Source organism: Pogoniulus pusillus, chromosome 12 (assembly GCF_015220805.1).
Source record: "Pogoniulus pusillus isolate bPogPus1 chromosome 12, bPogPus1.pri, whole genome shotgun sequence".
NCBI classification, from domain to species: Eukaryota; Metazoa; Chordata; class Aves; order Piciformes; family Lybiidae; genus Pogoniulus; species Pogoniulus pusillus.
Window position 1 is genome coordinate 22,623,839 of NC_087275.1, and position 144,179 is coordinate 22,768,017.

The window sequence follows — 144,179 nt, forward strand, 5'->3', positions numbered from 1 at the left end:
GAAGACATTGCTTTAACCTAGGTGCCACAGGAGAAGTGCACACATCACACAGGTCTTGGAGATGTATGCCAATAATCTCTATTAACAGGATTTCTCAGTGCAAATCCTTTCTTGTCAATATGAGGAGAGGTCTTGGCAAAGCTATGCTTGTGATCTACCTTTCCAAAGAATTTCATAGGATTTCATAGAACCAACCAGGTTGGAAGAGACCTCCAAGATCATCCAGTCCAACCTATCCCCCAGCCCTATCCAGTCAACTAGCCCATGGCACTAAGTGCCTCATCCAGGCTTTTCTTGAACACCTACAGGGATGGTGACTCCACCACCTCCCTGGGCAGCCCATTCCAATGCCAATCACTCTCTCTGTGAAGAACTTCCTCCTGACATCCAGCCTATACTTCCCCTGGCACAAAGGGTTTCTCATGTTTCTGTAGTTTCAAATCCTGTTTCCCCCTACATTAATATATATTATAGAGGAGGTAACTGCTTTCACAAAGCTGTGCAGATGTGTGATCTATGCAGTTTATGACCTGCAGGTTGAATAAGAAGGGAGAGGAACACAAATTCTCTGTATGTTACACCTCCACACACCTTACCTTCCCTGGTCTCCAATATTTTTATTGCTTGATTTGTTTTAGATTAGAACACAATTCCTTTATGAAATGGTTTAACTGCTGGCAGTAAAAGTAAACCAAAAAATAACAGGCAAACTCCTCTGCCTGGTACTGCAGGCTGATTAAATTCTGTTTCTCAGGGGAGCAAGATGTCATTACCCATGTCATTACTAGGGACTGGGGGAGCAGGAGGGTGACAGGCAGGGTCTGACAGACTGAGCCTGTCCTACCCCCAGCTGGAGCAGCTGGGGGCACTGGGACAGCCCCAGTCCTGGGCATTGGGCACCTACCTGCATCAGGGACATGGGCCTGTGTGTGGGGGTCAGGATGAGTAGAGCCTGTGACTGGGCAGGGCTGTGCCACAGCTCAGACCAGGACTGGGAGGAGGGTCTGCACCAGGCAGTAGCTCCCTGAAGAGGCTGCACACAGCTCTTTCTCCCACAGCCCTCTTCCCACATCTGCGGAGATGAAGAGGGCTGATAGAGTAAGACCAGATAGGAAGAAGGTCACAGGCTCTGAAAAATGTTTCATTTACCTTGTCCTAGAGCTGCACATAGAAGAGGAGGATCCCTCATGGTGTGCAGCTGCAATAAAACTGCCAAGGCCAACCTTCCCAGGATGCCCAAAGGCACAGCCCCTGTGCCCTGTTCCCATCTGAAGTGGACCTCCCCTCCTCCTAAGATTCCCCATGGACATCAGTTCCTCCTCCAACAGGGCCTTTGCTTGGCAGCTGGTGTGCAGATTTGTATGTCCAAACTCATCCTTGCCTGAATTTTGGGAATGAGGAAGAATAAAGGCACAACTGAGCCCAGCAGGAATTAGCCTGCTGAGGACCAGAAAACCTGGTGGCAACCCAGTGAATGGCTCAGTGTGTGTGTGCACATGTGTGTGTGTGTGTCTAGGCAGGCACCATGCTCCTGGGGTTTGTGCATGGGTCCAGCAAGCACGACCCATGTGTGTCCATGCTTCACATTGAGGTGTCAAAATCAATACCTGCTTTCCCACACCATGCTGCTTACCTCTGGTGCTGTCACAGCAGCATCTCTCCATGTGTGGAACCAACCCCCAGAGGCTGGGAGGGACATCTTTGGCTCAAAGATGAATGCACCTTTACTGCAAGGGGCAATAGGCATTTTATCTGTGTGCAGTGGGAGTTAGCACCAACAACCCAACCCAGCCATTCCCTAATTCCTGAAAAGCCCCCAAACAGCCTCGCTTTGGGGCTTTGGTTTGGTTTGGTTTTAAGGATTCAATACTTTTCCCTGCAGGTATTTTCCCCCTTGAATTCTTGATCTCTGCAACAAGCCCTTCTCAGTATCCCTACCTCTGACTGTAATTTTAGCTCTCTTATCTGTGTGCTGACTTTCTCATGGCTCTTTCCCAGCAGCCTGACTCAAGGTTATGCAGCTGTGCAGTATCAGAGCAGGGAGGATACACAGACAGGGGAGTGCAGCACTGCACTGCCCGTGGTACAGCAGAGATGTTTCAGGAAGGATGACCAAGCCCACAAAGCCATCTTTATTTCTCATCATATAATACATGGACATAGTTTCAATTCCTAGTGACTCGAGGGTGACAAAGCAGTGCTGCTGTCACCCATCACTTTTGCTCCTCGTTGCTGTCATGTCACACCTACAAGGAGTGAAGTTAGAGAATCATAGAATGGTTTAGGTTGGAAGGGACCTCAAAGATCATCCAGTTCCAACCTCCCACCACAGGCAGGGACACCTCCTACTAGAACAGTTTGCTCAAGGCCTCACCCAACCTGGCCTTGAACACCTCCAGGGAGGGAACATCCACAACCTCCCTGGGCAACCTGTTCCAGTGTTTCATCACCCTCACTGTAAAGAACTTCCTAACATCTAGTTTAAATCTCCCCTCTGCCAGTTTAAACCCATTACTCCTTGTCTTGTCAATACAAGACCTTGTAAATAGTCCCTCCCCAGCCTTCCTGTAGGCCCCCTTCAGATACTGGAAGGCCACTATAAGGTCTCCTCGAAGCCTTCTCTTCTCCAGGCTGAAGAGCCCCAGCTCTTGCAGCCTGTCCTCATAGCAGAGGTGCTTCAGCCCTCTGAGCATCTTCGTGGGCTAAAAGCAAAACCATTCCTGGTTTGCACCAGGAGCCAAACACATAACTGAGGCGGCAACATCGTCCTACACGATGAAGAAAATGTTCCTGTGTGGGTTTGATTACATTTACTATCTGCATTGCTTTTCTTAATCTCTGTCTTTGTGGAAAGTGGGAAGTCTATTGTGCTCCTATCCAGATTACCTAATACAGCTTTCCTTGGCTCAGCAACTAGTCGCTTAGGCCACTGCAAGTTCAATAAGGGATCAGAGGCACCACTCAGTTAAAGTCTCCAATGTTTCTGCTGGAACAAAATTGCAAATCTTGATCTCACTTTAAAGATTTATAGATTACACATGACACTGATAAATAAGAGTATCAGTTTATTGTCTGACAGGTTGCCTCTCAGAGGACTAAAGCCTGCATTTGCAGAGGGACAGAGATGGTTATCAAATGATCATTCCCAATTCTTTCCTTTATGAAAACTGCCTATTTTGAGGCTGAGTAATACAGAGGCAAAATAAATTGGAAGAGTTATTTTAAGGCCAAACTCCAAGTCCTCAAAAAATGTGTCTCGTAGTCTTCCAGTACATACAAGGTTGCTATAAAGAGGATTATGATCAACTGCTCATCATGTCCATCAAAAGAAGGACAAGGAGAAATCAGCTTAAACTGAAGTAAAGAAGATTTAGGCTAGGCAGTAGAGAAAACTTCCTAATGATGGAATCATGCAGCACTGGAAGATGTAAGCCAGGCATGTCTAGTTCAACTTTTAAAAGAGAAAAACCAAGGAAATGTTCATCACTGGTGGCTCAGAAACACTCAGCCCTGCCCCAGCCCATGAGGCATGGAGGGGTTGGAGGCTGTCCTTTCCAGCTGTGAATTCTTGGGACTTTGGAATGCACTGATTCAATGCAGTGAGTCCTTCCATGTAGCCTCATGTTGTCATGTTTAGCTCATGACCTGCTTAGCTCTCAAAGGGACTGATCAAAATGGAGTGATTTTAACCCTTAGCAACACAGGCATAATGAAGTCCTTCATGCATTTTGCCCTTTTAAAGTGTCCAAAATTTCACCTGATGGACCTCTTTAGTACAAAGCATTGTGTCTGCACACATGCAGTTGTCTATCCAGGATGTTGTAGACTGAGACACCACCTCATTTCTAGTGAGGCAACAGAGGCAGCAGGACTCAGGTGCCTGAACAGGAAGGGTTTCAGTGCCCTTGGGACACTTTAGGATATCCAAGCCACCCATGTGGAGTTTTGTGTCATCTCTATCAGCTATACATGGATGACTTGGATACTACAGCATGTTTCACATGGTATGGGGCACCTCTGTATGACAATCAAACAGTAGCCCTAAGAGATAGAGCTTATCTCTACAGTGACCTTCACCTCCATACAGCTCCTCTTTGAAAGCATACAACCAAGTCCCAACCTATCTTCTTTCAAAAGCAAAGGTGCTGAGACTGAGATATTTGTGTGTGTTCTTTTTTTTAAAGGGGGCTGGGTTGTTTTTCCAGATATTGTCATAGTTACTCAATCCTCCTGTGGATAATTATCTGCAGCAAAACATTTGCACCCTAAGGAGTCTCTTAGATGAGAGATGACTTCAAGGCCAGAATGACCACACAGAATGATGTCATAGAATCAACCAGGTTGGAAGAGACCTCCAAGATCATCCAGTCCAACCTAGCACCCAGCCCTACCCAGTCAACTAGACCATGGCACTAAGTGCCTCATCCAGGCTTTTCTTGAACACTTCCAGGGATGGTGACTCCACCACCTCCTTGGGATGTCCCTTCCCTTTCCCAGGTCCTCAAGTTGGTGTGACATGATATGATGTGTAAAGCAGATACCTGCTGTGCTCAGCTCCTTCTGGCAGCTTGGTGCTAGAGAAAACCTTCCTGCTTTAAATGCCCAGTGCCACCACAGCAATCCAAGTCAGGAAACTGGTCAGCCATGGCACAGGACACAACACAACCAAGAATATTTTTCTTAGTAGTGGGCTGACACCACGCTAAGTGCAACTTGATGTGCAGACTGTAGAGTTGTGATCAGACAACTTTCCCTTCCCTTTCTGTTCTCACCTAAGAGGGAAACCTGACACAAAAAATGCAAATTGTGATTGCAAATCTATACAAATTAGCAGAGGGATCCAAGGATGTGTTAGTTCCTGAATTTATTTAGAATGATTTTTTTTAACTGAGTCATTTCAGTTTGATGGGTCCCTTTGAGAACTAAGCAGGTCATGGAGCTAAACTAAGCAAGAGCTTGTCTTCTTTATGAACTGCTTCTGAGTCATCTTTGCACTCAGAGGGAGCAGTGTCATGCATTAATTGAGTCTCACTGGTTTAATTTCCAATTGACAAGTAAATACTTCTGGATCTTACAAAAATTATGCAACAGAAAAGCCTCTCAGTAATGCTCTGGTGACATTCTTCCCAGGTGCATTCTTTCTTTCTTTCTCTTCCCAGATCAGCACAAATTGCAGTTGGTATTGCATCATTCTGTTCTGAGGGATGTTTGTTATAGTTTGTTGTATTAATCTAATTATACTGAATCTTATTTCTTACTTACAGCTATATTAACTTATAGTAGAGCTGTGTGTTTAACTCCTAATAAAATGTTCCATTGCAGTGAATCTGATTTCATTCCAAAGTGAAATCTGCCAAACTTCTGAGTGAGGACTCCAGAACAAAACCAGTATGGACACAGTTTAAAGGACAGCTTAGGCCTCTGTGGTGGGTTGTCTATGACTACCTGAAGGGACATTGTGGAGAGGCTGGCGTTGGGCTCTTCTCACAAGTAATTGGAGACAGGACAAGGGGGAATGGTCTCAAGGTGGGGCTGAGTAGCTTTAGATTGGACATTAGGAATAAATTTTTCACAGAGAGAGTGGTCAGGCACTGGAAAGAGCTGCCCAGAGAGGTGGTGGAGTCACCAACCCTGGATGTGTTTAAGGGTTGTTTGGATGTGGTGCTTACGGATCTGGTTTAAGGTGAATCTTGTTGAGTAGGGTTCTAGGTTGGACTTGGTGATCCTGAGGGTCTTTTCCAACCTCAACGTTTCTCTGTGTGAAATAAATTTACCAGACCAGCTGGTAGCAAAAGAAGCTATGTATTTACAGCAAGCTGAATTTACAAGCACATAATACAATGCATATGCACAGAAACATATCTACAAATACTTACAGGTATTTACAATTCAGAAAGAACACAAGGGTCCTCACAGGGATCCCTCTGAATTGTTCCTCAACCCCCTGGATGAAGCCCAGAAGGAGCTAACAGCCACCTTCTACGCCTCCCCACAGTGAGGAGACCAAGAAGACTGCAATTGTTATTTACTCAGACAAGGTTAGTGCAGAAATCAGCCAGTGCAGAGGATTTAAGGAGTAGTCGAAGTGGGAGGCAGAAAGGTGAAAAGGAAGGCAAATAGTTTATACAGTAGATTACAGACTAGTCCAACAAACAAATGAAATGATACAGATTTATCTTATTGTTGTTCCTCTGCATTCAACACAATTCTTTATTTACATTTTTGAATGAAGCAAGAGTGTTAACTCTGAAACTGCCACAGCCTCTTAATCTCTCCACAAGCAATAAGAAAATGGGAGTTCTTACTTTCCCAATTATAAAGATCACAGTGAAATCAACCTTTCCTTTCACTGGTTTTGAGATCATGCTAGGGTGAGGGAGTGATGGTGGTAAAGGAGGATCGTGGCTAGGATCTTCTATGCATATATGTCAATCCATCACCCTAGCTGGGTAGCACAAACCAGCCCAGGTTAGTTTTGCCCCAGCTTCTTGCTGGGAGATTCCCAGCACAGGTGAAGTGAGATAGAAGTAGTCTGAACACAGAAGCCTTAGGAACAAATGTACCTGCAGAGGAATGGGCCTCTGAGTTGTGTTTCTCCATGGAGGTCTGTGGGCTGAGGGAGAAAGTGTCATCTCCACCATGCCATCCCTTACCCACCACACAGCTGGGAGAAGACCAGTGGGCAATAGTAGACATATCCACACCTGGAATACTCAGGGCACTGCACAAATAAGCCCCTTGATAGCAAGCTTGAGGTCACATCTGTACATACACCCAACTGACTGTTACTCTACTTCTGTATGTCAGTCTAGGGAGAAGACTGCTCAGTTAATCATGAATTTACCTGCATCCCTGGCATAGGAGTCTCACTGACTCCCATCAGTGAAGTCCAACTACTTGAATAAAATGGAAAGGGGCAATGATCACAATATACAGACTGCTTCTTTTTGTCATCTGCCTGTCCTGCTTGAGACAGCTGATGAAGAGAGGTGTCATCTAGCAGTCATCTTCCCACACCTACAGAGCACAATGTTCCTACTTAAGAAGGCAGTTTCACTCATCCAAACACATCCTAAATGTGTAACTCTGAGGAAGACAAACTCTTTCCCTTCCTCTTCATACCAAATAGAAAAAAAAGATGAAGTCCGGGAGGGAATCTTCTGATATATCTCAAAGTCTTTTTTATGCTGTTTTACCAACATGGATCAGAAATGGTGCTGCATTTTCTCTGTGTCCATGTAGCAACAGTACTTTTAACCAGAGACTGCATCCTTGGTCAGAAAAAACAGTCCATCTATTCCAGAACCTATACCTCCTAAATGAGAAGGGGCCTCTAAATAATCCCTTATATACCCATGACTAAAAACTATGGTGCTGTACAGAGGGATTTAGATCACAGCTACGTAAGAAGCTTTAATCCTGGCATACCCTATCTTTGTAACCAAAATGGTTTGTCAGTATTTTTTTAAGCCTGTATTAATATGCCAAAGAATTGTATAACACAGTAAGAGGTATTTTGCAGCACCTCTTTGTGATCTCTTAAAGAGGTGGGGGAGTGTAATGGTTTAGTGCAAGGGCTAAACTCCCTCCTCCCCCAACACGAAAGTGAGGGGAAAAAGTAATGCACAAAAGTGAGGGGAAAAAGTAATGCACAAAAGTGAGGGGGAAAAGTAATGCACAAAAGTGAGGAGGAAAAGTAATGCACAAAAGTGAGGGGGAAAAGTAATGCACAAAAGTGAGGGGGGAAAGTAATGCACAAAAGTGAAGGGGGGAAAGTAATGCACAAAAGTGAAGGGAAAAGTAATGCACAAAAGTGAGGGGGGAAAGTAATGCACAAAAGTGAGGGGGAAAATTAATGCACAAAAGTGAGGGGGAAAATTAATGCACAAAAGTGAGGGGGAAAGTAATGCCCAAAAGTGAGGGGGAAAAGTAATGCACAAAAGTGAGGGGGGAAAGTAACACACAGAACTCAGGGTTGAGGTAAAGAGACAAGATTTTACTATAAAATGAGATACCATAATCACAAGGCATAATTATCTTAGCTAATAATCTAATTAATCTAATAATACAATGTATGATTACCTTATCTTAGCCTATTTGCAGAAGCAGTGCAGTGAAATACACAGGGGGGGGGAACCAAAAACCAAACCCAAAACAAAACTGAACAAAAAAAACCACAAACCAACCAACCAACCAACCCAGCATTAAACAGAAAACCAAAAGCAGCAGCTAGCCAACTCCCACTTTGTCTCCTGCCATGCACACAGAAAAAGAGACAACACCCAGGAACATGGAACCCAGAAGAGGCCACCAGAACAGTAAGCCTCCCATGTTGAAATCTGAACTTCAAGCCCCACAATACTTGGCTCCAGTTAGCACTTTCATTTTTGAAACTGGCATGAATAACAGCAGCAAGATCAACTCAATCCATGGCAGGGAGCAACATTTGAAGGTGACACGAAGTCATTCAGGTTAGGCTAAGACAAAGTTTTGTGCATTCTCTGCATGTGGGCATAGGGATGATAAAGCTCATTAATCATAGAATCATAGCATCATAAAATCAACCAGGTTGGAAGAGACCTCCAAGATCATCCAGTCCAACCTAGCACCCAGCCCTATCCAGTCAACTAGACCATGATGAGCACTAAGTGCCTCATCCAATCTTTTCTTGAAGACCTCCAGGGACAGTGCCTCCACCACCTCCCTGGGCAGCCCATTCCAATGCCAATCACTCTCTCTGTGAAGAACCTCCTCCTAACATCCAGCCTATACTTCCCTTGGCACAATTTGAGACTGTGTCCCCTTGTTCTGTTGCTGGTTGCCTGGCAGAAGCGACCAACCCCCTCCTGGCTACAACTTCCCTTCAAGTAGTTGTAGACAGCAATGAGGTCACCCCTGAACCTCCTCTTCTCCTTGCTAAACAACCCCAGCTCCCTCAGCCTCTCCTCATAGGGTTTGTGTTCCAGGCCCCTCACCAGCTTTGTTGCACTTCTCTGGACATATTCCAGCACCTCAACATCTCTCTTGAATTGAGGAGCCCAGAACTGGACACAGTACTCAAGGTGTGGCCTGACCAGTGCTGAGTACAGGGGGAGAATAACCTCCCTTGTCCTGCTGGCCACACTGTTCCTGATGCAGGCCAGGATGCCATTGGCTGTCTTAGCCACCTGGGCACACTGCTGGCTCATCTTCAGCCTACTATTTACCAGTATCCCCAGGTCCCTTTCCTCCTGGCTGCTCTCAGCCACTCTGTCCCCAGCCTATAGCGCTGCTTGGGGTTGTTGTGGCCAAAGTGCAGAACCCTGCACTTGGCCTTGTTAAATCTCATCCCAAATCATGCAAAATCATGGCCAGTGGATGGAGTGCTCTGAGGCACTCTGCACAGTTCTTTGTCCTCCATCACAAACAACAAAGTCAGGGAAAGACTTGGACATTCACCTGGAAGCACAGTGTAAACCAGTAGTCAAATCACAAACAAGATGTTTTAGTGGCTGAAGCAGCTGGGGCAAACCCACCACAGGTACATAAGGAATGGGATCCAAAGTCTACCAAATACTCTGACACTACAGTGCCATTGAGTTTTAGTGATTCACCTGGAATATTAGATTTGGTTCTGGTCAGCCTAATGCTCTACAGGGACACTACTCAGAAGAGCTATTTTATCTTAAGGAGCTTACTGTCCCTAAAATCCTTCTGCAGACAAGAGCAAGCTCTGGGCTCTCTCCTAGGAGTTAGTTCAAGCTTCTTGCGTTGGGTTACTGTTCTCCACCATCCTTCAGTGTAAGCTGCTTTTCTCCATGAGGCTAATGCTATCCCTTTTTCTATCAAGACATAGAGAAATGTAAGGCAAGGTTAAGGAAAATTGTTAGGGAATTGGGGAAAATACATATGAAGGTTGAGGCTGATTTACATTGGAAGCAATCAAAAGTATAGAAGCTAAGGAAGTGAAGAGCAGGTAGACCTGGCACTTCTCCAAGCTTTTTCATTATATGACAACAGAACTCATAAGTGACTCTGAGAGGCAGAGGATAAGAGAGGAAGGCTGTTCTGCTCAACAGAACACCTCAAGTGTTATGTTCAGTTTTGGGCACCTCATTGCAAGAAGGATGTGGAGGTGCTGGAGAGAGTGCAGAGGAGGACAACGAAGCTGGGGAAGCGCCTGCAGAATAAGTCTTATGAGGAGCAACTGGGGCTGTTTAGTTTGAAAAAGGAGGCTGAGGGGAGACCTCATCACTGTCTACAGGTACCTGAAAGAACATTGTGGAGAGGCTGCTGCTGGTGTCTTCTCACAGGTAATTAATGAAAGAAGAAGAGAAAATAGCCTCAAGCTGCAATTGGGTAGCTTTAGACTGGACATTAGGAAACTTTTTTTCCCAGCAAGAGTGGTCAGACATTGGAATGGGCTGCCCAGGGAGGTGGTCGAGTCACCAGCCCTGGGTGTGTTTAAAAGTCGTTTGGATGTGGTGCTTGAGGATACGGTTTAAGGGTGAACTTTGTATAGCAGGGATAACAGTTGGACTTGATGATCCTGAGGGTCTTTTCCAACCTGATTGTTTCTGTGAAATTTCATTGCTTGGAAAGCCTTGGAGGATTAAAAATACATCATCCACTGACAAGACTACCAGCAGTTATTATGCTAGCAAGGGTTGAAATGTCAGCAGACTTACGGCTTGGGTAGCTGCACTTCAGATTATGACTTAAGTTCTTAATACAGGAGCTGGATTCTCATATTTGCCCTTCTTCCACCAACAAACAGTTCACTCATTATGCACTCATGCTGCTTCTGAATTTCCCCCTTGAGGTGTCTGGCACAGCTGCCCCTGGAGACAAAATATCCTTCTCCCTGAGGATCATCTCCTTGTGATCTCCTCAGCCATTTCTGAGCCAGTTGCTACCTGTGCAGAAGGAAAAGAGACCATAGGGCAAGCCTGAAAGTGCACTTCAGAGCGAAAGATGAGCCAGGCTGCCATCAGTTGAAGGCCACCCATTTCCTCACCTTTCCAGTAAGGTTCCTTTCAGGCCATTATTTGACATATCACATCCTGGGTAAAATTCAGTGCTGAAAGAGACTGTACAAAGTCATTTAAACATCCTACTGACCCTGGGGTTGATCAGTTCTACCTAAGCCATACCTAGCAGAGATCTGTCTGTTCTCTTGTTACATGCACTGGACGATGAGGCTGCTCTGCTCAGCAGGGGCTTCCTCACCATTCTCACCATCAGATTATTTTTGTATTGTAAATAGGTTCTGTCTTGTCTTATCCACTGTGCCCATTCAATGCAGGTAAAAATGTACAGCTCCAGAGAGATATTTTGAACATCAGGCCTCCATACATGTAGCATCTTTCCCCACATTTGGTGCTCTCCTCAAGACATTGGCCCAAGTATCCAGGGTGAAGAAGCACAGTGAGATGCTGTCAGCATTTGGAAGGTTGGCTCCTTCTTACCAGCAAGGCTCTTGGTGTCTTGCCCTTGGCCACACCTTTTCCTGCCATTCAGCTCAGAAGAACAGATTCCAAAGCTACAAAGCAAATGGCCCCACCAGCCTCCAAGCATTTCCTGCATCCTCCCCTGCTTTCTTTAAAAGGCCCACAACTGCTCCCAGCTGTGAGAGAACACCCACCCCTCACATCTCTCTCCTCCAGCTCCTTTCAGCTCTGGTGCTCCCCGCATTTTACAACTATTTCAGACTGCAGAATCTTCAGCGTAGGCAGCTGCACAAGCACTGGTGATAGCAAGCAGAGAGGATCTCACATTTTTGCCTCTGTTTGAAAGGCATCTCCAAGTGTATTTGTGGTAGGCTGGTCCCACCCTGGCCCACACAGACACACATTTGTGTGTAGCACATATTGTTTCTCTTGTACCTACAATGCCTGTTTGCTTGTCGTAAAAGGAAATTTGCTGCATCAGGAAGAAGATAAATGGTATCAAACTTTCAAATGCCATGGAATTATAGATCACCTGATTATTTGGTTTAGTCTTTTCTCAGGAGTTAAAGGGATAGTGATGATTTCTAATTGCCTGGCTCCACATTTTCCTGTACTTAGTTTTAACAGAAGCACTATGTTTGGCTTCTTCCAGTCCTCTTCAAAGAAAGCACTAAGGTCTCTGAGCTTCTCAGCATCAGCTGCCAATTGTCCTACCCATTGAGTAACTCATCCCTTGGTTTCCCTTTTTGTGATTATCAAATGCCCTTAAAACACCTTATTAGTATAAGCAAAGAATAGAAGCATTTTATTTTGTGCTTTAGACTTCCTGATTTTGTCTCTGTATGCTCATGCTGAGGTTTTTCTAACATTCATTTTTAGATATTTGACCTAGTTTCTGTGTTCTGTACACTCCCTTCTTGCACTCGAGATCATTGAAGAGCTTGTGATATCACAGACAGCTCTTGCATTTTCTATCCTTGCCACACGCTGGGATATTCTGTGGTGCTGCTCCTCCTGTCTTTTGTTTATTCTTTTTTTATTTAGTGAACCATCAGCTCTTCCTGGAGCTCTTTTCTTCTGCAGATTTGATTTGCAGAGGAATTTACCTGCTAATATCCTCTGCATTCATTAAAGTCTGCTGCTTTCAAAACCTTTGCCTTCAGATTTCTGTTACCCATCCTTCATTTCCGTAGGCTTTCAAATGCCCTAACACTCTCTCCCATGTAGCCCTCCACCTTCACACTCCCCAGCTGTTCTTCTCCAGTGTTAGGAACTGACTCCAGGATCGCCACCTGGGAAGCTGCTTTCTGTACTGCTGCATGATAAAATGCTAGTAGCACACTAAATGCTAGTAGCAGACTCACTAAGTGGGCTGTGCCCTACTTTATCTCATTCTTCGTAACAGTTGAGGTAGTTAAAGATCGCCCAAACCAACCAGCCACGTTGTTGGCTTTTTTTAAACAGGATTTTGCTAGCTGCTCACAAAACAGCCTCATCTATCTGACTTTCTGAGTTGGGGAAAGACAACAAATGTAATGGATGTGATTTTTGTTTTTAATCATATTATTTCCTGATACTATGTAGAGATCAAACCCAGTGTGCTCTATGCTTCTTGTCTGAGAAGAAACGTACAGATCTGCTTTTCCCTCGCCAGTTCATATTTCTCCAGTTCACTGCTTTCCATTTCTTCCTCATGTAGGCAGTTTCATGTAGACTCTGCAGAGCATCCTAACTGGAGAGGAGAGCAGAGCTCTGGCAGTCGCTGAATCTTCCCTGCTTCTGAGACATGACAGTTGTACAGAGAAGCGCCTCTTCACAGGCAAGACTTCAAAAGGAGATTATTTCACCACTCCAAAAAGTCACATAAATTAGGCAGTAAGATTTCGCCCAGCAGAGCAGCCACGACTAGACTATCAGGGTTGTTTATTCTCCATTTCTTTAATAGGCAGCTTTTCTTCTTAAACACGGACAGTTTAAAATTTGGTGCCAAGACTGCACTGGATCATGAAGTTTAGTCTGGTTTGATATTGTCATCTCCGTTATGAACTGACCCTACAATTTGAAACAGAAACATCAGAGCTACACTAAATGCCTGTAAAATTACATGCAAATACAAAGATTAACTCATTGCAACTTGGCTTTTCACTGCATGACCCTGTCCTCCTCATCCAGATTAGAATTATTCAGCCACAAAAGGCCCTTGAGCATAACATGACATTTACAGTATCTCTGTGAGTATTTCTTGTTTATCTCTCATAAATTTCCTTTGGTAATAACTTAGTCACTCGGCAACCCTCTGCAGTACACACATACATTACATGATTATCTCATACTTTATACAACACACGTTAAAGTAATTAATTTTCCCAAGCAAATGTCATACCATTTAGTTCACAGTTAGGAGCCAAATATTTGTGCAATCGTTTGTTGCAAATATATGCATAGCCACAGAACACTTTGGCTCCTTGGTATTTATTAAGTGTAATTTAAAGGGACACTGTCAAGGTTGTTAAAATCTCAACTTTCACATTAGGTTTTGTTCCACTTGAAATTCCATTAAGGATTCAGCCTCAACTGATTTATTTATTTGTTAACCACCCTTGGCTACAACATTTACCACACAGAAGTAAATATGGCTCACGATGCTAAGTGTTTCACCTTTCCTGTAAACCTTCTTTACCCTTTCAGTTTGCTCCATGTCTAAGGCAGAAGCATAACCAGTAAGAATAGGTAACTCCTGCACAAAAAGAACTGAGTTCATTAAGGAGTTTGGACGGACTTCAATTCAGGTCATTAGTTTCCAGACTAACACAGGTTGCCTCCAAACAAACAGGCAAACCCCCCATTAGGACAGTAGCTCTAATTCCAACAGATGGAAGACAAGTTAGCCATGCACCATCAGGACTCTTTGCCTTGAAAAATACATCTGAGGGACATGAAGAGACCTCTGACAGATAGTGTGAAGTTCGCTTCTCTCAGCCTCTAAATTAAGTCTTACCCAAGCTCCTCACATACTGATACAGAACTCCTTTAAAGTACATTAAGAGAGAGAAAGAGCAGCAGTGGAGCTGTGCAGTAAGAAATTGTGCTCAGAGACTCGACAGGCTGAGCCAGACAGCTCCATTCAAGCTAACAGCCCCATAAATCCTATTCCTCACAGACTGCTTACTCTTCAACACATTCAATCAACAGGTTTGGAAAGCAGGATCCAACACTTTTCGCACTTATTTTGGCCTTTGCTGAGAAAAAACAGCAGTGAAGAAAAGAAGCAGAACGAAAAGCAGTACAAGTGGGAATGAGAAAGAGTAGGAGGAAGCACAAACCCAGAAAGCAGAAAGACAGGAGAAAGAAATGCTGGGAAGAAACAGCAGAGGGACAGCAGAGAGAAGAGTGACTATCAGTAACAGTGCATTGGAACAGTGCAGCGCCTTGGTGAGACTTCTTTTAGGTTACCGTGAATGACTACCTTTATTCGAGGAAGATGCACTCTGAGTGGAATAGGCAGAGAAAAAAGCAGACCTGTGTGTTCAGAAGAAAGATGAGTTATCACACCATCAGAGTGCCAAAAAGTCTGGTTCACTAAACTTGGCAAGAAGCTGAAAAGAGACGTGATTGCTATCTTCCATTATGTAAGCAGCGGGCATCAAACAGCAAAAAAAGAGGCACAGTTGTTCAAAGGACAATACCAAAACAAGGATGAAAAGGCTGTTTCCCATGAATGCCTTTAGGCTGGAGGTTACAATAAAGTCTTAATCAGCAGAGGGATTAGGTTTGGGGTAAACCTCAAATCCTAACTTTTTTGGTAATTGACTGATTTCAGTCAGTTTTGAGAAGCTAGGGATTGATTAAGACTTTTGATCCATACTGATCACTTCTATGTCATTAAGACAAGAGCCTGATTCATTTAAGAAACAATTTTTGTTGCAGTGTCCGCAGTTGCCAGTGTCTCGGTCCCATGTGATGGAGGGGATTAGTGTCACTCTGGTTCCATTATTATTCTGGCAGACTTCACCAGCTTTGAGATCACTGCTTGGAAACCCAGAATGTATTTGCTGCTTTGATTTTTTTTCTTTTCCTATGGACAGTCTGCTATCAAATTTGAAGCAGAATGAATGAGTTCTCAAAGCAGCTTTGATCTGTCCTAGATCCTCAAAGCAGCCTGCAAAGATAGCTTGAAAGCTTTTTATTTAAAATAAGTGGCATATCCTCCCCTCTCATTTTAATTGAAATAGATGCTGGATGCAGGGCAAATTGTGTTGCAAGCTTGATTGCAGAAAGCAAGCACAGTTCTAAACCAGCCTTGATCAATAGCAGTTCCTGGTAATTGACTGTAATCTATCTATCTACTTATTGCCACGGGAATTACAAAGAAAATAAGTGTTGTTTTGGTTTGCTTTTGTTGTTTGTCTAGAAAAGGGAGAATGGGAGGAGAGGGAAGCAGTGATCAGTCATGCAGCCTCAACCAGTGGCATATCCTCAAGGCAACCTGCAAGACTTGGAGAAATGCCGACAGAATTTTCCTAGGCAGAGGGAAGCAGACTGGAAAGTCTGGCTGCATAGAGCTAGGGCTGGGGTTTTTGAGTGTCTGGTGGTGCCTCGTTGGCTGGATGGGAGAGCTTTGACAATGGGCATGGAGGCTCAGGCTACAGAAGTCACTCCACTGGTGGAAAGGAAGAAAGATGTGTGTTGACACTTCTGCTGAGCCAACCCCTTCATTTTTGTCAGCGAGGCAGCGTGAGACTGAAAGCATAAGTCAGGAATGTTTGTGACATGGAAGAGGTCAGTCCCATTGACAACCCAAAGAGGTTGGGAGTAAAGGAAGGAAAACCAAATACAGTCAGGAGGGAAACAGATGCCTCACTTATTTTTGTTGTGGCCCCATGTGCAACCCATCGTTCTGCAGTGTTTGATGCTGTGATGATCCAGTGGGTGAACTGGGTGCTGCAGTTTGGGAAACAGCAAGAGAGGTGATTCTTCCCCTTTACTCTGCTCTTGTGAGATCCCCACCTCTAATACCACATCCAGTTCTGGTGTCCCCATCATAAGAAGGACACAGAACTATTGGAGCAAGTCCAGAGCAGGGCCACAAAGATGATCCCAGGGCTGGAACACCTCTGCTATGAGAACAGACTGATGGAGATGGGGTTGTTCAGCCTAGAGAAGACCCTGGGGGCTCCTTTGCAATACCTGAAGGAATCCTACAGAAAGTCTGCAGAGAGACTCTTTATAAGTGTGTCTCGTATTAAGGCAAGGGAGAATGGTTTTAAACTGAAGGAGAGTAGGCTTAGATTGTATCTTAGGAGGATGTTCTTTAGTACAAGGGTGGTAAGGCTCTGGAATATGTTGCCCAGAGAGGTTGTGGATGTCTCCTCCCTGGGGTTGTTCAAGGCCAGGTTGGATGAAGCCTTGAGCAGCCACATCTAGCTGAAAGGCATCCTTGCCCATGGCGAGGAGGCTGGACTAGATAATCTCTAAGGTCTCTTCCAACCTAAGCCATTCTATGATGATTCTATGATTCCATGACTTTCATGGGGCTGTTTGGGTGGCTGTCCTTTTCAGCTGCTCCTGTTAGGGAGTCACTGTGCCCCCAGCCACTGGGGCTTCAGGTTCCCAGGTGATTGCCTTCACTCTGAAACAGATGGCATCTGTGGGGAAGGAACGTGTGCTTTGTTATTTGTGCAGCTGGCAACACAACTGGGAGGCCTCCACTGCATTTTGACAAGTGGTGATGTTGCTACATCCTGTGTTGATGCTTTCCTCCTGTCAGTTTGTCAGGTTTTTCCTACTTCCCAGCAACCACTGCTTGCTGTATTAAATGAGTGCCTATGGTTTAATTGCAGAAAATCTGCATTTCACTTCTGAATTAAATTAGAGGCTTTTCTGTCAGGTTCGTTTTACTAGCATGGCTGCATCTCGAATCAGCCTACATAAAGAGGGTGAAGATGAACTGAACAACTACTCCCTACTGCAGGTCTCACTGAATATATGCAGCGGGGGGCAGCTCTAAGGTATCTACCAGGCCCAGAATATTGCTTTTCTGTGTACTTTCAGAAGTGTGGAGAACTTAGAAAAGCAGCCCCTCATATTCTGCCTGACTTGAATGACAGGGAAATCAGGCTGATTGCAAACATCCCTGAAAAGCTCACACCTTATGTAAAAGAGCTGCGTATCAGATGAGTAGGAGCTTCAAAATGCTTTAACCAGGCATGGCAAAGTGAAACATGCCCACCAAGCCTGTTCTGTGAGACAGCAAGCTTCTTCCATCATGCTTCCAGAGGCTGATGAATTTGTGAGGTGGTGTGATGGGGTGGCAATAGAAGAGGAGGAAAACTAGCCTCCTGCACAGCCTCCAGCACACAGGCTGCACCAGGGAGGTATCACCACTGGGGTTCTACTACGGCTCCCACCCTTCTCCCTGACCAGTGCTTCATTTCCTCAAAGGGCACTGCAGAGCTGAGTGAGGTGAATCATGTGCAGATTTGCCTTACTAGGACATGCTGAACTGCAGCAATTAGCCATGGAACTGTCATTGTGGCTAAGGAAACCTTCCAATGAGACCGGGCTGGATGTACTGCTTTTCTGTTCTCCTATTCTCCACAGCATTGCCAGGAGAAAAAGGTTATGGGGCCATAAGCTGTGGCACTTCACGCTCAATACCTTGTCATCTTGAGGCAGAGGGCAGCTGCAGCAATAATCCACCAAGCACCCATGTGGTACCTGGCCACAGACCTGTGGCCACACAAACGCCTGATTTTCCCTGTGTGGGCTGTCTGGAGCACGCTGCAGCTGCAGCCAAAATTATGGTCTGCCTGTTGTTTTCCAGACATGAAGAAGTATCTTCATATGCTACGTGTTCATTGACCAGTGAAAACAGAATGAACGAGGTAATAAAAGACAAGGGGAAACACGAGGAATCTGTATTTCTAAGGATCAGTCATTGATGGTATCAGTTGACCTGCACTGCACCACAATGAACAGGCATGTCAGGATTTGCCCTTTTCCCCACCCTCTGCCAGCCAGCTGCAGGTAGGGCTGTAGCTCTGTGTGCATCTCCTCTAATCCTGCCCCCTCTGTGGTTTCTGTGATGATTGTTACAACATTTGATATTTTTCTAAGATAGAGCTAAGCAAGAAGGAATTAACAGGTAATGATTTTCCTTCCTTAATTTCTGGCACCTAATTAAGCATATGTCAGAGTTCAATTGATGTTTAAGTTTTAGTGTGCTTGTGTGATGATTCACATAGGGCCATAATTCACTTTAAACCAGGCAGCCTGGGAACAATCCAAATTTGGGCAACCCAGCTTTAACATGGCCTGTAAACCCAGTCTCAGGAAGAGGATGAAGTAACACATAGGATGGAAGCAGAGAGCTGTCTCCATTTAGCGAAGTGACACTAAATGATGCTGATTTTAGCAACACTTTCCGGGTCCCCTCTTCTTCCCAAACTTGCCCATTATAAAGTGACACAACTTGGAAGAGGAAGACCTGGTCTCCTACTGCCAACTGCTTGCCACAGTTGTCATTAACAGTATTAATTTAATATAAAACTTTTAATATTTCTTCCCCTAGTCTTCCACTCACACAAATGGAACAAAAAGAGCCTGGAGCCAACAGCATTTGGTCAGAGTGAAAACCAGGGTTGTTTTGAAAATTAAGCTTTTCCTGGAAAGTTTTGTGTTGTTCAGAAGTTTACAATTTGAATACACTTACTGATTTCAGGTTTGATAGTAAAACTCAATCCCATTACAAAGAGACTAGAATCTCTTTTTATCACAAAACCAGTATTTTCCATGTTTTCCCCAGCTTTAGCTTCCCTCTTGCTTTCTTCCTCCTTTAAACTGCACAACTGATAGTTTTACATACACTCACCACTATTGTCTGTAGAGCACTGTCTGAATATACAGTTAATTTACTACTGCCAACTGCTTGCCTTTGTTGTCATTAAATATCTTCATTTAATAAAAAGCTTTCATCAAAAATGGTTTTCCTGTAGTACTTTTATTTTTCCCAGAAAAGGCATTAAAATTAATTTGCTTTCATTTGGCCTCTATTTTTGAGTGAATGTAACAAGGAACAAAAAGATAAACATGTCAGGAAAAAAACCTAAGAAAAGGTAATTTTGATCTAAAGCAGAATATATTCTTTCTTTCCTTTTAATTTTCCTTTCCCTCCCTTTTTATTTTTCCTTTCTTTTTATTTTTTTGCCTTTTTCCCTTTTCCTTCCCATTTAACTTGCTTTTCTTTCCACTTTATTCTCTTTCCACTTTATTCTCTTTCCTTTCCCTTTTTTTCTCATCCTTTTTTTTCCATTTCCTCCTCTTTTCTTGTATTTTTTTTCATCATTTTTTCTCTCATTTTCTGTTTTCTTTTCCTTCCCTTTCCTTCCAATTTTCTTTGTTCTTCCCCCTTTTTTGTTATTTTTTTCTCTATTGTTTTTTCTTTACTTTTCATCTTCCCTTTTCACTCTTGAAAGCAAAAAAATGTTTGAAGATGAGTAGAAAACTTCAGCCTGCATTTTGTATACAAGAAGACACTCTCCCTCTACACAGCTCCTTGCAGCTCTTTTACTGGATGAAGCAGAGGGTAATGCTGTGCAGAAAGATTTGACCTGAAGGTTAGGACAGGAGTTTCTGATGGAAATGCAGTGGACTCTCTGTGGATGCTGTGCACTTTGCTAACCTTCCTAAAGAATTAGGAAATTTTCCTTGCATGGTTTTCACACACAGCCACTGCCTGTACTGTCTGAAACCTTGAAGCAATAGTTTGCTACTGAGATCAGAAGAGTAATAGGACATTTTAATCACCCCACTATGTAATCAACCACAAAAAATAAATAGGAGACACTAATTCTGGACAACAAATGAAGTGAAAAAAAGACAACAGCTCTTCGCTATTGTGTTTTGACAATGGTTACTACCTCAAATGAGAAGTTGTGCCATTAGCTGCAAGGGGTCTACAGGGATTCTGCATGAAGCCACAGCTAGGCTGTCTCACTAATCTCAGAGAGACACACTGGCACATAAATGTTATAAAATGCATTGGATACACTTTCTGAGACTCTCACTCTCTAAGGACAGCTGCCAGAATGGAATGGTATGTTTTATGATAGCAGTCTCCTGTCCAGTGTTTGTCAGGGACATAAAGCCATATTGAGAGGATATCAGGGGATCACACGAACAAGCAATGAACAACGGGTGCTGCTGAAGAGCTTCCTGCTGTGGAGCTTCACTGCTGATGTAGGCAGTGCTGCCCACCCCGCAATGACCCTTTCAGAATTTGCACAGCCGGTCTGCCTGTCTTCCTTCCTTTGCTTCCCCATTTCAAACTTCTTTTGAGGGAAAAAAACAAGTGAATTAAAAAAAAAAAACAAACCCAAACCACTGCAATTAGTTTTTGAAATCAGAACATCTTGGAGAAATACCAACTTACATAGCAAAGGCTGCCCAACTGCTCCATGGGAGCTGTACAGAGAGCGCCTCATAAACTCATTCAGACTGAACACATCGCCTATGGTGCTCCTAAAGTGTGTTTCAGGCAGGAGAGATGATATGTTATGGGAATTTCATGGCCTGATGCATCATAGAGTATGAAATATGGCAGGGGAGATCCACTCCATCTCTGAGAATAAGGACACCGAGCAACTGAAGTACAGCTCCTCTCAGGCAGGGTAATGACATATCAGAATTGAAATACTTGAATTTCAGCTGTTTTATCTCTAAATACTTTTTTCCTCTGCAAAAAGCAGTTCTAATTGCAAGAATCTATTCAGGACCAGCTTTATTTGAAATGGAAGAGCATGGTTGCAGTTCTCTGGAATAGGCTTTGGAGGCGATCTGGAATGCATCCTGCCTTATTAAGATGTTACTACCACTAAAGAAAGAAACACACACACACACACACACACACACACACCCCGCCCAGTACCATCCGTGAGAAACTCTCGCCGTATTTCGTTTGAAATTTAAATGTGAGTGCAGTAACACCCACTGCACGAAATGAACGGGATTAAAACAGCGCTTCCTTTTGTTCTCAATTAAAACCCCTTTTAACTGTGTTTACCTTTCTGCACGACACACAAATGCAGGTGCGCAACAACAGCACCGCGAAACCAGAACGTGGAAACCCACTGACCTACTTCCACCGTCCCGGCGGACTGAGACGCAAAGGCAACAAACAAAACGATGTAAGAGCATCCCGCTCCCCCCACGCCCCCAAGCCCGCCTGGCTCCCAGAGTAAGAGCTGCTGTCTAAAAAGTCACGTCAATGAAAACATGAAACATTAATTCCTGCAGAAAACGACAAATGTGGTGGGATTTGCCCTGGCCACGACCCTGGTTCCAGAGGTATTTTGAGGAGGGGGACGATGCTCAGACAGAGGTTACTGCACCCAGCAGGTGGGAGTGAGGGGAGAGGACTCCGCGGAGCTTCGAGCCTGGGGTTAATTTTGAGAGATTTATGAAGAGGGCGACAGTGAATTCTTAAAAATCAAATCAACGGCTTCGTATTTAAGTTCTACCTCCGTCTCACTTAGACCCCCCAAAGGTCGCAAACCCTGACTCTCCTCCCTCCGTTCTAGTCCCTCAGCGACACAGAAGCCGAGGCTCCAGAGGACGAAGGACAGGGCCCAGCCCTTCCTCCGGTACCCCCTGGGTGGGCTACCACACCGAGGGGACGTACGGTGGGGCCGGAAAGCGCAGGTAAGAAGCAGCCTCTGCGGCCCGAGGGCTCAATCCCCATCGGCGGCGAGGCCTGCCCCAGCACTCAGCGCGGCACTGGCCAGAGCCCAGGAGCGCCCCCACTCGGCTGCGCGTCGCAGCGCCGACTCTGCACACAGACCCCTCCCCCTGTGACGTCACCGACCAGTCTCCAGGCAACGGCCCCTCAGCGGTGCGGAGCTCCCGGCCGGCTGGGGCGGCCATGGCGCTGCCGCTCCTGCCCGGGGTCGTCTGCCACCGCAACGTGAGTGACGGCGGAGGAGAAGTCCCTTCCTCTTTCCTGTCTTGGTGCCAGAGCTGCCTTGGGGACGGCGCCAGTGTCCGTTGGCTTCGCCGCCCACCTCAGGCTAGGCCTGAGAGGTGACGAGGGCGGAAGAAAATGGCGCTTTGGCTGTCGGTGGGGTTGGCTGGGGGGGCCGAGGGGCAGGTGTGCCCTGTGGAGTCGGCCTCGGCGGTTCTGAGCAAATGTCGAAGCCTTTTTCCGCTCTCCTTATCCGGCAGGTGGAAGGACTTGTGCTGTTATGTGTACAGACCTCCTCCGATTTTACCTTGGGAATGGAAGTTCATTCCAACTAGACTGGGACTGAGCGATCTGACAGTTACTGTGGAGCAGTGTGGGGTCTTGTTGCATCTCTGACAAAGCAAAACGAGAAGAGGCAGATAACTCTAAATAACCCAGAAAGCCTTTGCAGAGGCAGGGGGCTGGGGTTGTATTGTGGGAAATGCTAGGAGTGCCAGTGTGTTATTTTTTTCAGAGCTGCCAGTATTATTAAATACTGATAGCAGCCTGAATTTGTAAGACGATATTTTTATCGTGAGCCACAGCAGCAAACAAAAGAGAGGGCTGCCATCACTATTTCGTACACATTCATCAAGGATAGCTAGAAATTTGCTGAATACAATCTGTACTGTGAAAAGGTGTGGGAGCTAAGGAGGGATGTGGGCACAGCACTATAGCCGGTGCCTTTAGAAGGCAGATGAAGCAGTGTTCATTTCTTAATAATGTTAAAATATCTAGAAGGGGAATCTGTTGCACTCACACCATGAACATGTGGTTGTAAGAGTCCTTATTTCAGCATCCTGTCTGCTTGGGTTCTTTGCCACCTCCTAAGTCTAGTCCACTTTATGGGGAAGTGTATAGAAGGTCATAATATGGTCTAGGGACAATCTGCAAATGATTTGTCAAGACGTGTATTAATGTCTGGTACCATGAGTGGCAGTACCCTTAAATTTGAGACTTCTGCATGCTGCTAGCATGTCTGTAGCCTACTTTATGAGCTATGAATCAGTCTACAGTAAGTGTAGTCCACTGTAAAACCTCTGGCAGCTCTACAAAAAAGCTGATACACAATTGTAGCCGCCCAGGTGCTGACACAGGGAACATGAAGTTGCACAGAGATATGTAGACTCCTCAGTGTTGATGTGTCAACACTGCACAGGTGTGTGCACACACAAGATCTCTTGCAGGAGGGAGCCCAGCTTATAAGGATCTTTCAGACAATTTCTTCCCTACAAACAACAGGCTGGGTGCCATTTTTAAAGAAAACCAAAAGAAAACAAAACAAGGCTGGTGGTGTATACTTAGTCTCTCATGCTGAATTCAATTTCGAATTGTAGAGAGTTGGTTGTATCTGTAACACTTCAGATAGCTGTTGAGTAGGTATATCAACAGCACTAAAATAGGTGTGTACTATTGGTATCTGCTAGGTGGAAACAAAATAGCTCCCCTCAATGTTACCCTTAACTTTATTGTTCTCCAAATTTCAGTGCAGCTTAATTGGTAGGGATTGTTTGGTTTGGAGTCTGCTGTGAGTTGTCTCCAGAGCTTCACAGGAGCTGCGAAGATGCTTTGTGATAGACCTTGTGCATCCTCTTTTAGAGAAAAGGCACAACATTTGCCTTCACATTCTTGAGGAAGAGTTACATATAGAGAGTGCTGAACACTGTGCTGAAGTTCAGATAGTGCCTATATGTGTTACGAGAACTAAAACTGTGAAAACCAAGTCACAATTACCACAAGTCAGCATTGTGAAAACGTGGTTTTGCCCTTGTTAGGGCTCCACAATGCTCTTTTTTTTACAGTCCTTGAGATAGTGGCATTAATATTGGTAAATTTCTTAAAAAGCATTTCAGATTGTCCTGGATCTTCTCTTAGTGTTGGCTGTTGTGTTTAGTCAGCAATGTGCCCTTGTGGCCAAGAGGCCAGTGGTATTCTGGGGTGTATTAGAATGGATGTGGTTAGTAGGTTGAGAGATGTTCTCCTCTCCCTCTACTCTGCCCTGGTAAGGCCACATCTGGAATATTGTGTCCAGTTCTGGACTCCTGAGTTCAAGAAGGACAGGGAACTGCTTGAAAAAGTCCAGTACAGAGCCATAAAGATGATTAAGGGAGTGGAACTTCTCACTTGTGAGAAAAGGCTGAGGGAACTAGGGCTCTTTAGCTTGGAGAAGAGGAGGATGAGAAGTGACCTCATTAATGTTTATGTGAAGGGTTAGTGTCAGGCTTTTCTCAGTGATGTCCAGTGATAGGACAAGGGGCAGTGGGTGCCAGCTGGAGCATAGAAGGTCCCACATGAATGTAATGAAAACCTTTTTCATTGCGAGCATGATAGAATGCTGGAACAGGCTGCCCAGAGAGGTTGTGGAGTTGCCTTCTCTGGAGGCATTCAAAACCTGTCTGAACGCGTTCCTGTGTGATCCTGGTGGTCCTGCTCTGGCAGAGAGGTTGGACTAGATGATCTTTTGAGGTCCCTTCCAACCCCCTAATGTTCTGTGACTCTGCAATTTTCATATTGTTCCACAAATAAGAAACTAAAAAGATCATATTGACATGAAAAAAAATGAGCCATTTCTGTAGATAAATTGAAAAGAATGAAATTATTTTCACCTGTTAGTGCTGTAAGCATTACTGTTAATGCCTCTTACTGCACAGAAGGAACAGTGGCAAAACATCCCCTGAAAGATGGGGGGGTTGTGGTTCCTGTCAGTCCTTGGGTTATAATTATGGGTATTAACTATACTCTTGCTACTCTTCAAACTACTGCTACAATCTTCTTTTCTCTGCTTCTAATGCTTCCACTTTCCTCATATGTAGACCCATGAAAGGCAATAGAAGAGAAGCACATAGGTGTTTTGTCTGTTTTGAAATTGTTTATGAAGTCAGCTGGGCTATCTCCAGAAAACCAGAGCTTTAAGATAGTTAGAGACACAGAGTCCAGCTTCAGGGCAGCAGGGGGTGTGCTGGGAAATGGGAAGAAATCTTTTCACAGCACTTAGATCTCTGGATCTAGGGTCCGCAGTCCCTTGTATTACTTCTCCATTATGATTATTATTACTTCTAGCTCACTCTACCAGGAATGCTTACTTCCTCTCCAGGCAGGAGCAGAAATGCTTCATCTCTGTCGGGGAGCAAGGGCAGTGAGGCAGGGCAGTTCACAGCCGTCTGCGGTACTGGTAGTGCAAAAGGCAGCAGCCACTATCTGTTTTTCACTGTTCACACCCCACCCCCCTGCAGCTGTAACTGACTGGTGGACTCGGTAGCTGTAACCGATTGGGGTTTAGCAATGTCAACCAGATTGGTGCTGCTGCTGTGGTCCTGGGTAGCTGGGATGAAATGTTGGTGTTTGTGCATCAAAACTAATGTGACTGGAGGGAAATATGGAAAGCACTTTTAAAACAGTGATTCCTACAGTTAAGCATGGTAATGTTTCCTTTGCACTAAATGAAGTGCAAGGATGAAAGAGACAAGCATAGCACAAGCAGTGACACGTTTGATGTGTAGTTGATGGGCTGGAGAAGAATGACAGCTAGCAGAAGGTGTCAGGGGTATAAAATATTTACTTTCTACAAAGACAGTCACAAGAGCTGCTCCTATTTTTTCAAATATCTTTAAAATCAAAATTACAGTAGTATGTGTACATGTAGGTCCACCCATCACATGTCTCCTTCACCTTTTTAAAAACTCCAGCTTCATGAACAGAAGTCCACAGACAGTGTCTGCCATGTTTACATGTGAGTGATTAGGAAATCTAGCAATAGAGCATGATGGTATTTGGAGTCTATCCCCTGCCCACTTCAGTGGCCTCTCTCTTCAAGGGGCTGGCTCATAGGCAGAAGTCAGACCTTTCCCTTTCAGTGAGGCTGGAGGTGGCAGAGTCTATTCTGGGAAGGCTCATGCTCCTCTGTCTTGTTAGCCTTGGAGCATTGCCTCTGCCTGCCCCTCTGCAGTAGTAGAATGTGGTTCTCTCACATAATTTACCTTACATTAAAGAGTTTATTAATTTCTTTATTTTCACACAGATAGCAGCTTGTAAGTTAGCGCTTTGAAAATTTTGCTACTCTTGCATACTCCTGAAAAGGGGAATTCCTCAGTTCTTTTTCTTTGTTCCTTCCTTAGAAGCCAAGGCTTAAGAGCTGTGGGGAAAACTAGGTAGTGTGGCTTCTTCCTGCAGAACTCAACTGATATAAAAATTGTGCAACCATGAGATTTTCAGTTTTGGCCACACAGATTTTGTTTCACTTGTTTGTGAGGACATAAGGTAATCTTGATAACCAGGTTTAATCCTGAACGTGGTGGGTTTGCTCTGTTAGTCCAAGAAAAGGTTTTTGCAGTCATAGCCTGGACTTTGTTGGAGATGACACTGTTTGCAACACAACAGCATCGTTCTTTCCTTTGTTACTGTTTCTAGTCTACTTTCTGTTCTCAAAAGCAACTCCTCTTTCTGAAACCAGATTGATATTCTTGCCTTGTATCAGTAGTTAATGGAGAGGACTACCTATTTGCATGAGTCAGATTTACCAGGTCTTGGCTGACCAGAGTATTTTCTTGCCTGAGGTTTGAAATCCTTCTCTGTGCAACAACACACATGGCATTCCCTTGAGATCTCAGGAGGAAGATACAGCCTTGAGAATATGAATTTCTGTTGCAAACTTCAGTGGAGCAGCAGAAATTCCACATCTTCCTTGTTTCATGCAGGCATTTGGAATTGCTCTCAACTGTGCTACTTCTGTTGTCTCTGTTTTTCTCGTTTGACTATTTTCTGCTGCTCTGGCATCAAACCAGGGCATAGTTTGTTCTTGATGGAGCCCTTACCAACCTCTTTAAGTAAGCCTGCTTGCTGTGCCTTCCTTTCTTCTTTCCCTGACTTCTTTCCTCAACCTCTTCCACTACATCCTATCCCTCAGCCTTACTATCTCATATCTATATTTGTTCACAACCTCCAAACCAATATTTTCCTGTATTTGTAAGGGTTGCATTTTGGGTCCTTTATATCTATCTGTTGTCTTTTCTCAGGCTATAAGAGCATGCTAATAGAATTATAGTATCATCAAGTGGTTTAGGTTGGAAGGAACCTTTAAAGGTCATTTAGTCCATGTCCTCTGCAGTGAACAGGAACATCTTCACCTAGATCAGGTTGCTGACCGTGAATGTTTCCAGGGATGGAGCTTCTATCACCTCTCTAGAAGACTTGTCCCAGTGTTTCCCACCTTTCCTGTAAAAATACTCCTTGTTATATTCGGTCTAAATCCACCCTCTTTTAGTCTAAAAACCATTACCCCTTGTCCTATTGCTACAGAAAATTTGTCACCTGAATTTGATTGGCATAGTGTGCAGCATTTGCATGTATTTCCATTGCTTAGTTGAAGCAACCAGGAGACTGTGTCAGCAGCCTAGAGTAGTTCAGAAACACCACAGTTCATCCTGATAAAAGATTTGAACAGGACACCAGTTGTTCTCAAGGTGGGAATTAAAAATGGGTACAAGGAAGAGAAGCAGACTGCTACTAGCAGCTTCTGCCATAACTCCTTATGGAATTTGGTTAAAAACACATAGCTTCTGAGACAGTCTGTGTCACAGGGCTCCTTCATCACTTCAGCTGCTGTGGTGAGAGATTTCCAGTTGTGTTTGGTTCAGATGAAATGTGCAGCTCCTTGATGAGTTTGCTGTGACTCCTTATCAGAGTATTAAAGAGCAAGATGAAGAGAGCAAGAGGTAGAGTTCCCCAAGGACTGCAGTGGCTGAGTTTGCAAAGCCAGTGGCTGCAATCATAGAATTCTGACCTTTGCATTAGTTGCTATTGAATGTATCCTCAATATTTATTTCAGGCTCACTGCACAGAAAATGGCCAGCTTTGTTCAGCAGATCTACAGCCTGTTCAGTTTAGCTGCATTAGCACAGCAGACACAGTAAAGCTCTTTTCCTGCACTCTCACAGATTTCTTTTAGAAGTCATTTAATATTACCATGGAGGTAACATGATGTTCTGTCTCTATTTTAGGCTGGATGTGGTCTGAGTTCATTAGCTGAGCCTTCCCAAATGTCATTTTTCTCTTTTGTGATAGTCGCTCTTTGTCTTACACTTTTATTGTTGTTTATTTTGTTGTTGGTGGTGTTATTTTTAAAGAAATAACTATATAGACTTCTAAAATAAGAAGAGATTATTTTGCTTATGGATTTAGGTGATTTTCACAGAGAAGGGGCTTATAAGTAATTCTCTTATTAGGAATCTAAAATAGTCTTTCTGTCAAACCCCAAGAAGTTACAAGAATGCCACAAAATTATTAATGGAATTGCAGCTGTTGGGCCATTTATTTTTGATACCAAATTGTGAAGGATATTGCTATTTCATCCATAAATTCTGGAAAATTTCCAGCAGAAGCAAAGCTAGATTACTTTGTTGAACACTGTACCACACTGTAGCTCACCAGAACTCAGAAAGAGATGAACAGCAAATGCTTCTAGAAGAATCTTTTGAGGACATGAAAAGCTTTCCTTTTCTCAGGAAAACTGCCACCTGCACAGTGCTTTAATGATGATGTCTTTCTCCTTACCTCATGCTGTGATAATAGGAGAAAATAATTAAATATTTGCTGTGCAAGCAAGTGTGTTCTCTAGTGCCTTCAGTATAAACCCGATGTTTGTACCTAGAGATTTCCCTTTTTAATACTCATCTTGGTTGCAGTTATTCCATATTTGAACTGGTAAATGCAGAAAGCTCCCTTCTATTCTGACTTCCCCCTCTCAACTAGATTTGGCTGCGTAAGGCCTCATCTAGCCTGGCTTTGAACACCTCCAGGATGAGGCCTTGAGCAGCTGAGTCTAGTTGAGAGGCATCTCTGCCCATGGCTGGGAGGTTGGACTTTATGTTCTCTAAAGTCCCTTCCAACATGAGTCTTTCTGTGATTATAAGAACCTACTTTACCAAGGAACAAACTTGTTAGAAAGAAATAGCAGAAGAAAAGGCATCTCAGAAGTGCACTAAGGAGAGGGAGAAAATAATCTCCAGTGCAGACTCCATCAGTGCCCATCCAGAATCCTGTACCAGGACAGTTCCTGTGCTCACTTCTTGATGGACAGGTGGGATAATGATGGGAAGATTCTGCTCCGAATGCCTAAATGTCAGTGCTTATACTGTGTGCTGAAGCATAATATTTTATATCAGAGCTCAAAAAAAAGTACTGATCTGAAATATTTTATTTTGGGCATTACTCCTGCAGATACCAAGCTTTTTTAGAAAAATCTTGTTAAATTCTTGCCTTGAGCAATGCTGTATGGCAGCGGGGCTGTGAGCTAATGAGTTGTTACACAAGTATTTCCTTTCATTGATTTTCTCTTTTATTCAGTAACCCTTGTTCTTGAGTTATAAACACACAGTTCAGGAATACTTCTTTTTTTCCCCCTTTGTATTCTTTAAGCTATGATGCTTGCCACGTGTCCTTTTATTCACCTCTATTCAAAACATTCACAAAACATTACTTACCTTTGAAATATCTTCTCTGGGGAAGTGCATCCATACCCCTTATTGTCCCCAGAATGTGAAGCTTATCTCATTTTGCAGTGACTGTTTCAAAGGGTGCTGGCTTGCCCAGCTTTTGTTAACCTAAGCAAGGTATTGCCATCGATTATTATGGTATTAAAAATAGTAATTTGTAAAAATAGCCAGTCATTTGTTATTCTTCGTATTACTGTCCTTGCAGAAGTGGAACACGCAAGTATTTTAAGGAAACGTTCAGCTAAAGTGGTGATTGAGCTGTTGGTGTCAAGGGCAGCTTTCTGTCCTGTGTCACTAGATTTAGAGCACTGCGAGGCAGGTGAATGGTTTGGTTTGTAACCTTCAGTGTTCAGCAGTTTGTACATACAGGCATTGAAAGTTATGAGCCATGAGAGTGGTTAGCAGCTTTTCAGAGTCCTCGCTGTCTTTCCTATTGGGAGAATGAAATAACTACTTGGTTACTTTCAGGTTTTGCTGCTTCACTGCCTGCACGCGTTCCCAGAACTGCTGTACTGAGCCTGTGTTACATTATCTTGGAGCATTTGAATGTTGCCATGATGAAAAATGGTTATTTGTACCATTAAAAAAAAATGTCAGCACCTTTTGGGGGAGTAATGGTTTAAATATACACGTATGATGTTCCCCCAGAGGTAGTGGGGGAGGCAGTTTTGGCCCTCTGCAGTTCTACTGACATGAGTACTCTAGTGCTGCTAATGAAAAGTTTTGCTGCCCAGACTTTTCCTCTACCCAGAGCCTTCTCTGTGCGTACTCAAATGCCAGTTACTCCCCCTTTGGCCTCATCTTCCCTCATAGTCACCTGTCCCCGGCTGAGGGAGGGCACAGGCTGCAATTACTCAGTGCCCCTTCTTTCCCTTCCTGAACAAAGTGTTCAAAGGATTTGAGAGGGCAAGGAAGGAAGGAATATCAGAGTGAGAGTCAGAATTGCCACTCATGGGAGCAAGGGTTGGTGAATTGAGGGTTAGTGGAGCCTTCTGTCGGCTTTTTCTATTTCCCTGTCCTCTTACATGAGGCAGATGTGTGGACCACTCCTTAGGTGGTTGCTGCACAACCATAGCTCACACCGATTGCCTATGGTTGAGGGAACTGGCCAATAAAGCAGGCAGCTCATTAGGAGGGACATTCCCACAGGCAGGACTGATAGTCACTTGAGGTCAGGGGCATCACTTCAAGACCGGCTCTAGCCCCAGCTAAGAAATGCAAGATGGGTTTCTCTGCAGTTGGTTGTGCAAATTGTATGAAAATATAGTAATAATATAAAGAAATCACTACAGAGACTTTCTTTTGGAATAATCCCAGATGGAATGAATATTTTATCTTTTGATCCAGATCCAACCTCCCAAAATTTAAGTGTATTCACTAGTTCAGAGCTATTTATTTTAAACTCAGTGATGAAGTGTAAGTAAGATCTTTGACATAAGTGATGGGAGCAGGTACTTCTGAATCATTTTCCATTTGTCCTCTGGAGTTCCATAGAAAAGGTTTTTCCCCTCTACCACTTCTGGGTGACTTGTTTTTTCTACTGTATGCCTCAATCCTTGTTTCAGGGAAGAAGGCACAGAAGAAACAGCCAGTATCATCCTGTCTCTCAAACTGGGTAAATTGCTGGAATGTGTTTCCATTTTTGTGTGAGGCTGGCAAATTGACCACTAAAATATGTCATGTCACTTGCGGCATTCCAGTTGTTGCAGGTGTTTCAGACTCTATAGGGAAACTTTTAAGTGATTAATCTCTCTTGCCTAGATAGCTAACTTTTATGGATTTAAAAACATAACCATGTTTTTTTTTTTCTCTCTTCTAACCTTTTGACAGATAGGGAAAGAAAAGTTCCACAAGTCACAGCACTGGGGTTACTGCAATAATGTTGCTATGCTGGTTGGAGAAGATAAGCCTGGAATAGGAGGTGAACCGTTACCTGGTCAGAGCTTGAAACCTAAATACAGCATGTTTCCTGAAGGAATGGGAAGTGATGCCCCTGCCTGGGTAGCTTTTGACAAGCAGGTATGTAGAAATCTTTATCCGTATAGATTTTGATGAATAGCTACAATATGACAAAGATGGTATAAAATTCAGTAAGAGAGCAGGTTTTTTTGTGCATGCAAAAAAGCTCCTGGATGGACAAAAAGAGTGGTAACATCTATTTTCTGATCATATCAGTATATTGGACAATTAAAATAAACATTTATCATGCCATACAGCAAGATATAAGAATATTTCTATTTTGGGGTACATCTCCTACAGGATATAATGAAAATAAGGGAGTGGTTGACATATTTCTTTTTAGTGAAAAGGTGACAGTGAAGGAATTATTTGGAAACCTGGTAAGAATGAATGTAAGGTAGACTGCAGTGCAGGAGAAAATGCTCATGGGCACTGGGGAACCATTAACCTTACTGGAATGCTGTAGGCTTGGAATTCACTTACGCCATCGTATTTGCTTGCACAAAGTCCTGTTCAATTTTGTGTGATCTATTTTATATGTAATGGAGGTAGATTGTATCCATTACAGACAGGGCAATTTTCTTTTTTTTTTCATTATTTTTCAAGAATGTAGTGACACCTTTAAAGTGAAAGCATTATAAAAAATCTATAATATGTGATGGTAGGAATTTTGTAACTACCGTTACTTTCCATGTTTAAATTTCTGTTAAGTTCACCATAGTGATATTTTATTTCTAAAGTAAAAAGCCTACAGTCAGAGAAGGAAAATGATTCAGAGAAAGAAATCATTCAGCAGATCACAGAAATGTTGTATGGCTAAATCATTATAGTATTTAAATATTGGGAAGAATGGCTAATCTCCTAATTTTTGCTTTAAAAGAAGAACCGTGCAGGTAATTGCAGTACGATTGCACATTCATCTCTTTGGCAGAACTGAAACACTGCAGGGAAATGTAAGGCTTGAACAGATATACCTGATTTCAGTTAGCATTGCCTCTGAAATTCCTAGTATTGCTTACATAGTTTTCAGTAGTGTGCTCAAGTATGAATTGGTCTAACACGCCAAAGTGTTAAGGCTCCAGCCAGTTTTCCACTTGTTTTAGCTACACTCTTCTTTCATCAAGGAGATCTGCCTTGGCTTCTCAGGGCCATATGTAGTAAGTTAGCAGGACTTAGACACAAGTTTGGGGGAAAAGAAGTCATTAGGTAGGAGGCTGCAGAGACCTGCCACTGAGCATCAGGCACTGGGCTTCGCAGGTGAGATGGGCTAACTGGCCTTTTGACGTTCCTCTATTCAGTGTATTTCTCCGCATGGTAGTATGGGACAGGAGTCTGCAGGTTCAGAATTGGCCTCTGGAGGGCTCATTTCTTTGTATCAATTGCAGACTTTTAAATGGTACTTCCCAAGTGATTTAGCTTCCCTAGTTAAGAACCCAGGATGCAGACATGTAGTCCATAGCTGCAGTTTGTGATGCAGCAGAATGAACTACACGAGAAATGACTTCAGCAGATGCTTAGCTTTTCAGATATAGTCTGCTTTCTTACCAGTGTTTCTTGGTATCCAACTTTCAGCAGTACTGTAGTAGTTGGAGGAAGGACAGGTGTAAAGAGTCATTGTTATGAGTCAGTTTCATATCCTTAATAGAAAGCAGGTGTAAATTTAATTTATTCTGTGATTAAATACACACAAGGCCTCCTGGTCTTGAAATAATGTTTATATTTTGACAGCTTCATGTGCCAGGGAAATTTGTGCCAACTTTACGAAATGCCACAGAATTTATTCAATATTTGTTACTTTTGGTTTTCATAGCTCACATTTAACTTCAAAGAGTGGGATGGGAACTTTGCACACAGCAGTGTACTACAGATGAGACATGGTTTAGGAAGTGATACATTTCAAATATTTTTAAAATTAACTTTGCTTTAAAAGGGAAAGTAAGTCATCTTCTTTTCAACTCCTTCCCTCTTCTCACCTTTCCTGAATCATCTGTTTTGATTTGCAAAACTGCAGTTGGCTGCCGCGTATATTTCAGTCATACACTAGCATGTTGATAAGGGGATCAAGCAAATAAAGTTTAAGTGCAAAAGAACTTCTACAAACTCTTCAAATGGAGTAAACCAGGACATAGGTATATGCTTAGTGAAAGAAAACACAGTGTTGAAAGTTCCCTCAACAACAGAAGGCCATGGATTTGATGAAAAGGGTCTAGAGAAAGGCCTCTAAAGTGATTAGAGGTCTGCAGCACCTCTTATGAAGACAGGCTGAGAGAGTTGTGCTTGTTCAGCCTGGAGAAGAGATCGGCTTCTTCTCAGCTGAAGCCCAGCTTGTGCATCCTGAGATATAGTAGTTCCATCATAGTTTCTTTTAAGTCCCCTGAAGTAGTCAAGAGGTCTTGACAAAGCTCCTGGTCCTTACAAAATAGTAGTTGAAGGCCAGGAAGGATACCTTGGTCACCAACAATAGCACAATACACTAATGTTTAGACAAATGGAAGGGAGATGCTAAAGGACAATAGAGTTGTTTGTGTTGGCTCTGTTGTATGCCACGTCTTTTATCCAGTGTTTTTGTGTTTGATACATAGAATCATAGAATGGTTTAAGTTGGAGAGCAGAGTAAAGGGGGAGAATCCCCTCCCTTGCCCTGCTTGCCATGCTTCTGTTGATGCAGTCCAGGACACAGTTTCTGTCTGGGCTGCATGTGTACACTGCTGGCTCATGTTGAGCTTTTCATCAACCCAGACCCCCAGGTCCTTTTCCTCAGGGCTGCTCTCCAGCCATGTGCCACCCAGCCTAGATTTGTGCTTGGGATTACACTGATCCAAGTATAGAACCTTAAACTTGGCCATGTTGAATTTCATGCGTCTGCCTTGGGCCCACTTCTCCAGCCTATCCAGGTCCCTCTAGATGGCATCCCTGCCCTCTAGTGGCAAGTCGACTGTGCCACACAGCTTGGTGTCATCTGCAAACTTGCTGAGGGTGCATGCGATTCCTCTGTCCATATCACTGACAAAGATGTTAAACAGCATTGGTCTCAGCACTGACCCCTGAGAGACGCCGCTTGTCACAGGTCTCCAGGTGGGCATTGTGCAGTTGATCACCATTCCCTGCGTGTGACCATCCAGCCAGTTCCTTATCTAGCAGTGCTCCACCTATCAAGTCCGTGTTTTTCAAGTTTAGTGACCAGGATGTCATGTGCTACAGAGTCACATGAAACAGTGAAATCCACAGTTAAAAAGTACATATAGGCAGAGTGATTTTTAATTTATTTTCAGTTATTTAGTCTGTAGGTTGTTCAGAAACTTATATATTGTATTACTTAAATCATAACTGACAGTGTCTGTATTCTTTTGTGTGAAGACTCAATGTACTCAGGTTAACAGGCTATGGTTGTCTCATTTCCTTATAATTTACATTTTATTTCTGTAATGGTGGGGCAGGACAGCAGCTACCAAAAATATGTCTGTCATATTGTTTGATGCATGCTCAAAATCAGTGGGCTCTTTGCCTTTGAAGTAGTTTGTGGAAGCAGAGTTTTCCTCATCTTGCTCTTAACCTGCCTGAGAGAAAGGAGAGCAGCCTATTGAGAAGTCTGACTGGGATACAATGTAGTTGTTCTTGTGTACTCCTGAACAAGCTGCTTTCCCCAGATGTAGAAGAAGAGGCTGTGTTTATCTGTTAGGATGTTTTAAAATCTGTTGTTAGTATTCCTGAAACTATTTTGAGGCTCTCAAAGGAATGTGCTAAAGGAATACAGATGATTAACCACTCTGTGCTGTCATAGAGTGATCTTGGACAGTTCACTAGATTTCAAATATTTTTAGCTGTAGTCTGCCAGATGCTCACTGAAAAATAGGGAACAGCTAACTAGTCTTTTTTTTCATTTTCAATGCTTCAGTTTGCCTAATGAATCAAAAATAAAGGGAGTTTAGTTTATTAAATAGAATCGTTGTGAAAAATGAAGCATGAATTATCACTGACTTGACCCAAATATGTTGTAGGGACAGGGTGGAAATCTGCTTTAATTAATACCTTTCTGCACATACATCCCACAGCAAGCATCTTGGTAAATAGTGCACTACTAAGTAGATACTCCTTTGCACTTAAAATGTGTCGTGATGATCGAAGGTCTAAATGATACCAAGAAAAATTGTGTAACAGCTTGCTGAGTTTCAGCTGGGATCTCCTGACATAAAGGCCACTGTTGTAAACCACTGACCACTGCATGTATGAGGGGTTTTTATCTTGCATTATTGCTCTTGCAAGAGACTGTGAAGCCCACTTGGTGTGCTCCTTGAGATTTTCCCACTCACTGAATTGCAGAACCAGGTAGGTTCTGAAATGCCAACATTGCACAGCTTTCAATGACCCCTGAAAAATGTACTCTGCAGTACCATTCATCAGACAGCTTGCAAGATCTGCTTAAAAAGAATGCTTCTTTCCACTTACCTCAGTGGTAAAGCCACTACTGTCATAATGGACTTTATTTTCCAGCAATTCATTGAACAGGAATCTAAAATTTGCTTCAGGACCTGGGTTGCTCATTGAGTTATCAAAAGTGCTTTGTTCAGAAGAAGGTCCAAGGAGTCCACTGATAGTTTTATATTTGATTTATTTCTTTACTTTAGAGTTCCACTTCTCCTTAGATGTTTTGACAATAAAAATGTCATGCAAAACCTTTTAAATTGCTGTGATTTAATATGGATTTCTGTTCTTATATTTCTGAGAAATAAATCTACCTCATGAGATCCATACGTTTAGTTACTTATATTCTTTAGAAGTTTATTTTTGACATATTTTTCAAGAGCATTGGAGATTTTGCTGCCTTATACTTATTTATTGTTTTTAATAGGTATTGTCTTTTGATGCATATTTTGAGGAAGAAGTGCCTGACAAAAATCAAGAGCTATATAGAATCAGACATTGTAAAATATACTTCTACCTTGAAGATGATACAATTCAAGTGATTGAACCTCAAGTGAAAAATAGTGGCATAACTCAAGGTATTTTCTTATAGCACTTTTTTTTTGCTTTCTGTATCTTTCCTTAGTACAGTCTTGGTCCTTTCCAAAGGATACATAATGTGTCTTCTTGCAGTTAAAATGGGATGTAAATGAGCAGCTACAATTGCCTTTTCTCATTACAGAACATAATGAGAACTTCGTTATTGTCTTAGTTCCTGAAGATCTAAGTTTTGTAAGGCAAAATCCCCTCCCTTACACATACAATTATGTCTCTAATACAGTTTGAAATCGTATGATACTAGGTATTTTCTCAATGTTGTGTCACTTCTGCATAGCAGTTTGTGTTCTAGATCTGTATTCCTGAGCCTGTCTCCTCCCATCTTGGCACTGACAGTTCTCTACTGGCAGCTCCGTATTTGTTGCTGCTGCAGTAGCTCTGCCATTATTGAAGGAAAGTGCCTTTTGTGCCTCTGGCTGTTAGTTCTTCTATGATTAAAGTGCCCCTGGCACAGTAATTTTTCTTAGATGCCCCTCTAAGTTAAGAAGCTGCTTTGCCTCACTGTCACATCATTGCAGTTGGGCCAGCCTGAGGACTTTTGGATAAAGGTTTACTGAGCTGATTTACTGGAGTATTAATGGACTTGGTTTACTTTAAGAAAATGAGATCTAGCAGTCAACATCCTGTTGCAGAAGGGGAACACAGCTGCTGCTTCTTGGCGTTTATGGGCCACTGCCAGAATTAAAAACATTTTCAAGGGATATAGTCCAGCTAAGCATCATGTCCTGGGATGAGTATCTTGGGATTATGGCACCTCCCCATCCTCACAGATATTTTGTGCATTCTAGTGGATCTTAATACAGCAATTTTCAAAAAGAAATTAACCATTTAACCACTGCATTCTTTTTTAAGATGAGCAGATGCTGGTATTTTCTCAGTCTACAGAGTAGGATAATATTTAAAGGTGGATCATTGCTGTTTTACCTGGGATAAAACTACCTATGAATGTTTTCTTAAACCAGTACTTCAGGTTCTGCTGTCCCCATGTCAGTAGTTCTTGCCAGAATTCTTGTTGGCTGTTTAGCGGGAGCTGATATGGAATTCAGAGAAAACTCATTCAACTTCTACCTGGGCAGCTGCTTTTCCAAGAACTGAAGAAAACAATGTTGAAGCTGCTTTTTTTGGGAATGTACAAACTACTTATCCACTCTTCGCACTCATAATTGTGAGCCAGGAGACACCATCAGGTTTAAGTTTTCCTTGACTTGTGTGTCACATGGGTGGGAGAAACTGTTTCTGGATTTTGGGTCTTAGAACAAAGGAAATACATCTAACTTAAGAGGCAGAGTGACATCTATGAGGGAGAAGGTGAAAGCCAGGTGAGAGGCCTGGAACACAAGTCCTGTGAGGAGAAGCTGAGGGAGCTGGGTTGTTTAGCCTGGAGAAGGGGAGGCTCATGGGTGTTGTCATTGCTGTCTACAACTACCTGAAGGGAGGCTGTAGCCAGGTGGGAGTTGGTCTCTTCTCCCAGGCAATCAGCAACAGAACAAGGGGACACAGTCTCAAGTTGTGCCAGGGGAGGTATAGGCTGGATGTTATGAGGAAGTTCTTGCCAGAGAGAGTGATTTGCCATTGGATTGTGCTGCCCAGGGAGGTGGTGGAGTCACTGTCCCCGGAGGTGTTAAAAAAAAAACAACTGGATGAGGCACTTAGTGCTCATCATGGTCTAGTTGACTGAATAGGGCTGGGTGATAGATTGGACTAGATGATCTTGGAGGTCTCTTTCAACCTGGTTGATTCTATGATTAGAGCAGGATAAAACAGAGCTAACACTTTTTTTCATTTGTATCAAGTTATAAGAATGAGACATTTTCACTGTCTTTGTAGTATGGGTTGTGCAAGTTGTGCTTTCAGGCCTGATCTTCCTGGTAGTGCAGTCATGTTCCTGTGGTAACAGGAATTCTACAATTTTCTCATTTCCTTGGTTGTATTTTGTATTAGTGGTTGTTGGAGTCACATTTGGTACCATATCTAAAATAAACAAATAATATTAGAAACAAGAGTTCTCTCTCAGTCTTCCATGGAAGGATGTTTTGAAGGCCTCTACAACTTGGTAAGAGTACTTTGTGTGGGATAAATGTGTATACACAGGACATTAAAGTACAGATTACAAAGAAATGTTCTAGGATCTCAAATGTACACTTATTGCTGCTAACTGGGCTGGAAAGGAAGCTTTATGCATTTATTGTGTTTAGGAAGGAAGAGGTATTGTAGATTAAAAGGGATGCACTTAGGATTCACAGTTGATGAGAAGACGTGAAGCCTATATGTTAAGATAAGCATCTACACAAGTACTCTTATTATCCTAGAGATTCATATGCTGTAGGGGGAGAAATGTAGTAGAGATACCTGTCAGAGGATTCTTCACTCGCATTCACTTGAGCATTGGCTTCATGTTCCATAACCGGAAAACAACTACAAAGTTAGTATGTTAAAAGTACTAAATACCCATGTTGGATATATGCAAAGTCCCAAACCATAGTCACTGCTAGTCTTACTCTGATTTCAATTTAAAAATGGCCTATTGCCTCTTTTATCACAATTACATATATATATATATTTCTTACATTATTGAAATCCCCTGTTCTTACTGGGAATTTGTAAGCCCAAGAACAACAGAAATGTAACTGATTGCATCATGAAGCTGGTAAACTGAAGCAGAAAGGAATTAAAATCTTGCCTATGATCATGCAGACAAGGTTGTACCAAAGTAAGGAACTGAATTGAATTGAGGTTCAAGATCAAGTTAATGAAGATGCCAGAAGTTCATAGAGGAGAGTTCAACTGTAAGAGAGTTTGGGTTGTTGAAAGGGAAATTGCACTGAACAGAAGAGCACAGGCATGGGAATGTAGTTGAAAACAGAAGTGTTGGTGTATTGAGAGCAGGATAGGCTGAGCATATGTGAACAGCCAGATACTGCAGTCACAGGAAAAGGGTTGAGTAAAGGAAAAACAGCTAAAACCAGTGATGGGAAATAATGGAATTGAACTGTTGAAGGCAGAAGGTGGTGGTACCTTAGCTTGGATGTTTACCTCAGCAGAAAAGATGCAGTGAGACAGCTGAAACGACTGTTCCCATGACTCTTCTTGAAGACTAGATATAGCAGTGGTGGGGTAGATCAAAGGCAACTGGTGTGGTAGATCAAAGGTAAGTCTTCTTATCTTGGCTGGTTAGGACCTTGAGGCCATGAGATTACTGGTGCTTGTGCCAGAACCCACAACTGAGATCTTGATGGTCTGAATGCATGTCCCTGGGCATGATGGAATCAGAGAAATATAGTAGTTTCCTACTTTACTTTCCACTATGGATATTACATATGGCTTTGCAGAAAAGAACTTGGATAGGCTTATAGACTACAGGAAAATTTGGTGAAGGAAGAGCTATTGGAGTTAGAAGAATTTCTAACTTTGATTATGATTTTACAAAAGTAAACCAAATTTGCTTCAGAGGAAAAAATGGCCAGAAAGGATGCTTTTAGCATTGATTGAAATCTCACAGTGATGAAGTAAATGATCTGTGGGAAATATGCTTTATGGAATTGGCTTCTGTACTTGGACATGAAATTGGACAGATAAGGTTCCTACTAAATAACTTAAATGTAAACTTCATTTAATTTTGGAAACTGCCTTGCTATAGTTTGAACTTTGGAAAGCATTAGAAGTAATCTGTACAAACAGAAATTCAGTGCAAAACACAAAGGAATGCAGAGGCCAACCTGAACTTGAAAAAACAAAATCGAAGCAAAAAATATCAGGACAAACACAGTTCACAATAACTAACTAAAGATAAGGGAGTACAGAGTGGAGAGAAGGGCAGTAAACTCCACCGCTTAACAAACTCCACTATGCTCTTCCAAATCCAGAATGCTAATTATTCTTCTCATATAAAAAGAAATTCTCCCATAGAGAGGCAGGCTAGATACGGCAGGGCAAGTGTTTTGTAGATCAAATTCCCAGTTAACAGGACTGTGGCTGGCTGTTACTGTCTTATCAAAAGGTCATTTATATCCCATGGGGTGGACTGGAGCTTCCAGTGCAATCCAGGCCCTGCAAGCCAGAGCAGAGTAGAGCAGCTGGCTGGCTTCCCCAAGGTCAACCAGCTGAAAAAGGGAGTGGAGCTGCCTGCTGGCTGGGTTCCCAAGGCCTGCTGGCTGAAGAGGAAAGCACAAGCAGGAAAGTGAAGTTGAAGTCAGCTCCTCCAGTATAACTGATTATCTAAGAGCTTAACACCTCCCCCAAGGCCTTGAAATAATTGTAATTCTGCCATACTTTATGGTAGCCAAATCATGACCTTGCTACATTCTCAGAAGAGTGAATAAGTGAATGTAAGAAGTTCCCTTGTTTATTGGGACAAACTGTGTTGCAAGAATAGCAGTGGTTGCTTCTCTTTCTTTCCATGCAAGCTGTCTAAAAGTGTACAAAATCCAGGGGTAAGCCATTCCTCTTCTCTCTCTAATTCACACAAGTGCTAACAGAAGAAGTCAGAAAGCTGTGCTGAGAGTATTCTTTATTCTGCAGAGCAGTGTAGCAGTAGAGACCAAATTATTTGCTACCCATCTTCATGATCCACCTCATGGTCAAAAGGCATTTTATACTATTAAAGCCTCCTTATACTGCTGCTGTTGTTGCCAAATAACCAGAATCTCTGAGAGAAAAGAAAGTATGCTACAAGTTATGGCAGGAGTGTTCAATGCCACCACCAGTATGAGAGAAAAATGTTACTCTCTACTGTGCAAGAGCACAGTAGAGAAGAGCTTTAGCCTGACCAGATGCAAGTATTTAAAAGAATGCTTGGTGGTGCAATAGGTTAGCCTGTTCATACAACTGACAAAAGACAGAAGAAGCATTAAGAACAGCCATCCAAACCTCAGTGCTGCACGTGCCTAGGTCCTCCTTTTACAACTTCTAGCAAATTTGTAGAAGAAGAAATGTAATTATTTTCAAGAAGCAAGGACAATTTAAAAAATGCTGAGCTCCAACCTCAGCTGATCAGGTTTTATTAAATTTCAAATTCAACAATATAAAATGTATCCTCTTACATGTGTAGATCAGGCACAGTGATACCTAATAAAGGCAAAGGATTGCTACAAGACATTTTCTATTAGGGGAGAAATTCTTATCCCTCAGAACAAAATAGGCATATGTATTACACTTTGAAAAGTGATATGAAAAACTAGCTGAAGGCTTATTCACCAGTTCTGAGCTAAATATGCCCTCAGAAAACACCTAATGCTAAAAAATTGTCAACCATTATGTTTTCACCAAAGTGATGATTAAACAGGAATCTCTGCATTGTGCAGAGGACTGTTCTGCCAGCACAAGATCTGCTGATCTTTGTAGGAGTGAGCCAAGGATTAGCCAAAATCAGGTAACATGTTTGAAAGTGTGTGGTTTTGTTAATAGTAATGTGATTCAGTTTTGCAGCATGTTAAAATGTTTGTGTTTTCTAACTAATATTTTTTTGAAGATGCATCTTAAATATCTGTGTATGTTTAAGCAGATAGAGGTTCACATTTATTTCACAATCAGAATATCAGTAACCAGAATATTCAATTTGGTACAGGAGAAACATCAGAGTGTGAATGGGTCTTAAATAATTATTTAAATGAGAACATAAAATAAATCTGCTTTGTTGATTTATTCCCCTGAAAAATTAAGAGTGCGTTTTCATTGTAGGAACTATAACTTAACAACTAACTCTGACAATGTAGCAGTGGAAGGTATTTCATACAGATTAGTCCTCAGGGAAATAAAGCAAACAATAAAGAATTTCCATTGATTAACCTAGAAATAAGGCCCTTCAAACACCAGATAAAACCCCACAGCAATTCCTTTCTCCCTCCTCCTCTGCCTTTGTTTATCTCCTGTCTTCCAAGGCCCTCTTCTACTCCCAGCTACCTCTAAAACAAAACAGCAATGCTGGAAAATCATCAAACAGGACTCTGTGGGAAGCACCACCAGATGCACAGCTGAAGGGCACTGGAAAGATACCCAGTTTTGCAGAGAGAGATAATGAGACAGACCTTTTAGATAATTGTGTCTAATAAAATTTTATAGTAGTAGTAGGTTAGTACTGAAACTATTTTTAGATTGGGAATTTTTGTATGTTTACTGTAGTTGTCTTAAAGTTGCACCTTTTATAATTACTGTAATTCAAAGTTGTTGGGAACCTGTAGGGATAAGGAATTATTATAATAATATGGATAGGTGGTTGCTGTCTGATCTTAGCAGTGGGCATCCACATTATAACCCTAATATTACAGAGGTGTCTGGGTTGGTAAAGCATAGCAAAGAGCCTGAGGTTGAACAATGGACCATCTTTTTATTCTCTGCAGGGTGTTTTCATACACCTGCATTGAGGTATTGATGTGGCAAAACTTTCACTGTTGTCCTTTTTGTTCTCTCATAATAACACCCCCCACCCCCACCCCCTGCAGTTTAGTCCCAGCTATGTTGATCTGCTGTTCTTTGTGAACTCTCCAGCTTCACTTGGAATAAATCTTAGCTTGTCATACGTGCAGCTGTACAGCTCTCTTTAATGTATGCATTTCATATGTGTTTAACCTACCTATATGTTGTTTCTATAATACTTGTAGCGTCACAAAATCATTGAGGTTGGAAGTGATATCTTAAGATTGATTAGTCCAACCCTCCTGTTCTGGGCAGGATCAGTTAGAGCCAGAGGCCTAGGTACATCTCCAGTTTGCTTTCAAGTATCTCCAAGAATGGAGACTTCACAACTTTTTTGGGCAGCCTTTACCAGTGTTCAATCACCATCACGGTCAAAAATGTATTTTCTTGTGTTCAGATGGAATTTTTTGTCTTCTAATTTGTGCCCATTGCCCCTTGCCTAGTCAGTGGGCACCACAGAAATGAGCCTGGCTCATTTCACCTTCATTCCCTACCATCAGGTATTTGTAACAATTGATAAGTTTCCTCCTGTAAGAGAGGAGAGCTGGTTTGTGTTTGATCAGAAGTTACAACAAGCTGATAATCACTAGGTTGCTAGAGATAAGATCCAGGGAAACAGAGCTTGCAGGTATGTGCATGAGCAGTAGGGAAAGGCGGTATGTGATAGATTCCAAAATAAAGGAGGATTTTGGTTCTCCTTGGTTCAGAATTCTGGGATGCACTGGATACATGTCACAGAATTCTGAACACATAAAAACTGAGAGCAAGGGTAGGCGAGCTGGAGTGGCACCAGCCTTACCACCATGGTGGTATGGTTCCCAGTGGGGACGCCTACCTTCTGAGATGGCAGCTAAGCAGCTCTGCTGTCTATGCATCTCAGGAGCTCTATTGGCCAGTGGGATAGGGTGAGTATAGAATCATAGAATCAGTCAGGGTTGGAAGGGACCACAAGGAACATGTAGTTCCAATGCCCCTGCCATGAGCAGGGACACCTTACCCTTGATCAGGCTGTCCAGAACCTTATCGAGCCTGGCCTTAAACTTCTCCAGGGATGGGGCTCAACCACCTCCCTGGGCAACCCATTCCAGGGTCTCACCACTCTCATGCTGAACAACTTCCTCCTCATGTCCAGTCTTGAATCTACCCACCTCCAGCCTTGCTCCATTGTAGCCTGCCCTTTGAGTGATAGAGCTACTTGGGATCGTTTGTCATGTCTTATTCAGCACTGTAGTTTCTCCCTATGGCTGTAGCATGTGAGCCATAGATATTGTGGTTTCCAGTATACCTTTCTCATTATGGTTTTAGTGTTTAAGCTATAATAAAATATTGAAGCTCCACCCAGAGGGGGGTACCCACGTGAGAGAGTTCCCTGGTCCCGAAGAACTCACTGGAACACATCCCCACACTGAGCTTCAGGATGAACAAACCCATTCTCTCAATTTTCGCTAACATGAGAGATGTCTCACTCTCTTAATTGTCAGCAGTGGGTGCTTTTGATGCATTACTCAATTCATCAATGTATTTGTGAGCTTTTATCTGATAGACCAATAGCAGATTCTTTATCTTTTTAACGTGGTAAATGTAAATAAATTACAGTAGTCCCAGAATATCAGTACTTTGTTTAAAGACATTTAAGTGTGTACTTACTTTAACAAAGTTAAAATGTCTCTCCTTTTTTATTTTCCTGACCCATCCCTTCCTTTCTTTTTCCATGTTGCTCTGAGTCTCAGGGTTGAGTTTCTGGCTCCGTATTTTTGAGATGTATTCTTTACTGCAACCCAGAAATCAGCCCAGCTCTTCACTGTTTGCTTCATGCTTGCCAAGGCACACTTTTTCCCTTGGCAGGGCATTTTTTTCCTCTAACTTCAGTTACATATATCTGTCCTCACCCTTCAGAGAGTACAGGCAAATCTTGTCCCTCCCACACACTTTCACCACCTGTGTTTTGCACAACTCTTGTGTGTTTTCTATTTTGAAAGAAAAAAAGGATACTAATGAGTAACGGAGACAACTGTTGCTTTAAAAAATGAAGTGAAAAAAGACATCTCTTTTCATAATGAGAAAAAATGCTGTGAAAAAAATATGAACATGTTACATTTGCAAGAATAAATGAGAATTTATTCCAGTGGTTTCCTCTTCACTCCAGAAGGTGATTGTTTTCTGTATTAACTTCAGACAGATAGCTGAACTTGAGGTTCCAGAATATAATCAGTATATTGTTGTTAATAAAAACTGTCATCTTAACCTAATAATTCTTTGTCAAAATGTAGGATAATTTTGTTTGTCCCATACAGCTTAATCTGTTTTGGTCATGTCAGCATGGAAAATAAGGAATTCTGTGAAGTGTTCCTTTGAGACATGGGTATTTATTAATTTATTCTACTTCTCTCACAGGACCTATTGTTCGACGGCATCGGATTCCACTTCCACCTCCTCGGGAAGATCAGTTCTATAATATAGAACATTTCAATATCAACATAGATATAATCCTTTATGCCCGAAAATATAAGATTATAGATTGTGACCAGTTCACAAAAACATTCCTGAGGAAGATGGGAATTAGATTAAATCCTCCTGCAGGTCGTCCTGATGACCCGTACACCAAAGAGCGGCAGAAGGTCAGATAAGGCAGTAACAGTGAAAACTTGATATTAATAGAAGTGCCATTGCTGGTAGGAATATGCATTCTATAAAATATTTCTCTAGCAGCAAACAGAAACTACCTATTTCAACATCATAAATCCTAAGAGAATACTTACTTTAAAAATGTTATTATATGGCTCATTGTACTTACATAGCAAAATCTCAGATAGAACTGGTTTTCTCCTGAGGTGTTCACACTCTTCGTTTTTTTTAAACAGAACAAAATTAATTGGTAAAAATAAGTCTTTCAATGTTGCACTGAAAAGAAAACAAATGCCCTATTATGTCTTCCTCTTTTGATTTTCCTTGAGCTAATTCAATTATAATTAACACTTTAAAAGTGTTTAAAGGAAGATCTAATTGTCATTGTGATTCAAGCACATCCACGGCTTCCTGCAGACTCACTTGGTCTATTCATACACCATCTTTCATCTTTACCCTTCATATTATTAACAGTTCTTTGCATGTGTAAAACAAATTCTTCTGTCGTGCAGAACCCAGCACTCTGCATTTTTAAGACTTGGAAAGTTTTATTTGAAGGCACTTCCCTCTTTCATGGGTGTATGTGAACACACACACCTCCTTCAGAAATTGCACTCACAGCTCCTTGATGCTTTGTAGATTCCCCTCTGCAGGACCTGAGGTTTTTTCTCTTGGAACAGTAGTGGGAGTGATGCTTTCTGTAGGGAATAGTTCTGTTTTTTTGATTAATATGAGTGCAGATCCACTGTATTTTTCTTTTGACCTGTCTTTGTTAGGTCTGTTGGCCCATGATATACAGCCTGTTGTGATAGATCTAGTCTAGTACTCTGAGTGCAACAAATACTCCATCTATCTGTGGCATTCAGCTTAATCCTCCTACTGAGGAAACTCCTGTGGCTCTCAGCAGCAAAGACGGAAGGCAGTCGTGACTGAGATGTGTAGGACAGCTTGCATGTCTCTGAGCCACTGTCAGGCCACGACGTTGGTTTCACTTAATTCATGCTTTCAGGCTTTTCGCAGCCCTGCAGTGAAAGGTAGTATTTGTAATAGATCTCTTGGTTCTGTGTGCTGGCGATTCAGGCTGGCCATGGGTTGATTTTCCCTGTTTCAGAACTTGCAGGTAACATACACTGAGCTGTCTTGATATTGTCAGACTGTGTCAACATTAAAGAAGACTGAGAGATCTTATCCATGTATACAAATATCTGAGGGGTGGGTGTCAAGTGCATGGGGCCAATCTCTTTTCGGTGCTCATCAGCAATAAGACAAAGAGCAATAGCTACAAATTGGAATATAGAAGGTTTCACCACACTGTGAGGAGAAACTTCTTTACAGTGAGGGTGACAGGATGCTGGAGCAGGCTGCCCAGAGGGATTGTGGTCTCCTTCTCCGGAGATGTTCAAAAGCTGCCTGGATGCATTCCCATGCAGACTACCCTAGGGGATCTTGCTTTGGCAGAGAGGTTGGACTCTGATCTCTGGAGGTCCCTTACAACCTCTAAGATTCTGTTATTATACGTGATGCTGCATAACCTGCTTAGATTTTTTGTTTGTAAAAAAAGTGTGCAGGATATTCAAGTATTGTGCACTTGTATGCTTATAGAGAATGGAATAGGGAGAAATGTCTGAGAAATGAGAGCATCAAAAGACAAAAAATTACTGGAATCTACTTCTTAATATTCTCAGCTCTTGAGAAATTACAGGCAAGTTATCTTGCAAAGTCTGGCTGCTTTATGCTCTCACTTTCCTGTGACTACTTTGCATAAGGTAATTTTAATTTTATTTATTAAGGGTAGTATGCTCTGGATTGCTTTGAGCAAAATTACATCAATTTGCACCAGACTCCTAACAGATGGTCAGAAAATGAAGGTACAAAGAAAAGCGAGTAATACAACGTAATTGAAGATGAGATCAATGAAAATGTAGCAGCCCCCTTAGATTCACATTTCCGTGTTGTTGAAGATGTTATCCCATGGATGATGATGTTGTCTGGCTGGCTCAGTGGCTGTATTTGGTTGTTTATTACATCTTCAAGAATCAGAAAGGAGGAAATATGGTACAGGGATTATAAATACCTAGGTTGTAGCATATGAACATTATGACGCCTGAAATGGAAAAGGCAGCTGCAGATCAGTCAGTAGAGATACTGGCAGGCAAAACTTGTTCTGCTCTCATTACTTGAAGATTTGATACTCTGACAGAATGGGCCTTCTCCCTATCAGATTTTTAAGGTCAAAATATGTATCAGTGAATAAATACAAATTTAGACAATGATATAAAACCGCCTGTAGTTATCAGTTCATTCTCTTCAGTTCAGCTTACATTGTCACATTGATGCCTGTCACTGTTCTTCTTTGGAAGCATTTTTGCAGAATTTTGTAGATTAGAAAGACTATCTCACCCCTTTTAACTCTCTTTGACATGATGGGTTTTGACTTAGGAAAAATTGCCTGTTCAGGTCAGTATTTCTGTATGTGACTGTAACTAACAGTGTGCACATACAGTCCTTGGAGTAGATCACATCATTGTGGGATCTGATTTAATGCAGCACTACTGGTTCTGCAGCAGTCATGACTGTAGATAGCATCTTGTTGTAGATCACGTTGACTGCAATATATCTTTAGTTGGAAATTTGCTGTTCCTTCTCAGACTTATGGGTGCATATTGAAAGGAGAATGTACCTACTCAGTACTTGCCAAGTGACGTGAATCCAAAGTTAATAAACTATGTTTTAAAGGTAAAAGAAGGAATACATCAGAGGAAAAATAAAGAACTATTTCCTTATATGACACAATCTATAAAAAATATTTCTTTAAGGAAATAAATCAGGAAGGGTGATGCTATTTGGAATTACAGTCATCTGATTACCACAGGCAATTTGTTGAAAATGTAAGCTGTACTATAAATAATTTAACAATTCTCTGATCTGAAAGACCTTATTGAAAGAAAAACAAAAGATCAAACCCAATCCAGAATAGTTTTTATATATTTTTGAGAGCACAGCAACCCTGTAAATATTTCCTTGGTAATGGTATAAATAGTGTTTCATGTATTGTAATTGTGTGGTGTTACTTGAAAATCCTAAAAGCACATTCTAAGATTAGATGGTATCCTGTAATTTGGTATCCTGTTTTTCAGAACAAATAATTAAAAAGGTGTTTCTCTTCATTTCTTCTTTATCTGCAGATTCTGGATAGTATGAAGCCGTTGCGCCCTTATGAGCGCTTTGACACTTTGAAACAATTTCTGGAGCATGATAGGCACGTTTTACGTTTTTACTGCGTGTGGAATGACCCAGAGTCTGTGTGTGATGGCCCACGGGAACTTGTTCTGCACTATTATTTGTCTGATGATACTATTGATATAAAAGAAATTACACCAGCAAACGCAGGTCGCGATGCAGTTCCACTTTTCCTCCGAAGAGATAAACTTCCGAAGGTGAGGAATGAAAATTTCAATTTATTTCAAGTTCTTTCTCCAATTAAGATATATTTAATGTCTTTTTAAAATAATAAAATCCTGTATTAGAATTGTAATGGTATTTTAAAGGCATTTTCAGAGTAAGCATCCTGGCTTGTATTAGAAACACAGTGGTCAGCAGGAGCAGGGAATTGATTATCTCCCTGTACTCAGCACTGGTGTAGCCACGTCTTAAATATTGTCTTCAGTTCTGGACCACACACTACAAAAAGGACATTGAGGTGCCTGGAGCATGTCCAGAGAAAGGCAATGAGGCTTCTGAAGGGCCTGGAGCACATGGCTTATGAGGAGCATCTAAAGGAGATGAGGTTTTTCAGTCTGGAAAGGAGGAGACTGAGGGGATACCTCATCACTCTCTACAACCACCTGAAGGGACGTTGGAGTAAGGAGGCAGCCTCTTCTCCTTTGCGGCAAGCAACAGGACTACAGGAAATGGTTTCAAGCTGTGCCAGGGAAGGTTCAGGCTGGAGATTAAGAAATATTTCTTCACAGAGAGGGCTCTCAAATATTGGAATGGTTTGCCCAGGGCAGTGGTGGAGTCACCATCCCAGGAGGTGTTTAAGCAGCATGTGGGAGTGGTGCTCAGGGACTTGGTTTAGCGTTGGGTTGAGAGTTGGACTGGACGATCTTTGAGGTCTCTTCCAGCTGGCTGTATTCTATAATAATTGCATGACTTGTTTTGCTCATTTAAGTGATGGGGAAAAGTAACTTTAGGCTTGTCATGCTTAAATTAAAAAGAAGGAGAATTTAGGCAGAAAGATATCCTATGATTTCTCCCTTATTAAGGGAGAATTATTATCCAGTATTAAGATAAATGTATTTGTAAAGGTCTGAGGTAATAAAAGTCCATAAAATTAATTAATATTGATAGATGAACTAATGTAAAACTGAGTTGAATCCAGATTTGATCCATATGACTTATATGTAGAACCTTTGGAATAGTCCTGTTTTAGTATTCCATGTCATTACTTCCTCATAGCAGGTTTAGAGTGATTTCTTAAAACTGAGCTCCTAAATTTGAGACCTTATGCAGAGCTAATTAAAATCAATAGGAATCCATGAATAAGCTTTGTCAGACATTAATCAGGTGCTTATTTGAAAAGGTTTCTCTCAGAGAAATCCTCAAGGAATTTCATCCCTCTGTAACCTGCTACGCTTATAAAGTTAACAAACTGGATACACTTATATATCACTCCAGACAGATCCTGGTGATAGAATAATGTCAACTCACATTTGAGGAATCTTTTTCCTCCTTCTCATACTGGTAATGGGATGCCAAAGATATACATGAGATTTTGTAGTAAAGCCCTAACAGCAAAATGCTGCAGTTTTCTCACCTTGTCCATCCTATGCTCTGGCATGCTGATTTAGCAGTGGCTTTATGTTGTCAGACTCCTTCTAGCATTAAAGTGCATGTTGCGAATTTCAAAGGCTGGCCTCTTCCTCAGTGTTCAACAGAAATCTTAAAAACAACAGAGATCAGTTGAAAGCTGGGATGTCAGGGAAGGTGGTAAGATTAAATAACCCAGTTTATCTGCTGTGCATCAGCAGTTTTCTCATAATTAAGAAAATAATGTGTTTGTTTATTAGGTTTGATATTGCTGGGATAAATTACTATTATAATTTTGAAACTCACAATAGAAACAGAAACACTAACTTTTTTTTGTTTTTGCCAATAGAATCATACTCACTTGAATCCACTGTATTTGTGTTGTAGTTAGTCCAGGGGGACCAACCCTCTGTGGTGTCTTTATAATTATTACCAATCAAAAGAATAGCCTTTAGAGCAGATGTTGAGAACGGTGTTCTACTTTGAGTGTGCTAACCTTTCCCTTCTGTTTGCTTCCACGAGAAAAGAGACTTTTGGACACACAGTAACATTCTGAATCATTCTCCTAACAGACATAGTGGCTTTTGACAGATAACTAGCTTGTGGGGTTGGTGGTGTAATCTTACCTTAGAATTTACTACAAATTCTCTCAAGAAAATACTGCAATAATAGTCAGTCTGTAAGAAAGAACTCTGCTAGACCTAAGGTAACTGATCCCTCCTTCATCACTCCTATCAGCTTTTCTTAAGAGCTGGTCTCTTTTCTTGCAGTATGCTCCCACTGGGCTGCACCAGCCGGGCACCATCACCAGTCGCACTGTCCTCAATGTGCTTGGAAACTTAACAGGAGGTCGAGGCCGTTACATTCTGGACAATCGTAAGGTTGGATGTTATTGAATGTCTCCAGCTGTTGAATGTCCTTGTAGTAGTTTTTGTAATTTCTATGGTTGCTATTCTCTACAGCAAAGAGAGTTATTTATAAAATTGTGTTGCCACTGGAGAATAGCTCAAATGAAAACTACTGAGATTTACTGTACATGAATTCTACATTTGTGAAAGTGAGGTAGCTTAGCATGGGGTGAAAAAAACTTACAAATGGTTATATTTTAAATCACACACACTAAATGACCTAGATTTTAAGAAAGGTTGTGGGATTCTGAGATTTATAGAGTTGCTGTATAAATGTTCCTTCTTTTGTTAGACAGGAGCACTACATGAAGAATTTTACAGAGACAGTGACTTGAAAATAGGGGCAGTAATTAATGTTTGGGGAAGGAAGATAATACTCTGTGATTGTGATGAATTCACTAAGGAGTATTATAGGACAAAGTATGAAATTGGTAAGTAGTGATAATTTTCTTTTCCTTATGAGCATTTTTATACTTCTGTGTTTGACAGATCTGTCTTCAAATTTTATTACTGACAAAACATGCTCATTAAAACCTTTAGCAACAGCAATCTGTTGTAGGCTGTTAACAGCAAAGCAGTAATTTTGCAGGTGATCCAGAAGGGCTATCTTATGTGGTACTCCATTAAAAACTAACATCTAATGTACATGGTCTGTTCCTAACTCAGAAACTAGAGTGACAAAATAGTCATGTGAATAGCCTGCCATTTCTTCTTTTCTCCTCCCCCCTCCCAATCCAATATCTGTGTTTGCAGTCAGAAAATAATAAAGAGCATGTAGTGAGCAGGTAAGTAGAATGAGCTCAATTATTCCCCATTATGCTATGCTTCGTTTTATGTGGATGGCAGAATCTTCACATAATAAGATTTTCTGACATGACAGTAGTAGTCTATCACATTACTGGTTTTTACAATGCAGTTTGTGTATTCTGGACCATTACAGTATGCATCCTGTGAAGTATGTATCCACTGAATTCTGGGGACATCTAGTAACCTTGTCCATAATGGAAAGACATTTTGGAGTAGTGACTTTTACTTTGTGTCTTTGAGTTTGCTTGATCAGACTTGATAATGGTTCTATTATGAACATGTTCCTGCAAAACCAACTTGATTAATTTCTGGCAGTTTAAGCATTCAATAAATATACCTGAGTGCCTGATCAGAGATGGTTGAAAGAATCATCCTGTGACCTTTCTCTGACATTATGAGACAAAATACCTGAATAGACCACCCCTCTTTCGGCGTGACTTGTGATCAGATGGAGTGTAGTGCTTGGACCAAAGCTTGTCTGTTCTGCTGGGAGGATTAAATGATATAGCACTGCCATTAAAACACTGGATTTCTAAATTGGCAAAACACATGTCATGATAATAGCTTGGCATGTCTACACTGAAATAAATCTTTCCTTATACTAGCCAGTGTACTAGGAAGCCATATTCAGTAACCATATAATAGTGAGTCAAGATGCAAACCAGCAGATTCTTCTCTGAGACTTTCTTCAGCCAAGACTGCTGCCGCTGTTTGGCAGCAGTAGCCTCTGTTTGAGCAAAATATCCTGGAACAGTGAATGGGGATTTCTTACTCACAGTAGACAGTAAATGAAATGCAGCTGACCTTTCTCTGTCAACCAAGCAATGCAACCAAGTGTTACACAGATGCAAAGGCTCTTCCCATCTTTTAATGCTGGCTCAGTAATTAACTGGCTATGTCTCTCAATGTATAAAATTAGGTAGTTTGCAAGTTAGGAGAAGTCAGAAGTTGCTGATGTGCAGAATTCTGAGGCAGCAGTGTGTATATACATAGATTGCCAATGACAGGTGTTTGTGTAGCCTTTTATCAGCATCCTTTAGTAGAGAAGATTTCTTTGCCTCCTGAGGTGTCTTGTCCTAACCTTATAGCTAGAAATGCAGCTATTAAGCTACTCTGAAGCTGGTTTGTGTAAACTGAGAAATGTGTTTGTATTACCTCTGTTGAACATGGAGAACAACTGCTGAACATCCTCTTTTTGGAACAACCTTGTATGTATTTGAACACTATTCTAATACACCATCTTATCACCCTATCCTTCTCCTGAGCCATTCCTGCTAGGGGAAACCTTTCAATATTTGTCCATATTCCATTCTTTAATATATGTGATATTTTTTCTGATTTTTGTTAGTGCTGTCTGCCATTTCTTTGCCTACTTAACACAAAACCCACAAAGATGTGCTGTAACTGAGACCTTTGGGGAACTGCAAAGTGTTTTTGCACATACCTTTAAGGATACATGATGGCAGAGACTCTGGCTAACATGACCAAAAAAAGCATCCTACTTGATGGAGCCTTCTCTTGTTCACAGAAAATACACACTTTGTTATAGCTAAGAGATTCTCACAATTTGCTGTGAAATCCTTTCTTGCTTTCCCCAACAGGATTAAAAAAATGTAGGTATGACTTTTTAGTTAGAAGGACTAGGAGTAGAATCAGGGTAGGTTTTGGCTTAGAAACAGGTGTTGAGAGAGAAAGAGTGAGGGTTCACTTTTTATTCTTAGTGAGTTACACATTTTGTTTGTGTCTGGTGAGCATACAAGGTGCTCTCAGTGGACACAATCCTACAAAGTGTCCAACATTCTACTCCCATCCAATTAAACACTGAAACATGTTTAATTGCAGTTTGAGTCCAGGGAGACCATTTACTTAAGTAAGAGTAAGCAAGTGGATAAATTAGTTCTTACATCAAGACACAGTGCTCAGCACCTCATGGCATCAATCCAGCTGTTTGTTATTGTGTTTTCACATTACTTCCCTTCAATTTATACTCTTCTGCCAAAGACATTAAAGAGGACAATATTTATTTTTGACTCTGCAGTTTCAGCTTAAGTTGCTTGCCAATGGAATTTGCCCTTTAGGAGCATTAAGGGCAGTTTAGATTTCTCTTGAAGCACGTGATTATGATAGCTGATATATTTCCAATATTGGCTTTACCTGGTTTACTCTTTACAGTGTTTGTGAAAAGCAAAGGAGAGCTTTCCCACAAGTAAACAATTGTTAAAGCTTTTCAGTAGGAAGCTAATGACATTACTGTTATCCAGCGGTGCTATGAATGCAAGAGAAAGTGCTTTAATGTATGATATTATCTGTCCAGACTTTTTAGTGCAGCGTCACAGGAGGAGAAAAATATTCTATTACCATGTAGGTGTTGTGGTCATCCAGCTGAAATGTAAAAAATACTGATGTGCAGTGGGGGCGAAGCTGATGCTTGCTCTTCTCACTAAATACAGGATTTCAACGGAGTTTAGTGTTGAGTATAAAGTGTTCTTTATTAAATAACAGATTGTTCCTGAAGGAACTAAACCAGTAAAATCTGGTTTCCTGCTGATTTTTATTCAATGCCCCAGCACCTCCCAAGTCTGTCTGTTACGCCGTTTCACATCACCCTGCAATCCCTTTCCTGTCCCAGCACTCCTCGCCCTCCCACCCCCTCATTTCTCAGGCTCCCTTTCTGACCTGCTATTTGGGCAGAGCAGCGTGTGGGGTGATGGGCTGGCCAGTACATGTGTGTTCTTGGCCAGGCAGCTGCTGCTGGATAACAGCTGACTTCTTACTTTTCCCTCAGTGGGGGCATTATAGCCTGCTGCCAATTTTCACTAGGCACGTCAAGGGTCAGAGTCTTTCTGGTGTCTAACTTCTCTGCTACATGTGGTGGAGACCGAGCAGCAGCTTCTAAATATAATAATGCATTTATAGATTTTTTTTTCCCCTCAGGTAACTGAAATAGCCATGAAGTAAGACTCTGTAAAAGTAGAATTTTCTTTGACTCCAAATAAACAGTCATGACTTTGTGATCATGAAAGTTTTTTCAATTTTTCTTTCTTTTTCTGTGATTTGATGATTCCATGTTTTAGCTGTATGGATGATTCTACAAGCACTACTTTTTCTTTCCTTATGAATGTAAAAGTTGTGAAGATGATAGTTTGACTTATTTTACTTTTGACCTAAACTATGAAACAGACTTTCACAAAAACCAAGTCTCAGCTGTTTGTTACACATCTCCTTTTACATAGAGAGAAAATCATGTTAACAATGTAATCCCTGCAGGTTATTGCCTCCTCTTACATTGTCTGAGGCTAGTGGGATTTCTCTTTCCTGTTCTTGGCTGTAATGCTCAGAGGTGTCTGGCCTTTTCCTCCAAAGGTAGAATTTCTTGCATGCCTGCTACATACTGATACTCACTATGGTTGTTTCTCTAATCCAGAATATGTAGCACTTGGCTCTTTCTTGAAATACAGTTTTCCTACCCTTCAACTGAGGACAAAGGGAAACCTTACAATGTATACTAAAATCTTACAAGTGTGTATTGAAACTGAGAGCAGACAAGCTTGTTCAAGCTGTTTTAATGCTTCTTCTGTGCCAATAAACTATTCTTCAAGAATTTAGTTTTTCTATTAAGAAGGCTATGCTATCTTCAAATTGTTTATATGCTAAAAATGTGGCTGGAGCTGTTTTGTTTCTTGCTGTTCCCAGTGCTTGTTCAAACCTCACCCAGGTTTTGATGTTGTGAGAAAAAATCACTAGCATGTGGCACATGTTTGATATACAAGGTGGAATAAAAACTGTAAAGTCAGCCCATCTTCTAGGCATCAGTTAATGCAGTAACAGGTGAAACTGTCCATGGGACAAAAAACCCTGTGCTATTATTTCTGGAAGTAGAAAATTGTAATCTTAGTCTTACAGTTTACTCACAGCCTGGAAAAAGAGAGCATCGATTCATTTTCCAGACTGGACAGAGGTAATGTTCTTAAAAAAGCAGTGATAACCTTAGCAGGAATGTGTTTTATGGGTAAGTGCAACTTGGTTGTCTACCCTAACGGTCTTTGGCAGGGCAAAGATGACACAAGTTTTGAGCTTGGGCATGGCTGCTGGCCTATCGCACACTCAAAAGTTGCAGAAATGACTTTTTAACTGTTTTTGTAAATTATATTTCTCCATGGCAATTTCTTGCTGAGTTTCCTCATCCATGAGAGAAATATGAATATGTAATCTTTAAAAATGCTGGAAACTATAGGTGGCACAGGACTGGACTCTTCCTTGTAGCGAATCTGCATGAAGGAAGGTCATTTTCCTTGAGAAAGGGATGAGAACCAAAATGCTGAGCTTCTCTTTGGCCTTTGTTTGCACCAAGGGATTTAACATACTTTTAAGGCTAACACATAATTTCACAGAATCACAAAATGGTAGGGGTTTGAAGGGAACTCTGGAGGTCATGTAGTCCAACCCCACTGCTAGAGTAGGATTACCTAAAGTAAATGTGTAGTTTCTTTCTTGTTTATAGAGCTAATTTTAATCCACATGTGCTAAAGTACATAAACATTTCTTAGTGAATGCTTTGGTGTGACTCGCATAAACCCATGAGCTTGTCTTTTGATTTTGTTGGTTCAACTGCATGTCCTGGCTTCCCAAATGCTTTCGGTAGGAAGCAACAGGAAGTGTGTTATTTGCAACCACGCAACGAGGAGGGGTTTCTTTCTGCCAAAACACACTTCTACAATCCTCCCGACCGCCAGGGATCAAGTATTAGTGCAGGTTAACATACTGCATAATTTAAACATCGACGCTGAGGTTTATGGAGGACGTCAAGACCCGAATGAGAAGCAGCCGCGTTGCGCACCCCAGCGCCAGGCTGTGGCAGGTTGAGGAGTAACCGTCGCCGCCTGCCCCGTGGCGCGGCCACTAGGTGGCGCTAGGGGAGCGCAGGAGCTGCTGCCGGCGGCCGTTCCCTGCGGGTGGTACCGCGGTGAGTGCGCACGCACGTGCGCTGCGCAGCGCCACGGCGGCGGCTGTCTGCGCTGGCATCGGCGTAACAAGGGCTGCCCGCGCAAGGCGCACAACGCGGCGCATTGAAAATGTCCCGAGAGTGAGGACAGGGCCCTGACCAGATGTGTCCCTGCTGAATCAGGAGTACTCTTGCAGTGTATGGGATAGTGAGGACCATTGGTCACTCCAAGGAAATACTGGAGGGAAATGGGCAAACCCAGAACTTCTCTCAACTGCCAATAAATGAGATATGGACTGAAGCTGTCTTCTTTGATGTACCAAATTCTTCTCATATATGTATGATTTAAATGATAAGCAAAATCTTATGTATATGTTTATTTTCCTTTGGGGAAAAAAAGAAACAACAAAACCCCCCCAGAAAACCCAAAACAGAGGGCAGGTAACACATAAACCAAGTATTTGCTTCATCATGTTGTCTCAAAGGATAAAACTGCAACATTAATTGTTAATTTATTATTTTATCCCATTTTGAAACTATATCTGTCTCTCCTTTAACTTGTATGTCTCAGGGATAATTGTCAAATATTTGAAGGTTATAGATGAAATCCTGAAACAAGAATTTCACTGTTGGCTTGTGTGGAGTCTTTTTCTACCCTGTAGGAGTGACTTTGATCAGTACTCTGCTACAGGAATAGGCTAAGAAGTATTCATATTGGAAGTTTAAATTCTTGGTAGAATGGCTTCATCAGATCAGTGATGAGTAAGTCTTGCTATCTTTGTTACAGAGGATTTCACCCCAGTGGCATATAAGGCTCCACCACCTCCAAACCCAGAAAGAACATTTCCTCCTTATACTGGATTTGGTTCCGAAGAAGATTCTCTGTGTTCCTGTATGGGTCTGCTTCCCAAGCCTCCCCAGAAAGATTTCAAGAAGTTCATGGAGAAAGACAGGTACTGCAGTGAAAAATAATTCCAAATGTTTCTAATTGTGTCATTTTATGAAAGAGATGAATGTTAAGTAGGGATGTATTTTTTTTCAGCAAAATCTGCAGCTCATCAGACTTTTAAAGAACGGGTACATGAGGACTGGTTTAGTGTCAGGGTGCTACATTTTTTTCCCCAAATCAGCAAAATTCCTCTTCTCAGAGGCAAATATTCTGATCCTCCCATCCCCTACCTCCTTCCCTTCTGCAGTCATCAGTGGGAGTTTGATGGAAATCTTATTCTAGGAATTAGAAATATTGTGTGCTTCAGCAGGCCAGCACTGATTTGTTTTTCTGACCTTTCTTTTTGTCTGCTGAATTTCATGCAGTTTAATGTAGTAATACTAAAGCATTAACCGTTTGTTTTACATCATCAAGTGTTTTGTCAGGCAGTGGCTGTTGAGGTCTAAGTGGAAGGCAAATTCATATGCTGAAGATTCACCTGTAGAACCCATGGAAAAGAAGAAAGCTATTAGAAAAAGGCTTGGGAATGTATTGATAGTGCATATAGCAGAAGTATTAATCATTTAAAATGCAGTCACTTAAAGAATATCCAACTAAGAAGATCATCCAGTGGGCCTGGTTTTGTGGAGATAATCCTAATATGTATTGCTAGTCAGAATTTGGTTTGAAAATATGTATATATGCATACTTTAAATGTGTTTTTCCTTTATTTTTTTTTTTCTGAAAAGAAATCTGGAACTTGATTTACAACACTAATTCATTCCAGACTTGTGGCATAGAAGTCATTTTCCCCTGCAAATGATTCCTTTCTATCTGGCTGATTCTAGCTGGTCCTGTTAGTTTAAGCTGAAAACGGTTTCTGACAAAGTAGGGAAGCTTACACCATTTCCCATTTGGTCCAGGAATAACAACAATTAATATGTGTTACAAAACTCAGGAGAGTGCATCTCCTAGTGATGAAGACTTTTCATACTCTGTTTTTGATTCCTTACTTCTTGTTTTGGTTTTCAGATGTGGCATGGAAAGTAACATACTGCGCTTTCTTGCAAAACTTGTCACAGACAGTCCCATTGACCAGAACCGGAAATTCATTGTTTCCTACTTCCTGAGTGATGACACCATTTCAGTTTTTGAACATCAGCTGCAAAACACAGGTAGGATGTACCACCAGCAGCGGAACAAGGGGACACAGTCTCAAGTTGTGTCGGAGAAAGTAGAGGTTGGATGTTAGGAGGAAGTTCTTCACATAGGGAGTGATTTGTCTTTGGAATGGGCTGCCCAGGGAGGTGGTGGAGTCACCATCCCTGGAGGTGTTCAAGAGAAGACTGGATGAGGCACTTAGTGCCATGATCTAGTTGACTGAATAGGGCTGGGGGATAGGTTGGACTGGATGATCTTGGAAGTCTCTTCCAACCTGGTTGATTCTATGATGTAGTAATGCCTTGCAGTCAGTCCCAGTTACCTGCCTCATTTGATTGCTTTACAGTGAGTGGTGTGGCCAGCTGTAGCACTAGCAGAAGCAGAGGCATGGATTTTTTAAATGCAATGGGAATTAGACTAGCAGGTCTCCTGCATGATCTTGCATAGCTGTATGTCATAGCAATTTATAATCTTCATTGCTTAGAGCAACACTCTTCATTTTTTAGCAGTATTTCACAATAGCCTTTGGGAACTGGAAGTTTAATGCATTAGAGCTTTTAATTACATTTTAATTTGCTAACCTGGCCTTTAAAATTTGAGGGTTTTGGGTGGATAACACAGGATTGGTAAGTGATGATGAATAGGAAGAGTAAATGTAAAACATCAAGAACAAAAGAATAAATCTTTTATTTTTCAATATGTTATGAAACCTGTATACCATCTATTGTATAGAAGCAGCTCATGAAAGCAGAACAGCTGTGATATATTTAAGCATCCTTTAGTGCTGTAGTGTTGAGCGTATAAAGCATGAAGATTGCCCTGTGCTAGGGTCTGTGCTTGTGTGCGTGTATAATACTGAACTTGATTTCAGGAGACAGACTACCAGTGTGTAACTGACGAATGCTTTTTTATTCTCAATTGCTTGATCACATTTAGCCTATTGCTGGAGCATAGTCACACGGTCTTGTCATGATTAAATTCTTTTGACCACTGTTGTCTGTTGTAGACTAACTTCAACTGAGGCTATAAAAGTTTTTTGTGATTTTTTTCAAGCATATTTGTATTTCTTTGGAGTGTTTTGCACTCAAATGGGAAGATGCAGCACTGGAGTGGATGTCAGGAAGTCATTCTGTAACTTAAGAGAGATAGAGAAGCCATGGCTAAGCATGACCCTGTTGGAGAGATTAGTTTCTTTCTGTGAAGCCCAAAAAATATCTGCAGCAACAGTTCAGAGCACTTCACATCCAAAAGTGTTATAGCACCTCTTAACATGTGCAGCTGAAAGACTGGCACTTAAAAGCTGCTGTCAGCCTTTGATAAAACTATAAAGAGAAAAAAGTCAGGAAATAACATTTTGTCAAAGTCAAGGGAAGAGGTTTCCTCGGTTACCATTGTTAGGCTCTTTTGGAACCTTGAGACTAGCTCTTTTGATACTGCTTGAATTGTCCTATATCAGCTTCTTGACACAGAGTGCCTTAGTGTGGTATCTTAGGTGCTCAGTGCTGACCTATTTGATACTCCCAACTCACTGTTTAGGAGGACTGTCCTAAGGAGGACTGTTCACTCCATTTTGCTTCAGGTTCTGGTGCCAAGAGTTCACTTTCTGACGTCCACTTACTCAGCTTACAATTAAGGACCAAGTATTTTTGTGACTCTAAGCTTAAGCCTTTACTGAAAATTATTTCTGACATTAATACCTTTCAGACCTGTGATGAATATCACATCCATAACCAAATGAAAGTGTGATGAATGCTGAGACCCTTCTGTGTTCCTAGAGAACTCTTTCTGTGGTAGTGGTGACAGCAAGCAATTTTGAGTTCTTGGCATGTGAGCAGGTTTTTGGGAAAGCCTAAACATTTTCAATGCAAATAGCTTCTGATGGCATCTCTGCTTGTATCTAGCCCTACTGTGAATGCATCATGAATGGCCTCACTCTCAGCTAACATACAATTTTTTGAGAAATGTTTTGAAAACTTGCAGAGTACCTGCCTAGCCTTCAGCAAGCATTCCCAGTTGGCCCTGCTCCACTGCAAGATTTAGCACTGCTTGTAGAAATAGTGTCCTGCCTTCATTACTTTGCTGGTTTACTGTCATCCAGTGACCTGTAATTTATGCAATTTATTTTAACACAGGTAAAGACACATATAAATATATATATATATATATATATATATAATGTAATGCTACTGTAAGGCTCGAGAGCAGCTCAGTTCTCCTCTAGTGAATAACATGTTTGGTGTTCTTTAAACACAAAGATGTAAGAGATGCTAGAGCTGTAAGCACTTCTTAGGTAGGGGGTGAATTAAAGCAGTAAATGACTCCCAGAAGAGCAGCCTGACCATTCCTTTTGTGCACAGATTCAAAGGGCTGTTTTGGCCTTTTCTATTTGCATGAAGTGATACAAATTGGCAAGTAAAAATATTTCAAGCATCAGTCCTAAGCTGAAGGTACCAAGTTGCTCTTGTTTTCCCTCAGTCTAGCAACCTAAAGGTTGCAGAGAAGTACTCACACTGTTATGAACAGTGTGAAACCGCATATGATGTGCACAGGGTTGGACATCTTGAAGCACTTCTTGAGATGGAGTTCAAAGCATGAGAACTTTGGCTCCCCATGCAGAAGATCACAACCCCTTTTTAACTCAGTGTAAGACTAAGCCAACAGCTGTACAAACACCTGCAAAGTCTGATCTGATCTTAGTGGAAGAGGGTCTTTGCTTGTGCTGTTTATTTTGTGCTTTGAGCCTGGCTCTCGTAGATTTTCATCAGAATTTCTCATCAGGTTTCAGTGTAAAATCTCTTAACCTAATGAGATATTCTCTGTTGTTTTTCTTCACACCACTTGAAATGTACTAACCCATAAGGCTTAAAAAGCAATTACTGGACAGAGGTATTAAGGTGAGTTTCCAATCTAACTGTACAATTGCAGGACAGTCAAGACAACAGTGGAGTTCCAATCTTAGCCCTGTTTTGTTTAAATATTACAAAGTGTTGCCAGGATTATATAACCTGAAATTTCACAGTTGTTTTAATAACTAGATGAAAACAAATAAGATTAGAGTTTCATTAGTGATTTGAAATCACTAATGAAACTCTAATCTTAACATACTCATTTTTTGATTGTGATATGTGAGTTTTTTGATTCAATCTAGATCTGGCCATCACCATAGTATATTTTTTCTGTTTTGCTTGTGTGGTGCTAGTAAAGCAATTAGGACAGACATCTGTCTTAATAAGTAGTTTGAGTTTCACATTAATTTATAATTTTTGACTATAAAAGGCATTTTATTACACTGTTCATCAGACTTATTTGTCCTGCATCACTATTTAATATGTAAGACACCATTAAGCATTACTAAAGTATGTTTTTTGGCTTGGAAGCTCAAGTATAAACAGAACACAAACCCCAGGGACTCTAGAATTGTTGTAGGGCACATATCCTGATGAAACTAACATGGGACAGAATGTTTTCTAGAAAGCTCAGTAATGCAAAACTCATGCAATTCAATCTTGTAGTGCACCAGAAGATATTAATAGGAGTCAGAGTGTTCCTTTTAGTATCTTACATACTCTTGACCATTTTTGTGCAGTTTTCAGTGGCATGAACAAAATTATTATAATGTGAAAAGAAATAATGTGACATACACACCTCACAAAGGAAATAACAGATTGCATTGGATTGCTTTGGCAGAACAGTGTGTGGAGGATAATGTCATGTCATTACTGCATTTTTTTTTTTACATTCAAAAGCTCTTAAGTCCCTCAAAACCAGAATTCATCCACTTCGTAGGACTGTGCTGTCCTAAGTTGTGAGTTTTTTTCCCCTGTTTTTTGGTTTAACAGTTCAAGGATAATTGCCTGCATTTTGCATCTTATAATTCTCAAGGGTGAGTCCCAAGGCTGGCAATAGGGTTATGGGAACGATTTGAAGAGGCACATTTCTGTCCCATTTTAAAGAAAAGAATAAAAGGGAAGGTGTTTGGCAGGCATTCAAATGAGACATGTCACAGAATATGCACAATGTTACTGTTGCTGTGGATGCTGGCAGAGACAGTTCTTTTACCAACGAGAGGGAGCCATAGAATATATTATGTGGAACAATAAACTCTTAAGGATGGAAACTTAACTTTTAAATACAAACCAGCTGGTTAGAGGTGTCTTTTGTATTTTAATTTGTGTTGCTTTCTTTTTCTCAAGTAAAGCCGCCATTAATTATTTACAATTCTATTCTCCCAGGAATACTGGGTGGGAAGTTCTTGGAAAGATGTCGCATTAAGAAGCCTGGGCAGGAGCTCTTTAAGAGCGAGCCATCTGAATACTTCAAGGCTCAAAATCTCTTCATTGGAGCCAGAGTTTGTTTCCATGGTCACAACTTCCTTTTGGTGGATGCTGATGAGTACACGATCAACTACATGGAGAAGCATGCAAATGAGGTGAAGCAGGCTTTTGTTATTTTCTGTTACCTTAAAGGACTGCACCTCATCTATGTATTTTTCAGTATTTTTTATACCTAGTTTCTTCACTCAAAGTGGCTAGCAATGGATTTAAGAGATGTTTGCTAGGGATGGTTATCAATTGTACTTGATGTTGCTGAGGGTTTTTCCAATCTGAATGTTCCTGTGATTCTGTGAGTGCATGCAAGCCTGGACACTCTTTACTTTCTCAGCATCCAGTCTTATTGTATTAGGTTTTGTTAGTAGATGTATCCCTGCCTTCTCCTTCTTGAGACACTGTTTATGGACCTCTTGTGCTTTAATTGATCTAACTTTTCTGATACTTACAGATACTGTCTGCTTCCACAGGTTCCTGTGACAGCAAGTTGAGAAGTTCACTGCTTACTATATAAACAATATATGATCAAAGAAGTAAATATCTTTTATCTGTTTTAAACCAATCTCCCACTAGTTTCAGGTCAAGTTCTGGTGTTCTGTAGTTTGATGAAGATCTCTGTTCACCTTATGCACCATCTTTGTAATTTGGCAAATCCCATACATTTTTTGATGTTAATTTTCACCCTTTTCAGTCTGTGCTTGCAAGGCAGCTATGAGATGTGAAGGCTGGAACAGTGTACAGTACTCAAGGTGTGGGCACATCTAATTTAGAGTCTTACTGATGAGGCTATTTTATACCCTGATTTGAATTTTCGGGTTCATACATGTTTATCTGCCAAAATCTTCCCTTCATAATACTAGAAATCTGTATCACCATCTGCATTTCAAGCTTACAGTTTGTACTGAATTTCACTATCTTTCAGTGTTCCTTTCAAAGTGTATTGGTCTGATTTAAGCTGCCTGCAGCCCAAAAGCCTAACAGCACAATACAATAATAGAATGCCTTCCTCCTTTGGAAAAGAAAGGAATTAAATAAAGAGAAAAGGGGTAAAACACCCAAAGAATAGTCTTGCTTCAATTTGGAAGTTGAAAGAAAAACTTTAACAATAAATAAAAAAAAGATATTTAAGGTAAGGGGAGTTACAAAAGTATAGGGAAGGGAAACAAAATACAAAATATGTACACACAACCAGATTGATGGCAATGGGTGGAAGTAGATTCAGGAGGTGGTTGTACCACCACGTAGTAGGCTGGCCACATGGCAAAGCAGGAGCAGCTGGAATAGGCGTGCTGCTGGCAGGCAAAGCAGGGAAGAGAGAGAGAAACAAGAAGTTCCTCTGTTTTTATAGGGGTCCAGACTGGAAGTGGGAGTGGGCTAACCATTTCACCTGGGGTCAGCAGGGGTTAACCCTTTACACAGGCAGAGAACAGCAATGAATAAAGAGCTGGGGTGGCTCTGCTGATGTATACTGTATGCTGCCAGTCATTACACAAATGGCTGGTAAAGAAGCTCTCATTCACCAGAGCCAGAAATACATCCAAGAGGAGGAATTGAGCAGTTGTCAAAAGAGATTGAAAAGGATACAGGGATGGAGAACTGCAGGAAAGACACGGAGCAGTTAGAGGGATTTTATGTTGTTTGATAAGAAGAGTAGGTTACTATTTTTTTGTTAAGATGAAGTTTGTGATGTAGTATGTGAATAAATGTACCCTATTCTATTCCTCTTATGAGCAGCTCTGGCCCAGCCACTCTGAGGTGCATCATAAGAATGGATCAGCTCAGGAGCCATGGCATCCTAATCTCTCTTCTGTATTGTTGCTTCATTATGGTGTGATCTTCAGCAGCCTTTGGACTAGACTGCTGTGAGGACTTCAGAGGAATGGATAGGCTTCATAGCTCATGACAGGCTGGTAGCACAAACTGTGCCTTAAGCTGACCTTCTCCAGAGCACATACTTGTTGAGAGTACCCCTAGGGAAAATATCCAGGAGGGTTTATCAAGCCATGCTCCTTTGCCCTTTTGTCCAGACCTTTTGTGGCTGGAAAACAGAGTTTGCAAGTTTTAATTATTCCCTACCTGTTGGCTCACCAAAACAAGTGGACCTTCAGGACTCCCAGGTAGGCCTAGTGCAGCCTTGAGGACTCTGAGTCTTGATGCCTTTGTGCTGCTAGGCAGAGGTAGGTGCAGTCTGATCCTGTGCTGCCTTTGGGCCACGGGTGCTGTTCTCACTCAAATGAAAGTAGCAGAAGGGTGTGACTTCCTTGTAAGTTAATGTCGAGTTAACACCACCCTGCCTTCCCTGGGTAAATGAGAACGGTCTGCAAAATGCTTGTTGACGTAAAATGCTGCAACTGTTAAAGGCTTTAAGCAGTAAAATACAAAACTATGTACATTATGGTTTTGTATTTTTTTTGCTGCTGGCCTGTTTCTCTTTCTAGTAGAATCAAGCCCAAAGCTATTCTGCAAAATGTAGCGTGCATCCTTAAACTCTAAATATTCTTTCAAACTGCTGTTTGCATTGATTATCTTGGATCAAACAAGATCTGAATGATTGTATATGAGTAAAACAAAATCTGTGAAATTGGAAGAAGCAACACTAAAAATATTTCTGTAAAGTTCATTATCAGTTGTTCCTTGCACAATTAAGGTTTTAAAAACAGCTGGTAGAAAAAAAACTTATTCTCCTCATAAAAGATGCTTTATTCACATCCTTTGAATAGAGTTCCAAAAGCAAAGACACACCTTGTTTGCCTCAATTAATCACAGGACTGCATACTCAAATCACAAGAACTTCATCAATTATTAGAGAAGAGTAGACCTGGAAAATTATTGGAAGAGGAGGAAACTATTTTAAGATTACTGTTTTTCAGTTATTTCTAAAATCAAAAAATACACACTATTCCTTCTGAAAAGACAGAGCTTTCTTTTCAGCAGAACATGTGAGTATATGTTCTGAAAACTGGTGTAAGAAATCTGGATGGAATGTTTTTCTTCTGGAAAATGCCTTTTGGACCACTTTTTATAGGTATATGTAGATTTAAATGAAATTTTGATTGGTGATAGTGCAGGTAGGAATTGATGTTGCTGTTTATTTGACACCATATGAGATATTTGGAAAGTTTTTAACTGCTGTTTCAAAATAGTGCTTATTGTATCATTTTTAATTTATAGGGAGAGAAACATCATTTGGTCTTGTAATTTTTATTGTATCCTGACTTGAAAGTAACTCTAAGGATCTAATTCTCAACATTTTAAAAAACAACTTCTATTTTCTTTTCCAGTTTGAGGAAAAAAGTATTTAGAAAGTATAAATTTGCTTGCAAAATGGATCATGCGTATTGTGCACAGTCCTACTGGTATCACCTAGGTTTGAGGAGGGCTCTTCAAACATGGAATTTTTGTACCTGTTTAGAAATTAATTAAATCATCTCTAAAACAGTCTTAACTGTTCAAACTATGTAGTTGTCTGCAGCATAAACATGAAAGTTGATTTTACTTCTACTTAATTCAGCATAATAACCACTGACTTAAGCAAGACTATCAAACAAAACCAGATTGTGATCACTAGCATGTCAGCAATTACTTGAGAAGGGGGAAAAGCTGATAAAGAGCTCTTGCCATGCTGCTGGCACACTCAGTGTCTATGTAGGTGTTTGCAATTTGTAGTTTACAAAAAAAGGTTTAAAGTTATCTGCTTTGATACTGTAGAGAAGACAGGTTTTTAAATAGGCAGAACACTGTACGTCTTTAAATACTTTGTGCATTGATTCCTTCTGCCCACTCTTTTCTCAGTCTCTGCTCTTAGCTTTTTCAGTAAAAAGCTGTGTGCTTACAGCCCAAACAATAACAGCTTGGGGACAGGGCTGGAAAAATTGCTGTCTCTAAAACTAATTGATTACTGCTCCAGCTGCTCCACACGACTGACTTGCATGGCATTGCATGACGGGATTGTACCTTTTGGCATAGGCAGCAACTGTCTTCTAAATCTGAGCATGTTACCTGCAACCACTGATACATTAATTAGACTCAAAACAGTGTGTACTGCTCTGGGAGTGTCATAGGAACTGCAAATATCCTTTTCTAGATCCCTTTGAAGTGATACAAAGCTGCAGACAGACTTCAGCATGATCAGGAGTGAGGCCCAATCTTTGTTGTGGTTAGGTTCTTGATACCTGTCGTACCAATTTCCACGTAATTGTTAGTTAAAACAATATTGCTTACTGGAAGAAATGGGAGAAAACTGCTTTCAGACAGTTCATTGCTTCATGTGCTTTGTAAATTAGGTAGAGCTAGGCATGGGAGATTTAAGGACATAGCAGATATTCATAGTTGGGCTCAACTCCCAGTTTATGACTAAATACATAGATGTTGTATGTTAAAAATGAATATAGCAAATAAATCTTTGGTAATTCTCTAACACAACAATCTGGATATAGGGTGGGGGCCTAAGTGCTCTGGTTCTATTTACCTAGATTCAGAATTATTCAAATGGCCTATTTAGAAAGAAATAAGCATTCTGAAACGATCCTGTCATGATTGCTTCCTAACAAATTTCCAGTCTGCTAATTCTGACTATGTAAGGCAACATAGTCTAATATGAATGAGAATATGTTAGAACAGTTCATTGAAGCCAGTGGTGAAAAGATCCTGTACAGCTTTGTGATACTTACTGAGAATTAAGTGAGGTACACCAGCATAAAATGAGGAGCAAGTTATTTGAACTGTACTTTAAATGTTTCTGCTTTGACATTAGCAATACAGTGTTTGAAGCAAAAATGAGTGTCCATTCATGTAACTTGAATGAGCTTTCTGAGAATGCATGATTTGGTGATTTTTGTTTAATTTTTTTATGTTCTCAGTAGGAAGCATTTTCTTTTAATAGCATGCTTCCCTACAAGCCTAACACAGTGCTGATTTATGCATTTGACGTGAGACAATGAAGAAACTAATAATACTTAGCAGTTCAGCATCACCCCACATCTTGGCTACTTTTGCTGGTACCTGCATAGTTGGCTGCATAGAGCTCTTCTTTCTCATCTTTGTCTTTCTTTCCTCTGTTAAGTTCTCTGTGGCTGATGTTGGTGTCATCCTCAAGAAACTGAAAGGCATAACGGAACCTCGTTCCCGAGAAATCAGACAGATGTTTGCAGCTACTGACCCTGAGCATACTAAAGTGATTGAATATGACTCTTTCAGGTAAGACAGTGCAATTTCGGGTTCTTTTAATATTTAATGAAGGTACATTCCCCAAAAATGTATAAAGCATGACTGTTTCTTGATGCCTTCTGCATATGTTAGCTGATGAAAGCATACATTTGCTTTTCATTTACTCAGAGACTATGTGTGAAAAGGAAAATGAATCCATGCCCCAGGAAAAAAATGAGAAAAGCAATAGTTTCAAGTTAGCTGAACAGCACAACTGAAAACTGAATGATGAATCAAAGTTCATCCTAAGAGTCAAAGCAATTAATTTGCAATTTTGAAATTCAGTAGGGAATGTTGGAGTTGCCTCCTGAAAATGGTGTTATTTTGGTTTTGAATCATTGGTGAAAAAGAACCTTCATGGAACTGAGGTATAATGAAACGATAGAATGCAGTGGTAAAAGACTGAAAATCAGTAGTGAGAGCAGTAATTAATGCTTTGCTAGTAATTTCATCCTAGATAGTGGGAATGGAAATCTGGATTCTGGCAGTAACTCAGATATGGCAATGGGCAAATGTATGGATACTTGAAAGAAGTCATACTCAGATGCAAACTGATTTCAGTTTGTCTTGCAACCAGGACACTTGAACATATGAACTGTGTTGTACGCTGGTCCAGTTAACGATGTGGAACACAGAAGGAAATTCTACCTAGAAGCATTTTGTTTTCATAGTGGTAATGCACTATGTATTTAGGAAATGTTGTAAAAATTAAAACATATAAGCAGATATCTATTGTGTAGAATGTTATCCCTGTAGGAATGTTAACCAAGGCAGAAATTGCTTCTGAAATATCTCAGAACCAGAAGGTTCAGCAGAAGGTTTCTTCCAGCAATTCAGAGTGAAAGTAGTGAGAAGGGAAAACAAGCTGGTATTCAGAAATGAAAAATAAGTTATTAAAAGGTAGGATTTAAAGTGAGAGGCCACAGTTATTAGCAGCTTTTGCTCAAAGTATTTCTAGACTTAGATATTTTACTCAGCAGAAGCAAGATTTTGAATTATTGTGTCAAGAAGCAGAATGTTATTACTAGAGTAAGAAAAGCAGAAAATGGAAAGTTACTGTATATCTGGAGCATCTTTTTATATGCACTAAGAGAAGATCAAGGGTTTGGAACATTTGCATGGTGAAATTGATAGAGCAGACTTTGGGAAGAGGTGATTGTGCTTTTAAATAGCACAAAAAGATTTGTATTTTATCAAGAAGAGACTTGGCTGAGTGGAACCTTAATCACAGTCCTATTCTGTGCAGCTGCGAGTAGCCCACCTGTTTAATTTAGGGCCGTGCTGGTCTGTGACATGGAGTAAGTACGGTTATATGGTATTTAGGCACTTGGTTTCAGTGACAAAAATACTGTGGTCCTCTTCATGAGCAAGACAGAAGGCAGGAAAAATGGTGTAATAAATATTTTCATGGTCTTGATGATCACCTGGGCCAGTCTGACCACCTACTAATGGCCTACGTCCTTCCTGTGGTGGGACTGCAAGGAATTTGACAGAAAGCATTCACATTGCCAGAGGAAGAATTTGCCTCTAAGAAACATTCAGCTTTTGTGTTTTGTAGTGATAGCAAGTCTTGGTTTTGTCCGTTCATAATATAAGAGCCTTCCAGTAGCAAAGGGGAGGCCTACAGGAGAGATAGGGAGAAAGAATGTAGTGGTAGAATGAGCAGAAATGTTTTTAAATTGGAAGAGGGCACAGTTAGATTAGATGAAAGGAGGAAATTACTTACAATGAGGGTGGTGAGACTCTGGAACAAGTTGTCCAGAAAGGTTGTGGATGCCCCATCACTGGAAGTGATGAAGGCCATGCTGAATGGGGTTTTGAGCAACTTAGTCTAGTGGAAGGTGCCTGCCAATGGCAAGATATTTAAGGTCCCTTCCAACCCAAACCATTCAATGACTATGTCCAGTAATTTAAAGGTAATAAAAATACTTTCTGTAAACAGAAGATGTATGTTTTTCTTTCAGTTTTACATTTTCTTGTGTATGTCACTGTTTATTTTTAATCTGTCATGGCATTTCGCAGTTACAACTAGCAAATAAGTGATTATTTTTAGTGCAGGCAGTTATCTGTGTGACAGCTTCAACCAGCATGATAACCCACTTACCTTAAATACAGCTAAAGCTTTACTGTGCCCTGAATTTGGCTGTTCATATTTCTTCCTTTTTACCTATGTGATTTTAGAATTTTATGTTAGGTATATCTGTAAGCATGATATAGGGAAGTAGGGATGCCATTATATAATTTAGCTGCTTTTGTAAGTCTGTGACACCTCATCCATGAAATAAATACATGGTGTACACTGAAGATAACCCTCAGCTATTGTTAAAACCATTGAAAGCTTTGTTAAAAAAAAAAGAATCCTAAAATGTAGGTGCTTGTACATTACATGGTCCTATCCAGACTGCTTTTCCTCTTAGGCTGCTGACAGGACAGTTTGCTGTTAGAGGCAAAGAACCATGTGGGTTTAAGAAAGATGCTTGCTTGAGAAACAGCTCTCTTAAGCAGTTAATTATTTCTTCATTCTCTACCAAATTTAGATTGCAATCTTACTTATTCTTCTAGAACAGCACAGAAAAAAAAAGTAAAAAGATAACTAAGCTGTGGGGAAAATTGCTACAGCTTATTTCTTTTTTGTCAGAAAGGGTTTATATGTAATTCTGTTTTTGAATCTTGAGTCCCTAGCAATCACTAAAATATTCCTTAATTCCCAAATGAGGTAATAATTTTGTCTGGGGTTGCTGGTGACTTGATTGTCACTGACTGGCTTGAGAAATAAAAGTCCTTTAAAACCCTGACACCAGAAAAATAATCTGTGCCATGTGTGGAAATCCAGCCTGTGGAAATACTCAGATGGGCGATGTTATCTACATGCCTTCATCTTTTCCAGCCCAAGCATTTAGAGAGCCAGACTTATCAGGCAGTATTGTCCTCTTCATGTTTGCAGTAGTATTACTGCAGGCTGCAGGAGGGAAGCTCCAGTTTTGACTGGATCTCTGACTGTCACTATAATATTCAGTATGCAGGATAATAATACTGTCAAAATCATGGTAATGTTCATAGGTGAACCAAGCTTTGGCCATTGGGGTTGCATAATCTCAGCTGAGGTTTACTACTGTCAGCAACTTGTATTCCCCTTATATTTATCTCCTGTCACTGCAAATAGAAGGTCTTTCTGATTTGTTTGATAATCCAAAAAGCACCAGTTGAATTGAAGTGGACTCTGTACAGTGTTTAGTGTCCCTTTTTTAATAGCTGGGTAAGTGCAGTCTTACTCTATGAAAAGTTATCTTCATATGAACAGTACCACACAAGCCTCTGAGAGAAAGCAAGTGAGAAATAGTGTTTGTTGATAAAATTCTGTCATTTGGAAAGACATTAAGTTTCTGTGCTTTTAATTTGCCTGTGGATGTTAAGAGATCCATTATCAGATTGGTTCAAGAATGTAACTATTCTCCAGCCAGCAGTTTGAGTCTTGTGTCAGAACTTTGTGCATCACTAATAATTTCTTCCATTTATTTACAAAGATTGGTATGTAATCATGGTGATGCAGTACCCTCAGGGTTACCACAAGGTACATCTCATATTGCATCAGCAGTTACAGAGAAGTTTATTCTTAGTGCAGTTTATCCAGAAGTATTTTGTATAGTTAAATCTAATTTTGACTGAGGGTCATAGGCCTATGCTGATGCTTGCTATGAAAAAAAATCCTATTGAACGTGATTTCACTAGAGCCAAACATTTGCAATCATAATGCCAATGTAGTTACACTAAGCCAGGTTTGACAAGAGGCCTTGTAACAGTTGAGGTAACCTACAGTTCAGGCCATTTTTTTCCAGGAGAGCAAGAGGCCTGCTAGGTTTAATTGTGTGCTTTGCTGCTGATGTTTTGCTTCCCTTGTGTTGTGTCAACGTCCAGGACACATGTAATCACTGAAGGCAGCAAAACTCCTACTGCAGAGACAATGTAGTCTTCAAATCAGTCTTTACCCTATAAAGCAGAGATCTTTCTGAATGTAATTGTTAGTTCTGGTTCATACGATCCAAAGCTTGTGTCCATTTGCTGATATACTACAAGTGCCCTCGGGAGCTTACCCAGAAATCACTCAAGCTCTATTATCAGCCACAAATCATTGCTATCTACAGGAATGACTAGTCATTTGATGCCAGCACTGGCCCACCAGATGGATCTCAGAAGCACTTCTTCCTTAGACTGGGCTTATTGAGTAGCATAAGCAGTCCTGGGAGAGTGTATCGTTAGCTATTCCTTGCATGCATAAACTGGTCTTGCTACTCTCTCTTGTCTTCCATTCTTGTCAGAAGGGCAAGTTTGGTGTTACTTTCTGCCCTCTCTTTGTGGCCAATTTCTGTTTCTCTTCCCCTATCTTTGCCCTGAAACCTATCCATCAGGACAAACTAACAATGCTTCGTGAAGCATGGCTTGACACTTGATTAATATTCTGTTCTCTGCTGGGATATTCTTCCCACTCGTCCTCTGCCATTGTTAATTCTATTTTATGCAAATCATGTTGTCCATGATTTGTGTTTACAGATTAATTAGTCATGTGCTCCAGAATGTAAAATACTATTAGGGACAAAACAGGGTAATAAGTTGTTAATTTCCTATCATGTTGGATAATTGTAATGACATAATTAATCTCTGCTAATATCCCATGCCAATATGGCATCCCTGGTAAAAGTTTTTAGTCATTGTTAGTATGTATAGCCAGCTACTGAGGAAGGACTCCTGCAATAGTTTCAGGGTTCAGGTAATTTCATTAGACCTTCTTGAACAGATTCCAAATTTAAGTAGACACATGCTTTAAAGATCTAAATACAGTGTTTTAAAATCAGTGCACTTCAGTGTTTGGTTTGGTTTTTTTCCCCATCTGAAATTTAGTGATCATTGACTGGTTCTAACTCCTTCACTTAAAACTAACGTAGGCTGCTGTCGTTGTGAACAGAAACTTGATAGTCGGCATCACCGAAGGAGCATTTTCAGAGCATGAAATGGTGACACTTGGGCGCTATTACAGTGTGAAAGACGAATATGAAGTGGACCTTCACTTCCTCCTTGCAGTGGCTCAAGAACAACTGAAGAAAAATAACTTTGAGAACTTCGGACAGCTGTCTGCAGAGCTTATGTACCACGATCGTGAAAAGCAAGTGTATTCTAAGCTGTTACTTGGGAAGCTCTGCTTGTGAACATATGTACTTTATTGCTAAGTAAATGGTACATTGTGGCCAAAAAATATTATTTGTAATGTTAGGCCTCTCTCAACACTTGACAGTGGACAGGAGAAGGATAGCCTTTCTATCTCTTTTTCATTTTGCTTGTAGAGTTTTTATTATAGCTGCTGTACTGAACATTCTGTGACATAATCAGATGCCTGTTCACATGCAAAGCACAGTATTTTATATCAAAGAGGGAAAACAGTAATTTAAGGGAGTGAAAAAAGGATTTGGAGATGATTCTTTCTATGACCTATTTGCCTTTTTTTTGCTCTGATGTCCCACATAAAGAATCATGGAGAAGTACTAAGGGCCTCAGCATGGGGGGACTGGCCACCACATGCACTGCAATTTCTTGGCTGTGTAACAGCAGAATTTCATAAAGACTTGTTTTCTTTATTCTTCATGTGTTTTCCTATTCACAGCAATACTCAAAACTGAAAATCACCTAATGAACACTTCTCAATCTCTCTGTTTTTGTAGATGTGGAGTGTTGCCTCGTGAGGTATGCAGAACTGTTTGCAAGTCCTTTAGGTTGCCACTGGCTAATGATGATCTACAAGCTTTGCTGACCATGTAAGTCAAGGGCAGACAGTATAGCCTGCATGCATGGGTGCAAATCAGTGCTAAATACTACTGCAGAGACAGTACTTAAGGATTTGTCATTTGTCTAACATTAACCAGTTCATGATGCTTGTTTTGCCCCTATACATATGTACCTTATAGAATATTTATAATCAACTGAGGTGCATCCATACTGGTAACTTCTCTTTGGTTTATAGATCATCTGGGTTTTGCCAGATTATATGGAATTAGTTTTCTGGGGATCGGCTACTGAAACTTGTCATCATGAGTGACATTCTCCTCTTTTATTTTTTTGTGTGTTAGTTGTCCATGCATGTGTATAAGGTGAAAACAATGATCTTATGAAAGCACATTATGTCAGTTTTAAGAAACATACCAAGACGAATGACAATGAAATGTCCTTGAATAAAGTAGACATTATCAGTAATAAAGAAAAGTGATTTCCTGCTCCAATTAATCTCAACTGAAACATATTTTATTGCAGTTTTTTAAAAGGGAAAGGATTGTTGGCATGGTTTTAGTACTTTTCCACAGCACATTTAATGGTTTAAAAACAAATTGCTTGGCTAGCTATATTAACGGGAACAGAAGTTAAAGGAACTCCAGTGCACTTGTATTGAAGGCTAAAGTTCAGAGTAACCTGTTGTGTTTCAAACACTCATGTCTTGTTGAGTTTTATTTTCCTGGCCAGGTTAATAGTGTGCTCATTGGTATCTTCTTTCCCTTCTTTCCCTCGTGGGAAATGTAAAATGTTTGTCTATGCCTTGATACTGTGTTAAAGGAAGACCATGTCTGGTCTTCTGTCATGTCTGGATTCATTCAGGTAGATGTTTTCTGGAGGAAACTAAGCATCTGGATTTATCAAATAATGAAAAGACTTTTTTTGGCATAAATGTGGAATCATGTTGCAAACAAGCCTTCTTGCTTAAATAAGTATCAGCAAGACTGCATTGAGAAGCCTAAGGGGCTATTTTTCACAAAGCCTCTATTTCCAGGCTAAAAACTTGTAGAATAGTTCCTTGCACTAGCCACATAGAAGACTTTGGCAATTTATTTGCCATTCATCACTTCTGACAGTTAGGTTACAAGCATTAGTTGTCAGAAGCATGTCTGAATTTCTACATCAATCTAAACCTCATTTTTTAGAACTCCCACTAAGCTGCCCAACACAAAAAGTATTGGAGGACAATTGACATCCTGTAGACAAGGGGTTCTCATAGTCTCCACTTCATCAAGGCTGAGATTGAATAGATAGGCAGACAAAGAACTGGGGGGGTTCTTTGATGTACGAACTCAATGGTGATGAAAAACAGACAAGTCTGACACACATCATAAGCTCCAGAAATGTGTTTATTGTTTGTGGTATTACTTATACCAGGGAAAGCTGTAGTTGAATTTCTTTCCCCTAAAGAGTCTCCACATAGGCAGTTAGAAAAGGAAAATCCCAGTACACTATAATAAAAATTAGAGATAAGCTTGGAAGACAAGAGTCTTCTCTTTCTTGCTGGATTTCACCCAGCTTTAGTCAGGCCCTCGTGACAGCTGAATTTGGATTCAGATGCTGTAGGTTCTTTCTGCAGGCAGTTGGAGGAGAAAGTTACCTCCTCAGCCTGTATAAGAGCTGAATTTGTAAATTACCCCCATTTTACTTTGTCTGTAAAGGAGCCATGGCCAGACTGTGTTGCAGATTTCCATATGAAAAAGCTGGGCTTCAGAAGTCATTGTGAACAGTACATTATATGATAGATTGCTGTGTGTAATGCTAGTTCTAAATTACACTGTCAGTGGCTTCAAAAGATTCCAGCTTATGTGGTAGGTTGCTGCACTGCAGTTAAGAAGGAAGTTTGTCACTTTATTAAGAATGTGTGCAGTTGGCAATGCTTTTTAAGTCATTTTTTCATGAGGGTGCAGTCTCTTAAATATGAGTTAATTTCCAATTATTTAGAAATCAATGAGTAGAACTGGCTGAATGAGGCTTTTCCTTTCCTCTTGCTTCCTGTAGTTTTCTTTGAGACTGAAGAAGCATGAAACAGACAGGTTTATTGTTAACGAAGAGCAGACTCACTCCTAGGGAGTATGCAATTCAGTGTGGGCAGAGTTTGTTAACAATATTCCTCTCCTTTTTTCAGGGTGAGGGGTAGTGCAATGTAATTTTGTGTCCACTGCTGTTTGCAAAACAAACGGTGGTGGTGTTCCTACTGTCTGTATCTGTATTTGTATAGGAAGAAAGTAGTATGATAAAAGTTGTTGGATTGATTCCTAAGAAAATCAGTACATATAGTTAATGCACTAGCTGGACCCTATTCAGCTATAAAATAATGCTAGGCAATGGGATCAGATAATAGTTGAAGACTGAACTTAGATGTTTATTCAGCTTTGCTGTCTGAGATCAGGTGGCAAAGACTTTCTGTAGGACTTAATGGTTCTATTTTTCCTTTTTGAAAGCTAATACTTTATTATTAAACTGTTTATTATTTACATTTGTAAATTATGCTGCAATGATCCATCACTTACGGAAAGCATGGGATGGGACTAGAAGTTACTCGTTTTGTGTTCACCTCCAGATGACCCAAAACTTTCATAGAATCACAGAAAAAATTCAGGTTGGAAAAGACCCTCAGGATCACCATGTCCAACTTATGACCCTACTTTATAAGGTGCACCCTAAACCATATCTCCAACCACCACATCCAAACAACTTTTAAACTCTTCCAGGGTTGGTGACTCAACTGCCTCCCTCGGTGGCCCATTCCAATGCCTGATAATGCCTTTGTTTACTGTACCCAAAGACTGAGGTTTAGTAAGACTCTTTCATATTGTCTGTCTGGAAGTATATTTTCAATCATGGGATGATGAAATAGTAGGATTTAAGTACCCAACAATGTGTGCATCTTTCTGATTTGCCTGAGCTGAGTTAGCAAAGAAGTATTTCCTTTCTCCATCTGCATTTTTTCCACTTAGTTTTTTAATCACAGGGCAATGCAGACTTTGAATAACAATGTACTCAGCCACGCAGATAGTATGCAATTGTTTCTACAGGAAAACTACATTAGACATTATAAATAATTCTTTAAATGTATCCAGGCATAATAAAAAATTATGCTATGTTTAATGAATAAATGTTGCTAAAATGCTTAAGTAATGAATTTAGTTTGGGGTTTTTTCGGTTCTTTTAATTTACTGCAATGCTGAATGTATGCTAACAAGAACTTAGAAAGTTGCATACCCTTCCCAGAGGACATATAAACAACTGGCAGATAAGGAAAGAAAAAATGGAGGGAAGGATGAATGAATGGCAAGCTTACAAGTATTACAAGTTGATTGTTCGGTATTAGATGGAAGTGCATGTCCCTGCTTTTAAAACTATGGCTTTTAATTTCTGTTAAAAAGAGCTGCATAGTTCTTCACCTCTCCACAGTACTGGGGTGAGAATGTTGAACTCTGGAGGGATGCTTGTTTTAAACAGTTAACCCCTAACGTTTCAGGCAGCAGTGGCTGATAACAATAGACATCCTACATGGTCATGCCAGTTCTCAAATCACTAGTAGGCCAGGCCAGAGTTTTCCCTGATTTTACTTAGCTGCCTACCTGCTAAGTCTTTTTTAGGGCTAACCTATTCCTTTCAGGAAGCAAACCCTCATCTCCTTCTGCATCGTGTCCTGATAGCTGGAGCAGAACTTGAAATGATCCCAAAATCTTTGCCATGCACTCAGTCTTCTGCTGATTAACTTTGATGCCTGAGACTCCCTATGCCTTTTTCCATGAAGAGATCCTCTAGTATTTAGTTCTCTTAAAAGAAATTGTTTCTGTTATTCAGTATGCTGTGAAACTGATGATTCAATTTACAGTTGTTCAAGATGTAAACAAGTGTATACACAGGACAGTAGCCATTACTTAGTTCATATGATCAGCTGCAGTTTGTGCTTGCTGTTTTAAATCTTCTTCAGTTTATGACAATTAGGTGTATTCCTCAGAGGCTTTCAAACAGGCTAAAGAATCCCAGCATTTTTTCCAAGGCTAAAGAAGCATGATGCTTCTCCTCTATTATTATTATTATCATCAGATTGACCTCTTAAATATATTATTCAAAACCAAGCAATTAAAAACCCCTCTGCATGTATATCAACAACAACATAAATACTTGGGCTAAAGATTTCTTGATGGCAAAGAAACAATGTAAGTAGCATTCACTCACCATGGATACATTTTCAGATACAGAAATGTGCCATTATTTCTGTAGTGACAGAGAAAAAGCCCAAGCTCTGCAAACTATGATAAGGATGGGGGATGTGACTTCATGGTCTAAAATCACATGCATTGGTGAAGTCATAAGGCAAAACTGAAGAGAAATACAGTTCAGGAGATCTTTGTTGCATCTTCTTGATAAGACAAATGTAATTTCCTTTCCTGAAGAGCACTGTCAGTTTCGGTGGTATTAACTCCAACCCCTGACATCTCTGTCCTAATAGTGCACAATTTGATAACATCTCTTTAGTCCATCTGGATACTCTGTGCCAAATTGCAAGTGTGTGCTTTTAGTAGATTGGTACAATAAGTCACAGCAGGAAAGAGATGTAAAGAGCAGATTTTTTCTCTCTCTCTGAGTTATTCTACAGTAATATTTTAAGTTCCTTCCTGTAGTTGTTTAAATATGGGATTTAGGAATCCCATTTCCTCTATCCATGTTAAAATCTTTGGTTATAGTTAACTTCATGCCCATGTTGTCATCTCACTTTGTAGTGCTGTCATATTGAAGGCTTTTCTCCTGGTTAATGTTTGTCAAAGGCAGAAGCAATACTTTCCTTAACTTCCTTGTCTCAGCATATATAAACATATGCTTACACAGCTCTGCATCTTGGCAGTAGACTAAATCTTTTGCCTTTTCACAATGACTAAAAGATAAATCCCAGGTATCAGGCCCAGCCAGCATGGGTTTAGGAAGGGCAGGTCCTGCCTGACTAACCTGATCTCCTATTATGTGGGGAAGGCTGTGGATGTAGTCTACCTGGACTTCAACAAAGCCTTTGCCACCGTCTGCCACAACAAGCTCCTGGCAAAGCTGGTAGCTTGTGGCTTGAACAGCTTCACTCTGATATGGGTCAAGAACTGGCTGGAGGACTGGGCTCAGAGAGTGGTGGTGAATGGTGCCACATCCATTTGGCTGCTGTCACCAGTGGTGTTCCCTACGGATCAGTGCTGGGCCCAGTCCTGTTCAGTATCTTTACTGATGATCTGGATGAGGGGATTGAGTCCAGCATCAGTCAGTAAGTTTACAGATGACACCAATCTGGGAGCAGGTGTTGATCTGTTGGAGGGTAGGAGAGCTCTGCAGAGGGACTGTGACAGGCTGGATAGGTGGGCAGAGGCCAATGGGATGAGATTTAACAAGGCCAAGTGCAGGGTTCTGCACTTTGGCCACAACAACCCCAAGCAGTGCTACAGGCTGGGGACTGAGTGGCTGGAAGGCAGCCAGGAGGAAAGGGACCTGGGGTTACTGATAGACAGTAGGCTGAAGATGAGCCAGCAGTGTGCCCAGGTGGCCAAGAGAGCCAATGGTATTGTGGCCTGTATCAGGAACAGTGTGGCCAGTAGGACAAGGGAGGTTATTCTTCCCTTGTACTCAGCACTGGTGAGGCCACACCTTGACTCCTGTGTTCAGTTCTGGGCTCCTCAATTGAAGAGAGATGTTGAGATACCAGAACATGTCCAGAGAAAGGCAACAAAGCTGGTGAGAGGCCTGGAACACAGTCCTGTGAGGAGAGGCTGAGGGAGCTGGGATTATTTAGCCTCGAGAAGAGGAGATTCAGGGATTGACCTCATTGCTGTCTACAACTATTTGAAGGGACGTTGTAGTCAGGTGGAGGCATAGTCTTGATATTAGGAGGAAGTTCTTCACAGAGAGAGTGATTTGCCGTTGGAATGAGCTGCCCAGGGAGGTGGTGGAGCTGCTGTCCCTGGAGGTGTTTAAGAGAAGCCTGGATGAGGCACTTAGTGCCATGGTCTAGTTGATTGGATAAGGTGGGGTGCTAGGTTGGACTAGATGGTCTTGAAGGTCTCTTCAACCTGGTTGATTCTATGATAAATACATATGGAGTAAAAGGAAAAAAAGAGTTGTTGTGCCAACTCTGATAGTCAAAATGTGTGTGCCATAGGGTTTTTTTCCCAAGAGCTGTAAGCTTCTTTATTGTCTTGTTACTTGTAAGGCATTTTTTTTTCTTTTCCCAGTTGCTATCTGCAAAAACCCTGAAGCAAACAAGAACCCCCTGGGAAATGGGAAGGATAATTTCCCAGTAAATTTGATGTGTATTCCCCCAAAGTAAGGCTTTATGGAAAAGTTAACCTGCGTGTGGACTATTACAAAGAACCAAGCCATCAGAGGAGTGTTTCTTATGGCAGTGTTCCACGCTCCTCTTTAATACCATTAACAGTAGCATTCTTTGCTGACTTTGCTTTGATCTTCAGCATAACTTACTGTACTTAACATTCCAGTTTATCACTAACATCTCTGTTTATGGTTCTCAGTATATTTTGTTATTATTTTTCCTGGTGACTATTAAATGAAAGGTGTGGAGGAAGAAGGAGAGGATGAGTTGCAGTTTATTTTTGTCACTAGATACATTTCTCCTCTTAATCCATTATTGTTTTCCCAGTGTTTTGCTGTAAGCTCTCCCTCAAAGTACCTTGCTTAATTGTTACCAGAACTCTCTGAAGTGATTGAAGGGGTTTGAGACCTATATTTTGTGCAGTAATAGTTCTTCAATGAAGAACAAGATAAAATGATCTTTTAAAATTACTTGTTTTGTGGAGGTGATCTTGCTCCTCCCCAGTAGTGCTTGTCTCAATGTATTATCAGGCAGAATTGTTTAACTTGATGGTTCCCACCAAAAGCTAGGTATTGAGTCATGCTAGCTGTGTACCTCTGTCCATGGACCCAGTGAAGCATAGACACTTCCAGGGTGTGCTTATATGCCTAGACCAGGTTTCTTTTACCTGTAAGTAGTGTTAGATGAGGCAGATGTCATTCACAGAGTGTGCTAGTACAGTATGTATTGCAGAGCAGTTTAGCTGATCATTTCAGCAATGATTTGCATGGTGGTTTCGGCTTGCAGATACCTTTCTAGCACTTGAGTAGACCCACTGAAGTAACAGTGGTTCTCCAAGTGCTTAAGTCACCCAAGGTTTTGGCTAAAATGAGGACTTTATTTCTGAGGCTTTTTCATCCAAATCAATAGCAGAACAATGGAGTGGCTTGCAAATCTGCTTCCATTTACTCCATTCATTAGTGCAGGGTAATAGCTTTAGAAGTTTGAAGGAGGGAGATAGCATGTTCCCCATGTACCTGTAGACCTTAGCTGGCTGCATGTATATCTTCATGCATTTAGGGGACTGTCATGACACAAGTACATATGTATTCCATTGAAGTAGAGAACAATGCCATAAAACAACTAGCAAATGACAAAGTTTGTGGGGTTTAAGTCTGGCTATTATTTGGCAAGTTAGAGTTGTGTGTTTGTAAACTGCAAACCTATCCCAAGGTGTGTGCAAACAGTATTTTTGAAGGATTGCTTATTTTCAGGACAATTATTATCCAAGCCATTTAGAGCAGGTTAGTTCAGCTTACTCATATAATTCTACATGCCTCTTTTCTACACAAAGAAATCATAAATGGATCACCCTAACTCTGTGTTTGTGACCAGTTGTGAGATCCTGATATTGAAAATGGTTGGTCAAGCCTTCAAAAGTAAAATAGTAAAACTTAGAGGTTGAATTCTACTGTGAAAAACAATAATAAGGTATAAAAATGTGGAACAGAATGTTTGATACAGAAATCCCAACCACTGAGAGAGTGTTTTTCTGTACTCTTTCCAGTGTTTGGTAATAAAGGAATAAAACAAATATTATCCCAAAGGTTATGTGTTAATATGCTGTAGATGACATGATACAACTTTGTTGATCATTTCCTCTCACCTTAAATCATTTTATGGGTATTCTTCTTAGGTTTGAAGATGACCATAAGCAAGTGGAGTATAAAAAGTTTGTGGATGGGCTGAACTGGAGAGATAATCAAATCCCTGCTTTCCAGACAATAAAGATTCCTCCCAAGGTAATAGCAGTGTCTCTGAGCAAAGGCATGCTACAGTACATTGGTATCACCTGTCCAGCTTTAACATGAGCTCTTTATCCAGTGGAGACCACGGTGGTTTTCATATTGGTGTATTTGTGCTTGTTTTCTTCAAGTAATTATTTTTTTCTGGGAGATTTAGAATGAGGCAGAGGAGTCAAAGAGGACAAGGAGCCCTGTAATACCCTTTGCCTAGCAGGTGTCACATCTTTGTGACATTTTTCTGGAAGGAAAACAAAAAAGAGAAGGGGATAGGGAGTTATTTGTCCATGAACAATGAGGGTGAATAATGCTTCACCCACAAATATCGTTGTCACACTTCAAATGATCTGTTTGCGTGCTGATAGTAAGCAAATACTTTAAACTCCACTGACACCGCAGAAAAATAGCTACATATTATTTTTAAGTCTCTAGAATCTAAGTAACACTGAACTGAGTGGCAGTGTTGATCTGCTCAAAGGTAGGAGAGCTCTGCAGAGATCTATGGGCTGAAGCCAATGGAATGAAGTTTAACAAGATCAGTTGCTGGGTCCTGCACTTTGATCACAACAACCCCAAGCAATGCTACAGGCTTGGGGAAGAATGGCTGGAAATCAGCCCAGTGGAAAAGGATCTGGGGATGCTGGTGGATGGCTGACTGAACATGAACCAGTGGAGTGGCCAAGAAGGCAAATGGTATCCTGGCTTGTATCAGCAGGAGTAGGGAAGCAATTGTGCCCCTATACTGGGCCCTGGTGAGGCCACAGCTCAAGTACTGTGTTCAGTTCTGGGTACCAGAGTACACAAAGTTCTGGAGTGTGTCCAGAGAAGAGCAGTGAGACTTGTGAGGGGTTTGGAGGGCATGTCATATGAGGAGCAGCTGAGGGAGCTGGGGTTCTTTAGTCTGGAGAAGAGAAGGCTAAGGGGAAATCTTACTGCTCTCTGCAACTACTTGAAAGGAGGTTGTAGTGAGGCTGTTGTTGGTCTCTTCTGCCAAGTGAGGCTGGTGGTGGTCTCTTGTCCCAAGTAACTAGTGGTTAGGATGAGAGAAAATGTGTTTAAGTTGTGCCAGAGGAGGTTTGGATTGGACATTAGGAAAAGGTTCCTTACTGAGAGAGTGGTGAGGCATTGGAACAGGCTGTCCAGAGAGGTGGTGGTGTTACCATCCCTGGAGGTGTTGAAGAAGCTGTAGTTGTGGTGCTTTAGGACACGGTTTAGTGGTCATGATAGTTGGGTTTTGGTTGGACTTTGGTTGGTCTCTTACAGCCTTAGTGATTCTGTGATTCCATAATACACCACATCACTGGTAGGCATACAGCAAGGTGGATCAACTTTACATATCTCCACCAGCTTGCTACTTAGGGTAAATAAAAATGTGGTATCAACAAACTGCAGGGTTTAATCTGATCATTCCATCTTGTGCTGAGTGTGTTTTAAAATAGGTGGTGCATAAGGCAATTATGCTGATGCTCAAAAATCTTTGTAGCATCTTCTGCCAATAGATAGTTCTCCTGGTTTGGCCTAGCCAGTGTGTTGCTTTGCTGTACAGAATGTGTTTGGTTTTATTCAATCACAGTATTCCTTTAAATTCAAGTTCTTCAGTGACGTAGTTTAAAGCAGTATTCCTCAAGTAGTGTGCTCTTAGCCTGGCTCCTCTCTCCTTCTTGGCTTACCAGCTTTTTTTCTGTAGCATCTCAAACTGATGTTGATGTCTACCGAGGGCCCAATGTTTGCTAGATTGCTCTGCTTTCCCTGATGGTTTATTCTTCACTTTGTCTTGGAGAAGGGCTTTTCCATCTCATGCGGATAAAATCAAACTCCTTCCACATATTTTACGCAGTCCTGTAGTCCAAAGTGTGCATTAGTTTTTGTTCAGTAAGTATTCTTTGTTTTTACAGAGTAATTCTGTGCTTAAGTTATAACTCAGTATTTAAACAGTGACTGCTCTCAAGAGATTATGTCAGGATAAGGGGCTTCATGAGCCTTGATGCCACAGAAACAAAAAGGAGGTCAGAACCTGTGCCTAAAGGATTTTTTCCTCGAAGCTGGTGCTAAGCTCTCTACCAGAAAGCAAGGTTGAAAAGCAGAAACGCAGTTACTCTTGCTGTTGTATGTGTTGGACCACTTTTCCCCTTCATTACATAGCCATTGTGACCTGATTTCTGGCAGGTGAGGGAAGGAGCTGGCTCTTGTGGGGTGAAGGTGGGGTGCAATTGGCAGTGAAACCAACAGGCAGCCTTCACAAGTTGAAGGTGTGAAGGAGGAGTTTCTTGTGAAGCAAGCAGTAGTTTGAAGAGGACATTTGTGGAGAAACAAGACAAAAGAGAAATTGATCAGCATGGATATGAAGAAAATATTTGCTTGGAGGACAGCCTGTGGATGGTCATTCTAGGAGTGGCTGATGTTTAAGGGCCCCAGTTGAGAACAGTGCATGGAGTTACGGCAGAACAGTTAGAGGTGAAATCAAAAAGGAAGGAAGAGCATCAATAAACATTATCGTCAGTCCTCATCATGTTGAGGTCATCAACTCTTCACCAGCCCCAAAGCCTTCCTGTGACTGCCACACTGACATACAACACTGTTTTTAATGAACTGCACCCAAATTCAGACCAATGTAATTTTCTGAGCTTTATTGCCTTTATGATTTTGTCAGTTATCTGCAATATCTAGGCTATCTTTGGTACAATACAAGAATATTTTAATGAAGATATCCGTATAAAAGAGAAAATTGGAGAGGGGAAGTCTTGCTCCACTTTAGAATCCAATTGTCATTCTGTTCATGACTCACCACGAGTTGACAGGAATATTCTGGGGCTACAATACCTGCATTTGACACATTTCAGCAAGGAAATTCTGCTTGTTTAGCTGTCTTTTGTTCAGTTTCATTATTTTGCATGTTTTTTTGTGTGAATGCTTAGATGGCTTGCAAGACTTTCAAGTGTCACAGTGAAGGAAATCTAACATTATTTAAGTTGAAAATATCTGCAAAAGGGCTAATGATATAAAACATTTTTAATAAAATATTCTACAAGATTGTTAAAAATATACATGTAGAGGATGTGCTCTATGAACATCCACTTTTCCACTATTTTTTGTGTAGAAATTAAACAGCTCATTTATGTTGGCCAACTTCTAATAATTCTTATTTTCAGTATTCTAAGATACTCTCTGGGTTACTGATTTCAGAATGAAGATGACTGGAGCAGACAACCACCCTCCCTTCCTGTGAACAGGATCAAGTATTTACCTCTTCTAGATGATCTGTTTGGCAAGGAGGAATAATCTGGTCTATGCAAGACACTGCTTTTGGATTAGTGCTTCAGCTCCAAAGCTTACTTAGATACTGAAAACATTCCTCAGAAAGCAAAACCAAAATTGGATATAGATTTTACTGCATTTAATTTCTTATTCCAACATAGCTGTATACTTTATGTGGTTTTGTAACTCTTTCTAAGTCAGCAGTATTCTTTCATACTTAATACAAGCATAATTAAAACTGTGTCCTCTAATCCTTGTGTCTGGTTACATGGAGGATTTACAAGTATTGAGAAATCTTTGGGTCAAACAGGAAAGTCAGACCAACCCTGCTTTATTCTGCAAACAGAGGTTGTGGGATGACCTCTTAAAATATTAGGTTGGACCATATTAACACAAGAAGTTAATCCATTCACATTTCCTCTCTTGTTTTTTAGCTTATGTTTTTGCTATATCCCTGTGTTGATGCTCCAGTACTCTTTGTGTCAAAGTTTGTTAGTTTATGGAGAAAAATCCTAGCAAGGTTTTAGCACAGTACAAAGTTGCTCTGGTATCAGAGATAATTTGAGCCTTCCAGTGTAGCAGTAAATGTTTTACAAGCACAGCATGGAAGCTATCAGTCGTTGCTTCTTCTTTGAAATGTGTCTCAGATTAGTATCCACCCAAGGTCACTTAGGTGAGACCCGTGTGAAGAAAAGGTGCAATGTTAGTGTGCAACTTTCTTGCAGTAGCATTGTACTTGCCCTTTGAAAATCAACTGATACATCTCTTTTTGCTCAAAATTGCAATGGCTAACTGCAGTTCCTGTTAGCATTTCAATATTTTTTTAAACTTATGCCAGCTCACAGCCATGGTCAGATTTGAATTAACTGTGTGATTTTGTGAGAGAAAGAATTCCTCCACTTGAAAGAAGGGAAGAGCTGAGGTGAAAGAAGGAGCTGGCTCATCCACCACCGTTCCACAGAGTAGAGGAAGGAGATGTGAGCCAGCACATTTCCATTAGTGGCTGGAAAACTCACATATTCAATGGACTGAGAACCCCTAGCTTTCTGTAATCTGAAATCACAGTCCAGGGAGGAAGTGTTTGGTTGAGAAAGATGAGAATTCAGTGTATCTAAATCTGAAAACTGAGGGAAAGAAAATAGTTCAAAGAACAACCTAATTCAGTACAAATGTATCTTTCATAATCCCTTTCAAATATGATCCCAATGAGAATCAACTTGCTTGCACATTTGCATGATAGTGTAAATTCATTTTTTGATTGTATGTATTCTCTCTAGACAACCCCCCCCAGCTCCTAAGAAGAAATTATTTTCCCTCTATATGGCAAAATATTAAGCATTTGACAGTGTTTTGCTCTTTTTGATGAGAAAAAAAAAGGTCTTGAGACAAGGCATAATTGTGAGTATTGCTGCTAATTGGGAAGATACTTGTAATAAAATGGGTAAGTGATGGTCTATTGTGCTAGTTTGAAGCTAGCTGGAATGTTTTGGTGAGAAGAACTAGATTACAGGCTGTGAAAGGGAAACAGTGGTGATGTCTGCTTCACTCATAGGGGATCAAAAGAAAGCTGAAAAAATTAATGTGCTTCAGCTGATAGGCAAGACCCTGTATTGCTTTTTGATCCAAGAAAAAAGGTTTGCCATAGGGATGAGTTCAGGAGCCAAAACAATAACAACTTGCAGTTGAAGCCAGTTTAAATATGATGATTTTAAAAACATGCCCACATGAATGAGTGTGACACTCAAATGTGATGGCCTTTGTAAATTTGTTGTGTTCCCTAAATATCAGTTGTGAAAGTCTTGTACAGCCAAAGGTTTTCAAGAATCATTGAAGGGTCTAGATTGGAAGGGACCTCTAAAGGTCATCTAATCCAACCCCCTCTGCAGTCATCAGGGGCATCCTCAGCTAGATCAGGCTGCCTAAAGTCCTGTCAAGTCTCACCTTGAATATCTCCAGGGATGGGGCCCCAACAACCTCCTTGGGCAACCTGTCCCAGCATTCCACCACCCTTCTGGTGAAGAACTTGTTCCTAACATCTGAGAGAGTGACACTGAACCTTTACAACTTCCCCAAGTAGCTTTCAGAGATGAGAAATTCACTTTAGTTTGTTTGCTTTTATGTGCACAGGACAGAGAGTAGCCTCTTTTCTGCAGAAAAAAAAGAGGTACAAGAAATAGAATTTAATGTCACATGGAACCCTGTGTATAGATCTGTTTAGTCATGATCTGGTATGGTCAGGATGGGTGACTGCAAACTGGAACCAGTGTGGAGAAGAACTAGAAAGGTCACCAAAAGAAAGGAGACTGAAGGAGTTTGGCTTATTTAGTGATATAAGTGAAGTCTCAGAGGGAATATAACTGCTTTCTGCAAATACATTAGGGCCAAGAGAGAAAGGTAATTATTTCAGTTAAGAACCTTGGTAGTCTAAGAACAAATAGGTATCATTTGCCACAAATAAATTTGACCTGGACAATAGAAGGTGTTTTCTCACTTCTCAAACAATGGGAGTCTCAAACAGCTTTCAGAGACTGAAGTACTCAGTTTTAAGGTTGAAATGGATCATCTGATGACAGTAATTTTAGGATGTTTATTAATGCCCTTCCAAATTATTGTTCTCACTTCTGTTTCTCCTCTTTTCCCATGCATCTTGCATAACACTGATGAGCGCAAAATGATCTCATAGATGCAAGGCAAAGCCCAAAAATATTTTCAGTGCTTGCCCCTGTGCTCTCAAAATGTCACATGCTGTGGTCTGTTGTGTCATAAACACTTTTCACCAGGTTTTCTTTTTCACAACCAGTAGTGCTTCCAGAAGGCAAAGCCCTAGCCAATGAACAGTGCAATAATACCCTCTGTATAATGTGACTTACAGCATATGCTGCCCAGAATATTTCAACCTCTCCTCTAATCCTGCCACTAACTTCTTCTCTGTTTTCACATTGCCGATGAGGGGCCTAAACGAAGACAATACCATGAGATTAAGTTTCAAGATGGCAGGAGGCCACAGCTTTAAAGCATGCATCACATAAAGGGGAAGGCAGCCCTCACAGTTGCCATTAATCTCAGCTCTCAATCTCTGTAGGGGAGCCAAATATATCTTCTTTCCACAAGTATCTCTGCTGTCCACGGTGGGAGCAAAGAGGTTCTCATTACAGTACCAGCTCCCCATCTCACTGCTGGGATCTGCTGTGTGTTGTGTTAATTTTTGTTTCCTCAGCTTGGCATTTGAGAATAAGAGGCTTCAAATTCTCTGGAATAGCTGCTGCTGCAAGCAAATGGCAGGCTGAAAACAACAAAGGGGAACAGTCCTTGTGTGTAAGTGGTGTGCTGGTTAGCTCATGACCTCACACTGGCTTCTGTTCCTGTCCAGTTCAGAGTTAGCTACTCAGATTACCAGCAGATGGGCCTCTCAGACATGGTAGCCACAAGCAGCCATAGCCAATCTCTGGACAAAAATGAAGTTTCTCACCAGGCAGTATTTTCCTGTGTCCTGTCTGTTTTACAGGCATCCACTGTATATTCCTAGGCAGAGCCATCTGTACCATCATCAGGCAGATGCTCACCTACATCAATGAAAAGGTACTGAAGTCCTCCCCGTGCAGATGTGACTTGATCCTTAACGAAAGCTCTTCACAGAAAAAGTTCGAGCTGAATTGACTCCCGTGTCTGCTCTCTCTGTCCTTTTAGCCCAGGAAACGTCTCTGCTTCACGAAAGCAAATGTTCTGTGGGGAAGTTGTTATTGCACAGTAACTAAAATATTGTCTATTTCTGGTTACTAGATGGTATCCAGGCAGCAGCAGGCTGTATATCACCAGTAGTAACCCGCTCAACTTCCTGGACTCTTCTAATGAGTTCCTACGGTTTGAGACATGGAACTAATCAGTAGCAGGATTTTCACATCTTATAGTCACACAAGTTATTCTGTGACAAGGAGGGAAACATTGGATCTTTAATGTTCTGCACCCTCAGCAACTTATTTATTGCATATTTACTTGCAACATTTCTTCCTCTTTGAGCTTTGATACCCTGGTACAAAGAGAGACACCAAACAGCAGCACATTTGTGACAAAGTTATAATATCAGGAGGGAAAAATACCAAAATCTGGGCTCAGTCAGAGTTTAAAAACAATTTTTAGGTTTTAAAGGTCAGCATAGATAACATCTGAAAGAAAACTGTCTTGAAAGAAGGCTTTTCTAAGGTACTTTAGCTCTGAATTAATTCCCTGATTTTCTGTTGGCTTTTTTTTTTTGGCTTTTTTTTTAGTTTGGTTGGTTTTTTTTTGTGTGTGTGTGGTGTGGATTTTTTTTGGTCGTTGTTTGTTTGTTTGTTTTCAGGGTGTTGACTTAGAATCAGTCAAAAGCAGTTCTCATATTCTAGGCAATAGTCAAACAAGCCAGAGTGGAGTGGAGAGGAAGTCCTGTCCCTACCAGTTTCCAATGTACAGTTTAAAACCAAGATAAGGAAGTTAATTTAGAGAAGGATATTTATTGATTATATAAACTCTTCTTCTTCGCAGTTGGTCATTTCTGAATCATCTGGAAGTTTCTTCTGGTACGTATTACACACAAATAAAGTAGCTATCCTCTGCTGCCCTTCAGATTGGTCATCTGTCCTCTTTGCTCTCCTCTTTCACCGTGGTAGTTTCATATTAAGAACTATAAACAAAGAACAGTAAAAGAGATGATTCACAAACTTCTCAGAAATCTGATGCAGATCCCTGGCAAGCAGCATGGTGGGATGGTCTGTGACAGCAAAAATCCATTGTATCACCTAACAGTACTTGAGTGAGTTCCCACTTTCAAAGGCAGGTCTGTCAGAAGAACTGCATTGTTGAAAGACAGGAGGAAAACCTTTGGCAGAGCCACTGTGGTGCAGGTGGGAAACAACTAACCTAACATGAGGCTTATGGGTGAGACTTACAACCCATTTCTTCACATAAGTCTTCAGTGCAGATGTCTCCACCTGCACTAGCTCTCTGCATCCCTTACTTGTCAATGAAAGGGTGACAGACACCTCTAGGAAGTGGCTAACCTATAGGGGCCTCCTTTCCTCTGCGCTGGCTATGAAAAAACTAGGTAGATGTAGATGTTTGCATTGCTGTTGGGTGAGATGAATCCCACCCTTGGGGTCCATCAGCACTGCTAGAGGAGCACTGAGTTAAGTAGAGTGACCACTTGGCTGATCTCCATCCTTGCTGTGTGTTGCAGCCATGCTGCAGTGAGTACAGCCAGTGTAGAAAGGGCAGAGATTCAGCCAGCTCTGAGTAGTCTGAGCTGAGCCAAGCAGACTGGCCAAAGACGAGCTCAAATCCAGGCTATGTGCTGAATGTTGTGGCCGTTTGAGCTACATTTCTAGCCTGGACCTAAAAAAAAATTAGAAACAGAGAAACTTAGATGCTCATTGTAAAGTGGAGAAATACTGGAGTCTCTGAAGAGGTGAACATGTCAGGGACAGGCCAGCTTGTATCTGGCCCTTGCTGCTTTTGCTGCATTTGCTGCTATCTCCCCTCACTGCTGTTCTGACCTGCTGCTTTGCTGCTTCACTGCTTCCCTTTACTCCAGCCTCACCGTGTCTAAGGTTACTATATTCTGTAACAGTTTATTTTGCCTATGTTGTTATATTTAGTTTGACTGTAAAAATACCATTTCATTCTCTGATTTTCTGAATCCTGAGGTGTAGTGATTTTTTTTTTCCCTCTCTCTCTAGGGCAGATTAACAATAAGCTATTGGGGGAGGGATCCACTTTAACCCTTAACAAATGTGCATGTGATCCCTCTCGTGGGGTTATTTTGGAGCTTGGTCTGCTGAGTAGAGACTCAGTGCTGTGTTTAGCAGGTGGACCTGGCTGTCCTCAGTGTATCACAGTATCATCAGGGTTGGAAGAGACCTCACAGATCATCGAGTCCAACCCTTTACCACAGAGCTCAAGGCCAGACCATGGCACCAAGTGCCACGTCCAATCCTGCCTTGAACAGCTCCAGGGACGGCGACTCCACCACCTCCCCGGGCAGCCCATTCCAGTGTCCAATGACTCTCTCAGTGAAGAACTTTCTCCTCACCTCGAGCCTAAATCTCCCCTGGCGCAGCTTGAGGCTGTGTCCTCTCGTTCTGGTGCTGGCCACCTGAGAGAAGAGAGCAACCTCCTCCTGGCCACAACCACCCCTCAGGTAGTTGTAGACAGCAATAAGGTCTCCCCTGAGCCTCCTCTTCTCCAGGCTAACCAATCCCAGCTCCCTCAGCCTCTCCTTGTAGGGCTTGTGCTCAAGGCCTCTCACCAGCCTCATCGCCCTTCTCTGGACATGCTCAAGCATCTCAATGTCCTTCCTAAACTGGGGGGCCCAGAACTGAACACAGTACTCAAGGTGTGGTCTAACCAAGGCAGTGAGCTTGACTTAGGTTCTGGCCAGTGGGTCTTGGTCATGTTCCACTCCAGCTACTCAAGGATTTAAACCAAAATATGATTTCTCTCTGAAAACCTAATTTAGTGAAGTATTTAAGCGTATGCATAAGGCCATCCCTTCTGCACAGAGGCACTCAAGTGTGTGCAGGCAGCTTGCTGAAATCTGTTGAATGAAGCACTGGTGGAAATGCTTTTCTGGCATTAGGAATCCCTAATTTGAGACATTTAGGAATTAAGTCATTGTAATAAAAGATAAAAACCCACCATGCAAGAGGGTAGCAGAGAAAGAAGGCAATGTGGAATTCTCTGGACATGTTTATACAGGCTGTATATTGTGTGTTGTTAGTGTAGTTCTTCTGCGCTGTAAGCTAACAATTAGCAATTAAATTCCCATTATGGGATCATGTTGGTAATTGAGACAAACTGTAAGTGTGTAACTGTTTTAAACCTTTCTTTTAACTAACCCAAATACTGTAGTACTTATATAATTCAGAGATAATATCCCCATTAGTAGACTTTATGACTCAATAAACAGCTCCCACAAGTTCATAAAAGCCCAAACCATAAACACCAGTACTATTAATGCAACAGAAATTCTCTGCCTCCCTATTTTCTTGGTGGTCTAGATAAAACAAAGGGAAATGCTATCTCAGAAAAGAAAAAACAGCCAAAAAAACAATAAACCCACATTTATTCCGGCTATATAAATATAAATGTATTGTCTTAAAACCCATCTGGAACTTTCCTCTCCTCCCCATGTCCCAGGTGGTCTGGCAACTGTGATGCATTCTGGTTTTGTCTGCAGGGCAAGAGCAAGAGCTCCCATTTGAAATAATTTGCACACAAGGACTGTATGTAAAAGTGCTGGTGGTATCCTCACCCTGTCTCTCCCTACTGGACAAATGAAAGCAAAATCTTCTCTAGAAGTGACTGTCAATGTACTTACCCTTTCTTTGTTAGATGGTTTACATTTTTGCAATGGAAAAGCCTCATTGAAGTCTCTGGACTTGTAGTTTTTTGAATCTTTTGGCTGCTGGCTTCCCCTCCCTATTCTAACATCTACATGAGTTCTAGAGAACAGCATCTCCCTGCCTGGAGGCTAACCCAAGCAGAGCTTTCGTAGCTTCCATTTGGATCTGAGGGAAGTGATTAAGCCATTTGCAACAGAAAATGAACCCTCTCCTTTGTCCAAAAAAAAAAAAGACAGAGCTTTATTTTTCAGCGTGGTAGGGCACTGTTGCGCTTGGCAAATCATTGCACAGCGAACCACTTCTGTCTGGTCAGCTTGCTTTACCGCTGGGGGACATTGCTTCCTCTCTTGTTAAAGTCATATTGTTTGTCTTTGTCAAAATGCAGGAAGCTTTGTCATTGCTAGTCACAGAATTGCAGAACTGTAGAGGTTGGAAGGGACCTCCAGAAGTCATCAAGTCCAACCACCTTGCCAAGGCAGGATCCCTTAGGGTAATTCGCACAGGAATGCGTCCAGGCAGGTCTTGAAAGTCTCCAGAGAACTCCACAATCTCTCTGGGCAGCCTGTTCCAGTGCTCTGTCACCCTCACTGTAAAGAAGTTCCTCCCCATGTTGAGGTGAAACCTTCTGTGCTCCAATTTGTAGCCTTTGCTCCTTGTCTTATTGCTGTGGACCAGCGAAAAGAGATTGGCCCCATCCACTTGACACCCACCCCTCAGATATTCATAGCTGTTGATCAGATCTCCTCTCAGTCTTCTGATCAATGGCATGTGAAAAGCTGGAGGTACACAAGGAAGCCAATGTTTTGCTCTCCTCCTGGTTGCCATCAGGTAACTCATCCTGGGGTGACACTTATGGTTTTCATTTGTTGTTTGTTGCATCACATCTTCTGGGTTTGCCGCTTCTGTGTGAGAGTTCTTTCCCTCTCAAGTGGCTATTGGGATTCGTGTCTGTCTCCTTGCTGCTGCTGGATTCCTGACCTTTACACCTCTGGTGGGTTGAAATTACCCCCAAAACAAAATCACCAGACTAGCTCAGAAGGTTTGGCAGTAAGATAAAGCTGTATTTTACAGCAAGCTAAATTTATAAGCATGTAGCCAAAACTACATATTTACATGTATTTATATGCAGTCATTTACAATGTAGTAATAATACAGAAATCAAATCCTCACCTCCTCTGGACAAAGAAAGCCCAGAAAGGGCCAATGCCACCTTCCTCTTTCAGCCCAGATAGAAAACCAAGCAAGATCTCATGTGTTACCTGGTCAGTCAAGGTTAGTATTCAGCCATGCACAGAGGAGCGGTGGAGGAGGTGTAAGGCAGAAGGCAAAGGGAACAAAGAGTGAGAGATTGTTTGTGTATAGGCTTTTTATACCAATCAGCAAACCAGGGAACGATCTAGACTTGCTCATTATTTGCCTTTTACAACCAGTGCCCTGCTCATTCACAGTATCACAGTATTATCAGGGTTGGAAGAGGCCTCACAGATCATCAAGTCCAACCCTTTACCACAGAGCTCTAGGCTAGACCATGCAAAAGAAAAGAATGTCCAGAAAGTCCTCTCTCGTGTTTATAATTTAGAAGCAAAATAGAGCCTTAGCTCTTAAACTGCTATACAAGGTCAGTGAAGCCATGCCTAGGCACTAGCCAGCAGCCAGAGCAGAGAAAAGGAAGGGAAGAACAGTTTGTGCAGCAGGTTATACACTGCAACAGCAAACAAATGGAATGATACTTTAAATGATTTTTCTTTTGTACCCAGTACCCTATTTTAGTTACTTTTTTGCTGTTCTGTGGTTATAATATAGAACCGGGACAGAGGGTTAAGTGCTAAACTACTGCAGTGCCTGCGTGAGCGAGTTTGGCTTTTAGGACCCCAGGAAAGGTAATTTTCTCAACTCAGACATTTTGTTCTGTGGAAGCTTGGTAAGTAGAGAGCAAATATGGTCTCTCTTGGGCTTCATGCCATTTACATTTCACTGGCCTTCCTGGGTTATCCTGAACTCATCTCTAACAGTTTCCATAACAATGGTATCAAACCGGGAGCACTCCCCTGGGGAATCTGCCTCTGCACTCCCTCTTGCCCCTGCCCCACAGTAACTCTTGCTTGGTAAAGTGTCTGGGCCTCACAGCAGGGTCATAGCTGCCCTTTTCGATTCCCTGTTGGCAACCATATAATGAGGACAACCCAAGACCCGAAGCAAATCAAATATTCCCATTAGAAAGAATCAGCATCCTAATGAAGCAAAATTCCTTTCAGGAGGCAAGCAACCACAAAAGACCTGAACTGTCACTGCTGAGGTGCCAATAGTTTCACCATTAATTTCTGTGGGAACAGGATTTGGCTTTCCTTTCTGGGAACAGGCAATTCATTTGCTGCTTTCCTGCTTTTGCACACAAACCCCTCAACTCATCTCAGGGTCTGCATACTCCAGCTGCAGCACCCAGGTGCCAGGACTGGGTCAGATCTTGGCAGGTCCCAGCTGAAAAAGGAGTACTGCAAATGCACAGATTTGGGAATCTGGCACTTAGCTCCTTAAGCAAACCAACTGCAGTTTGGTACAGGGTCTAAAGGACTTAAAGGCCAAGCTGTAACTGAACCAAGAACTTCTCCACTTCTAATCTGTTCTCTGGCTCCTATCAAAATGAGAAGCTGTATCAAACCCTCGTGCAGACAGGAGAGACAGATGGTGTCTGCAGTCCAGGCTGCAATCTGTTAGTAGGGAGGCTTTGCAGGTAATGCTAGCACAACTGCACAGGAATGAGAAAAGGAGTACTTTGCAGGTATGAGATAGTGCTCCTGATCCCCTGTGAGTATGTGGATGAGGAAGAGAGGGTCTGAGATTCTGCATCACAGAAAAAAGTCCACCTGTCTGATCTCCTATGTCTCTATCATCCTTTGTCAACAAAGGGAGCTGAAGGAGTAAGAGAAATTCCCGTGAGGAGTGCCTGCAAGAGGAAAATGAATGGCTTTTCTTTACCCTAAAGCACACACCTTAATCTCAATATGTGGGTGGGCTGTTAGCAGACTTACAGAGAAGAAAAATGGACTTCTCAGGCTTTGACTTCATCTTACGTGGTTATGAAGTGCTCCAAAGCCTCCTGAAATGTTCCTGGCTGTTTAGATGGAGTGGGACTGTGCTCTTCTCTTAGCTTGGAAACTTGTAACTGGAAGCCTGCAGATGGCTGCAGTTCTTATGGTGTGTCCAAGTCCCTACACGTGGCTCGGGAGGCAGTGGGGGACTGTTCTCCCACAGCAGGCTCAGTGGCTGCACGATTGCCTCCTCGACAAGGAGGAGTTTCTGCTTTTTGATTGCTCTTTTGCCTCCTGGATTGCTCTGCCCAGCTCCACAAACCCACCACTTTGCCCGTGTGAGAAGCAGTGCTCCCTTTCTCACTGGTCAGGGTCATTGCACAGCACTCCTCCTGCCTCAACAGCTGAAGTCTGAGGATACTCCTAAGACTGTTTAGCCTTGCCCTGCAAAGCCCTTGGCTGAGCTTTTCCTACTCATGATGCGTGGAGAGCTAGAGAAAGAAAGAATGGTGTCTTAACACCCAACAAGCAGGAGGAAGAGCTGCACAGAGGTTGAGGAATGCTTCCCTCTCCTCACATTCCTTTTTGTAAGAATGACCTGTTGGTGACATCTGAGTGCTCTCTGCCTCAGCATGCTGAATGCTTCTCATATTGCACCAGGTAAACCATAAATCACAGTGTGAGGTACAATTCTGGGGACCTAATAGTGCTAATATAATCCGTGATAGTGGTGCTAAACATCCATGAGGTAAGGAAAGTAATCAATTTGCCACCTCTGAGGAGCATTTTCAGTGTTTCCAAATCCTCAAGATGGAACTCAAGCTTATGGAACAGGACACTTACAGCACAGGTGACTGAAAGCTGTTCTTGGGGTGGTACAATCCTCCATTTATCTCAGGTTGTGATGGTTTAGGTGTTCCCTGCCCCCCCCACACTTTGGAAATCACCCAGACCAGACTCAGCCAGCTCTGGAAATATGAATGAAGCTTATATTTACAGCTGGCACAATATACAAGCAGATTTTTACAGTATATACAGTTATATACAGAGATATACAAGGTAAAAGGTAATACAGAAACACAACAGCCCTCCCAGAAACCTGAGTCCCCAGGAGGGGCTCCCAACCACCCTCCACCTTCTCCCCCCCATATCAACCTTATCCCAGTCCCAAGGAGAAATGGAGGTTCGGCCAGGGGGTTAGGAAGCAAAGTGGATTAATCAGAGAGATGGCAGAGAGGCTAGAGAGAGAAACAGAGCTCAGAGCTCCCAAGCAGAAGAAGTGCCTTACCTATGTTTGGATTCTTGTTCTCATACCTCTCAGCAAGCCTATGAGTGAAGTAGACATCAGCACTGTTTCTCTTTCACAGCCTGTGATCTAATCCTTCTCCCCAAAACGTTCTACCTAGCTTCAAACTAGCACACAGGTGTACAAGTAATGGATAATGTACTAGTGCAAGTAGATTTTACAGGCTGGTATCATAGCAGCCTTTCACCTCTGTGCCTAAATATTCAAACCAGAACAGCATCCTTGAGGGAAATGGTTATTGTCCTTCTGGAAAATAATAAAGCAAAACACAGCATAAAATGCTGACTTTGTGCAGTGGACTGGAATACAGCTGTTAAAAAAATGATAGTAATTTAAGGGAAGTTCTTTACCCTAAAGATGATCCTTGAGGTCCCTTCCAACTCTGACAATTGTGTGATTCTATGTGAGTAAGAGGTAGTTGTGTCACTGATGGGATTGTTGCCTCTTCTCCTAATCGTGTTGCTCGCTGTATTTGCCCTGGGTAGCATGGTGGAGAGAAAATATGAACCTCTGTGTCTGCCAGGGAAGAAAGCGTGGGTTGCACCATGGCATGTGGTTTCCAGGAGTCAGGCCACTTTAGGAATCACAGAATCACACAACTTTAGAGATTGGAAGGGACCTTCAGAGATCATTGAGTCCAACCTCCCTGCCAAGGCAGGATCCCCTAGGGCAATCTGCACAGGAGTGCATCCAGGTGGGTTTTGAAAGTCTCCAGAGAGGAGACTCCACAGCCTCTCTGGGCAGCCTGTTCCAGTGCTCTGCCACCCTCATTGTAAAGAAGTTTCTCCTCACGTTGAGGTGAAACCTTCTGTGTTTCAATTTGTAGCTGTTGTTCCTTCTCTTACTGCTGCTGACCACTGAAAAGAGACTGGCCTCAGCTACCTGACACCTACCCCTCAGATATTTGCAGATGTTGATCAGATCTCCTCTCAGTCATCTCTTCTCCAGACTAAACACCCCCTGGCTTCACAGTCTCTCTTTGTAGGGCAGATGCTCAAGTCCCCCAGTCATACTCATGGCTCTCTGCTGGACTCTCTCCAGCAGGTCCCTGTCTCTTTTGATCTGGGGAGCCCAGAACTGGACACAGTACTCCAGTTATGGTCTCAGCAGGGCAGAGTAGAGGGGAGAAGAACCTCCCTAGACTTGCTGGCCACACTTTTCCTGATGCACCCCAGGATGCCATTGGCTCTCTTGGCCACAAGGGCACATTGCTGTCCCATGCATAACTTGCTGTCCACCAGGACGCCAAGCAAGGATGAGCAAGAAGGGCTGGGAAAGACTTGCTGCACAAAGATGTTTCCAGTCAAGTGAGTAAACCTTCCTTTCCCCACGGGGAGCTCATGGCCTTTGTTTCGGATGACTGAATGTGTGTTGGTTGATTGAAGCCGGCTTGGTACTTAGGATATACTAAAATTAGTGTTGGAGCAAGAAAGGGCAGCAATGGAAGGAGAAAGAGATAATGGACATCTGATTTCTTTTAACAACATTGAAGTTAAGCTTTTTTTTGTTATTCTCAGGGCCAGTTCAAGAGGTTGTTGTGTTCCCTGAACATCTGTTCATGGCTGTAGCTGTTCCTTATCCAGACTGCTCTTCCACGTAAGCAAAGAGCCAGCGTTGTGAGTTGAGTGCTGGCCAGTGTGGTCTGTGTCTGTGCCAGGCTGCACTTGCCTTTTAAGTGGTGAAGATTTCAATCAGTGTTTTCTTCCTTTGGAAGTGTGATGCCCTGATGCTGGGCTGGTGGGGCACTGCTGCACGCAGTTGCTAGGGAAACATCTTCAAGTTCATTTTCCTTTGAGTTTTGTCATTCAACTCACAGCATGGCAGTAATTGTTCTTTTAAAAGTGGGACGTGCAAGCCATGAAAGGGTGCCAGTCACTGATGTAAGGGCTGGCACTGACCAAATGCTCTGCCTTGAATCTCACCAGAGGCCTTAGGGTCAGCAGAGAGGTTTCTGCAGGTGCTGGAGGGAGGTGAGGGAGCAAACCAACATGATTATGGATTTGAATATTATGACCAAAAATAACCCAGCCTTCAATTACAGCTACAGCAATAATTCAAGTTCAATCTTGTATGCCTGAGATGTTCTGCTAGGCTTTGTATTTACATTTGAGTAGACTTTTTTTCTGGCAGAGGTAACCCTTGTTTTGTTCATGAGTCTGCTAGCAGTGCATGGTAGGCTCTGTGGTGAAAGAAAATGTGACAGGAATTACTGGCACTTGACTGAATACCCCAAACTGGGTAGAAAATCCTGATGAATTGATAAGCCTTTTCCTATTATTCAACCTTGACTGTCATTAAAATCATCCCTTGTCAGCATGCCAGAGAAGCAACGGTGGAAGCTGCAAACACCAGGTTTTGGGGAAGAAGAGACCTCACAAAACAGGAGTGTTTCCCAAGCATTTGCATGTCTAAACTCTCCCTCCAAGAGAATCAGGCACAAAGTCACATATCCCTTCTCTGCAGGGACTGAACTGGGGACTAATTTTCTAATGGGCAATTCTAGGAATTGCTCTGTGAACAGAGGCAAAACAGATTATTTTGGAAAAACAGTTGTGGTTTTGTCATCATCTCTCTGTAATGCTTGGGTGTCAGCAAAGCTGTGCGTGAAGCCTCATTATCTCATTGTGCAGACACAGCAGGACTCAGCTTGTGATCCAGAGATATCGCCCTTGAAGAAGATCAGGCAGAAGTTGAGATGGGGTCCCAAAAATTGAGATGTGAAAGGGCACATCCAAGATTAGTGTGGCAGACCCAAGGGAAAATCCCGACCCTCCAAACCCTTAAACTGCACCTTCTCCAGTGGGCTTCAGCTTTCCCTTTTTCATTTTGGGTCTACAGCTCAGGTAACATCTTGAGAGGATAGCTGCTTTCACCCTGAACTTGCCAGCTGAACCAGGATGGAGTCCTTTGTGGGTTTTGCTCTCCCTGAAGGCCCAATATCCTGCCCTGGGTGATGATTTACATCATGCAGAGAGGAGGACTCAAGGGAGGCTTCTACAACCCTTGAGGACATGCAGGAGGGTGACCCCCTCTGGGGGTCTTCAGGTAGACTTGATTGCTTATGTCCTCACTTCTTTCCATCAGCCACAGGCTGCCAAGCATGAGGAGGCTTTTTTTTGAGTGAGATGGTATCCTGAGTGTTGGGAGGGAAGAAGAATGATTCCCTACCAGCTCCCTCATCCTCATCCCCCACTTTGACAGAAAGTTGGGTCAGTGCTGTTTTTGTTTCTGCTTCTTTCTTCCTTGCCAAAGAAATCATTGTGACTAACTCCTCGTCATATGTGTTTGACAGCGTTTCTGGGATCAGGTCCTTCTCATGAAAACAAAAATAATCCCTCTTGCCTCCCCTCCCAGCTATCCCATAACATACGTAAGTGTTCGAGGAAGCCAGGAACCTATTTTGGTTCAAATCATTATTAATAAGTTCAGGAGCTATGTGTTTCCCCCTCTTCATTCAAAATGAACTATGTTTTGGAGGAAAAAATATATCTATCTTGCAGAGTTTTAATCCAAAGGGACACCTCTTAATTAAATTAACCAGTGAAAAGGAAATACTTGTAATAAGGGTGCAAAACAAATATTTGTCCTGGGCACATTCTAATTTATCACAGCCCAAAAGGAGTCCATAATGTTTGTTTTTCTTCACTGAAATGTGACACATTCAGATATCCTTCTCATTTATAAATTGGTGTATGCCACATGGGATATCCTCCTATGGGTTAAGGGTATTGGCCTGTGAGTGATATAGTGCAGCTGAGAGAGCTGCAAAGTGGAGATGAGTAGTCCTGAAAAACATAAGCCCTAAATTTAACATTACCCAGAGGCAAAAGCAGCTCTGAGCTGACTGGAGGGTGGAGGCAAGGCTGTGCAGCCCTGATGTATTATCATGTGGGAATGCACAGGAGGAAAGAAAAGCACCCACTCTCCCTCCATTAATCTGCATTTGTTTACCTAGGTGGTGCTATGCTGAGACCTCCTGAAGCCCTACTCGGGCAAAAAGGAGAAGAACTAAGAAGTGGGAGCCTATTTTTAAAGGATCTGGTAGGTTTCATTAATTTTGCAGACAGTGCTTTCTTGTTTGTAATTGTGTTCATGATTAAATAATGGATGCTTTCGGTGCTGTAGGTAACTCCTACCTCTCTGGGTTTAGCTTAGCACTTCAAGAGATAAAACACCATTCCTATACACATAGCTTTGTCTCTACATTCACCCTCTCTAATGTCTGTGTGAATGCTCATGTGGCATTGGACATGGGGACAGGCTGGGAGAGCTGGGGTTGTTCGGTCTGGGGAAGAGAAGGCTTTGGGGAAACCTTACAGCAGCCTTCCAGTAGCTGAGGGGGGGCCTACAAGAAAGCTGGGTAAAGATTGTTGACAAGGGCTTGTAGTGATAGGACAGGGAATAATGGCTGTAAGCTGGAAGAGTGCAGATTTAGAATGGATATTAGGAGAGAATTCTTTACAGTGAGGGCAGTGAGACAGTGGAACAGATTGCCCATCGAGGTCCCCTTCATGGAAGTTTTCAGAGCCAGGTTGGACATGTTCTTAATCAACCTGTTCTAGTGGCAGGTGTCCCTGCTCATGGCAGAGGGGCTGGTACTCGATGATCATCAAAGTCCTTTCTAACCTAAACCATGCTATGATTCAGCAGTTGTGCACACACACATACATGCACACGCTCAGGTGTATAAGAGAAGTCAGTCAAATATAGGCTTGCTTAATTTTACCTTATGTTGCACAGCTGACTACATTGTAAACGTGTGCTACTTTCTACTTTGCAAAACTGGGGCCAATCATGCTGGAGGAAAATAGGCCAAACCATCAGGAACACAGTCGTTCCAGAGAATCAGGGTGCACAGGGAAAGCTCTGGTTTACAATCTAATGGAATAGACTATTACAGTTGGAAGGCACCTACAAGAGCCATCTAGTCCAAGTGTCTGACCTCTTCAGGGCTGGCCAAAAGTTAAATGCCTTGCTAAGGGCATTGTCCAAATGGACAGGCTTGAGGCATCAACTACCATACAACATAGCTGAAATTATGGAGACAAGATAATGCCCCAGTGTAGGAGGGCTCTAATTAATTGTTAACTCAGACTGCAACGTTAGCTGCAGATGCCAGACTATATGGACAGCTGCTGGATGCCTTATGTTTGACCTGCAAGAAGCTATAAGAGCTAAACTGTGAGAATAAAACCTGAGTTTATAGGGAAAGAAATGGCCAGTGCAGTTTGCAGCGCAAAACCTACATCAACACTTTATTCAAGAAGCAAGGGCAACTCTCCAGCCTGGTCCAGTCTGTGGAGGAAGTTATGCTTTTAACAGGGAAACCAGCACAGATAGCTGACTTTGTATGCAGGGAGCAGTTGTTGTCCTTCTGATTATTAATGAGACCTCATATTCCAACCTTTTATTCCAGATATATTAACTGCAGCTAGAAATCATTAGAGAATGAACTCAAGAACTGCAAAGTAAAGTGCTGGCCTTCTGCACTAGGCAAGGCACTGAAAATAGGATCACAGATTAGAACCATAGAACAGCTTGGGTTGGAAGGGACCAGTGCTCACAAGAGCAGAGTAACAAAATGGAAGAGAAGCAACAAAATGACCATTTGCTTTAACCAACAGCTGGCTCTCAGCAAGCTGCTGCCAGGTAGAAAGAAGTTTGGGATAAAAAGATCTCTGATAGCATTGCTTGTTACTCAGAAATGGAGGGAAAAAGGATAGCACATTAAATACTAGATACTGCCAGGAAAGGTGTTTGAATGGTAAGTCCAAGCTACATCATGATTCAAGTGCCCTAAAATAGATAGAGGAGAGCCAGAGGTACAGACAGAAGAAAGAGAAGAGTGAGGAGAGCTGTGACCAAGCACACACAAAAGGAGTGGTGAAACAGCTGAGGAAAGAAAGCCCATTCAGGGGAAAATCCTCTTTAGTGTTTCTCGTAATGCAAGAACAAAGAGTCTTCCAAGGACAGTATCAAGTTGAAAAAGAGGGCAAGGAAGCACTAATTTCATAAGCAGCACAGCTACCTCATGCCTGTGTCTTTGCCACGGGAAGCTGCAAAGACCACGAAGGTAGAGGGGCTCCTAAAGGGATGAGACAAATTCAGAGGGGTTGGTTGCTGCTGGTTAAATGCAGCAGCCCAGCTGCAGCTCCAGCTCAGCATGCCCTGTGACCAGAGTGCTGGGAGCACAGCAGGTATGCCAGGGAAGGCCCCTGACTGCTGGTCGTGTTTCCTCTGTGCTTTGCTCTGAGCATCTGCTACTGGCCGCTGTTGGAGGCAGGATGCAGGGTTGGACTGACCCTTGGTCTGTCCTTGCCGAGCAGTTCTTGCATTCCTCTGTCTCACCAAGAAATACAGATGTGCTGTGCTGACATCTAAATAAAATAATCTAACTCTAAATAAACTGAATGTTCTCCTTGAACAAAATAATAATAATAATGAACAGAACCAAACCAAAACAACGACAACAACCAAACCCCTCAAATAAAACCAAGCTAATGTTTATATTGGGAAAAAAAGTGCATTTTTTTTCTTCCTAGATCATTCAAAAACATCTGTAGGGGTTTTATTCAGAATCCTCCCTCTCCAAAGTTCACATTTAGGTTGAGACAAATGTTTTCACTGCCAAAGAAGATATTTCCAGAAGGCTGGAAATGAGAGAAAAGAGAGTTAAGATGCAAATTGACTTTTATTTCCCCCCCCCCCCCCCCCCTTCTTTTCTGCAGCCTTAACCAGCAATCTCACAATTTACAGTAATTTTGCTAACATTTGCTTATCTTCTTGGAGAGAAGTGCTCTGGTTTAGTGGAGGCTGTGTTTTACCAGAAGGATAAACAACAGTTTTACTGACTACTCAGAATTTCCCAGGGTTGCCTCACACGGATTTGTAGGAGAAAGTCTCCACAGGATAATGCTCTTGATACTAGAGCTGAGAGATCTGAAAGGGAGCATTGGACCTGATAGTGCTTAGCAGCTGCTGAGACAAGCCCTGTGCATGTCACAGAACCTAAGGAAAGCTGGAATTAATCTCGGTGGCAGACACAGCTGGGGAATTTGCCTTCAGTAAAGACAGGATTGCCCAACGCTTCCCATTGTAAGCTCTTGCTTATGCTTTCTCATAACATGGGCAAACTTCAGCTTTTCAGGCTGGAATTATACACATCAGATTTATTTCCCTAGCTATAAACCTGGGAAGAGATAAGTGCAAACTTAGAGAGGAAAGAGCAGAGACAGAAATGGGAGCTTACAACACACCTGCCAACTTGTTCCTGTTAAGGCTGCTAAGTTCTTCTGGAGATGAGGCAAAAGCCTGGAACCCAGCAAGGGAGCTAGTATCAAGCACATTGTATTCTTGCCATTCCCACCAGTAGTGGCTGCCAGTTGGTGATGTGATGCTCTGAAGGCTCACTTCACATGCAGAGAGGCTGATGGTGTGTCAGCACTGCTGAGAATGCTCCTGTCACGTCACACGATTCCTGTTTGGTGGGCATTGGCCTAGGAAAGAGGAATCATGGAATCCTAGAATGGTTTAGGTTGGAAGGGACCTCAAACATCATCCAGTTCCATCCCCCTGCTATAGGCAGGGACACCTCCCACTAGAATAGGTTGCTCAAAGCCTCATCCAAGCCTTGAACACCTCCAGGGAGGGAGCAGCCACAGTACTCCAGGTGTGGCCTGACCAGTGTTGAGTACAGGGGAAAAATAATCTCCCTTGAGGGTAACTAGAAGGTGATAGAGTATCTGTGGTGTGGCCTCAAGTCCTACCACGTTAGGGAATGCTGGAACTGAATGTGTGACCTTGGTGCAGCTGGTCTTCAAGTACAAAGGTCCTAGAACCTCAAGAAATGACTGAACCCTCCCATCTTCCATGTGGGATCAACTTGGTGCTCTAGTGGTAACGTCAGAGGCAAGATGGTGTGTTAACAGCCACAGTTCTCCCACTCCAAAGGGGAGATGAGGAATGAGCAAGGTTGACAGGTACCAAAAAGCTGTTGAAATGCATTCAGGACTCTGGAAAGGAAATTAGGAAATTGTGTTTCCTGTTCTGCCAGAAGCACATGTGATGAAACTGCCATAATGTATATGTGCAGAAGGCTTGAAGGAAGGATTATCTCGTGTTAAATTAGCTGTATTGCAACAGCATTAAAGAAAACAAGAACAGGAAAAACTCTTCAATCCGTAAGAGGGTTTGTGAGATGCCTCAGAAAAATAGATCTTCCTGTTAGCAGGAGGCCTATCATTCTTGTGGGGTCATTGGAAGAGACCCAAGGCCCTTTGCACTCTGCATGTGCAGCATAAAACAGCTTTGCATTTGCTTGATCTCTCTCATTATGTTATACAACCTTGAAGAAAGAAAAGCAAGCATCGAATTTGTGATTTATGGCTGGATATTTACTTGCTGTATCCGGGTGCAAGACCTAGTCCAAGAGAAGGGGGGGGATAAAAAGAGGCTATGAGCCCAGAACAAAAGCTACACTCTTAAGGACTAAAAGTATTTTTCTTGGAGCACTGTCACCACGAGCTCTGCTTGGAAAGCCTACTGCCTGCTCAGCCCTGCAAGGATTTCCGAGCTCATGTGTTTCCACGTTGCTCTCAACACTCTTTGTACTTGGCCCGGTGGACCTGAACCCCCATCCTCACTGCTTGCTGCAGAGGAGATTCCTGGAGCCCGTGGCTGGGTTGAGAAAAGCCCTTTTTAATAAATGACCAGAGCAGAGTGGGATGAAGGAGCATCTGGCACTCCCAGCTCTGATTTATTTCCGCAGCAACACGCAAAACATTGAGTGATAAATTATTGGAAGTCAGTGGTCCCTTGGAGAACAGGGCTGTGATGAATGGCCAGCAGTTGGCATCCCACATAGCTGTGCATCCCTGAAGGCTACCTAGGGAGATGGTAGGGGGAAAGAAAAGGCCAGAGCCTCTGAAGGATACAGCTGTTAGGAATGTCTTCCTTTTGAGGAGCCATTACTTTGACTTCTAACACCTTCTTTCAGCAAGGGGAAGTAGTCAGCTGGGAATAAAGAGCAACCACTAAACCCACCTCCACCTGCAGCCTGCTCTGATCAAGGATGGCAGTAAAGCTGGATATTGGTTTACTCAACATGGTTTTGTTTTTTTCCTTAGGAATGACAGGGGTTCCCTTAAAAGGTGTTGCAGATACCAGGGATGTCTTTTGCAGTTTCCTAGGCTGGGAAATTCCATGTGTGTGCCTTACCAGTAAAAAAGCCACAGTGTGCTTGTTGGCAATGGAAATCAGAATTATCTCTTAGCCTGGAGAAGAGGAGGCTCAGGGGGGACCTCATTGCTGTCTACAACTACCTGAAGGGAGGTTGTAGCCATGTAGGGGTTGGTCTCTTCTCCCAGGCAACCAACAATAGAACAAGGGGACACAGTCTCAAGTTGTGCCAGTATAAGTACAGGCTGGATGTTAGGAGAAAGTTTTTCACAGAAAGAGTGATTGGCATTGGAATGGGCTGCCCAGGGAGGTGGTGGAGTTGTTCAGGAACATCCCTGGAGGTGTTCAGGAAAAGACTGGATGAGGCACTTGGTGCCATGGTCTAGTTGACTGGCTAGGGCTGGGTGATAGGGTGGGCCAGATGATCTTGGAGGTCTCTTCCAACCTGGTTGATTCTGTGATTCTATTTTGGAGTCAGTGTTTAAAGACACCAGAAAAAAAAAAAAAGGCCAGATAGTGTAAGCACCTCCTGGTTGCCCTGGTTGGGTAGAACTTTTATAAGGGGCAGAGCAGAAACCACTGAGGAACATCTTCCCTTAATGATCCTGCAGCTTGTGATCCCAGGTGAGGGAATGTGGTAACTGGGATCACTGCAGGTGGCTGCTGGCTGAGGCTGCAGGGTGGTACTGGAGCAGATAAACTCTGCCTGTTCCTCCATCCTGCACCTTGAGAGCTGGGTGTAGAAAACACACTGTTAATCATGAAAGACCATTTGACAGAAGGTTTGTTATACATCAGATTGTTACAGCAGCCACTTCCAATACTGTACACACCACCATATCCTCTGAAGCAGAATCACACAACTTTAGAGGTTGGAAGGGACCTCCAGAGATCATCGAGTCCAACCTCCCTGCCAAGGCAGAGTCCCCTAAGGCAATCTGCACAGGAGTGCATCCAGGTGGGTTTAGAAAGTCTCCAGAGAAGGAGACTCCACAGCCTCTCTGGGCAGCCTGTTCCAGTGCTCTGCCACCCTCATGGTAAAGAAGTTTCTCCTCACGTTGAGGTGAAACCTTCTGTGTTTCGATTTGTAGCTGTTGTTCCTTGTCTTATTGCTGCTGACCACTGAAAAGAGATTGGCCTCAGCTACCTGACACCCACCCCTCAGATATTTGCAGATGTTGATCAGATCTCCTCTCAGTCATCTCTTCTCCAGACTAAACATCCCCAGGTTTCTCAGTCTCTCTTTGTAGGGGAGATGCTCAAGTCCCCCAGTCATACTCATGGCTCTCTGCTGGACTCTCTCCAGCAGGTCCCTGTCTCTTTTGATCTGGGGAGCCCAGAACTGGACACAGTATTCCAGTTATGGTCTCAGCAGGGCAGAGTAGAGGGGAAGAACCTCCCTAGACCTATCACACACACACAGAGAGACACACATAATATTAAGGGCTAGAATGGATCCAAAAGATTATCTAGTCCAACCCCCTTGCCAGAGCAGGACCACCTGTTTTATTTGATTGTATTTTACAGCCCAGTTTTCCTTTTTCTTTTTTTATCCCACTTCTCCCCCATCTCCCATTTCTCCCCCATCTCCCTCCTTTTCTTTCCATCTCCTTCCTTTCCTCTCCATTTTCCTGTTTCCCCCCCATATTCCTCTTTTAATCTCCGCCTCTCCATCTCCCTCCTTTCAGCACTACCTTCCCTTTTCCACCGTATCTGCCCCTTTCCCGCCCCACACAGCATTTTCCCCTTTCCCCCCCAAGCCCAGAGCACCTGGGCTCTGCTGGAGTCTCCTCCCACCCCAGCTGTGACCACTTTGCCCTCCCTGCCCACTCCCCTTTCCCCCCCAAACACAGAGCACCTGAGCTCTGATGGAGTCTCCTCCCACCCCAGCTGTGGCCACTTTGCCCTCCCTGCCCACTCCCCTATTTAATGGGCCCCAGGAAAGGCAGAAGCCCTAAGCTTGCCCAACTGGGCAGAGGGATCCTCCTCATCTCATCACTGGTGAGTCCTTGTGGTGCACACTGGGTGAATGGGAGTGGGATCCAAAGGCCGGGGGGCCTGGTGGCCCCCCGGTTAGATAGGATAGGGAGTTGATGATCGCTCTAAACATTACCCACGGGTGGTGGCTGCGCCTCCTTACTTGGGCTGAGCTCTGCTCTGTTTAGTTGCTTCTTTCTGCTCACTTCACAGAACTTCAGAGGTTGGAAGGGACCTCCAGAGATCATTGAGTCCAACCTCCCTGCTGAGGCAGGTTCTCCTAGAGTAGTTTGCACAGGAATGCAGCCAGACAGGTTTGGAAGGTCTCCAGAGAAGGAGACTCCACAACCACTCTGGTCATGTCCCTCAGCACCACATCTCCATAGCTTGAAACTCCTCCAAGGATGGAGACTCCACTACTGCTCTGGGAAGTCTGGGACAGGCCTTGAAAACTCTCAAGGGGAAGAGATTGTTCCTCTTGCTCAACCTAAACCTCCTCTGGGGCAACTTGCTGAAGAGACTGACCCTTAGTGTCATGATCGAGTTGAATAGATGGTGTTAGGTAGTAGTTTAGACTTGATGATCTCTAAAGTCTTTTCCAATCTGGTTAATTCTGTGATACTTCTCAAAAGGACTTCACAGCCCAGGCTGGGTTCTGGACTGGGAGGGATTTGATCAGGTTGTCTCTGGTGTCTCAGACTTTATCCACCTCTCCTTACACCCTTAGCATCTAGCCTGTTGTGTCTATGACAAGGCAACAGCTACTGAGTTGCCCCTGTGAAGGTGCTTATAGCACAGCTATGTCAGGATATTTTGGTGCCCTTTTAAAACCTTCTTACTCTCACTAACTCTCTCTATTTCTGGTTTATCTTCTGCAGTGATATTGGCACAGGTTGTTCATACCACTTTATCTCCCTTCACCTCCATCCTTGCTGCCCACCTGTGTTTAAAGCTCGAGCAAAGAGACCCAAGTTTTGGACAGATGTAGGAACCTAAATGACTTTTGACAACCTGGTCTCTTTGCCAGGCTTCCAAACAGACCCAGCTATGCTGACTGCACAGCTGAGAGACACCATTGGGATGCTGTGAGTACCTATTCTGCTCATGCAGGACTTTGTGGCTAAACCAGTGGCTTTCAATAGTGCACTCTATGGAGAAAAACCCAGCCCAGATAGGTCACTTGAAGAACCTTAACTAGAATAATGATTTTACCACTGATAGTACCAACACTGTCCTAGAATGCAAACAAAACATTTCTTCTTTTTAATGATCAGGGGCTCATTATCACCATTTCCTCTCTTATATTCCACAGGTGACTCTGGAATGATTTCATCTGATGCCCAGCAGGGTCAGTTTAGCATACTGAAATTGGCCTGACTTACATCTGCTTTGCAGTTCATCACTGGCATACTTCTGAAATTGTTCTATGTCTGTAAGGATGCCTTCCTCCCCTCCCCCAGTGCTCTAGTAATGCCAAGATTTATTGAATTTGAGGGTCCAGTTGTGACCTTGGCTCCCACTTGCTAAATCTGAGCCTCTGGGGTCTATAAATCTTCATGTGCTGTTCAATTTATAGAAGTGAACATCTGCTTATCATACAATATTTAAGTTGCAGGTGTATTCTACCAGTAAAATAAACGCATGAGTTCACAATTGCCTGGGCTGTGGGATGTTAGACAGATGTAGAGGAGATGGGGGTGGTTTTGACTGTTGGGAGAGCCCTCTGCAGGAGCACTCACCGCTGGCAGAGCTGCTGAACGGTGAGGTGGCTCTCAGGGCTCTCTGTCACCAAGAAGTGATGGCAGCATAGCTTTTAAGCCCCCCAAACCCCAGCCAAACTATCTTGCTGTGCAGAGAACAATATCTGGCTGAGTTGCAGACAAATCAGTAAGGGAAAGAGCTTTGTCTTGTTGCCTTTCTTCTGTCTGGTGGGAAAGGTGTCAGCCCAGGTAAGAAGGGCGAGCTTGGTGCGCAGCCTGGGGAGTGAGAGGCAGAACAGTGACTCTGTTTCTTCATTCACCTGGTGACAAATACAGTGCAGGAGAGAACAGCATCTAGGAGTGTGCACAGAGAGACCTATGAGCACCTGAGTCTGAGGAGAAACACTGTGGAGCAGGACTCCTCAGCCTAAGGAAAGCATTGCTGACCACAAATCATAGGAAAGAGAAAACCAAAGGAGTAGAAAGTATTCACTGTGAGTGGAAAGGAGGGGAGAGGAGAGTAGGTGACCAAGCAAGTAGAATTAGTCAGTGGTGAGCGGGGAAACAGAAAGGTAGAACAGAACCAAGATACTTTTGTACCCATAGGAGATGGGTGCAGAAGATTTTTGACACTCAAAGAACCCAGGAATGCCAGTAGTTTCACTAACAAAAGAAAGGGATAGAATTAATTACTACAATGACTGAAAATCTCCCTCATTTGATGACAAAGGTGAACTTTAAGTATTGGTTATACATTAAGGCTATCTCAACAAAGCTCCCAAGTCCAAGCAAGCATTTCAGCTGGATCATAACTCCCCGTTGGGAGGTTACCTTCCTTCCTGTCTCTTAGCCTGCTTGGAAGGAAATTTGGCCATGGGGGGCAACTGGGAGCTGTGGTAGGCTGAGGGCCTCATGGAACATGCAACCTAATGCCCTGCAGAGATGAAAGATGCTGATACAGCAATTTAGGACAGTGGAATCCCAGAACCAACCAGGTTGGAAAAGACCTCTAGGGTCATCGAGTCCAACCTATTGCCTAGCCCTTCTAGTTAACTGAACCATGGCACTGAGTGGCTCATCCAGCCTTCTTTTAAACACCTCCAGGGATGGTGACTCCACCACCTCTCCAGGCATCTCGCTTTGTCCTAATGTCCAGCCTAAAACTGCCCTGGTGCAGTTTGAGACTCCACCAAGCTCCTCTGCTCTCACACCATACACAGAAGTACCATTCCAAGCAGTAACTGACCTCAGAACTATGGTGCATAGGGGCTGGGACAGCATTTCTGGTTGCCCTCCATCCCTGTGTTTGGCAGGGGCAGTGCCTATCTCCCAGCTTTGCCCAAGGAGAGCCCTTTCAAACCCCTTTGGCCTTGCAATGGGTGATGCCAGCAGGCAGCAAAAATGCTGTTGTGCATGAGGCACTTTGAAGAAGTGTATTTGCATTTTAAGAAATGCTCATGCTCCCTTTTTGGGATAAAAAGCCTCTCTGCAAGAAGCCCAGCTCTTGTGCTGGACCAAGGGGCTTTCTCCTCCTAGCTAGCTGCTCAATGGGGAGGGAACTGGTTCTGATGGATGCAGCTATACAGTGTGGCACGGTGCTGGGCTGAGAAACTGGTTGGAGTCTCAAAAGCCTGGTAGCTGTGTCAGCAATGGGCTGTCCTCCAGCCAGATAACCCTGTTTTGCAGGAGGAGAGAGGAGGACTAGCACCAGAGGATTTCCAAGGCAAAAACCTGGACCCTGTTCTCCCTGGGCATGTGGCTGGCCACTGTGCTTCTCTCTTCTCACTGCTCCATTGATGCTCTAGGGTGTAGAGGTGTAAATGTGAAATCACTAATTGGGAAGGTTGGACATGACAGAAAGAAGGGCAGTGGCACAGGATGTATTTTACTCTGCTTTTGCTCCTGCGTGTCCTGGAGGAAGGCAGAGCTCTGCAGCTACAGCCAACCTCATCATCCTGTTGCATGCATTCTGGAGGGTGACCAAACTCAGTTCATTAAGTTGCCCACGAAGGAGGGCAGGAGGTCAACCAGTTAACATAACAAAACACCTGAAGGAAAAAAAAAAGACAAGACACTGAAATATTTTAGCTCTACTTTTATCAAAATATCTATTAATACATTTCAAGACTCTTCCATAGCTGTTTTCACCTCCCTCTAGGCTCATCTAACCCCAGCCATAATTTAGCATGAGGCAGGAATATCTTCACTTCTTTTACCCATAAATGAAGAAAATTGGGAATTTGTTCAGACTGCCAGGAATCTGGAATTTGTTGATGAATGGACATTTGGCTGAACATAGTGAATTCCCAGCTAATTGAAAGCAGATAACAAAAGTAATACATTTACCTTGAAAAACATAATTTTCATAATAAATTATTGAAATGGCAATCCTCTGACAGATGATATAAGGAAAAAAGCCCTAAATAAATTCAGGATTAATTCCTGCCCTATATATTACAGCATACTTAGCAGTCCTACCTTGTGAGGAGATTAAAAACTATAAATCTTGTTTTATCCAGCGTCGTCCCAGAGAGGGCTTTGGTCTCCAAAGTGCAAGGGCCATCCTGTTCAGGGGAATGTGGTTTCAGTCATCACCAGCCTGTTTCTGTCTCCAAGTAGCATACCTAGGGAGAAGAATGCAGAAGAAACCAAGCTTGGTTGAATGTAGAAGGTTGCCAGGCTGATCACAAACGATTGAAGCAGTATCTTTGTAGGTGCTCATCCTTCTCCATGAGGGTGGGCCAGCAAACCTGCTTCTCATCGAACTGGTGGGGAACTGTGCATAGATATTACACTTCAATCAAGGGGCAAGGATTTTCAGCTAGAGGGAGGTTAAGGACTGGAAACATCTTAGCTTGAAACACTTGCAGATGATCCAAACACACCCTCCATTTTAAAGGCAAAAATAGCGAAGGATCCAAACGCGAGCATATGGGTCCAAATATCCTGATCTGGGTAGGGCTATGACTTGGAAACAATTCTGGATCTAGAAGCAGGTTCCTCCCATCTTTATGCAACAGGACAAAGTTAAACTGCAGTTCTGAACTCCCCCAAAGCGTAGAGTTTTCAGGATGGAAAGGTGGATTTTATTCTTTTTCAATAGCTGTGGTTTGGTGGTAATAATTTGCTGTGGGATTGTGGTTTGAGTGGAACAAAATGTTCAGAGGGAGATGTGAAACCTGACAGCTTTTACTCTTTTAAACTTGGCCATGCTAGCTGGGAGCGTTATTAATCTGGGTTAAGTTTGGAGTTATTTTTTAATGAATTTGCAGCAGGTTGTGGTTTTGGGCAAAAGCCATGGAAAACTTGGTAGTTTCACATATTTCTAATGGGAAAAGGGGGGGAAACCATGGTGATCTTTGCCTGAGCTGTGATTTAAGACTGGAGACTTTGTCAAAGTGGTGGGCTGCAAGGCTCTGTGAACTAAAAGAACAGGTCCTGCAAATGGAAGCTTTCCCACTGACTGCAGCAGATCTGCTCACAGAGGTAGTTCCAACCTGGTTAATTCTGTGATTCTGATGGAAAAGACCTGCAAGATCAAGTCCAACCCATCACCTAACACCTTCTAATTAACTAAACCATGGCACTAAGTGCCTCATTCAGCCTGCTTTTAAACACCTCCAGAGACAATGACTCCACCATCTCCCCGTGCAGCCCATTCCAATGCCAATCACTCTTTCTGTGAAGAACTTCCTAACATCCAGCCTAAACCTGCCCTGGCACAGCTTGAGACTGTGTCCTCTTGTTCTGTCTCTGCTTGCCTGGGAGAAGAGAACAACTACTCCATGACTACAACCTCCTTGCAGGTAGTTGTGGAGAGCAATGAGATCTTCCTTGAGCCTCCTCTTCTCCAGGCTGAACAACTCCAGCTGCCTCAGCTGCTCTTCACAAGACTCTGCTCCAGCCACCTCACCAGCATTGCTGCCCTCTCTGGACACATTCAAGCACCTCAGACTATCTCTTTAGCTGATAAGCAGCAAGAGATGCATCCAGCTTCTTTACAAAGTCAGTGGGGAGGAAGTTTTAGGAAGCTGAGGAGAATGAAGAAATGGGATAAATGGTTTTGAACACTTCACTTCCTTGCTACTGGATGTTCACTGATTTGCAAGATCTGTAAATCCTATTTGCATGCAGAAGTTGCCATACTCTCAAGACAGAGATAAAAGAACAAGTTCTGCAAAGCTCAGCAGTGACTAAACATGGTTGCTTCACTAGCCAAGAGGTCTTACTTGTTTTATCTGTAAGAGCACCTAGCTGGTAAAACCAAACAGTCACTCCAGGAATGTTTGAGCACACTATGGTGTAAAAAAAGTCTTCCTTGTTGTCCCAGTGGTGAGACATTCTGCTGGGCAAAAGCCTCATTGAAATTGTGTCAGCACTGCCAATCTACTTTCTGATGTTATTTTTAAAGGTTAGAATAGACCTGAGGGTCTCCTAAACAAATCTTGATTGTAACATGACCTATGGGACCCACCTCAGTTTCTTCCTGCTGCTATTTCCCTGATTTCAATGTTTTATAGTATTGTTGTGTTGGTTTGCAGTTGGTCTTCCTTTTTTTTTTAGGGAGTTCTCACAGCTTCATTAGAAACTGATCAGTAACAAGGAGCCTAGTGATGAATAACTCTGGCAGTTAATTATTCTCCCTTCTGAAAACCAGTGTCTTATTTCTGTCAGAATGGATTTAACTTCAGCATCAGACCGTGAGGTTTGTTAAACATTTATCCACCAAGTGAAGGAACCCATCTTTGTGAAAGCTCTGCTGCCTGTACCTCCCTGACTCATTAGTATCAAGTCATCTTCGAGCCTTCCATTGGATGTATCACATAAATTGAGCTAGTCTCTTACTATAAAATGTGCTTCCCTGTCCTATAAGCAAATTAGTGTGGGGGTTGTTTCGTTGCCCTTTTTTTCCCCCCCTGAATTCCCTCTTTTTGTGTTTTTGTTTTGTTTTTAAAAGACCTTTTTTTCTGAAGGCTAAAACAACTGTAGGAGCCATCAGGTCAGTGTGAAATACAGAGGATCCCTTGCTCCTTAATGAACCCTAATTTCAGTAGCCAAAAGCTGTCTCAGCTTCTTTAGATGCTGAGTTCAAGTTCAGTTGATTTTATACTTGGATCTAGAAATCCTTTCAGGATCCTTAATTTGCCCTCTTGGTAAGGCTCCCTCTTTGTGCCATGTTGCAGTTACAGAGCAAACAAGATCTGCCTCTCAAATCAACTGTTGCATCATTGCCCTGAATCAGTCCCTCAGTGTCTTTGTCTTATTTGCCAACTCCATCAGCATGGAAGAGTTGGTAAAGAGAGCAAGAACACAGTTCATGAGATTGGCTGATTCCTCAAAGTCAGCCTTATTTGGTCAGGTAATCCAACAGTATTATTTACATCAGTACTATTACCTGTACCAATTAACCTTGTAGATGCTCTGGCAGTATAAAATGATTTGGATAGAATCAGCTTTTAATAAATTAATGATAAATGCAATATAACTTTGGGGTTTTCTCCTTTAGTACAATCCCTGAATATCCATTCTATTATTTTGCTCAGATGACTGTCAGGCTGACAGGCACATATTTATGTACATCATCCTAGTTACTCTACTTAGGAGCTGGCAAAACATTATCTTTCCTTCACATCTCTGACTTCTGTAGCATTCCAAGACTTACTCAAACTCAGCAGCAGAAGCTCAGTGAAGATCTTTGCCTCTTGGATGCAAATTGTTCAGGAACTGCCAATTAAAAATGTCTAGGATTAGGAATTACTGTTATAAAAGACAGGCTTGTTTTCTGTGCATAAGATCACAGAATGTCAGGGGCTGGAAGGGACTTTGAAAGAGCATCCAGTCGAACCCCCCACCTGGACCAGAGCAGGATCACCTATACCAGATCACACAGGAATGTGTCCAGGTGGGTCTTGAATATCTCCAGAGAGGAAGACTCCACAAGTTACCTGGGCAGCCTGTTCCAGTGTTCTGTCACCCTCACAGTGAAAAAAATTCCTCTTCATGTTTCCATGGCCCTTCCTATACCCCAGCTTCCACTTATTGACCCTTGTCGTGTCATTTGGCATCACCAAGCAGAAGCTGGCTCCATCCTCCTGGCACTCACCCTTTGTATATTTATAAACATGAAGGAGGTCACCCCTCAGTCTCCTCCTCTCCAAGCTAAAGAGCCCCAGCTCTCTCAGGCTCTCCTCATAAGGAAGATGTTCCACTCCCTCCATTTTTCTTTGTGTCTCTGCGTTGAATTTCTAGCAGTTCCCTGTCAATGTCATGCATTATCTTGGCTATCCTCCAAATACAAGTGGGGCATATTTACCCAACATTTTACTTCTTTGGGTTTATTACTGGTAGTCTTGGCACATCTATTTAGAAGCAATGAAGTACCTTTCTGCTATTCCAATTTGTAGCTAACATACTTCCAAAACGGCTGAACATCGGTGTCTGTTTGTGTCCTTCGTCATACTGCTGTAACGTACAGCCTGTAGTTTATGCTCCTTACCCTTGCTTTATGTTTTCTTTTCAATAAGTGACTTCTCTGGATTTAAGTCTTCAGCACTGTCTTTACTTCTACCCATTCTAGAGAGACCTGTTATGAACAGCCAGCAATAAGCAAAGCTTTGGCCAAGCTCAAGTTTTATCCGACACCAATAGCCACTCAGTGGCCTCAAGACCCAGGATTCATTAACCCTTTGTTGTCACTGATCTGCCATTCTTAAGAAGCTGTCAATCACCCATGTCATTGTCTTTAACTTCTTCCTTGCAAAGTTTTCAGGTTTTCGAAGCCAGGCTTTTCCAAATACCTGCTCTGGGCTGGGGCTGTGTGGTGATGATCCCAACAGTCCTGATCCAGCCATGATGGCTTGTGTCTTTGCAGCCATTACTTCGCTCCATCTGATCTGCTGGTAACCCATAAATCATGAAAGACCTGTTAGAGAGTATGCTGCACTCCAGATTTTATACACACTCCATCTCACACACAGCATGTGTTTAATTTAAGCTATGTCTTCTGTATGTCTGGACATGTATTGGTAGAAACAATGCAAAGTCTCTCACTTGCTCTACCAGGCTGCAGCACCCATGACCCATGTGTCATAATCCAAGAAGCTGCATTCACTTTTCCTGTTTGGCTTTGGAGTTGATGCTAGTTGCATCCATATCAGACACCATTTCTGAGGACACTAACAGATGAGAGTCTGAGAACATTCATCCCTGAGTTGCCAAAAGTTGGAAGCAGGCCAAAACCATTTTTGCAAAGAGTGCTTTTGCTCAGCTGATGCCCCTGAAAAACACAATAAAGATTGATTTAAACATTCCAGCCATGGGAATTTCCCCCGCAGATTTCAGCCATACTGACCAGGTCAAGCTTGTGTTTCTGAAGGAGGAAAAACTGTTCCCAGTTTGCCATAGAAGCAGTTACAGAATGTCTTAGCCTACAGAGGTGTTCTTCCTGAACTTTCTGATTTGATGCTAAAGAAACAATTGGATCCTCTTTTGCTTGTCACCCTTTTCCTCCAGTGTGCCAGAGAAGTCAGTTCCTTCCTAGACGGAGGCTCTCCAGCCTGCTGCACCTATGCATCAGAGAACAGAGACAGATGAGCCACAATCTAAATGACAGCTGCTCTTGGCATTTTTAAGTGGGCAGTGGTAATTTTGCTTATGAAATAAAGTTCCTGTCTGCTTCTCACATAACACAGGAGACAGTCTGTCTCAGTGCAAACTGCATGATCGTAATGAAGCAATCATTTCTTTACAGCCAAGCTACCCATACTCTGAATGGGTTGTGTCAAGTGATAAGCAGAGACAACAGCCAATACAACTAAGATATTGGCTGGCTCCTTCCAAGAAGTTCCCTCATGTTTTCATAGAATGACAGAAGCCTGCAGGTTGGAAAAGACCCTTGGGATCACCAAGCCCAGCCATTACCCCCACTCTGTAAGGTTCACTTCTAGATGATATCCCCAAGCACTACATCCAAAGGACCTTTAAAGACATCCGGGGTTGGCCACTCAACCACCTCCCTGGGCAGCCCATTCCCATATCTGTTTTTCACAGAGGTATAGAACAAGAGTCTAGATTGGGCTGATGTCTGTAACAATTAGGATAAGGACAAAGGAGTAAAACAGGAGGTCATTCTTATACAAAGAACTAATTAATTATCCTAATTAATGTAATAAATTAGGCTGCTTTTCACAGTATCACCAAGGTTGGAAGAGACCTCACAGATCATCAAGTCCAACCCTTTACCACAGAGCTCAAGGCTAGACCATGGCACCAAGTGCCACGTCCAATCCTGCCTTGAACAGCTCCAGGGACGGCGACTCCACCACCTCCCCGGGCAGCCCATTCCAGTGTCCAATGACTCTCTCAGTGAAGAGCTTTCTCCTCACCTCGAGCCTAAATTTCCCCCGGCATAGCTTGAGGCTGTGTTCATCATGATTTAATGAAAATGCTTAATTTTTAAAATCCCAGCCTTCTTTTCTTGTTGATTCTCAGTTTTGGGTGAAAAGCACAGAAAGAGTAAGTTAGCTAGAAACAGACTGGTCACCTATTAACAAAGACCTTTTCTGCCTTTTGTACCTGCTTACTGGATGATAATGCTGAGGCCAGTCATTTTAAAAATCATTCTCCCAAATGAAACCGAGTTGTACTTGGGGCTGACAACTTGCTCTTATTGCAGAGGTGGAGTCTACTTGAAGCGTGTAGATACCCAAGGCTCAAATAAACCCAGAGCAGGAATCATCTCGCCTAGCTTTAGGAAGCTTTTGTCATCAATGGAGACAGGAATGTTTTGCCTAAGGCTTCAGTCTTCCTTTTCTATAGTTGATGTCTCTATAGTCTTCAGTTTTAATTAACCACCTTTGCTCATTCTCAGCAGCATCAAAATCTGTGGACAGCCCTGGTCCTCCCAGCAGGACTGCTCAAGGAGCAGAGCCCTGCACAGAGATGGATGAAGATGACAGAGTGCAAGTCTAAGCTAGCCCATCATTTTTGCACTCAAAGCGTGGTGATCTGATGCATTTCTTTAGGTTTCAGAGCTCGAGAGGCAGCACTGAAATTCTTACAGCTCTTCCCTTCCAACTGTCCTGCCAGACTTGGAATGTCCTTCAGCCTTTTGGGAGGGAATTATACTTGCAAATCCATTTATTACTTTGGCTTTGGCATTCTCCTTAGAGCCCTGGCTGTACATCCAAACTAATACCCCAGCTCAGTTTACCTTCTTGTAAACTTTGCCGCTATGTGAAGTGTTGGATGGGTCCTGTGTAAAGCACATTGTCCTATTAAAACACATTTAAAGATCTTGTAAACCCTGGAGATTAACCCCAATGTTTATGGAGAGTTATAGATGCTAATTCTTGCATACTTGTCATTCCAGAGCATGGCCTGGTGGCAAACATTCTTGCTACCCCACATCATTTACGTCAGTGGGATTTGTTCATGCTCTGATTTCTTAGCCAGAGAAAGGAAATGGTGGGAAAGTGAGGAATATGGGCATTTACCATCCTGGACAACATTAGCTGGTCATAAAATCTTATAGCTATCTCATAACAGGAGACCTCAGACTGGGAAATAGAAGAAGAATCTTCCCCAGGGAACTCTTTTAGTTAAGACCATAATGATAAGAGGTTGTCTTGTCCTGTTGGAAGAGTAGCTTTATCTTTCTATTTTAGTAAATGGTCCTGTGATGAGGCACATCTGTGTGTGATCTCCTCTCCCTGCCTTGCCAAATGCAGTGGGTTGGCAGCACCAACCGCACAAAGCTTCAGCTTCCTCACCAGCTGTGATCATCTTAATCTGCTCAGCACCCATCATTTTCTTTTCTTCTGGATTTAGAAGACTTCTAACATCTACAAGCTTATGTGTGCCTGGTAAAATAGTAAATTAAAAAGTGATGAACTGCCCTGCTTGGTATATATGAGGGTAACTGTAGGAAAACGATGTGCATTTGTGTGTGGGACTGTGCATGTATGTGTAGATGTCCATGCACACACACATGTGCAGACTGGCATGGTTTTACATGGCCAAATTAAATCTGTCTGACACCTAACTATACCACTGCCTTTGGTGATGTCTTAAATGACTTTGTAGATCTCCATAAAGATAATTCTGGTAGCTTTCTGGTGGGACAGATGTTATGGATAATTTAATTTCTGTAGGGGACAACAGATACTTGAATTACAACACCCAGCAAAGCCACAGCTAGCTCAAGAATATGAGCTTCATGGATAGATGGGCTTTTGGGGTAGAGGTGAGGTTTATGAGAGAGATGGCCATGGAAGAAGATGATGTGAGTGGAAAGGTGGTGCAGCTCTGACCAAGTTCTTTGCAAACAGCTGCCAGACAGAAAGATCATGAGGGCTACCTGCAAGGAACTCCTTTCCTGATGCTGACTATTCTTGTCTTCAAGAGAACAAGTCCTTATAGTTGTTTTTATTTTTTTCTTTCTCTTCAGCTAATTTCAGAAATAAAGAGATGCCACTGATAAATCATCTGGCTTTATCATCTTCTGAATTTGACACAATCCTCTGCGTGCCAAATTTTGGCTGATCATCGTGATTGAGATGAATGAGGTAGATGGAAATTAATCATTCTCACATTAGCCGAGTCATGGAATCACAGAAACATTCTGGTTGGAAAAGACCCCCAGGATCATCAAGTTCAATCATGATCCCTATTCTGTAATGTTCACCCTTAAACTATATCCTCAAGCACCACATACAAATGATTTTTAAACACATCCACAGTTGGTGACTCAACCATCTCCCTGGGCAGCCCATTCCAATGCCTGAAAAAAAGTCAAAATAATTATTTACCTACCTATCCATCCATATCCATCCATCCTGTTAGTTGTTTTTGTGATGGAGAAGGGTTCTGTGAAGCTTGAATGAAGAAATAATGGTGCTCCATAAAACTGAGAAATTGATATGACCTGGTGTCCTGAACCAACTTTGGGCAGCAAGGGGGTTCATGCTAAGACTCAAAAATTCCCTTGGAATAAACTAAGGTGGACTGACACCAAACAGGTGAGGAGTTTGGTTTAATATAGCCCATGGAAACTCTTGGTCACTTGAAGACTCTTGGTTGGAGTGGAGCAGAAAAAGGAGAGGACAAACTAAAAGGGAGAGAGAGTCAAGAAGAGAGAAAGAAAGATAGCACCAGCACTTGGTTTGCAACTTGGGCATAGTCCAAGTCCTTCAGTGATGAGTAGTCGTCCAAGCAGGGACTTCTGTGGTAGATGCAACACTTAGACCCCAGAAGTTGCAGGGGTTTTCTGTCCTTCTGACAGCAGTGGGGGTGGTCTCCCCAGACCACAAAGAGAGGTGTGCATGAATGAGGTGTGCACTCCAGTGCAACGTCTGCCGTTGGCTTTTGCATGGGGCTGTTGCAGGGATTTTACAGAGGGAATGCCCATCTCCAGAGAAATCATCTCTTTTCCATGTTAAGCCATCTGCACAGCCTGCAGCTGCAGTCCAGACCTATTAAGGCCATCACTCTGTCTATTCAAGAGCAGATATGTCACACCTTTTTTGAGACAATACAGTCATTATGGGCTGTCAGCTCTGCCCTGCTCCACAATTTTTTGAGGCAACAGAGGATTGGACTATCACAGAAACCAAGTGTCAGTAACAGGACACCTAAAGGAAAGCAGATCATATAGTCCTTTTTGATTAGTTTTCTGCTTGACAAAGCTTGGGGAAATAATTCTTCAGCAAAAATCAATCTGATGCATTTAATCTCTTCCCCCCACTCACAGTTTTCAACGTGTTTCTGAGAGAGCTCACAATTTTGAATGCATTCATTAATCAACTATCTTTTCTGGATAACTTTTGGAAACTATTTCTTACTCTCTTGGCTTAGAGCAGATCACAGTGAGTAATAGATGTGCCCTGAAGGGGCATTGTAGCCAGGTGGGGGGTGGCCTCTTCTCCCAGGCAACCAGCAATAGAACAAGGGGACACAGTCTCAAGTTGTGCCAGAGTAGGTATAGGCTGGATATTAGGAAGAAGTTCTTCACAGAGAGAGTGATTGGCATTGGAATGGGCTGCCCAGGGAGGTGGTGGAGGCACCGTCCCTGGGGGTCTTCAAGAAAAGACTGGATGAGGCACTTAGTGCCATGGTCTAGTTGATTGGATAGGGCAGGGTGATAGGTTGGACTGGATGATCTTGGAGGTCTCTTCCAACCTGGTTGATTCTATGATTCTATGATTCTATGATTCTATGATGCTTTGGGTGCATGCTTTGCCATGTAGAATGCCTCTGCTGTCTGTACAAGGAAATGCAGCTTAAACCCCAGGTTTCTAGTAACTCTACATGTCTGTGTGCATGTCCACACTCTGTCTGCCCAGCTACGTATCTATGGCACAGCACAAAGAAAGGTGCACTAACCTGCTTAAGGAGACTGTATGTGAAACATAGATGGCAAAAAATAAATGCCCCTTTTGGCTTTTAAAGCACGCTGGACCTCCTGGATTCTGGTAGCAATTACACCTTTGGATGCTCTTAATCCCTTTGCTGTGGCCATCCTTAATAAGATATGATTAAGAGAGGGGAGACCTCATTACTCTCTACAACTAAGTGAAAGGAGGTTATGGAGAGGCTGCTGCTGGTCTCTTCTCACAGGTTATTAGTGATAGAACAAGAGAGAATGGCTTCAACCTGCCACTGGGTAGGTTTTGACTGGACATTAGGACTTTTTTGTGTGGTCAGGCATTGGAATGGGCTGCCCAGTGAGGTGATGGAGCCATCAATCCTGGATGTGTTGAAAAGTCGTTTGGGTGTGGTCCTTTGGGGTATGGCTTAGGAGAGAACCTTGCAGAGTAGAGTTGGTTTGGCTTGGTCTTTTCCAACCTGAAGGTTTCTGTGGTTCTGTGATACCTTAGAAGGAAAGTGAAATAACTCTTATCTCCATGATGACATCTCTGCATATCCCTAACATTTGGCTGTGCTTCCAAGATAAAAACCTAAAAAGATGTCTTTGTAAAGAGCCATGAGTATCCAGCTGCATGTGATGTTGCACACAGACATTTCACACAGGTGTAGCAGATAGCTAGTGGGTTTTTCTTTCCCCAGCATCTACTCCAGTTAAAAATACTAATCAACTACGTTATGGTTACTTAATGCTTCTGAAGGCAAGATTTGCCTGGCCTTGCTAAAAGAAAAAAGGACAAAAAAGTACAGGCTGGATGTTAGGAGGAAGTTCTTCCCAGAGAGAGTGATTTGCCATTGGAATGGGCTGCCCAGGGAGGTGGTGGAGTCACCATCCCTGGAGGTGTTCAAAAGAAGACTGGCTGAGGCACTTAGTGCCATGGTCTAGTTGACTGGCTAGGGCTGGGTGCTAGGTTGGACTGGATGATCTTGGAGTTCTCTTCCAACCTGGTTGATTCTATGATTCTAAAGGGGTGGGGGGGGGGAGGAATGAAAACAGAAAAAAGGAAGTTAGCAAAAATGTCACCCAGGATTCACTTCTTAGCTTTAAAACTTCATCTACACTACCTTGCAGAGTGGTTATTGGGACCCTTGTGAAAAGACTCTCTGCTGGCTGTGCTAATAACCTCCAGGCACACCCTCATGTTGGACTGTCTCATGACTCCTGGAAGGAAACACAGGTGTACATGGTGTTTGAGATTCTAGTTATACTGCAGACAGTGAGAGAGAACTCACAGCTTAGCACGGTTTGTTATCAGTTGCTTTTGGTTATACGCTCTCCTGTGCACAGTTGTATGGGCACTGCATGGAAATTTTACTGACATTGCTTGATTTAAACCTCATTCCCTTTCATAGCATCTCTAAGAAACTTGCTTCATGTCAGAACAGCCTCTATGTCCTGCTGACCCACATGCTTACACCTGGAGCACAGAATCATGGCATCACAGAACTTTAGAGGTTAAAAGAGACCTCCAGAGATCATCGAGTCTAACCTCCCTGCCAAGGCAGGATCCCCTAGGGCAGTCTGCACAGGAACGCATCCAGGTGGGTTTTGAAAGTCTCCAGAGAAGGACTGGACAGCCTGTTCCAGTGCTATGTCACTCTCACTGTAGAGAAGTTCCTCATGTTGAGGTGAAACCTTCTATGTTCCTGTTTGTGACCATTGCTGCTTGTCTTGTTGCTGCTGACCAGTGAAAAGAGATTGGCCTCATCCTGACACCCACCCCTCAGATATTGGTGTACATTGATCAGATCTCCTCTCAGTTTTCTCTTCTCCAGACTAAAAACCCCCAGGTTTCTCAGTCTGTCTCCATAGGGGAGGTGTTTAAGTCCCCCAGTCATCCTCATGGCTCTCTGCTGGACTCTCTCCAGCAGATCCCTGTCTCTCTCTTGAACGGAGGAGCCCAGAACTGAACACAGTATTCCAGATGTGGTCTCAGCAGGGCAGAGTAGAGGGGGAGAAGAACCTCCCTAGACCTACTGGCCACACTTTTTCTGATGCATCCCAGGATGACATTGGGTCTCTTGGCCACAAGGACACATTGCTGGCCCATGCAGAATTTGCTGTCCACCAGGACTCCAGGGTCTTTCTCCACAGAACCACTTTCCAGCACAGGGCAGTCCTCAGCCTGTACTGGTGCTTGTGAAGGACAGTGAAGATGAAATCATACCACCAGAAAAGAGCTAATGAGATTTTTGCCTTTGAATGATAAAAATGTGAGTTTGTTATCTCAAACAGCTAAAATGCAAAATTACTTCATCGTGGAGCTGTTCAGAGTTGGATGAAGGCAGCTTCTTCACAGAGGGAGATGAAGAAAACTCATCTTCTAGAGTATTTGTTAATTTAATGCCTGACATGATACAGCCAATAGCTTTAAAGAACAAACCCATTCATTGCACTTGCTTATGGGAGCTGACTGCAAAGGCTTGTCTTGCTGCAGGGTGTGGACTAGGAAAACACATGCATTTCCCATGGCTGTGCTGCACCCTTCCAGGCACCACAGCCTGGACTTTGGGGCTCCAAAAGAACAGACAGGCATGGACTAAGTGTGCTTCACCCTGCTTAAGTAGAGAATCTCTTCACAAAACAGGAGAAAAGCTATATAACTGGTAAAGGGTTCAGGCTGCAAAGCCTTGCTCGTATTCTGGGAGACACACTGGCCCCCTGGACTTGGTTTTGGACTTTTGTTTTGCAAAAAATATTGTGAACAGGCTCTGTCTGCTCCACTTGAGCAGGAATTTCTTCTCTAGTCACAGCAAGTCTTTGCTGGAGCAAGGGTGGTTACAGGAGCAAGGATAGCTGTGGGAGCATCTGCAGCGTCCCTCCATTCACATGACCAGAATGAGAGGAAGAGTCTCTGGGCTGCTGTGCTGGGGCAGTCCCTCTGCACATGCCTTGGTGGTGAGGTGAGATGGTGTGCAGCAGAGATCAGGCTTTCAGTGTTAGGAGGAGAGCCCAAAAGTTTGTGATTTCCTAGGCATAAACAAATGTGTCTGATTCTGGTTTACTTCTTCCTCAGAGGAGAGAGAGAAGATGTTGTTTGGGTCTATAAAAGTGACTAATTGGGAAGAAACCAGCAGAGCTGAGCAGCTTGAATGCTAAAACAACATGCAGCTATTGAGTTTGGTCTGGGTGAATGATTGCCTGATTGTGCAGTTACTGGAAAACATGTGGTTTGAGTGGCAGCGCAAGCAGTTTGCTGTAAAGCCTTGGGAAAGGCTGGGTTCCTGCTAACCTTGCAGCTGCTGATGAGCAGGGAGCCTCCTGGAGGGCATGTGGGTGTGCTGCTGGCTGCGTGACAAAGGGACGGTGCCTGGTGCCAGACCCTGCGGGTGCTGGCTGCCCTGCCAGACGCCCATCTGCAGGACAGACAGCCAACATTCCTGTTGGAGGTGCAGGCTCTTTGTGGAAGCCAAGACCAGTGAGGTGCCGGTGGGCTGGGGGTTAGCAAGTGGGACACCAATCTGCAAGAAAGGCTGCAAGGAGGACAACAAGATGGTTTGTCCCAGTCAGCAGAAGTTTATGAAGACCAAGTCTTGCTTAACTAATCTGGTCTCCTTCTATGACGAGGTGACCCATCTGGTGGATGAGGAAAAGGCTGTCCATGTCATCTACCTGGCCTTTAGTCAGGCCTTTGACACAGTTTCCCACAGCCTCCTCCATGAGTTTTGTTGGTTAAAGGGCCAGGTTCACTGAGCGGATGGAGCTCGATCCAGGTGGCAGCCACAGTGACAAGTAGTGTTCCCCAGGGCTCAGTGCTGAGGCCACTTCTCTTCAACACCTTCATCAGAGATTTTGATGAGGAGATCATAGACTCACAGAACGTTAGGGGTTGGAAGGGACCTCCAGAGATCATCAAGTCCAACCCCTCTGCTAAAGCATGGTCACCTCGAGTAGGTCACACAGAAATGCCTCCAGGTGGGTCTTGGTAATCTCCAGAGAAGGACACTTCCAGCGTACCCTTAGTAAGTTTTCAGACCACACTAAGTCGGGTGGGGACGTCACTGTGCTGGAGGGCAGGGAAGCTTTGCAGAGAGATCTGGACAGGCTGAATAGATGGGCTGAGGTCAACAGTATCAGATTCAACAAGATCAAGTGCTGAGTGCTCCATCTGCACTGCAATGGCCCCATGCAGCATTACAGGCTTGAGGAGGAGTGGCTAGAGAGCTGCTTGGCGGGCAAGGACCTGGGGGTGTTGATTGACAGCTGCCTGAATGTGAGCCAGCAGTGTGCTCAGGCGGCACCCTGGCTTGTATCTAAGGATGTGATTGTGCCCCTTGACTTGGCACTGATGAGGCCACACATGGAATATTCAGTTTTGAGCCCTTTGTTACAGGAAATTGAGGTGCTGGACATCTCCAAGGGTGAACAACTAAACTGGTGGACTGCCTTGAATGCAGGTCTTATGAAGGAGCTCATTTTGAGACCTCATCGCTGTCTACAGCTATCTGAAGGGACATTGTGGAAAGGTTGGTGCTTGTCTCTTCTCACAGCACAAGGGGGGAATGGCCTCAACTTGAGGCTGGCTAGTTTGAGGCTTAGATTGGACATTTGGAAAAACTTTTTCATGGAGAGAGTAGTCAGGCACTGGAATGAGCTGCCCAGGGAGGTGGTCAAGTCACCATCCCTGAAGGGGCTTTAAAAGACGCATGGATATGATGCATAGGACCATGGTTTAGAGGTAGTGGTTTAACAGTAGTGGTGGGATCGTGAGCTCTAGGCAGGTGGTTGTACTTGATGATCTCAAAGGTTTCTCCCAACCTTAACACCTCTATGATTCTATGGTCACCAAGCAAACATTAGTGGTAGCCTGAGATTAAAACAACTTGGTGGGTTGGTTTCTGTTTCTTAGGAACAAGTCACTCTGCCTTTCTGCTTGAGAGGACACTGAGGATATCGCCCACAATGACGACCACAGAGACAGCAACCAGCAGCTCATTGTTTGTGAGGAAGGCTCTGTGTTTATTGTTTGTTGTCTCAAGCAATTTCTTCTTACAATTGGTCTGTGTCAAGCAAATTCTTATTAAAATGAATCTGTGAGCAACTGTTAAAACATCTGTTGCCTGTTTTTAAGAGACTCCTTCTCCCACACCTGAACTTGTGGTGTGGAGCTTTAGCAGCTGAGCACAGGGAAGAGAGGCTGCTGGTACATTGACTTAACACTTGTAACCAGCTCCAGCCTGCCTGGCCTTGAGTTTGAACTGAAAGGGCTGTGGCTTAGTTGAGCCTGGCCACAGCTTCTTCCCTATTTTGGGTCTGCATGGGGACTTCTTTGGATGAGTAAAGCTGGAGGGATGAGTAAGTCAGCTTGTCTGATTTGACCTCTGAATGGCATTTTGCTCCTTGGATGAGCACAGCAGAAGAAAGAAGGTGCAGATCATGGGAAAGTGGTGAGAACCTCCCTCGATGAGCCAATTACTCAGACTTTCCCCCTCTGATTGTGTCAGGTGCCTCTCTAAAACCTTAACTCACACTGTTAGGAGTTTAATTTTAGGCTCATGCCTCCCACATATGGCTTTTATACTGTGGGAAGCCTTGAGACATATCACACTTAATCTGCTTATCCCTACTCATTTTCTTGCCGTGCTCGATATTTGTTTTTAATCAAGAACAACTTTTCTGTCTCATGCACTCATCCAGCTAAATGATAATGTGTAGTTGTGCTCCAAGAAGTCACTAGGAGCTTACTGTACCAGCTCAAAGCTGGGCTTGCTGAGCTGAATGATAAATGCAGCTTTTGCTTCTGCCATTCCTGAGCAACTGTGGCACAATTCTGAGGCAGTAAAATTAGCTATATTTTATTTCATGCCTTCTCAAAAGAAATGCCAGATAAATTCCCTATCTGTGGCACTTTGAGCTTGCTGGTAAGACTTTTCCTAGGAAGAGAGTTAGCAAGGACAGAAAGATTCCTCTTTGATTGACACTGCCCACCTGCCCATTGGCAAAAACACAGTGAGTGAAAACTTGGTCCTTCAGAGGACAGCCAAGAGCTTTGATAAAGGCTTTCATAAAACCAGGATTAAACTCACCTAAAGTGAATTCTATGCCCAATCCATCCGATACATTGCCCATTGGATTTACTAGTAGCTGAAATGGGATCTTGGGTCTGAAAGACAGGAAACTCAGAGCCAAACACACATTTCACTGGGGAGCCTAAGATCTCATTCGGCAGCTGACACATCGCCAAGACAGAGTATGTAGAAGACAAATGCAGATGTTTTAGCTCTGTAAACCTTGGAGTCAAACTGGAGGAAGAACTGGCTTTGAGGAAAATATACACTTGCTTCTCTTACAGTCACTGAAGCTGTGATGGAGAGAGAAAACCACTCATCCACAACATATATCCACACAAGCATGAGGCTGTTAGAGACAATAAATTCTATGAAAGCAGCTTTGTAAAAAGGTAAGGAGCAAAGGTGTATGTGGTGGTTTTTTTGTTCAGCATTTTAATTGCTTCTTTACTACTTCTGGCCATTTCAGGGAGTGCAAGCCGTTTGGAAGTACCTGTCACACACATCAGGTGTTTTCCATGTCAGAACTACCATTTAGCACCCAGCAATCATTTTGATCTGTTAGTGAAAGACAGGAGTAAATGAACTGAAATTCCCAGCAGGGCTGCCCAGGTGGACATCCTATACACAGAGTCTCCTCACAGATGCTGACAGACACCAGCACCTTAGAACTGCTTGTCTTTTACCTTCCATTTTTGCATACCAAATGCCCTGTAAAAAGTAGATGCTCTGGAGAGGGCAAAGGTTAGGTGAGACATAACCATGTCTGATTTCCCTTTTACTCGCCCCCTCTCGCAGAAACCATTCTCCCAGCCACTGTTAACATCAGCCTTGCTCTGGTTTCATAAGGGATACTTTTCCTAGTGGCCAGGGTTTACAGCAGCCTGCACTGATATTGGCCTGTTCATTTTCTGCTCCTTGGAGCACCAGCTCAGATGTGGGTGACTGAGAGAGGCCACACCACAGGGCTGCAGTGTGACACTGCTGGTTCACGGGAGGACGATGTGCCACATGTGGGCTGATGTTTCATTCAGACATAAATACAAAGACAAGTTTTAGCCAACCTCTGAGTAACCCCTGGGTGACCAAAGCCTTGGTCTGGTACCTGTTAGTTTCTTGGGGCCCAAAGTCTTGCTGCTGCCTTTATTCTCGTGTGACTTCTGGGGCTGGTGAATTAAGAAGCTGTGTACCTTTTGCTTTCCTACAGTCATGGGACAGCTGGGAAAATGATGATGCTAATAAAACCACAGAGTCACCATGGGGCAGCTGGAAGGGAAGAGATGTTTAGTAGATGGTTTTCTCTTCTCTGGGCCAGAATTTCTCCATGCTGAAGAGGTATTCCAGTATTAATTCAAAGTGCTTCCTGCTACGGTGACAGTTTTGGTTTTGTCTTCTGTCAACACCCACACAACTCAACAACTGCTTCTTGATAGAAGTAACCATTAAGGACTTGAACTGTCTCACACTCCACAGGCACAGGTAAGAAATGACAAATATCCTCCCATATCATCAGTAAACATTCTAGAATGAGGATGAGACATGAATTGTTTTAATTTATTTTACATCAGACAGAAACAGCAAAGGCATTTTTGAACTCTGAGCTTCTTGCAGGTCATTAGTTAAAGTGATTGTACTCCTAGGTTAAAACAGAATATCCTCCTTAAGTCCTTCTATAAGATATTCTTACCCACATTTCAGTCAGGTACTGAGGAAACAAAGCAAAGCAGCTTTTCAGTCTCATAAATCAAAAAAGCTTTCCCCATCATACTAAAGCTTTGTGCCAGAAGTTATTTTAAAGAGAAATGTACAAATATGCTCTGCTTGAAACACAATTGCTAGAAAACACAGGGGGGCTTTGAAGGATTAAAGCAGGGCATGCGACCTGCAGATTGAGCTTGGCTAAAAAGGGCTGGTGATTTGTTTTTTTCAGTTCATTTCATAGAATCATAGAGTCAAGCAGGTTGGAAGAGACTCTCAAGATCATCCACTCCAACCTAGCACCCAGCCCTATCCAGTCAACTAGACCATGGCACTAAGTGCCTCATCCAGTCCTCTCCTGAACACCTCCAGTGATGGTGACTCCACCACCTCCTTGGGCAGCCCATTCCAATGGCAAATCACTCTCTCTGGGAAGAACTTCCTCCTAACATCCAGCCTAGACCTCCCCTGGCACAAGTTGAAACTGTGTCCCCTTGTTCTATTTGCAGCACTGGAAGAACTAACCCATAGATTGTTTCACTTTGTCCCCAAATGAGAATATTCAAAGTGTTCTGGATGAACAGGAGGGGGGAGGGGGGAAGATGAAAGATGTGTGGCTGAACAAAATGGCTTTTTGTGAATAAACCCAAACACTAGAAATATTTAAATGAAGCTGGAACTCTGTTTTCATCCTTGAAAGCAAAGCACAGCACTTCATATTTAAAAAACAGGAACACTTTGTCAGAGTTTTTTAAGGTCTTATTCTTAGAATCATAGAACCAACCAGGTTGGAAGAGACCTCCAAGATCATCCAGTCCAACCTAGCACCCAGCCCTATCCAATCAACTAGACCATGGCACTAAGGGCCTCATCCAGTCTTTTCTTGAACACCCCCCAGTGATGGTGACACCTCCCTGGACAGCCCTCTTCTGGCAGCCCTCTTCTGACCAGTCCAATGAGACAATGCTGAACATCAAATAGAGCTTATTTTTGTCTATCTGTGTCAGCATTTTCTAGGAAGAATCAGTAGCTATAAATGCCATCCATCTGTTCAGCCAGAAAGCCTGATGGTATGTGCTCCTACTTTGTACAGTAAGTGTGATTCACTAAGAATATGGAACTGTCAGGAAATTATCCTCAATTCTCAGTCTTACAGCAGAACTCCAGGTTTTCACTCTTCCTGGGTAATACTGTGCTGGAAAAAAAAAGGAAGAAAAAGAAAAGAAAGAAGATGCTGAACTTGTGTAATATAGATTTTTACCATCCAGTCCTGGGGCTATGCAGAAAGCTATTCAAAACACACAATAATGTTTTATGTGCAGCACAGACTCCACGTTACTTGCATTGCAAAGACCTGTGGTGAAATATATGTTGACCTTAGCAACATTTCCCCTTTCTTCCCCTTTTGCCATCTCCATGGTTGTGGAAGAGGCAGTGATTTCCTGTCTGTGACAGCCTTGTGTTTGAGAGCAAATATGGAAACACAAGACTCATATAATTGGGAGTTAATATATCTGTGAACTTCATGTTTCCTTCTGATACATTAATGCACATCACAGGGTGAGATCCTCAGCTGTTGAATACTGGTCCCCTGTGTGTTTGCTCTGTATGGCACACTGCAAAGTCCAGTGGTTGTAAGGCAACAACAAAGCAAACCCACGAAGCCTGGAACAACTGTAGTGTTTCATAACCCAGAACATAAACACAGTGCCAGGACAGTCAAAGCAGCAGACTTCCGACACCTGGGGAGTTCCATGCTGCACCTCACTCAATGGAGATAAGGACTTTGTAAGAGTCAGCAACTGTGTTAATTAGAATAACTGTGATGCTTGTCTGGTTTTCCTTTTACCCTCTGTCATCCATGGATAAGTGTGCCCAGGCTGGAGGCTTAGCCTTTGACTAGGAAGCTCACAGTGCTTTTTGTTTCTTGGCATTGTCCCACAGGACTAGCTCCCCAGACACTGTGGAAGAAGATACTCAGATGGTTACTCAAAGTCTTTTCTTGGCTGGAAGTTTTGTACAGCCCCAGGAAACAAACACAGAGGAGGGCATGGAAAAGCAGCAGACGTTTAAAGTGCTGTCACATGCCTCTTTCCCATTCTCTGAAACCCTGCTTTTGTACACTGCTCCTTCTTTATGAGGCAAAAGCTGCAGGGAGAGAGTGCAGGGGGTGGGAGTGCCTTTCGCTTCACTGAGGAACTGACTTCTCTCTGCCCTTCTCCATGGAAGAATGGGAAACCTCCAGAGGAATCCAAAGGGATGTGCAGCCCCAGGACAAGCTATAGCTAAAATACAACACGCTGCACAACGTAGGAAACGTAGCAGGAGCAGGCGTGCACTAAATCATGTCCATTAGTGGGAAAGACTTTTCTGCTGGGCTCTGCAGATTTACTGCTCGGCCATGGGGGGCTCATGGAAAGTTCTGAGTGTTGTGGTATGAGTAATGCTGTGGAGGCAGGGAGGGTTTATACCTGCTTTGGGTTGGACTACTTGTCAGAGGACAGTGTACCTTTTTGACATGATCTAATTCTGGATTATGGAGGACAACTACTCAGTCAATGAATCTGGATACAGCAGGTTGATGAAAAACCCAGAAACCAATTAAAGAAAAAAGTAAATAGTTTTCAGTTCCAGACAAGTCTAGGATCCTGTGGGAGCTTGCTCCCAATTATTTATTTGCATTGTGTTTCTGCTTGCAGGTCCTGCTGAAAGGCCAGCAGCCTGATGTGGCCAGCATGTTAGCAGCTGAACCAGTTGCAGTGACCTTTTGGCCAGCAGTGGAGTATGCAGAGCACAGCTGCAGAGGGTGTGACTGACAGAAAGGCAGTTGGTGTTAGGGTAAACTCTTGCTGTTTCGGTAACATGCTGCAGTATAAAATTGCTCAAGGACAACTTTGGCATGCCATGTTCCCATTGCCACCCTGGCTGAAGAAGACTATGCCTGATAATGTGATGTGTGAAGACTTCTCCCCCCAAGAGGTACCATTGTGCAAAATGAGGAGCTGAGCCTGTCACCAGTATCTTGAAACACAGCCCTGCTGGGTTTCCTATGGCAACTATAGTGCTTGTGATGGAGATTTCTGGGGGCCAGGGCCCCTTACTGCTCAGGGTGTCTGGAGTCTTGAATCCTTCATCAAAAACTTTCTCCCCCAAGTTGCACAAGAAATGTACAAAAGCAGCTAAGATGCAGTGAGCAAGTAAGAAAATCAATGGGTGTGTTGCTCTGTACAGTGCAGCACCCAGCCAAAGTCTGACATGTCATGAGCAACAAAGGAAACAAACTTCATGGTTGCTTTGCAGTTGTTCAAAAAGGGAGCCAGGCAGAGAGGCATGTCATGTGAAGTGCAGGGAAAGTAAATGTGTCCCAAAAAGGCAAGCAAGCATGATTTTGACAGCTGCTAGAGAGACACAGCATCTCCCTCTAACCTTCTCACCCCCAAGAAAAGTGGTACTTGGCAAAGGCAATCCCAACCAGTGATGCTGAGGGTAGGGTACCCCATCCTTACTGTCCAGACTGGGGTCTGTTCATAGAAAGGGGGTCCTGAACAGTGGCAATAACCTATCATTCAACCCTTCTCAGCTGACTGACTCACTGCTTTATGGACTTACCTCACTGCATCTGCTGGCACTCTTTTGCTCCACAGCAAGAAATGATTTGCTGCTGTCTTCTGGTTGTGTGGTTTGTTTTCTTATATTTTTTTCTTTGATCTATCCCTCCTGAGGTGCCGTGTGGCAGACAAACTGACATCTATGTCCTGTCCTTCCTACCCTGTGTGCCCAAAGCCCATCACAGCACCCTCAGGGACTCATCCATGCCTAAGAAGTCATACAATAAAATGTAGGGCTTGGGACTCAGTCCCCTTTGTGCCTTTCATCAGTGATGTCAGCTCAGAGTAGGGTTACTGATATTCAGGGAAGCTGGCAACTCTGGTGGATTTGGATCTCAGTCAAAAAGAATCATAGAATCATTTCATTTGATAAAGACCTTTGAAAAACCTTCATCAAGTCCAACCATTATCTAGCTCTATCAAGTCCATGTCTCAAACCACATCTCTCAGTACCACATCTATGCCTCTTTTAAACATCTCCAGGCATGGGGATCCAACTACCTCCCTGGGAAACCTATTCCAGAGTTTGATAACCCTTTCCATGAAGAGATTTCTTTCAATAGCTGATCTAAACCTCCACTCATGCAACTTGAGACCATTTCCTCTCGTCCTATCACTTGTTACTAGGGAGAGGAGACCAAAATCCACCTTGCTACAACCTCCTTTCAGGCAGTCACTGAGTGCAGTAAAGTCTCCCCTCAGCCTCCTTTTCTTCACAGTGAACAACCCCAGTCCCCTCAGCTGCTCCTCATAAGGCTTAGTTCTCCAGACCCTTTACCAGCTTCATTGCCCTTCTCTGGACCCACTCCAACAACTCAATGTCCTTCTTGTAGTGAGGCCCCCAAAACTGAACATGTTACTCAAAGTATGGCCTTACCAGTACTGAGTACAAGAGGACAATTACTCTTCCGACCCTGCTTGTGAAGCTGCTCTCCCCTAAGCCTGCAGTGTTGCATGGGGTTGTTGTAGCCTAAGTGCAGGACCTGGCACTTGTTCAGCCTCAAATACCTGACCTTGGCCCATAGATCCAGCTTGTCCAGATCCCTCTGCAGAGTCTTCCTATCCTCAAGCAGATCCACTCTCCCACACAGTTTGGCATTGTCTGTAAGCTTACTGGGGGTGCACTTGATCCTCTTGTCCAAATAATTGATAGAGATATTAAAGAGACCTGGCCCCAAAACGTAGCTCTGAAGAGCACTGCTTGTGAGCAGCCACCAACTAGATTTAAGTCCATTCTCCAGCACTCATACAAACACTTCTTTACCCACTGAAACATTCACCCATTCAAGCCATGTGCAGAGCCAGTTTCTCCAGGAGGATGCTGTGAAGGACAGTGTGAGATGCTTTACTAAAGTCCAAGTAAACAACATCCACAGACTTACCCTTATGCACTGTGGGTCACCTTGGCTTAGAAGGACATCAGGTTCATCAAGCAGGACCTGTTTTCCATGAGCCCATGCTGTCTGGGCCTGATCACCTGGTTTCCCTGCATGCGCTGCATAGTGGCACTCAAGGATGATCTGCTCCATGACCCTCCCTGGATCCTCCTTCTGGCCCTTATTGTAGATACATGTCACATTTAGCAGTGTGCCAGAGGGTGGGACTCTAAAGCTGTAACAAGGAGGTGGTCCATTCCATGCTGTGAAGCAAGCTCAAGTGTATCTCTGTTGCCCCTGGCAGCCTGTTCATTCCCAAGCCTTTTGGACCAGCTCCCAGCTTCTGTGTGTGAAGTGTCTTAGAGATCCCCAGCATAGCTACCCCATGCCAGCAAGCTTATGAATTTCAGCGTTTAATGCTGTTCTGAGTATTATTTACAGATGAATCCTCTTCCTAGTTTAACTAAAGGATTCCTTCCTCTTTGCCCCATAAATCATGCCTTCCAGTCCCTTGCAGCACCTCCTTCCTGTATGCTCCCTTCTGCTCGTGCCCTCTTCAGAGCCTGCTGCCAAGCTCTGGGTGCTTCTCAGGGCTCCTCAGTGCAGAGCAGAGTAGCTGCTTATAATGCTTGCTGACATGTCCCAGATTGGCATTTGTCCCTTTTCTAACAGTGTGACATTGTCAATTCATGCTCACTCCCTGCTTCGCTCTGACGCCCACACCAGCCTGTGCCGCAGCCCAGGCCATCTCGACAGCTTTTCCTTCTGGGCACCCCAGTTTTCCTTTCTGAATGCCACCCTCCATGCCTGTCTCTCTGAGTTTCACCCTGCTGGTTTCAGATCTGTTTTATTTTATTTTTTTTTCTTCAGACTATTTTGAATTCTGGTTTTGGTTTGTTCCTTTTCTCCACACCCCCTCCTTTCCTCCCCCCCCCCTTTGTGAAAGTGCTGCTCAGGCCTTTCCAGGCTCACACTGTTGGAAATCTTATTGATGCCAAGATATACCACATCTACAGCATATCCTTACCCACCAGCACTGTGACCCTGCCAGAGAATGAATTGTTGTTGGTTGGACGTTATTTACTCTTTACAAATCCAAGCTGGATGTTTCCCTTTCCCTTGTCATTCTCTAAGAATCATAGAATGGTTTGGGTTGGAACTGACCTCTAAAGTTCATCCAGCCCAACCTGCTCTGCCGTAAGCAAAGGCATCCTCCACTAGATCAGGTTGCTCAGAGACCTGTCAAGCCTGGCTTTCAGTATCTCCAGGAACCTCGACTACCTCCCTGGGCAACCTGTCCCAGTGTCCCATTACCCTCATGGTAAAGAACTTGTTCCTAACATACAATCTAAATCTCTTCTTCTCTAATTTGAGTCACAGAATGTTTGCCTAATAACTTAGCTGAGTATTTTTCAGGGATGCCAAATGTTCTTTGACTGCTCTATCATCCCCCAGGTGGTCTCTCTCTTTCTTTCTAAAGCCAGGTACCATTCTTTGCCTTTACTTAGTGACTCCTGCATCTCAAAATTCATTCACACCTGGTTTATGGGAAGCACTGTCCCTGGGGCTGCCAAAAGTGCCAGCAGTACACAATGAGTGACTGACAAGCCAAGTTGGTAGATCTACATACACTCACTGGCCACTTTTCAGTGAGCCATGTGTTCCCAAAATGCTCTTTGCTGCCTTTCAACACACAGCAAAAATGGTGCCACAGGAAGAAAGGCTACTGCAAATAAGTCAAGTAAAAATCTGCTTTGTAATTCTGGGACTTGTATTAGTCCCAAGAGAGGTGGGTCTCTGTACATGGGCCTGGGAGTGATGCTTGAGTTGACCAACAGGACCATCATCTTCCACTGTATTTTCACAAGTGTCATAGCATCATAGAATCAATCAGGTTGGAAGAGACCTCCAAGATCATCCAGTCCAACCTAGCACCCAGCCCTATTCAGTCAATTAGACCATGGCACTAAGTGCCTCATCCAGGCTTTTCTTGAACACCTCCAGGGATGGTGACTCCACCACCTCCCTGGGCAGCCCATTCCAATGCCAATCACTCTCTCTGGGAAGAACTTCCTCCTAATATCCAGCCTAGACCTCCCCTGGCACAACTTGAGACTGTGTCCCCTTGTTCTGTTGCTGGTTGTCTGGGAGAAGAGACCAACCCCCACCTGGCTACAACCTCCCTTCAGGTAGTTGTAGACAGCAATGAGGTCGTCCCCTGAGCCTCCTCTTCTCCAGGCTAAACACCCCCAGCTCCCTCAGCCTCTCCTCATAGGGTTTGTGTTCCAGGCCCCTCACCAGCTTTGTCACCCTTCTCTGGACACGTTCCAGCACCTCAACATCTCTCTTGAATTGAGGAGCCCAGAACTGGACACAGAACTCAAGGTGTGGCCTGACCAGTGCTGAGTACAGGGGAAGAATAACCTCCCCTTATCCTACTGGCCACACTGCTGCTGATACAGGCCAGGATGCCATTGGCTCTCCCTCCTTAAAAAATCAAATCGAATCAAATAATAGTAATTATTATTTCCATTACTGATGTTATTATTGTTGTTGTTGTTCTTGCAACATCCTCACATCCACCTCTCCTAAATTCTCATGTGATAGAGTTCTCCTCTATTCCTCCGAGATTCACTGCTGAGTCTTCTGAATTTCTGAATGTAATTTCTTTGATCTTAGCCTGGTTCCCCAGCCACCTAATCCTGCACTACTTGCACCTACCCACATGCCTCAGATCCCTGTGCAATACCTTTTACAGTTGCCTTCTTTAAAGATAAACATATGTTATAATCATAGCGAAACAACACGTAGCTCTCATGAACCTTCACACTTGTTAACACTCACCTGGATGTATGCAACCTCATTTTTTTAATGTCTATAGTTTTACCTTCCATAAATTTAAAATCCACACCTAAGCTGTGGGATTTAATAACAGGTAACTAATGCCTTTCTTTATGAATCTTACTGTTGGTGCACTTAACTGTAGTGCAAAGCTCAAGAGAAAATTTCTTTGCTGGGACCCATATGTTAAAAGAATAAAGCTCTGACTTAATGCCGTAGCCTTCAGAGTACCACAGTCAGTGAAGCACTATTAGATCATGGGATATGCATCTACAAATTCCAGAGTATTGTTTAAGCCTGTTGCTATAGTAGTTTGAAATTTTGTTCTCTCAGCTGCTTAAAAAAGGGGACAAACCAACATGTTGGTGTTTAACTCTTCACATATTTGTGCTGTGTTGGCAACATTCAAACCAGCATAATTTGCTTTTGAAAGAAAAGCAGAGCATGGGCATCTCTAGTCACAGTATCACAGTACCACAGTATCACAGTATCATCAGGGTTGGAAGAGACCTAATAGATCATCGAGTCCAACCCTTTACCACAGAGCTCAAGGCCAGACCATGGCACCAAGTGCCACGTCCAATCTTGCCTTGAACAGCTCCAGGGACGGCGACTCCACCACCTCCCCGGGCAGCCCATTCCAGTGTCCAATGACTCTCTCAGTGAAGAACTTAGTCCAAGTTACTCTGCACAGGCTTCCACCCTGGAAATTGCTTTTTTCATGTTAATGGGGAAGAACAGTCCTCTCTCTACTCACTCATCTGATGCTTTAAGGTTCATAGATCCAAACCAGATGACACTGCTTATTTTTGGAACCACAAAAGTTTATAGTTTCACATGCAGGATAAGTGTTTTAGAAAGGCACAGAGTCATGCAGTGAGCTTTCCTGAGCAGTGATCATCAAGAGTCTTAGGCATAGCACAGGAAGGAATGTGTCATCCATAATGTGTGGACTACCCCTGAGCAGAGTTTCTGCAGTGTGAAAAGACGGTGCGAGTGCATCAGATAAGAGCAGAGACAAAGGGCAGGAACCTGGGTAAGCCTCATGTGGTAGGATTAAAATTACCTCCCAAAATAAAATCACCCGGCTAGCTCAGAAGGTTTGGAAGTAAGATAAAGCCAAACTAAAATCTAAAAGCATATAATGTGATGCATGTGTACAAAATACATTTACTAATTAATAACAACAGAGAGATTCTCCCCTGGACAAACCCAGAAGGGGCCAACTGCCACCTTCTTCTCCACCCCAGAGAGAAAACAAGGCTCAGCCAAGGTTAGTGTAGCCATAGAAGATCAGACAGCATGGGGACAAGAAGAGGAGGAGGCAGGAAGCAGCAGAGACAGGAAGCTTGTCATATACAAGTCCAGCAAATGAATGAAATGATACAGATTATTATTATAGTGTGGCCAGCAGGACAAGGAAAGTCATTCTTACCCTGTACTCAGCACTGCTCAGGCTACACCTCGAGTACAGTGTTCTGCTCTGGGCCCCTCAGTTTAAGAAAGATGTTGAGGTGCTTGACCAGGCAACCAGTAACAGAACAAGGGGACACAGTCTCAAGTTGTGCAGGGGGAAGTATAGGCTGGATGTTAGGAGGAAGTTCTTCACAGAGAGAGTGATTGGCATTGGAATGGGCTGCCCAGGGAGGTGGTGGAGTTGCCGTCCCTGGAGGTGCTCAAGAAAAGCCTGGATGAGGCACTTAGTGCCATGGTCTAGTTGACTGGTTAGGGCTGGGTGCTAGGTTGGACTGGATGATCTTGGAGGTCTCTTCCAACCTGGTTGATTCTATGTCCAGAGAAGGGCACCGAGGCTGGTGAGGGGGCTGGAGCACAGCCCTGTCAGGAGCGGCTGAGAGAGCTGAGGGTGTGCAGCCTGGAGAAGAGAAGGCTCAGGGGAGACCTCATTGCTCTTTACAACTACCTGAAGGGAGGTTGTAGCCAGGTGGGGGTTGGTCTCTTCTCCTAGGAACTCAGTGCCAGACAAGGGGACAGAGTCTCAAGCTGTGCCAGGGCAGGTTTAGGCTGGACATGAGGAAGAAGTTCTCCACAGAAAGAGTGATTTGCCACTGGAATGAGCTGTCTGAGGAGACTGGATGAGGCACTTAGTGCCATGGTTTAGTTAATTAGAAGGTGTTGGGTGATAGGTTGGACTCAATGATCTCAAACATCTTTTCCAACCTGGTTAATTCTGTGTTTCTTCTATAGACAATCCTCTATTCTATTTACTTCCTATTAAAAAATGTTCAGCAAGTTCCCATTCCTGTGCTTATAATTTAGGATTATTAGAGTGTTAACTCTAAACTAGCACACCTGAGTAGACTAGACTAACTGTCCAATGTGATGAGGGATCACGCAGGGACTCTTATGCAAGTTACTTCTTCATAGCTGTAGCAATTGTGTAAGGTTTGTGTCCTTTGGTAGGACTCAGCAAACTGACCAGTGGTATTTTTAACTTGTTTCATATACATTTCCTCCCATACCCTCAGCAAACCACAGTGCAATGCCCTGGGAAAGCATCAGTCCCCTCATGCATGGTGAGGTTCTCTGCATTTTCTCTGTAGCAGGCAATATTCTTTTGCCCCTCTGTCTTATCTTTTAGAGGTAAGGCTTATCAGCTAGAGGTGTCCTGATAGGTAGTTTCTTAGGATTTTACAGTTTACTATTTCATAACATAAAGCTGTAGTTTAAGTCTTAGCATGTTGTAATGCTAAGGCTCTATAAGGGAAAGGAAAGTGCTTTTCAGTCTGTGACACACACTTTCTACTAGGCTGTAAAGCAGCAGATGGGTGGTCTGTGGATGGACAAAAGAACTCAAAGGACACCCATAGACAACCAAGAAACAAACAAACTAGAGAGGGAAAACAGATTTAAAATTTGGCATCTGAAGTTTAGCATCAATTGCACTTGGCTGGAGAAGAAAAAGCGAGCTGGTGGCAGTACAGAAGCTGGCTCTTCTGTTTTGTTGGTGTTCTTTTCTGCAGGATGATGCAAAGCTTTGGACACAAAGAATGCCACTGAACAGTATCACAGTATCACAGTATCACAGTATCACAGTATCACCAAGGTTGGAAGAGACCTCACAGATCATCAAGTCCAACCCTTTACCACAGAGCTCAAGGCTAGACCATGGCACCAAGTGCCACGCCCAATCCTGCCTTGAACAGCTCCAGGGACGGTGACTCCATGTTGCGGAGGGCAGAAATACGTGGCCGAGAAGAAAATTTATCAAAAATAGATATTTTTTATTTTTACAAAAACCCGCCCCCACAACTATATATACAAAGATTAATTTCGTTTGATAAACAGGTTAAGTTGCATGAGAATTCTACGAGGATACCATTAATAATCTGATTATATATATTTGGAAGTCAGTTTTTGGAAAAGGAGTCTGCTATTAATTAATAGCGGTTTCTTACTAAATTAAGCTAAGCCAAATAACTCACTCAAGCTGGCTCGTGCGGTCTGTCTTCCTCCTCCAGCGGCTGCAGGAGTCGTTAAGGGTCGTTAAGGGTCGTTAGGCAGACAAAGGTGTGCCTAACACCAAAGCAAGTCCTTTATCTCTCTGCAGTTCAGACACAGGAGAGTGAGCGAACTCGTCCAGGCACACGCAAAATCCAAAGCGGGAACCCCAAAGGCGGGAAGACCCCCAATATTTATACCCTTCGCTAGACAAAGGGCAGAGTTACCACACTTTAGGCGCGAAAGCGCACGGCCAATGCCAGCCTGGCTCCAGCGCGGGAACTCACGGGGCAGTCCCCGCCCCCTTCTCGGCTGCAGGGCAGGCGAGGGGGGGGAAACCAGGCGGCTTTTCCCCTTTCCCCCCGAAGTCCGGGCAGGAGAGGAATTTAGGGGTACAGGACTCCAGGACATCCCACCCCGGTGGTAATGAGCATCTTTGTCTAGAACTTGAGTGAGAGGTGATCCCCCTTCAATTTAGGAACCTATTAATATATATATATGGCTTAGCCTTTTCCAACATTAACAATACATTAATCGCCCCAACAATATTTAACAATACTTAACAAGGCTTAACAATAGCCCAAACAGTATTAAATAAAGCTACACAGTCAATTTGAAGATTGCTCTGTTCCTGGTAGAGCAACCAAGTTCATGGCAGAGCCTTAGATGCTCTGAGTCCATGGCTGGAGGTCACAGTCCGTGGGTCCGGATGCCATCATCCACTGGCCACCCCGGTGATATGACTCCGTCTCTCGTGTAGCTGGTTCTCCTTTTCCCAGGTGCTGGTCAGGTAGTCAGGAACTGGTCCTCTGCCTCGACCTTAACCTGTAAGGAGACAAAACCTGCCTCGGCCTATGAAGGCCAGGCTTAGCAATTAATAGTTGGGGACGATCCACCGTGTACTGATCCGGTGGCCTTTTCCATTTGCATCTAGGGCTTCCCAGGCATATAAGCCTCTGGGTTTACCCCATGCCATTGGCACTACCCCTATAGGTTGGCCTTTTGTACTGGGGCAGGTGGTCAGTGACCACGTGGCTCACCTAGGCAGCAGGTCTTTATTCTGGGGGCTTCTGTAGCTCTCCCCGTGACTGCTGACCATTAAAAGCTGCCGAGCCACTATTACGGTAATTCAGTGTTTTGCCTCCCGTGTGGGAGACGAGAAAGGGTTAACCTTTCTGTCTGGGGACGAGCTGCAGTTCCCAGCGGGGGGGCTGCCGCTTCTGGGCGAGCCGCTCTGGGAACCACCGCTGGGCGAGCCGCTGCCGCTGGCCCTGGCGCGGCTGCCTCTGGATTTTGCAGCCGATTTCTGAAGGCACCGCACTAGATCCTTCAGCTGCCAGTCTGCCAGCTGCCTTAAAACAGTTTTTGGTACCCCTAAAGTCAGGGCTTGTCTATACCAGCTGTTCTTTTCTCTGGGTCTCCAGTCACTCTGTTGGTCTCTGCCCCTTCCCCTCGGGGAGAAGCCTGAAGGACCGGTCCCCCTGGGGGGGCAGTCCTGCACTGGCCGGACCTGCCTGCGCAGAGTCCTGGGATTTTCTGGGGGAGAAGCACGAGACTGTCTCTCCCCAGCCCCTTTTCCTTCAGGAGACCCAAACCCAAACTGCAGCCCGTGGGCATTCAAGTCAGTTAACAGTTCAGCCCAAGTCATTACGTGCTCTTTAGCACCATCGTTCTCTGCATTTTCTCCAAGCACACGTTGAATTTTCTCAACATTCTTCATTAGTTGGATTTGCAGAGTTGCTGGCAAACCCTTCATAATAGGGTGCAGTCTCTCCGGGTCCACAGGGGCATAAAACGGGCAATCATAATGTCCCTTATCATAGATAGCCTGGACACAGGCAAGTCTGCGGAGAGCAGTGATGAGCTCAGAGGAGCTGGTGACCTTTAGTTCCGTCGGCTCCCCCCGGTAGGCTGGACGGACACTGCTTGCCCAGTAGGCTATCCGAGCGGTGAGGCTGTGTGTCCCCTCGGGTTCCCGTGTCAGGAACACATCGTCCCCCCAGTCTCCAGCAGC

The 144,179-nt window shown here is 42.9% G+C and overlaps 1 protein-coding gene and 3 long non-coding RNA genes across 5 annotated transcripts; all 4 read left to right on the plus strand.

Annotated features, from left to right (window-relative positions):
• Positions 1 to 22,298: 22,298 nt before the first annotated feature.
• Positions 22,299 to 86,440, plus strand: EFHC2 (EF-hand domain containing 2). Of its 2 annotated transcripts, XM_064151876.1 has the most exons (15): positions 22,299 to 22,389; positions 31,746 to 31,934; positions 36,724 to 36,874; positions 45,699 to 45,922; positions 49,115 to 49,366; positions 51,509 to 51,619; positions 51,939 to 52,077; positions 58,183 to 58,348; positions 59,356 to 59,498; positions 63,717 to 63,913; positions 68,875 to 69,008; positions 73,978 to 74,175; positions 74,729 to 74,821; positions 82,829 to 82,934; positions 86,118 to 86,440. In XM_064151876.1, the coding sequence occupies exons 1-15, from the start codon at positions 22,348 to 22,350 to the stop codon at positions 86,211 to 86,213; spliced, it is 2,241 nt and encodes a 746-aa protein (XP_064007946.1). In that variant the 5' UTR covers positions 22,299 to 22,347; the 3' UTR covers positions 86,214 to 86,440. The 2 variants fall into 2 exon arrangements, with proteins under 2 accessions (XP_064007946.1, XP_064007947.1); XM_064151877.1 differs by lacking the exons at positions 36,724 to 36,874; positions 45,699 to 45,922.
• Positions 86,441 to 109,011: 22,571 nt separating this feature from the next.
• LOC135179847 (uncharacterized) lies at positions 109,012 to 110,706 on the plus strand. Its single transcript, XR_010304148.1, has 3 exons — positions 109,012 to 109,075; positions 109,930 to 110,136; positions 110,364 to 110,706. It is a non-coding gene; the product is annotated as an uncharacterized LOC135179847 (long non-coding RNA).
• Positions 110,707 to 121,204: 10,498 nt separating this feature from the next.
• Positions 121,205 to 128,225, plus strand: LOC135179849 (uncharacterized). Its single transcript, XR_010304150.1, has 2 exons — positions 121,205 to 121,316; positions 128,025 to 128,225. It is a non-coding gene; the product is annotated as an uncharacterized LOC135179849 (long non-coding RNA).
• A 27-nt stretch (positions 128,226 to 128,252) lies between these two features.
• On the plus strand, positions 128,253 to 133,295 carry LOC135179848 (uncharacterized). The gene is made up of 4 exons (XR_010304149.1): positions 128,253 to 128,562; positions 129,468 to 129,575; positions 130,391 to 130,662; positions 132,826 to 133,295. It is a non-coding gene; the product is annotated as an uncharacterized LOC135179848 (long non-coding RNA).
• Positions 133,296 to 144,179: the final 10,884 nt, after the last annotated feature.

Excerpts from the sequence above, each read along its gene's own strand:
- EFHC2 (XM_064151876.1), top strand. The coding sequence starts at position 22,348 with ATGGCGCTGCCGCTCCTGCCCGGGGTCGTCTGCCACCGCAAC. Across the intron at positions 36,875-45,698 it reads AAATAGTGGCATAACTCAAG|GACCTATTGTTCGACGGCAT; the intron begins GTATTTTCTTAT and ends CTTCTCTCACAG. Across the intron at positions 82,935-86,117 it reads CAATAAAGATTCCTCCCAAG|AATGAAGATGACTGGAGCAG; the intron begins GTAATAGCAGTG and ends TACTGATTTCAG.